At 34.5% G+C, this 144,179-nt stretch overlaps 9 protein-coding genes, 1 non-coding gene and 2 pseudogenes across 13 annotated transcripts; 4 read left to right on the forward strand and 8 right to left on the reverse strand.

Annotated features, from left to right (window-relative positions):
• The first annotated feature begins 3,922 nt into the window (after positions 1 to 3,922).
• On the forward strand, positions 3,923 to 18,357 carry LOC131182903 (probable LRR receptor-like serine/threonine-protein kinase At3g47570; annotated as a pseudogene).
• On the reverse strand, positions 16,065 to 16,172 carry LOC131169792 (small nucleolar RNA R71). The gene has a single exon (XR_009140703.1). It is a non-coding gene; the product is annotated as a small nucleolar RNA R71 (small nucleolar RNA).
• A 3,320-nt stretch (positions 18,358 to 21,677) lies between the features above and the next one.
• On the reverse strand, positions 21,678 to 23,870 carry LOC131182910 (uncharacterized mitochondrial protein AtMg00810-like). The gene is made up of 2 exons (XM_058152346.1): positions 23,330 to 23,870; positions 21,678 to 21,757 (listed from the first exon to the last, which is right to left on the reverse strand). Exons 1-2 carry the CDS (start codon positions 23,868 to 23,870, stop codon positions 21,678 to 21,680), a joined length of 621 nt encoding a protein of 206 aa, XP_058008329.1.
• Positions 23,871 to 29,005: 5,135 nt separating this feature from the next.
• Positions 29,006 to 30,622, reverse strand: LOC131172579 (uncharacterized; annotated as a pseudogene).
• LOC131169043 (receptor-like serine/threonine-protein kinase NCRK) lies at positions 30,608 to 32,470 on the reverse strand. Its single transcript, XM_058152429.1, has 7 exons — positions 32,462 to 32,470; positions 32,214 to 32,378; positions 31,891 to 32,020; positions 31,447 to 31,556; positions 31,197 to 31,308; positions 31,016 to 31,125; positions 30,608 to 30,781 (listed from the first exon to the last, which is right to left on the reverse strand). Exons 1-7 carry the CDS (start codon positions 32,468 to 32,470, stop codon positions 30,608 to 30,610), a joined length of 810 nt encoding a protein of 269 aa, XP_058008412.1.
• Positions 32,471 to 33,008: 538 nt separating this feature from the next.
• LOC110664680 (protein ROS1A) lies at positions 33,009 to 39,653 on the reverse strand. The gene is made up of 18 exons (XM_058152464.1): positions 38,696 to 39,653; positions 37,789 to 38,124; positions 37,586 to 37,676; positions 36,671 to 37,490; positions 36,513 to 36,592; positions 36,358 to 36,442; positions 36,181 to 36,272; positions 35,999 to 36,067; positions 35,846 to 35,882; positions 35,686 to 35,768; positions 34,906 to 35,364; positions 34,625 to 34,661; positions 34,474 to 34,531; positions 34,138 to 34,274; positions 33,968 to 34,033; positions 33,410 to 33,524; positions 33,275 to 33,316; positions 33,009 to 33,193 (listed from the first exon to the last, which is right to left on the reverse strand). Exons 1-18 carry the CDS (start codon positions 39,408 to 39,410, stop codon positions 33,075 to 33,077), a joined length of 3,441 nt encoding a protein of 1,146 aa, XP_058008447.1. The 5' UTR covers positions 39,411 to 39,653; the 3' UTR covers positions 33,009 to 33,074.
• Positions 39,654 to 44,522: 4,869 nt separating this feature from the next.
• Positions 44,523 to 53,592, forward strand: LOC110651753 (protein TIC 100). Of its 2 annotated transcripts, none has more exons than XM_021807152.2 (11): positions 44,523 to 45,354; positions 46,149 to 46,220; positions 46,977 to 47,066; positions 47,181 to 47,354; positions 48,202 to 48,292; positions 49,639 to 49,701; positions 49,789 to 49,855; positions 50,865 to 50,968; positions 51,049 to 51,175; positions 51,847 to 52,583; positions 52,981 to 53,592. In XM_021807152.2, the coding sequence occupies exons 1-11, from the start codon at positions 44,681 to 44,683 to the stop codon at positions 53,398 to 53,400; spliced, it is 2,619 nt and encodes an 872-aa protein (XP_021662844.2). In that variant the 5' UTR covers positions 44,523 to 44,680; the 3' UTR covers positions 53,401 to 53,592. The 2 variants fall into 2 exon arrangements, with proteins under 2 accessions (XP_021662844.2, XP_057989895.1); XM_058133912.1 differs by having other exon boundaries at positions 44,544 to 45,354; positions 51,850 to 52,583.
• A 19,315-nt stretch (positions 53,593 to 72,907) lies between these two features.
• On the forward strand, positions 72,908 to 74,340 carry LOC110645794 (uncharacterized protein At4g22758). The gene is made up of 2 exons (XM_021799043.2): positions 72,908 to 73,807; positions 73,935 to 74,340. The coding sequence occupies exons 1-2, from the start codon at positions 73,414 to 73,416 to the stop codon at positions 74,150 to 74,152; spliced, it is 612 nt and encodes a 203-aa protein (XP_021654735.2). The 5' UTR covers positions 72,908 to 73,413; the 3' UTR covers positions 74,153 to 74,340.
• Positions 74,341 to 78,037: 3,697 nt separating this feature from the next.
• On the forward strand, positions 78,038 to 83,901 carry LOC110645793 (histone deacetylase HDT1). The gene is made up of 10 exons (XM_021799042.2): positions 78,038 to 78,260; positions 80,746 to 80,816; positions 80,914 to 81,134; positions 81,533 to 81,543; positions 81,630 to 81,680; positions 81,768 to 81,967; positions 82,542 to 82,607; positions 82,693 to 82,783; positions 83,366 to 83,498; positions 83,586 to 83,901. Exons 1-10 carry the CDS (start codon positions 78,248 to 78,250, stop codon positions 83,644 to 83,646), a joined length of 918 nt encoding a protein of 305 aa, XP_021654734.2. The 5' UTR covers positions 78,038 to 78,247; the 3' UTR covers positions 83,647 to 83,901.
• A 2,493-nt stretch (positions 83,902 to 86,394) lies between these two features.
• On the reverse strand, positions 86,395 to 90,649 carry LOC110645784 (disease resistance protein RPV1-like). 3 transcript variants are annotated; one of them, XM_058134289.1, is made up of 6 exons: positions 89,959 to 90,649; positions 88,613 to 89,705; positions 88,197 to 88,472; positions 87,173 to 88,081; positions 86,915 to 87,082; positions 86,395 to 86,769 (listed from the first exon to the last, which is right to left on the reverse strand). In XM_058134289.1, exons 1-6 carry the CDS (start codon positions 90,474 to 90,476, stop codon positions 86,710 to 86,712), a joined length of 3,024 nt encoding a protein of 1,007 aa, XP_057990272.1. In that variant the 5' UTR covers positions 90,477 to 90,649; the 3' UTR covers positions 86,395 to 86,709. The 3 variants fall into 3 exon arrangements, with proteins under 3 accessions (XP_057990272.1, XP_057990225.1, XP_057990174.1); XM_058134242.1 differs by having other exon boundaries at positions 86,885 to 87,082; positions 89,959 to 90,648; XM_058134191.1 differs by having other exon boundaries at positions 86,395 to 87,082; positions 89,959 to 90,647.
• A 5,175-nt stretch (positions 90,650 to 95,824) lies between these two features.
• Positions 95,825 to 101,138, reverse strand: LOC110645791 (glucomannan 4-beta-mannosyltransferase 2). The gene is made up of 9 exons (XM_021799040.2): positions 100,344 to 101,138; positions 100,061 to 100,159; positions 99,654 to 99,906; positions 98,575 to 98,685; positions 97,813 to 97,949; positions 97,606 to 97,719; positions 97,328 to 97,527; positions 97,036 to 97,251; positions 95,825 to 96,500 (listed from the first exon to the last, which is right to left on the reverse strand). Exons 1-9 carry the CDS (start codon positions 100,671 to 100,673, stop codon positions 96,338 to 96,340), a joined length of 1,623 nt encoding a protein of 540 aa, XP_021654732.2. The 5' UTR covers positions 100,674 to 101,138; the 3' UTR covers positions 95,825 to 96,337.
• An 8,345-nt stretch (positions 101,139 to 109,483) lies between these two features.
• Positions 109,484 to 112,911, reverse strand: LOC110645792 (uncharacterized). The gene is made up of 2 exons (XM_021799041.2): positions 112,789 to 112,911; positions 109,484 to 111,735 (listed from the first exon to the last, which is right to left on the reverse strand). The coding sequence occupies exon 2, from the start codon at positions 111,716 to 111,718 to the stop codon at positions 109,814 to 109,816; it is 1,905 nt and encodes a 634-aa protein (XP_021654733.2). The 5' UTR covers positions 111,719 to 111,735; positions 112,789 to 112,911; the 3' UTR covers positions 109,484 to 109,813.
• Between the last annotated feature and the right edge of the window lie 31,268 nt (positions 112,912 to 144,179).

Raw genomic sequence — 144,179 nt, forward strand, 5'->3', positions numbered from 1 at the left:
ATAAAATAAATAAAAATTTAATCTTAACAAAAACACCTTTATTATTATAATATAAAAAATGATATAATATGAATAATTCAATGAATATTTACAAGAATACAAATAAGAAACCAGCAATAATAATCAATTTTTAATTAGGTCAATTATGTTAAATTTTTAATTATTTTATTATGTTAGATATTAAATTTACATTAATATTTAAAATTTATAAATTTTTAATAAAAAAAGAAATGAGATAATTATAGAATTGAAGGAATAAAGGTTGCAAGAATGATAAAGGGAAAATCCATAAAAGCGAAGGGCTTGATTGGAAGAGGGGGAGAGAGAAATCCTAAGATGCTATTCAAAGGGTGTGCAAGAAATTGGGTTTGGTAGAATTAAAAAAATGGTAATTTTGAAGGGTGCAATGTAAGTGGACTAAAAAAGGGGGCCAAAAAGATTCACAGTGATATATCACAGGACATGGAAATTTTGAATGGCTTTTAATCTTTAAGCAATAAAGAGAATGTGGAAAGGTCAAATTGACTGCCATAGTGGCTTTAACGTTCTTGACTGAAATTTTGGATATACACTATCACCTCAACACTCAAGCCATTTTCATATTTGTACTAGGCCACACAAAGTGCCAGCAAAAAATACACCTGATGGAGAAATATTAGATAAATTTTAATAATTATCTTTGAATTTATAAGATTATAATATTATAATCGTTTGACTTTAAAATGTAATATAAAAATTTTTTAATTTTTAAATTTTACTCGTTAAAATTTATCCAAGAAATATCTAGCTGTTTTTAATATTATTAAATTAAAATTTTATTTTTTAATTTGTTTTTATGTCACAGAAACTGAAATGTTTTTCAAATTGACTATAGAGCTATGAAAAATAATTCATATGGGAAATATAAATAAAAAAAAAAGAAATTGAAATTATCTTCATATTAATAATGGATGGATCATGGGTATTTACAGGATGTTGATATTTTTTATTGTTGACTCTATTTTTGCTATAACCATACACTCAAATTCTATTTTATTATGGTGTATGAAAATATAAAATAAAATAAAATATTTTCATTTACACAATATTGTTGCATAGTAATATTAAATTAATAGATCATTTTCTTTTTGGCCATTAAGATTTTGAATTTCAAAATTATAAAACAAAATAATGGCTAAAAAGATAATTAACTAAGCAAAAAATATGAGTTTATTGTTATTGTTTTTTTTTAACTGAAAAAAAAAAGCTTTCTAGATGTAACGGTTATTTCCCCCTTAGGCTCAGGGTCTATGGTTAAACGATTTCATTAGTCTTTGATTTAACTCCCCATAGGCGAATTTACCACCAAATTATAGTTGGTATCCAAAGAGTCGCAAGTATGAACTATCTGCAGTCAATTCACCCATCTACTTAAGACGCAAGTGCAAGGAGTCGAATAGGAGTTAGTTACTCCAACTCTTAAGGCTCACCACTAAAACACCACGCTTGCAGCCATAATAATGCATCAATGAAGGAATGAATGATTTGATATGTTATTAAGAGATATTTGACTTAACTTATGAAAATTAGTTTTTGAACACTTTGAGCTAATAAGAATTTAAAATTTTAAGTAGTTACGTGTTTGATAAAAGTATTTATAAATGACTAATAAGCTATTAATATTTTTTGTAAAAATACCTTATAAATATATTTATTATTAAAATAATTAAAAAGATATTACGATAAAATTTTAAAAATTAAATAATGATAATATAATAAAATATTTGGATAAACTCACTTATAAGTATAGGGCTTATAAGAATCAAAATAAAAAGTTGAGTCCTCCAATTTATTTTTTTAGTTTATAAACTTAACTTATAAGCTCAAAAATTATTATAAATAAATAGACTAATTTATATTTAGAGCTACAAACTAGTTTAAACAGCATATAAAGTAAAATAAACATCTTCTAAATAATAATGCTTAGATTGTATATTTAATAATATAAAAAATTTAAATTTTAATAGCTTGATTCCCTTTAAAGACCTATTTGTAGAAAGTGAGTAAAATGTCTATGAAAAAAAATTATTATTTTTTTATAGAAAAAGAAAGTGATTTAAATATTGTTCATTATAACAAAAGTAACGGAAAAAATTATTACAATTTATTATTATTATGTCCATATTAAAGAAATAAAATTATATTAAAAAATGATTATGTTGAATATAATAAATTATTATAATATAATCTTATAGTTAATAATTTTTTTATTCAATAAAATTATAGTAGTTGAATATAATTTATTCTCATATTAAAACTATGTTTTGCTATATATTTGAATAAATATTTTAATTATTTATATTTTAATTTACAATTAAAATTAAAATAAAATATTTTGTAAAATAAAAGTTAAAATAAAATAAAATAATAATTAAATTATAGGAAAAAAAGGCATAAAGGGAAACATAAAAATTAACACTGCTTTCCATTTTTTTTTCATCTAATTTGTATAGAAAATAAAATGACTCAAAATACTTTTTAAATATTTTCTATATAAATTCTCATAAATTTTTCTTTTTTTTTTTCATTTCCTTATTCTAAAATAGGGGAATTAGATTTTTATTTTTTCTTTATTATTTTTTTTAATAAAATATGGGAATTGATTTTTCTTCCTCCGCTAGTCCTAAAATAGATTATAAAAATTTTTTAGGGTATAAAAAATGTAATTTGATTTATAAAATTGATATTATATCAGTCTTATAATTATATAATATAGAAATAAATGCTACCAAATCAGACAAATAGAATATATAAAAACTGCAAAACACCCATTTTATGGGTATTAGCATCAAAGCCTAGTGTACTGGATTTGGGCTCAGTTTCACCTATGCTCCTTTATTTTCTTTCCTTGCTCCATCCAGTCCCAATAGTGATTATTCCCATAGAAGAAGAAATTAAGCCCAAAAATATCTATTTGAGTCATATGTAATATTTATTATTTAATTTTATTTTTATAATATAAATTGCCAGACTTTGCTGTGGTGTAATCCTTTGGATCATTACTCCATAAATTCAAAGATTAAACAAAGGTGTGAGAGATGATTTTTCTTTGCCTTTGCTCTCGAATTCACACACAACCCATAAAATTACAAGCCTCCTATCTCTAGTTTAATGTATTTTTTTCCTCCTTTCTCTGCAAAGAAATGTATATAAACTAAATTACAATGAACTTGGCAGGCTTGCCCTGTCATGAAAGAGACGTTATGCTTATTGTATGTTCTCAGATCGTTTTCTGAGGACTTTGAAATTTCAGAATTCAGTAAATTGGCACCAGCAATTGACCGCAAACGTTTAAAGGATTCCAAAATAATATCAGAAAACAACATTAACAGTAAATAATTTGTTAAACAGTAATGCTTGTGCTGTAGTGATTGCAACTGATTGAATATAAATTTCATCCCAAATAAGAACAAGAACTAGAGAACAAGGAGAAAGAATATAAATTTAGACAATTCACAGTTAATTTGCTTTACTACTTTGAATACTTGTGATTGCAGCAATTAGGCAAATGTGGACTTTCCACAGGTGTTTGGATTAACTTTACGTTCTCCGTCATATGGTGGTTCTAATAATTCAATGGTCAAGTACTGTTCATTGCTACTCTCAGTGTATTGAATCAAACCAATTAGCCATTTTCATGTATGAATGAGTTTAAGTCAACAAGATTACGTGTTAATTATTCATTAAACAATTGTAAAATATTTAGGTATATAAAAATAATATCTTTGCAATGGATCTCATCTGTAAAACATAGCTCACATTAGCTGATTATAAAAATAATAATGCCCCATTAGGTGCATTACTATAAATACCTGTCATCTTTAGTTAAGCCTCATTCACTTGCATGCAATTCAAGATTAGAGAGAGATAGAAAACTACAGACATGAGTTTCTTTTCCTATCTAAGTCATTTGTATCTGCTAGCTTTACTTGTGTTTTTCAAATGCATGTTTCCCTTTGCAGATTCAGCCACTCTTAGCATTGAAACTGATAAGGAGGCTTTGATCTTATTCAAGTCTCAAATAAGCCAACAATCTCTGAACCCATTGTCTTCATGGGATCAGAATAGTTCTCCTTGCAACTGGACAGGAGTTTCCTGCAACAGCCACAGAGTGGTTGGCCTCAATCTTCCCAACTTGGGACTTGATGGGTCAATTAGTCCTCATATTGGTAATCTCTCTTTTCTTCGCTCACTCCAACTTCAAAACAATAAGCTTACTGGAACACTTCCTGATCAAATTTGCAATCTTTTTCGCCTAAGAATTCTGAACATTAGTTCCAACAGCTTGCAAGGTTTGATACCATCAAACATGAGCAGATTGGCTGAGCTCAGGGTACTTGACTTGTCAATGAATAAGATTACAGGAAAAATTCCTGAAGAACTCAGCTTTCTCACCAAGCTCCAAGTTTTGAACTTCGGTCGAAATCTTTTTTCGGGTGGAATTCCATCATCAATAGGAAACATTTCATCCCTTGAGGATTTGATTGTAGGCACCAATACACTTAGTGGCCCAATTCCTAGTGACTTGAGTCGCCTTCAGAACCTGAAGGTTCTTGATCTCACGATAAATAATCTCACAGGTACTGTCCCTTCCACCATTTACAACATGTCTTCCCTAGTGTATTTGGCCTTAGCTTCAAACCAGCTGTGGGGGAAAATTCCTTTTGATGTTGGGGAAAAGCTCCCTAATCTTCTAGGCTTCAATTTTTGCTTTAATAAGTTCACTGGAACTATTCCTGGGTCTTTGCACAATCTCACAAATATTCAAATCATCAGAATGGCATATAACCTTTTAGAAGGGACAGTGCCACCAGGTCTTGGAAATCTTCCATTCCTGGAAATGTACAATATTGGTTTCAACAAGATTGTTAGTTCTGGTGACAATGGTCTTGGATTCATCACTTCTTTAACGAACAGTACCCGCCTTAAATTCCTTGCCTTCGATGGCAACCTTCTGCAGGGTATAATTCCTGAATCTATTGGCAACCTTTCCAAAGTTCTTCAAAAATTGTACATGGGAGGCAACAACTTTTATGGTACCATACCAGCTTCAATCGGTAATCTTAGTAGCTTGACCTTGCTAAATTTAAGCTATAACGCGATTACTGGTGAAATCCCAGTTGAAATTGGCAAATTAGAGAACTTGCAAATGTTGGGCTTGGCGGGAAATAGGATATTTGGTAGGATTCCAGATTCCTTAGGCAATCTTCAAAAGTTGAATAAAATTGATTTATCAGGAAATGAATTGGTAGGTGGAATATCCACTGCTTTTGGGAATTTGCATAGTGTGCTTTCACTAGACTTATCTAACAATAAGCTAAATGGAAGCATACCCAAAGAAGTTCTTAATCTCCCAAGCTTAACCACCATCTTCAATCTCTCCAACAACTTCCTAAGTGGGAATTTGCCCCAGGAAATTGGGTCCCTAGAAAGTATTGTTGCCATTGATCTCTAACAACCGCTTATCTGGCAATATTCCAAACATGATAAAAAACTGCAAGAGCTTGGAGGAATTATACATTGCCAGAAATACATTCTCAGGCCCTATTCCGGGCACTTTGGGAGAAGTAAAGGGCTTGGGAACTTTAGACCTCTCCTATAACAATCTTTCTGGCTTCATTCCTCCTGACCTCCAAAAACTACAGGCTCTTGAATCCCTGAACCTGGCCTTTAATAACCTAGAAGGAATAGTCCCCTGTGGTGGTGTGTTTACAAATCTCTCTAGAGTTCAATTAGAAGGCAACCCAAAGCTTTCCTTGAAAATTGGATGTGGGAATGCTCAAGATCATAGAAGAAAGCCTGTCAAAGTTTACGTATCTGTTGGTGTTGCTGTCATGGCAACATTGGTAGTTTTCTTTTCTATTGGTTCTTTGTTCTATATGAAAAGAAGGAGAAAGATCCCTGACAGTTCCAACTTCATAAAGGAGCAGCATCAAATGGTTTCATACCACAATCTCCGCCAAGCAACTGGGAATTTTAATGAGGAAAATTTGATTGGAAATGGGAGCTTTGGGTCTGTGTACAAAGGGTGTCTTGGAGATGGTTCTGTTGTAGCAATCAAGGTACTTGACATCAAACAGATCGGATTTCAGAAGAGCTTTCTTGCAGAGTGTGAGGCTTTAAGAAATGTGAGGCATCGGAATCTTGTTAAGCTGATTACATCCTGCTCGAGTGTGGACTTGAAAAACAAAGAATTTCTGGCTCTAGTTTACGAGTTCCTTGGTAATGGGAGCCTGGATGACTGGGTTAAGGGCAAGAGAAAGAAAGGAAATGGAGAAGGCTTGAATCTTGTGCAAAGATTAAATGTGGCTATTGATGTAGCCAGTGTAATGGATTACCTGCACCATGACTGTGAAGTTCCTGTGGTGCATTGTGATCTGAAGCCTAGCAACATTCTTCTGGATGAAGACTTGACTGCCAAGGTAGGAGATTTTGGACTGGCTAGGCTGCTGATAGAGAAAGTGGGTGATCAAACTTCAATTAGTTCCACCCATGTCCTGAAAGGTTCCGTAGGCTACATACCTCCAGGTTAGTACCTTGACTAGTTACTCCAAAACATGCAAAAGGTGCAATATTGGTAACTAATTAAATTCTTTTTTCTTTGCTTCTAATACCTACTTTTCGCAACTAATTCATTCCTTATGGATGTTTCTGTGAAATCATTTCAATGTTTTTCAAAGATTCATCAAAAACACCATTGGTTACTTATAATCATATGATGAATGCAGAGTATGGGCTTGGAGTGAAACCATCAACGGCCGGAGATACATACAGCTTTGGAGTGCTATTGCTAGAGCTGTTTACAGGGAAGAGCCCTACAGATGACACTTTGATGGGTGAACAAAATCTAGTTGGATGGGTGCAATCAGCTTTTCCTAGCAGGCTATTGCAAGTTCTGGATCCTGAGTTGCTACTGCTCATGGATAATCTTTTCCATGACGGTCGCAATATAAACCCAGAAGTTCAACAAGAATGTGTGATCACAATTCTAGGGATTGGATTATCTTGCACCATGAACTCTCCTGACAGCCGCATCAGCATAAGAAATGCTCTTCACAAGCTCAAAGCTGCAAGAAACAATCTCCTTAATCATGTTCCTACTCATCAAGCTTCCAAGTATTGAAGTATTTACTAAGATCAATAGGTTTTCCTGTTGTGAATCCTAGCATGCTTATGTCTACTGGGATTGGATAATAATGGTTATACGTTATGGGGAAAGATACTCCTTGTACAATAAGTCTTCTTGCCCTGAGCTTTACTCCGTAAAAAGTTGTATTTGTTGATTGTGATATCAACAACACTACGACATAATATTTGAGCTTTCACATCAAATAAAATTTTCATTAATAAGAATTCAATAAAAACTAAGCACGTGACATCAAACTAAATCACGGTCAAACTTTTCTCAAACACGAATTTTTATTTAGCGAAACCGACACAAAGGTTTTATTATAATCATTGATTATAATGCGACTCACCGCACAATTAATAGTTATAATAAAACCGTTATACATATATGAAAAAATTTTAAAAAAGACAAAAAAAAAATCAGATGGTTTAGAGCGTGAATGGAAATATCTAAAAAAGCCAAAAACCAAACACGTGGTTTTAATAATTCTTGCATCATGAATTGGTTGATTTGTTTTCTTTCTGCAAGTCATAAGCTTTTTCTGCTTCACGACTTGGAATTTAATTTCTTCATTTTGTCTTATCTTCTAAAGTCTAATGCTAGTATGTAAGCAAAGGAACAAAAAGTCGAAATGCAAAGCAACTATTTTGCTTTTTCAAGTCATCTGCCTGTATATACGCCAGGTGCATGGCTTTGAATCAATCAACTATACGAATTTTATAGAGGTGATCTCAATTGTCAAATGGGTCGGATTGAATCGGATGGTTTAGATAATTAAAGTCCATAAAGACAACTAATGATATCAATGTCATTCTAAAATAAAAGTGATTGAAATCAGAATTATGTGATATACAGCGAATGAGAAATCATTTGTAAAACTATAAAGTTTTGAGTTTCAATTATACTAAAAATAAATAAATAAAACTTTGATTTAGTGTTAAAACAAAACAAAATTAAAGCGTTAAGATTAAGAGTCTCAAGTTTAACTGGCATTTTTATTGGGTTTGTTGCATTAATTTTATATATGTAAATTAGTTTGGCTTTGGCTTTATTTAGCTTTGACAAATTTCATTTGTAATTAGTATGATTAACATGTTGTACTTCTATCGTACAATGAAAGGACTAACAGCAAAGTAAATCATGAGGTCCACCACCACGGCTATGCATATGTTAGGTTTAAATTTCAATCATTTGAATGGTTCTTGTTAGGTTTAAATTTCAATCATTTGAATGGTTCTTGTTGAAACCTGTGATTAATGGTTCCTATGAGAACCCAACAAGAAAATCTCCTATGGATGAATTCTTTTCAAGCAATCACTCAATTTAAAAGTTTAAGTTTGCAAGTGATGACTCTAATAATAGATTTATATTTCTCTATTATACCTTCGTACGCAAAAGCCCACTAGACTTGATACGTGAATAAACACAGACTCACTTTATTTTATGTTAAAATATTCAATTAATAAATAGGGTGGTCAGAATTCAAATTCTAATCCTTTTGGTCTAAGAGACTCTGATACCATTTTAAGGAACTACTCAATCTAAAAGTTTAAGCTTATAAATGAAGGCTCCAAGAATAATTCTATGTTTCTCTATTGCACCATCACATGTGAAAATCCACTATACTTGATGCTTGAACGAGCACAGGCCCACTTTGCCTTATGCTAAAATATTCAACTAACAAATGAGGTGGCCAAATTCAAACTCTGAACCTTTTGGTTTAAGAGATTCTAATATCATATCAACGAAATACTCAATTTAGAAGCTTAAACTTGCATATGATAGTTCCAATAATAGTTTTATATCTCTTTATTAGTCTTAAGAAATTAAAGTAGTGGAGTCTTAAATTTAAATTTCAATGGAAATTAATTATAATTTATAAATTTGATATTTCTATTTATTTTTTCTTAATATAAGTTTTAATTAAAATTCAAATATCAATTTTAACATTTTAACAAAAGAATCATAATCAAGTACATAAAAGAATTGTTTAAATTATGAAAATCCACATGAATTTGTCTTTCAAAATTAATGAGAAGAAATCCATGGCCTATGCTGATATCAATCCAATCTTAGTGCAGCCTTGAATTTTGAAAAATCAAATTTGTTCATGAAAAATTAAATGAATTCATTTTTCAAAATGAGGAAGGAGGAAATCAGTGCACCATCAATCCAATCTTGGTGATGCCTTAAATTAATTTAATCAAATTCTTTTGCATGAAAACTCACAAGAATTCAATTTTCCAAATGAGAAGAAATCCGTACACCATCAATCCAATCCCAGTGAAGCCTTAAATCTTGAACTTGAAGAATCAAGCCTGATCTAGGCAAGTCAAATAAGTGGTTTAAAGGCCACCGACATAGAGTTGTAGTATCTTCCAAAAGTCTAGCTCAAAAGTTAGGAGCTTGTTTTAAATTTTTGATAAAGCAAGGAAGCTTTTAATTACTTTTTTCATCAACTCTAAAATAGCCTGTTTGCAATGTAGGTATAATTTCTTATATGCATCTAATATAAGTTCGAACTTATATGAGAATGAGTTTAATTTCTGTTAGATTAAATATTTATATTGAAATATATATATAATTAATTAAAGTATATATATAAAGTGCACGAATCTATATATAAAAATTTAATCTAACGGTAAATACACTCATTCTCATATGAGCTCGAGCTCTTTATAAACACACCCTAATTTCTCATATTGCCAATTGTTATCTTGTTTTGTTTATTTATTGTTAGAAATATTTTCATACAAATAGTAATCTTAATGATATACTCCTTCAACTATAAAAAAATAAAAAGGCATTAGTGACGGATTGATGAATTCATCATTGATCTATGGCTTAAGTTTGTAAGTGATGAGGTTTTCAGTGATGGCTATAATATGCCGTTATATAGTCACTAATTCAAAAAATTAACTTTCAATATCAGATTTTTAATGTTGCTGAAATCCTATCGTTAAGGCATCAGTGATGAAATTTATGATGAAATTTTAGTCCATCGCTAAATATATTTTTATATTTGTGTAAATGGGGACAAAACTTAAGGAGATTGTAACAAAAGAAAAACATCAATAAGATGTTTTTGGATATTTCATTTAATCGAATTTTAATAAAATAAATTTAAATATTATGTAATTAAATTTGAAATGAATTTAAGTTTGAAAAATAATATTTATATTGAATTTAAATTAGATTTAGATTTTATGCATTAGGTATGTGTTATTTTAATTTATTTATATAAATTATTAATTAAATATAAATATATATTTTTTATAATAATATTTATAAGTTTTTAAATATTATATTTAAATAAGTCGAATTTAAATATTATTAAATTTGTAAAATATAAATCAACAATAAATATATATTTTTCTATAAATTATTAATTAAAATATGCAATTAAATTTAAATTTAAATAGACTAATTTTTATGACAACAATAGTCAATTAGGACTAAGTCAAATCTTGACTTGAGATATCAATAGTCACTTGTCAGCAAGAGCTGCTATTGCACCAAAAAAAAAGCCATCACATTAATTCCTTTCGCGTAAAATTATTGTAAGTGCTCGCCATGATTGTTATAAATACATCATCACATTTCCAACAAACTTCATCTATCTACAAACACAAACTCATAGAAATGAATCTCCTCTTCTGCCATTTACTGCAAGTTTCATTCTTCACTCTCCTAATTCTCTCTTTCAGATGCGTATTTCCCTTGTTGGAGTCTGCTGCTCTAAGCATAGAGACTGATAAGCAAGCCTTGATCTCGTTTAAGTCTCAAATAAGCTTGGAATCTTCCATTTCTCTATCTTCATGGGTCCAAAGCTCCTCCCCTTGCAACTGGACGGGAGTTTCATGCAACAGATTTGGCCAAAGAGTTGTTGGCCTCAAACTCTCCAGATTGGGACTTGTTGGCTCCATAAGTCCCTATATTGGAAATCTCTCTTTTCTTCAGTCCCTGGAGCTTCAAAACAATCAACTTACAGGAACACTTCCTGAAGAAATCTGTAATCTTTCTGGTCTTAGAGTCTTGAACATGAGTTCCAACACCTTGCAAGGTTCGATACCATCGAATGTAAGCAAGTTGACAGAGCTCAGAATCCTTGACGTGTCAATGAATCAGATTACAGGAAGAATTCCCGCGGAGCTCACCTTGCTTACCAACATCAAAACTTTGAACTTGGGGAGAAATCTTCTTTGGGGTACAATTCCACTATCTATAGGAAATATTTCGTCACTAGAGAATTTGATCTTAGGCACAAATACTCTTAGTGGCATGATTCCTAGTGATTTAAGCCATCTTAGAAACTTGAAGGTTCTTGATCTCACCATAAACAATCTCACTGGTACCGTTCTCTCCAGCATTTACAACATGTCTTCTCTAGTCGATTTGGCCTTAGCTTCCAACCAGCTGTGGGGTAAAATTCCTAGTGATATTGGAGTGACACTTCCAAATCTTTTGGTTATCAATTTATCCTTCAATAAGTTCACTGGAACAATTCCTTCATCTTTGCACAATCTCACAAATATAAAGGTTATTCGTATGGCACATACTCTTTTAGAAGGAACAGTACCGCCAGGATTAGGAAATCTTCCATTCCTGGAGATGTACAATATTGGTTTCAATAGAATTGTTAACTCTGGAGACAATGGTCTTGGATTCATCACTTCCTTAGCAAACAGCACCCATCTTAAATTCCTTGCCTTTGATGGCAACCTTCTGCAGGGTGTCATCCCGGAATCTGTTGGTAATCTTTCCAAGGATCTCTCGAAATTATACATGGGCGGCAATCATATTTATGGTTCTATACCAGCATCAATTGGTCATCTCAGTAGCTTAACGTTGCTAAATTTGAGCTACAACTCTATCACCGGTGAAATTCCAACTGAAATTGGTCAATTGGAGAATCTGCAAATGTTGGGTCTTGCTAGAAATCAAATCGCTGGAAGGATTCCGGATTCCCTTGGTAATCTTTTGAAGTTAAACCAAGTTGATTTATCAGGAAATAAATTGGTGGGGAGAATACCCACTACTTTTGGGAATTTCCATAGTCTTCGTTCCATGGACTTATCCACCAACAAGCTCAATGGAACCATACCTAAAGAAATTCTCAGTCTCCAAAGCTTGAGTCTGATCTTGAACCTGTCTAACAAATTGAATGGGAATTTGTCAGAAGAAATTGGGCTTCTAGATAGTGTTGCTACCATTGACCTCTCAAACAACCATTTATCAGGTAATATTCCTGATTCACTCAAAAACTGCAAGAGCTTGGAGGAATTATACATTACCAGAAATGCATTCTCAGGCCCTATTCCAAGCTCCCTAGGAGAAATTAAAGGACTGGAAATTCTAGACCTTTCCTATAACAATCTTTCTGGCTCCAAATCATATGTTACCATGGTCTATGAGGTTCATAAAATGATTTAGAGAAATCATTTATGGTAAGAAAGAGTTCTGATGATATTAAGAGTTGATATCATGTCTCATTGCCAATTAGTGATGAGCCTAGTAAGTCACACACATACACAAGTTATCACCTATTTAAATATGATTTAATTAATTAATTAAAGAGTTTAATTGATTAATTAAATAGATTTGGTTTGCAATAAAATTGCAAAGTCCCTAGCATGACTTGAAACCAAATCTAGATTATTGGATGTGTAGTATAAATTAAATTTATATTTAAAGTGTTTAAATATGAATTTAATTGATGAGAAATTAATTAATAGAGATTAATTAATTAATTTATATTTGATATAAATTAATTAGAAGAAGAAAATAATTATTTTGGGTTAAGAACTCAAAATTAAGACACAGGGGCATTTTGGTCATTTTGTAGTGTGACACGTGGCACCATGAGATGGTGACACATGGCATAACACATAAGCTTGCCAAATATTTTTAATCATGTAAGATGATTAAAATCAAGATTAAATATAGGTTTGACACTTGGCACAATGTGATTGGGTCACTTAAACCTAGAGCTAATCAAAAGGTGACATGTGGCTAGGGTTTAATGTGTTAACCTAGCTATTTAAGTGGGGTTATGAAAAGAAAACATAACCAGCAGCCTCTCCTCTCATATGTCACGCCACTTTGAGCCTCTCCAGCTGTTTCTCTTCATCTCTCATCAATTCAAAGAGATTAGCCATCAATCTCTTGAATTAAGAACACTAGAAATTGTTTCTAGTGTCCTGTTTACATCTCTAATCTCTTAAAAGGCAGAACTTGAATTTCTAATTAATAGAAAAGACTTTAGAAGCTGTTCAAGGGCTGCCATAGGTGTTCTTGGTGTGGACAAGCTAGAGGGATATTATTAGTCATTTTTAGCTAATTTTATTAGTTAATTAGTTAGTTTTTCATAATTGTCGATTTTGGATTAATTTGTAATTTTTACTTTGTTTTGTAGGAAAAATGGTGCTTTTGAAGGACTAAAGAGAATTTTGCCATTGAGGAGTGTCTTCTACAGCAAAAAGATGTCAAAAACAAGTTTTCAAGCTGAAATATGCATTGACCAAACTGTGCATAACTTGCCGCATAAGCTATGCAGATCTGCATAAGGAGAAAGATCACTGTTCCAGAACCAGCCGAAATGTGCATAAGGAGACTGCATAGCTTATGCACATTCTCGCCTCCCTTATGCACATTCACGAAATTGTGCATAACCTATGCACCAAGTCATGCAGCTTCGCATAAGTGACCCAGAACCAGTGAATCAGATAAGGGATCGCATAACTTATGCGATCCCATGAAGAGTTCATTAATGAGTCGGGAGATTCCCTCAAATAATTCCTCCTAGAACATACCATTTTAGGGCTCCATGTCAGAAAATGCTATAAATAGTCCCATTTTCTCAATTTAGAAGGGAGGCAAGGAGAAAAGAAGAAGAGGAGATGAGAGGCAGAATTTGAGGAGTCATTTTCACCTTCCACACCATTTTTAACCAAGATTTGCAGATTTCTTCCTTCCTTTACATTTTTCTACATTTCTAGTGTTTAATTTCTTACCTCTTAGCTTAGATTAAAGCTTTATTTCCATTTAAACTCATCATATCTTGTAAGCATTATGGATAGTGAGTAGTTTACTTTTGATTCTGGAGTAAGGGATGTAATATTTTAGTTATTTTTGTGGATTTGAACTGGGTTAGTCCCAATTTAATGAATTTATGAGGTTTAATCCATTTCTTGTGTGCTTATTCACATGCTTAATGAAGGGCCCCATTAAGTTATGTTCTTAATCCTTGGTTGAAGCACCGAAAGGAGAAAACCAAGTGATAGTTAATCAAGAAATTGGACTTAATTAACTTAGATCTAGAAATAGTGAGTAAAGCTTTATTTCCATTTAAACTCATCATATCTTGTAAGCATTATGGATAGTGAGTAGTTTACTTTTGATTCTGGAGTAAGGGATGTAATATTTTAGTTATTTTTGTGGATTTGAACTGGGTTAGTCCCAATTTAATGAATTTATGAGGTTTAATCCATTTCTTGTGTGCTTATTCACATGCTTAATGAAGGGCCCCATTAAGTTATGTTCTTAATCCTTGGTTGAAGCAATCAAAGGAGAAAACCAAGTGATAGTTAATCAAGAAATTGGACTTAATTAACTTAGATCTAGAAATAGACTAAGGGTTAAGAGGGTTTTAATAGATTGATTAAAGAACCTAATGGGTCTTGATTAATTTTAACTCCACGAAAGTAGGATTAAGTTAATTAAGGCACTCTTTGTCTCACTCGAAAGAGTTTTCAAAGGATTTTAGAATTAATCTCCTTTAAACCCATAAATTTCATGGATTGGGCTAGCTAGGGAAAATCCCAAAATAGCTTGAATATGAAATCTCGAACTCCGTAATCGCTTTATTACCATTGTTAATTTCTAATCGAATTTAGTTACTTGCCATTTTGAATATTGCCATATTTGAATTTGCTTTATTTTAATTTGATGCAAATTTAGTTAAATCATTACATAGTTGAATAGATTATTAATTTTGCATATATAGATTTCATACTCCAATACCCATCAATTTATTACTTTAATTTCAAAAATAGTCCAAATTAGTTAGCATTTTTTATATCAAAAATTCAATCATTAACACAACTCCTCGTGGGAACGATATCTTTTCTATATTACTTGTACGACCCGTGCACTTGCGGTAGGGACACATCAAGTTTTGGCGCCGCTGTCGGAGTTGTTTGTTTAAGATTGAATTCTTGATTATTTTAGTTGTTTTTTAGTTTTATCTCTGTTATCTTTTCATTTTGTGTTTGTTTGTTCTTTTTCAGGTACTCTTAATCTTTTATGAGAAGAGCTAGAAGCACAAGTGATACATCCTTATTATTCAACCACAAATTGAGAAATTTTGTAAGGCCAACAAGAAAGAAACCAGAAAAGAAAAGAAGCCTTGATAGAAACTGAATTAGAAGCGGACATGGTGATGAAAGAATTAGAATTGGTGTTGGTAATGCCTGGAAATGGTCAAAATAATGAAAATGCAGCCCATGGTGAAGAGGTAGTAAATGCTAATCTTTAGGGAAGTATGATGGATCATGCTTTTCCTCGCTTTGATGACTTGAGAGAGAGCATAGCAAGACCAAGAATTGATGTAAATAGTTACAAGATGGATTTTGGAGTTCTTAAAATGATTCAGAATTCTCAATTTGGAGGACATCCTTCTGAAAATCCACACACACATCTGAAGAAGTTTGCTATGATTTGTGACATGCAAAAACAACCTGGAGTATCTGATGATGCAGCAAGGCTAAAATTGTTTCCATTCTCTTTGAAAGATAGAGCATTGGATTGGCTTGATTCTTTACCTCACAACTCAATTACAAATTGGGAGCAGCTCACTGATGTATTTCTTGCCCAATACTTTCCACTGAAAAACTCAAGAGTTGAGGAATCAAATGATTGCTTTTAGACCAAGAGAAGATGAGACTCTTTATGAGTCATGGATGAGATGGAAGGAGTTGGAGAGACAATGTCCACATCATGCCATTCCTAAATGGATGATAAACCAGAATTTTTACACAAATGTCACTCCTGCTATCAGAGGAATCATTGATGCTCAAACTGGAGGGGAATTCATCATTAAGCATGAAGATGAAGCTTATGAGTTATTAGAGAAAATAGCAAAGAACAGTCATCTATGGAGTAGTCCAAGAGGGTCAACTCCAACTCAAAAAAGGCAAGTTCTTTGGAATGTATGAGCTTGATCCATTCAACATGATCAATGCCAAATTTGATGCACTCACTAATGTCCTTGCTAAGAAAATGGAGGATTTAAGTATGCTAGTCGGTTCATCATCATGCTCGGAAGTTCTCAACAAGTTACTTATGCGAAGGAACAATGAGTCGTGGAGTAGATTATCCTTCATATGCTTGGAGGAATCATCCCAATTTTTCATGGGAGAATCAGAAAATCAAGCTTTAACTCGTAACTTTCCATTACAACAACAAGAGCATCAATACCAACAACCTAGGCAACCACCACCTAGTTTTCAAAGAAAAGAATGCAAATCGCACCTTTACCAAGACAAAGAAGAACAAAGTTCCACCACAGAGGCTTTATTACAACAAATTCTTGCTAATCAAATTAAGCGTGATGAAGAGTTGAGAGAGATGAAAGCAAGGCTGGAACAAATGCAAACACACAATAGGATCTTTGGAAAATCGATTGCACAACAAGCATGCTCATCAAGTACCAATTCTATGGGGAAACTTCCTAGTCAAACAGAAAATCCAAGGGAGCAATGTCATGCCATCACACTGAGGAGTGGTAAAATAGTGCATAATGAGAAGAGTGAAAAAGTTGAAAATAGAGAAAATGAGGAATATTTTGAGGAGATGAAAAACAAAAGAGTGAAAAGGGAGTGCAAGAAAAGGTAAAGAGGAGGTTGGAGAGAAAGAAGAGAAATATATACCTCCAGAGCCTTACAAGCCATGACTTCCCTTTCCACAGAGATTTCAAAAGCCAAGCTTGATAAGCAATTTGGGAAGTTCTTAGAGGTTTTGAAGAAGCTATATATAAATGTGCCCTTTATCGATGCTCTTTCCCAAATGCCTTCTTATGCTAAGTTTTGAAAGAAATTCTCTCAAACAAAAGAAGACTTGAAGATTATGAGATCAGAGCCTTAATCGAGGAATGCGTGCTATCCTCCAAAGGAAACTTCCTCCAAAGCTCAAGGATCCAGGGAGTTTTTCAATTCCATGCCACATTGGGGAATCATGTTCTGTAAAAGCTTTATGTGATTTAGGGGCTAGTGTTAGCCTTATGCCCCTCTCCATTTATGAGAAGCTCAATATGGGAGATCTTAAGCCAACCCACATTTCTCTTCAGTTAGCTGACAGATCAATTAAGTATCCTGAAGGGATTTTGGAGAATGTGCCTCTGAAGGTTGGGAAATTCTATATACCTGTTGACTTTGTCATCTTGGACATGGAAGAGGATTCTAATATCCCAATCATTTTGGGGAGGCCTTTCCTAGCTACAGCTGGTGCTTTGATTGACGTGAAAGGTGAAAAGCTTACTCTCAGAGTCGGAGAGGATCATTTAGTCTTCAACATTGGCAATGATAAGAAGAAGCAGCATGAAGATGTAGACTCTTGTTTGAGAATTGATATAGTTGATGAGTTAGTAAAAGAGCACTTTAGAAAGAGCTATCCGAAGGCTTCTCTTGAAAGTTGTCTTATCCATGAAGGGAGTATCAATGATGAAAATCCAAAAGAGGCTGCATTTGCACAAGATTTGAATAGTAATCCACCTTGTCCTATGGCACCAATCTTTCAAGTTGAGCAAGTGGAGAAAAGTGAAGTAAAACAACCATCTTTCAAAGAAAAAGATGCACCAAAGGTTGTCAAGAAAGAAATGGTCGGATTTTTAGACAAAGCAACAAGGATCTTCTCATGTGATGGAAAGAAAATGAAGTATAGATTCATTGAAGCACCTATTGGAAACAGAGGCAACAAATTCCAATTTCAGCCACCATGAAACATGAAAAGAGTCTAGCTAAGGACTATAAATTAGCGCTCTTGGGAGGCATCCCAAGTCCTTTTATTTTGCTTTTGTTGATTTACTTTCATTTTCATTAATTTTGTTTTTATCTTAAATTTCCTCAAATTCAATTTTTGACATTATTAAATCTTGTCCCTTGTAGATGTATATCAATGAAGAAATTTGGTGAACTATTGGGAGCCGCAATCAAGTTATTGCAGAGGAAAATGCAATCTGCGAGAAAAGGAAAAGTCTGCAGCAGATAGATTCATCCTTGAGCTGCAACTGGTTTATGCAGAGAGGAAGAAGAAATTGCAGCAAAGAGGGTGTTTGCAGCAGATGGCTTGTGTTTTTGGTGAGGTTGGGTGTGAGACTTTTAAGTATGTGTGATTTTAATCTTAATATGGTGGTAAGTGAGTCATTTTTGCAGTTTTGAGCTTCTTTGGGTTGTAGGATTCAAGGTAAAAATGCTGCATTTTCTTGGCAAAACTTGGAGACTTCATTTCATCATTTGTGGTTAGATGCAACTTCATGCAAATTTTATGGAGTTTTATGTGCTAAATGTTGATTTGCAGAATTTGTCTTAAAATGGCATAGTTCTCAAAGGTCTTTTATGTAGGATCCATTTTTACATGCTTGTGTGATGCCTTTTTGATATACTTTGTATATATTGATGTGTTTTTTGTGAAACTTCTCATGGTTTATGCTTCATGGAATTATATTTCCTCATTCTAGGGTATTTTTCACACTTGCAATCCATGTTCTATTGCATTCTTGATCTTGCTAACTTATGCATAAGCAACTGCATAGCTTATGCAATCCTGCATAACCACAATTCTTGCCATTTTCCACCTTTATTGCAAGTGCATAAGGAGAGTGCATAGCTTATGCACTTCTGCATAACCTCATTTTGTCAAATTTCATATCTGTCAAAACTTGCATAAGGTGAGTGCATGACTTATGCACATTTGCACAACTTCAAATTCTGCATTTTCTCTCTCCGAAATGCGCATAAGCAAAGTGCATAACCTATGCACTACGCATAACCAAAACTCGAATTTCCAGTGCCGAGGGGTGCATAAGCAGAGTGCATAACCTATGCACTTCTGCATGACCAGAAACCCAGAAAAATCAAACTTGCCGAGGGGTGCATAAGGAAGGTGCATAACTTATGCACTTCCGCATGACCAAAAAAAAAAAAAAAAAAAAAAATTTTGCAAATATTTTACATAGCCTATGCAACCCTTATTGCCACTCATGCAGAACCGCATGGCTTATGCACCCTACTTATGCACATGTTCTGGAAAAGTTAAAACCTGCTGAGACTTGCATAAGGAGAGTGCATAACTTATGCACTTTCGCATGACCAAAAAAAAAAAAAAAAAAAATTTGCAAATATTTTACATAGCCTATGCAACCCTTATTGCCACTCATGCAGAACCGCACGGCTTATGCACCCTACTTATGCACATGTTTTGGACAGCACTTTACTCTGCATAACCTGTACAGCCTCTTATGCATCACCATTATTCCTTGAATTCTCATCTGCTCTATACCAGGTAACTCTTTCCTTTTGCTCTTAAATTTCACAATTCCTGGTAATTTCTCTTTACTTTGAATTTTGATAATGCACTACTTGAGACATTGAGGACAATGTCTAATTTTGAGTTTGGGGGTGCACATTCATTTTGATTTTTGCTTCATTTTTTTTACATTTTGAGTATAGGAACATCTCATCCCATTTCATTTACATATATTGTAAATATTTTACATATACATCCATACATACATATACATAACACATTTACACACACATTATACATCACTTAGAAATTATACACTTTGCACACAAATAGACTTCTTCCATTTAGTTAATGCATTGCTCATTTTTAGGAATCATGCATCATGCATTAAAATCTTTTGCCAAATCCCTTGAGTATTGAAAAGTTGCCTATGAGAGTGATTTGACTAACCTTTAGTTGGGTTTGTGGATTGAAAGTTTCCTAAGAGGTGCAAAGTTTTGAAGTGTCTATCCCTTGCCTATATCTTCTTAGCCAAAAAGCCACCCAACTAGTCCTTTAGAGATTGGAGTGTTTAGAGGGAGTTATTGGATATAAGGTAGTCAAATGATGTCTCACCAATCCTAGAACAAATTTTCTAAACCTTTCAAGGCGAAATATCAGCTTATACTTGAAAAGAGAGATGATTAGGCATTCTTTGATTTAAACCTTCTCATTTTAAACCTTTGGCCCTTTTTCCTAATTAAAATTGACCTTTGAAAACCCCTTTGAGCCTTTTTATCCCTAATTTTTCTTGAAATCCTTATTGCTACCTAGCCAATGAACCAAACACTCCAACCCTTTTCATGAGAATAATATTGAATATTAGGTACACTTTCTAAAAAATAAAAATAAAAAAAAAGAAAAAATATACAAAAAAAGGGAGAAGAAGTGCTTGTCATCTTGTAAAAGTGCTAGTATATGTGCTTTTCACTATTGCCATTCAAAATGAAAGAAATCCACCCAAAGTATTAAAAGAAATGAGTTTGGGGGTGGCATTTTTAGGGACAATCATCAAAAGAAAATGCAAAATACAAGTCTAAAGTATCAAAATGTCCCTCCATTTTTATGTGTTTTGTAAACTATGCTAGCACTTGACAATTCTCATTGTGTACTTCTCTCCTCCATATATACAAAAAAAAAAAAAGAAAAAAAGAAGAAAAAGAAAAAAATTATAATAAAATAAGAAGTGTACCTTATGTTTAAAAATTGAAAATATTCTCATGCTTTGAATACTTTTTACCCATCTTTCTTCTTAGCCTCATTTTAAACCCCATGGCCTCATTACATCCCTAAAAAGACCTTTGATCTCTTGATAGTACTTGCTACATTAGTGGAGATAGGAGTAGGGAATTTGCCTATGGGATTGGAAAACTATTCATCTATTCATTCAATTCTATCATTCCATGTTGAGATACTTTGGTTATCAATTGTCCTAGAATTCTTTTTGAGCATGACTATCTCTTTTGATTTGTTGGTTTGGGGATTTTGAATGATAATTGACTTGATGGCTAAGCGGTGAAAGCTTGGATAAGCATTAGATTCTTTGCATTTTGAAGGATGGGTATATGGATTGCTGGTATGGCTGAAGGTGTGTTAAGTTACTTTAATAGGTGATTTTCATAGTTCTTTGGATAAGGCACCCCTAAAAATTTTTTGCATTTCATTTTAAAGTTTGCTTGAGGACAAGCAAAAGCTTGAGTTTGGGGGTATTTGATGCATACATTTTGCATAATCATTTAGGTTTAATTTCATAACCATTTTTATTTGATTATTAGTCATTTTTAGCTAATTTTATTAGTTAATTAGTTAGTTTTTCATAATTGTCGATTTTGGATTAATTTGTAATTTTTACTTTATTTTGTAGGAAAAATGGTGCTTTTGAAGGACTAAAGAGAATTTTGCCATTGAGGAGTGTCTTCTACAGCAAAAAGATGTCAAAAACAAGTTTTCAAGCTGAAATATGCTTTGTCCAAACTGCATAACTTGCGCATAAGCTATGCAGATCTGCATAAGGAGAAAGATCATCGCCTGCAATCCAAATTAAATGTGCATAAGGAGATCGCATAGCTTATGCACATTCTCGCCTCCCTTATGCACATTCACGAAATTGTGCATAACCTATGCACCAAGTCATGCACCGCATAAGTGACCAGAACAGTAAAAGCGCATAAGGGACTGCATAACTTATGCGATCCACTTATGCGATCCCATGAAGAGTTCATTAATGAGTCGGGAGATTCCCTCAAATAATTCCTCCTAGAACATACCATTTTAGGGCTCCATGTCAGAAAAATGCTATAAATAGTCCCATTTTCTCATTTTAGAAGGGAGGCAAGGAGAAAAGAAGAAGAGGAGAAGAGAGGCAGAATTTGAGGAGTCATTTTCACCTTCCACACCATTTTTAACCAAGATTTGCAGATTTCTTCCTTCCTTTACATTTTTCTACATTTCTAGTGTTTAATTTCTTACCTCTTAGCTTAGATTAAAGCTTTATTTCCATTTAAACTCATCATATCTTGTAAGCATTATGGATAGTGAGTAGTTTACTTTTGATTCGGAGTAAGGGATGTTATATTTTAGTTATTTTTGTGGATTTGAACTGTGTTAGTCCCAATTTAATGAATTTATGAGGTTTAATCCATTTCTTGTGTGCTTATTCACATGCTTAATGAAGGGCCCCATTAAGTTATGTTCTTAATCCTTGGTTGAAGCACCGAAAGGAGAAAACCAAGTGATAGTTAATCAAGAAATTGGACTTAATTAACTTAGATCTAGAAATAGTGAGTAAAGCTTTATTTCCATTTAAACTCATCATATCTTGTAAGCATTATGGATAGTGAGTAGTTTACTTTTGATTCTGGAGTAAGGGATGTAATATTTTAGTTATTTTTGTGGATTTGAACTGGGTTAGTCCCAATTTAATGAATTTATGAGGTTTAATCCATTTCTTGTGTGCTTATTCACATGCTTAATGAAGGGCCCCATTAAGTTATGTTCTTAATCCTTGGTTGAAGCACCGAAAGGAGAAAACCAAGTGATAGTTAATCAAGAAATTGGACTTAATTAACTTAGATCTAGAAATAGACTAAGGGTTAAGAGGGTTTTAATAGATTGATTAAAGAACCTAATGGGTCTTGATTAATTTTAACTCCACGAAAGTAGGATTAAGTTAATTAAGGCACTCTTTGTCTCACTCGAAAGAGTTTTCAAAGGATTTTAGAATTAATCTCCTTTAAACCCATAAATTTCATGGATTGGGCTAGCTAGGGAAAATCCCAAAATAGCTTGAATATGAAATCACTAACTCCGGAATCGCATTTATATCATTGTTAATTTCTAATCGAATTTAGTTACTTGCCATTTTGAATATTGCCATATTTGAATTTGCTTTATTTTAATTTGATGCAAATTTAGTTAAATCATTACATAGTTGAATAGATTATTAATTTTGCATATATAGATTTCATACTCCAATACCCATCAATTTATTACTTTAATTTCAAAAATAGTCCAAATTAGTTAGCATTTTTTATATCAAAAATTCAATCATTAACACAACTCCTCGTGGGAACGATATCTTTTCTATATTACTTGTACGACCCGTGCACTTGCGGTAGGGACACATCAAAGTGCTCCTTCTATCTTCCAAGCATCCAGCCCAATCGCTGTCAGTGAACCCACTTAACTTGAAAAATGATACTTTTTCATACCACAGCCCATAATCAATGGTTCCAGCTACATAACGTAGAATTCTTTTTGCTGCTCCAAGATGATGCTTTGAAGGATTATGCATGAACCTGGAAATTACACCAACTGAAAATGCAATGTCTGGCCGTGAGTGTGTTAAGTAAATCAAGCCACCAACCAAGCTTCTAAAGTGACTTGCATTGCCTTGTTCAGTCCCATCATCAACTTGTAACTTATCATTTAAGTTCATAGGAGTGGTTGCAACTTTGCAGTTTAACATGCTGAATCTTTTAAGTAAATCAGTTGCATATTTCCTTTGTGACACAAAAATACCATCTTCAACTTGCTTAACCTCTAACCCAAGAAAATAATGCAACACACCCAAATCTGACATCTCAAACTTCTTTTTCATGCAGACTTTGAATTCATCAATAAGAGAAGGAGAAGAGCCCATATAAATCATATCATCAACATAAAGGCAAATAATTAGAAGATCATTTTTACCTTGCCTTTTTGTATAGAGAGTGGGCTCATTCTTACTTCTCTCAAAGCCATTCTGATGGAAATAAGAGTCGATTTTGCTGTACCATGCCCGTGGAGCCTACTTCAATCCGTAAAGTGCCTTTCGCAGCTTGTAGACTTGGTCTTCTTTTCCACGAACAACAAAACCTTAAGGCTGAGAAACATACACCTCTTCTTCTAACTCCCCATTTAGGAATGCCGATTTAACATCAAATTGGTAGATGGGCCAATTTAATTAAGCAGCCAAGGCTATTACAATTCTCACCGTTTCAAACCGTGCAACCGGAGAGAAGGTGTCGTCATAATCTACACCTTGTTGTTGTGAATAGCCTTTCACTACGAGTCGTGCCTTGTATTTTTGAATGCTGCCATCTACATGAAACTTTGTTCTAAAGACCCATTTAACTCCAATGGCTTTCTTATCTTAAGGAAGATCTACCAATTCCCATGTTTCATTCTTCTGGATTGCTTCAAGCTCATCTAACATTGCATTGCGCCATTCTTCTTTTTCTGCTGCTTCTTCAAATGTTGTTGGATCAGCTACAAACAAGGCTTGTGTGCCTTCATAAATTTCAGCCAATGATCTGAATTTTCTTGGAGGAGTTTCACCTTCAGATGCACTACTGTTGCTGGAACTTGAAGAAGTAGTGCTTGGTGAGGTTGATGAGAATGGACTAGGAGTGTTTGGAGAGGTTGCTTGCTGTCTAATGGTTGGTGATCCTTCATTTTCTGCTGGAATCTTGAACTGAATGTCATCTGATTTCTCCTGCCAACACCAGCTTGCCTCTTCATCAAACACAACATTCCTACTAATAATCACCTTGCCACTCACAGGATTGTAAAGCCTATATGCTTTGGATTGAGTACAATAACCAACAAAAACACATTTCACAGATTTTTCATCAAGTTTGCTGCGATTATGTGAATCTACCAATTAATAGGCAATACAACCAAATATTTTTAAGTGGCTTACCCAAGGCCTTCTTCCACTCCATGCTTCATACGGTGTTTGGTTTTGGACAGCCTTTGTTGGTGACAAATTCAATAAATATACAGCAACTGCAACACCTTCAGCCCAAAAATGATCAGGCATTCCCTTAGCCTTTAACAAACTTCTTGCCATTTCAACAACAGTGCGATTTTTGTGCTCAGCCACTCCATTTTGCTCCGGTGTATATGGTGCTGTTCGTTCTCTGTGCAGGCCTTGTTCATCACAAAATTGATTGAATTCTTGAGACACCAACTCTCCTCCTCTATCGGTGCGAAGGACCTTTATGCTTTTTCCACTTTGCTTCTCAACAAGTGCCTTGAACTTCTTGAAAGTGTCAAAAGTTTCTGATTTGAATTGCAAGAAGTAAACCCAGCTCATGCGACTATAGTCATCTGTGAACAATAGAAAATAACGACTCCCACCCAACGATTGTGTTTTCATGGGGCCGCATAAATCAGCATGTATAAGCTCAAGACATTCAGATGCTCTTCTAGACTTTCCTATAGGAAATGGTTTTTTACATTGTTTCCCATATACACACCCTTCACACAAATCTAATGACTCAATTCTAGGTAACCCAAAAACCATTTCCTTTTGACTCAATAATTTCAGACCCTTTACATTCAAATGCCCATACTGTAAATGCCATAATCTAGACTCTCTATTTTCATTGACAATAAGAGCATGTTTTTCAACACTGGAAATTTCAAGTGGAAAAAGCTTGTTTGGTGCCATGTGAACATCTATAATAATCTGTTCTGATTTTTTTATCTCTAATCACACATGAGCCATCATCAAACATAATTGAATATCCACTAGACACAAGTTGTCCGACACTTAACAAATTTTGTGATAGACAAGGAATAAAATAAACATTGTAAAGGAGCTTCACATTACCGTGGCCTTTGCTTATTGCCACTGTGCCTTTGCCTTCAACTTGCACTTGTTTGTCATCACCAAGTCTCACTTTCAGTTTGTATGACTCGTCCAGCTCCTTAAACAAAGATTTTATTCCAGTCATATGATTGGAACACCCGCTGTCCAGAAACCAGATGTCACTTGAGGCTTTGTTGTCATCTTGAGAGGCCATAAATAGCTTGAGCTCTTCCTCATCTTCTGCAGAATTTGCTTGCTTTTCTTTCCTCCAGCATTCTGCCTTCACATGCCCATACTGCTTGCAATTATAGCACTGGATATTGCTCTTGTAATTTTTCTGCCTCTCTGTTATTGGCCCTTGCTCGTCTTGTCCACCAATTTTGCCTCTACCTCTACCACCTCTGCCACCACCTCTGCTGCGATATCCTCCTCTACCACGTCCTCTGGTTAATGCCTTCCTTAAGTCATCTTGTTGTTTAAATGACTCCCCCATCACTTGAAAAGCCTTTTCATCATTCTTTTCATTTGCCCTGTTCAACCTTGCCTCATGGGATTGTAAAGATCCCATTAGTTCATCAAACGAGTAAGTAGCCAAGTCTTTCGACTCCTCAATAGCTGCCACTACATGATCAAACTTTGGAGTTAAACTGTGCAACACTTTTGCAACAACAGTCACATCAGTAACTACTTCTCCATAAGACCTCATTTGATTAACTATTACAGATACTCTAGACAGAAAATCCTGCACTGATTCTCCGCTTTTCATTTGCAAGGTTTCAAAATCACGGCGAAGTGATTGGAGTTTTACTGTGATTACCTTTGAGGAACCTTGGAACGCCGTCTGCAAGGTCATCCATGCTTCTTTGCCTGTATTTGCTGCCGCTATTTTTGAAAAAATTGACTCATCCACTGCTTGCTGGATGAAGAACAGTGCTTTGGAGTCCCTTTTCTTGTTTTCTTTAAGTCTAGCCTCTTCATCTCGTTCAGGATAACCGTTCTCAACCAAGTCCCACAAATCTTGAGACTTGAACAATGTCTTCATTTTGATGCTCCAGAATTCATAGCATTCACCTTTGAAGATTGGAATTGATGGTTGAGAAATATTCATTGCATTGCCGTTAGATGCCATGAGTCGTATGCCCGGTTACAATCGAACGAGGCTCTGATACCACTTCTGTTGTGAAAGGAACGTAAGATGGCTCACTAGAACTCACAAATGCTGCAAAATAAAGTAATCACAGCAAGCAATAAAGTGAGGACAACAAAGAGATAACTAGTTCTCAAAGAGAAATTTAATCAAACATATGGTGGGCACAAATCTGCAGAAAGCTTTGACATTCAAAGACATTTTATTCATGAACCAAAGTGGCCTTTAAATAGGCTTAACACAATAACTGAAAACAATAAAATAGCAGAATTAATTGGCACTAAATCAAAAATGCTCCCACTATTAACAAACAATCAGAATTTTAGGAAGAAAAACAAAACGTGCCTAAGACAAAGTCAGAAAATAAAACAACTGTCACTTTGAATCAATCTCTAATAAGAGGAAGAAAGAAGATGGGGATGGACTAAATCTCGTAGAGAGATTAAATGTGGCTACTGATTTAGCCATTGCTATGGATTACCTGCACCACGACTGTGAAGTTCCTGTGGTGCACTGTGATTTGAAGCCTAGCAACATTCTTCTGGATGAAGACTTGACTGCCAAGGTAGGGGATTTTGGCCTGGCTAGGCTGCTGATAGAGAAAGTGGGTGATCAAACTTCAATTAGTTCCATCCATGTCCTGAAAGGTTCCATAGGCTACATACCTCCAGGTTAGCACCTTGACTCATATTCATTCTTTATGGAAGTTATGAAATCATTTACTTGTTTTTCAAATATCCATCCAACACTCCATTGGTTACTTAATTACAAACATGATCAATGCAGAGTATGGCCTCGGAGTGAAACCATCAATGGCTGGACATGCAAACAGCTTCGAAGTGCTATTGCTAGAGCTGTTTGCTGAAAAGAGCCCTACAGATGAGAGTTTGATGGGCAAACAAAATCTAGTTGGGTGGGTGCAATCAGCTTTTCCTGGCAGGCTATTACAAGTTCTGGACCCTGAGTTGCTACTATTCATGGATAATCTTTGCCATGATGGTCGCACTGTGAATCCAGAAGTTCAACAAGAATGTGTGATAACAGTCTTTGGGATTGGATTATCTTGTACTACAAGCTCTCCTGACAGCCGAATCAGCATAAGAAATGCTCTTCGCAAGCTCAAAGCTGCAAGAGACAGCTTTCTTGATCATGGTCCTATTCTGAATTCCAAGCATGAAGAGCAATATGTTTTCGTGTGTTGAATCCCAGAATAATCACGAGTATTAAGTATGGATAATGGTTGTACTCAACGATTACAGGCTCTGCATTGCACACTAGGCCTCTACTAGAAGTTTTCAGTATGACTTGTGATTTTACAGTGAGGACAAGGTGGATACTTTCCTTTTTTTCCACCTTTAGGTCCATCATCATCCTTTTTCTCTGTCTTTCTTCTCACTAGGTTGCTTTTTGCTCCCAGAACTGCTACCAACAACCTTGTCTTTTAGTGTTACCCGAAAATTTTACTCAATTATGGTTCAGCTAAAAAGAGAGAAAGCTTCTGACATGGAATTTTCCTCAGAGAAGTGAATTCTACGACAACACATAAACCATAAACCATTGAGCGCATGTGTACAACACCGTATGGCTGCATTGGTTGCATTCAGCTGTGGCCACCATATCATTTTGTAGCACGAAAACAGGGAAGAGGAAATAGAGCAAGTCATTATTTCACTACAATACACTGTCCCATCATCCGGGTTAAAGGTTTCATATATGACATGAATGGTTCCAAAATTTGATCAAAATGGCAATGATGATAAGCTTTTCATTAAACATGTTCATGCTTGCAACTGAAGCAATGGATCAAGCACGTTCTGTGCATGGAATTGAAGCCACCATAAGCAATATTAAAGCCACACAAATGAAAGCACATGTTTGAATAGTGAGAAAGCACTATAGTAACCAAATAAATATCTTGGAAAAAGAGCATTATCACAATCCAACATGGGCATCTGAATACAAATCAACATGAGCATTATACAAAAAAAAAAAAAAAAAAATATATATATATATATATATATATATATATATATATAATGGACAGCCTCAGCCTCAAACACTTGCTTCAGTGTGGCTAGTTTGTCAAGGCGATTCATTTGCCATGCGGAATGATTCAAACCAAGGTTCAGTTAAGTCCACAGCTTCATCATCCTTGGCACACCAACTCCTAGCTTTTCAAGTCAAGAGAATCAATCTTTCCATGTATTCTAATGAAACAGGAACTGATCCCTTGCTGCTGAGCTCAACATCTAATGCCATAGAACAGGAGCATTGACAAGACTGACAACTCGAATGTCTGGTTTTTGAATGTTTAACTGACATGACTCGTTTCAGCTTTGCTCCATTGACAAGACTTTCAACTCAAATGTCTGGTTTTTGAATGTATGACTCGCTTTTCATGCTGTGTAAGGAAGACATCTGCATGACAAACGAAGCACGCAAAATTTATTAAAGGGGCATGTGCACTTCCTGCATTAACATTTGAGGAAATTTGACATTATATTTACAGTACAATCACTGGCTCACATGTATAGGCAGGCCTTGCTTTCTTGGAAGTCAGAATTGATATCTTCAATTTAGCATATATTTACATCACAGGGAAAGGCAAAGTATATATCCAAAACTCAAGCAATTAACAGCAGTTGTTTTTAATCCCATATATTGTTTTCAGAGGCCACTGGATTTGACAATTGCAACATGTGTGAACATTTAAACAGTGATTGTTTTCAGATATTCCCTGTCCAAGGAATATCCAAAACTCAAGCAATTAAGTACAGAACTAATGGGACGGAAACTACATAATACGTATTAAGAGGTTTTATATATTGTCCCTGGTAAACTGTTTATATTGTTTTGAATGGACACGAGGTGTATTTTTACTGTATTGTATATTTCTTACTGTACAATCTTGTAATGTCAGCTTGTATTGCCTATAAATCAGCTTGGAACTCTCTTTATGTTTAGTGAGAAATCATTCATAAACAGGAAAAATATTATCGACTAGAAAGCATGATTATCCGGTGTAATAGTTATATTTACCTTAAAGAGATTTACAGGGATGTTCTCCTTCTAGACTTCTCTGGGGCAACAGTTGAGAGGATTTGCGCAACCTCACCCATGATTGGTCGAGCATCAGGATCCAACAGCAGGCACTCCTTTGCTAGGTAAGCCATTATCTGCATCTCTTCTTCTGGAAAGTTACCTTTCAAACGTGGATGAGGCAAATCTGGTATTAATATCCCACTTTCCTCCATGCGAGGAGTAGCCTGCAGAAACGAGAAGTTTGAATCACTTGTATTATTTCCCTAAACTGTTGCACTTGCGTAATTGTCTTAATAAAAACACGATCATGAGAATTCAGGTCAATTAAGGGGAGAAAATATGGGATTCTTGGACAATTTCCCTGTTCAGGTAATACCAATATATACAACAATACATGTGAATAATAGGAACAATTCATCTGCTAAGGAATTAATGATAATCAGCGAAGGATAAATGCTGTCAAGATGTTTAGACAGCACTAAGAAAAGCCAAACCCTCAACCTAGGGGATTAAATGCATGCAATACAATGGAGATGATCTAATTTAGCCCTAAGACTAGGCTTTCTTCTCCTTTGTTGGTTGATTAATGGTGGGTTGTTGATCAGTAATAAGCTCAAGGAGAACTACCCAAAACTGAAAACGTCTGACATGAGAGACGCCCCGCGCCCCCAACCATTTCATACTCTGGTGTAAAATAGACGACAAAAGTGCCCTGCATTGTTGGAGAACTGGAACTGCTGGGAAAACCATCAGCTTTCAAACGTTTAGCCATACCAAGATCAGTAATCTGCACATTTGTAGCTCACATAGATTGTAAATGTGTATGAATTGAGCAAGTAAATGTGTGATAGCATCTCGTACATCAATCTTACGTTACTTATTTCAAATTGTTACTTCCCCATAATCTCACATATAGTGGGAGGTAGTTTGATAGAACCAAATTCACTGTAAGCATAATTTTCATCATTCTATTTGGAATCAATATTCATAACAGATACCACCAAAACATTAAGATCCTTACTTTTGCTCTCCAGTTTTCATCCAGGAGGATATTTGTGGATTTGACATCTCTGTGCAAAATCCTTGGAGCAGCCGCATCATGAAGATATTCTAAGCCCCTCACAGCTCCTACTGCAATTGTACACAAGTTTCCCATTTCATATTTTCTCCCAAATCTCCATCCAAACAATCCCTCAAGTTACCATTAGGCATGTATTCAAAGACCAGCAACGTCTCAGAATGCTTCCCTTGGAATTCCAAGCAGTGGCCAAGCAAGGGCACAACATACAGTGATAGTCTTGATAACGCTTCAACCTTAGCAACAAAATAATGCGCTAAATTATGAATGGAAAATTGTTGAGTACACAGTTATCTCATTTTGTTTCAAGACACCAATGGACTAAGAATTCATTCCTTAACCAACATATGAAAAGCAATGGAGAGATGGAGTACCTCTTTTGAAACAACAGAGTTGGCATCAAGCCCTCCCTGAGCTTTAAGCAGCTTAATTGCTACAAAAGCATGCAGCAGGCAGGTCTCTTTCATGACAGGGCAAGGCCCCCCTGGCAAGTTCACTCAACTTTAGTTTATCTACATTTCTTTGCAGAAGAAAAAGGAGAAAAATTGTTGGTTATCAAAAGCAAAGAAATGGAGAGATTTTTTGGGGAAGAAAAACCACAATACATTCTTCCATTCGCAAGCTTTTATACATACACAAAATATATTTTTTAACAGTAGTTAACAACCACTCTCCGCTAATACTCTTAAACAGCTCCTGACTTTAAGCTCTATCACTCATTTCTAACTTAAAGCCTTATATATTAATAAACTAAGGAGCATTCTCCTTAATTTCTGCTGCATATTACAAAACATAAGTAACCAAAATATCAAAGCAACAAGCTAGAGTGACAGCAAAAATGTCATATCTCTCAACACTCTTCCTTGGCATTTTTACGGGAAACACTGAGCATTTTCTGAGTGATTCAAAGTTCCCTTTGGACAGAGACTTGATCATAGCATCAGCAACCTGCTCATCAGACTTACAATGTATCAGATCAAATTCTACTTCTTTTACTGCTTCCCTGACAAAATGACATTTAATCTTTATATGCTTAGTTTTCCCATGAAACACTGGATTTTTAGATATAGCTACAACAAATTTATTATCGCAAGAAATCTCAATAGCTTCTTTCTTGGGTCAGCTTCAAATCAACCAGAACCTTTCTGATCCATATCGCTTGATTAATGGCAGTAGCAGCAGCAATACATTCATACTCTGCTGTTGATTGAGCTACTGTATCCTGCTTCTTAAAGTTCCAGCCGAAGAATTTCTGGTTTGGACTTAAAAAATGTAGAATTTCTTGCTCTACTTTATGAGTTGCTTGCTAATGGAAATTTGGAAGATTGAATCAAGGGAAAGAGAAAGAAAGAATATGGAAAAGGTCCAAATCTTTTAGAGATGGATTGCCTGCACCATGATTGTGAAGTTCCTGTGGTGCATTGTGATTTGTAGCCCAACTACATTCTTTTGAATGAAGACATGACTGCCAAGGTGGGAAATTTAAGTCTAGCTAGCTTGCTGACAGAGAAAATGTGTGATTAAATTACTCTAGTTAGCTCAACCCATGTCCTGAAGGGGTTCATAGGATAAATACCTCCAGGTGAGTACCTTGATAACAGTGTCTAGGAATTTTCCCTGCTTCAATTTACTGCAGAGATATATAGCTTCATATCTAGCTCATTCACTCATAATTTCATTTAAACACTTGAAGAACATTATTGACACCAATGGATATGGTATTACTGTATCTGTAGAGTATGATGTAAGGGTGAAACCACCAATAGATGGAGATACATACGCCTTGGAGTGATGTTGCTAGACTTATTCACTGGCAAAAGCCCTATAGATGAAAGTTTCATGAATCTACATGTATGGAAATTCAACCATAGTGCAGTTAACTTGTTCTAAGCTATTTGAAGTTAGATTTGGTATTTGATTGCTTGATCCATTCAAGTAGAGAAAACACATTAAACCATTTAAATTCATTAAATAATACTTTTTTTTACAAAGGAGAATGTGCCTATATAATTTGGGGCCTTTTTCGCGCCTTGTCCATCTTACTAGGTGGACAGTGGAATCTCTTGCAAAGAGGTTTCGGTTGACGTGTTTTGGAATCCCATCCTCTCACACAAATAAAACCTGCAACCAACATAAACTTCAGCAACTGAGTTCTATTCTAAGGCATACATCATTAGTGGTTTTGAATAAGTTGTTTCATACCTCTCCAGAAATTTTCTTGAATTTCTGTTATTGAAGAAATTCCTGTTAAAAAAAAAAAAAAAAAAAAGAAGTCATCTTTGTCATTTATATGTGACTGTTAAATATTGTATTTTATTTTGCAGAATAGTAATTTACCTCTAAATATTGCTGATGGTGATGTCCCAATATATACTGTCCTCCTCTTAAGGTACCATATTGAACTCCTAGGAACAATAATGGGGTTGTAGCTAGTTTCATGATCTGCAAATACCTGCCAAAAAGATTGCAAATATGTTAACTTGATATCCAGATTAGAACCAGAAAAAGAGTAGGGTTGTCTTGGTTAGGAGCCCTAAGAGCTTATGAAGAGACCCAAGATCAATAAGCAAGCAATTTTAATATTTCTAAAGAGAGGGATTCACCTGGAAAAGTTTGTCGTAAATGAATTCAAACACTTGTTCATAAGTTTTTTATCCAATTTAGCATTGACATGCTATCTACAACTAGGCCGATGTCTAACTACATCTTGCTAATTGAAAGACTCTAAAATGGAAAACAACCAACAACAAAGCTAAAGAAAAACACAGGACAATAAGGACATCAAAACTGCATCTAAAAGTAACCACATAAACAAAACAAAATCCAATCTGAAACTAGTAATTTTCATACACAGTTGTGTAAAATGGATATCTTCCCCTGTTTAAATACACTTACCTCATTAACTTGAAAGTATGTGCCATTGAGTGGAAATCTTCCTCTCATTGCTGTTCTGCAAGGTATCTGTTGATGTATTACTTTTATAGTTAGTTTGTTTAGGGATGGTTGCAATGTTAATGACTATGACCACACTTGAAAAGATATGCACAAAGAATAGTTTCACTCACCAGAATTGTTCCTCGAACTATTTCATCTTTATCTTCCAGAATACTTTGACAATAAAAGCATGTCAGATCATTACAAATTTCTGGCCCCTGAGAACTGCATCTTTTCTTAGGTGGTTCACAGGAATCTGGAGTTTCACCTGACACAAAGAATTACTCAAAACAATTTTATCAGTTTAAGGAATCAAGAAAACTAAAAGATGCTATTGAAGCTTAATCTTCTTCTTTTTTCCCCTTTCAAAAAAACAAAAATGTTCTGAATATTTTTCCATAGTCTCTGGTTGGATTGCTTAAATAAATAGAACAATTTGAAATTCAATTTTTTGTTCTATGTTTTACCTGCTCTCCATATAGCAAGAAGGAAAGGCAAGGAATCATCACATTCTCGCTTCTCTAGCTGTCAGTTAAACAGTATAATCAAATATCAGGTTTTTATCACTTGAATATAAACACAAGTCACTGCTAAATTGGATAAGGAGAGATATCTTACCCCTCTCAGAAGTTCATGATTATCTGGAATTTCGTAGCTACATAAGAAAAAAAAAATCAATTAAAATATAATTATCAAGTGTTTCTTGTTATTTCATCAATTGTCATATAGTATTTAGTTACATGGTTAGCTAGTGAAAATCTAATGCCTTTCCTTCACCAAATTCTCTCACTTCTTGTCAACTAAGTTCTTTGGATTTGACATTTTTACCACTTGCATTCCTATTTACAACACAAAAGATTTCATTCATTTATGGAAAGTGAATGTGAATCTCTACTTACACTTGATGTTCCGTCCGCAAGCGGTTAGTCTGCTTCAATTTGCGCATTGGAATTGAATTGACATTCACAGGTATAGGAACTAAAGCTCTTGATAAATTATCAGTTTGGAGATTTGGCCCATACTTGTCCATAAAGTGCTGTACATTTTCCTTGAAAGAATCATTGTTGAGTTTGATAGTAGGGATTTCCTCTTCTTCATCATCAATGATATATTTACTAGTTGCAAGCTCTTCAATGTCCTGCTCAATTTTTGGTGATTCAGGTTCTTCTATGAAGGGTTCACAATTTTGTGTTCTTAATTCAGATTCCAATTTCTTGTCAGACTCTAAAAGGGACTCTGATATTGGATTGACAACCACATCACCGTTTCCAGCTAAAGCAGAGTTTCCAACAGGTATTTTAGGGACAATGGATCTCTCTTCACCTTTCTTTGCTGGGCCTGGCAGGGCAATATTTGCACTGCATTCAAATTCTTGGATTAGATATCATTTAAAAACTGTACACTTGCAGTAAATACAAATTTAGAGGCTTACACGTTGTTGATGTATTCAACATAAAATAAGCTCTAGCGCGTTGAAAAGTCTAGGATGGATGTCAAGAATAGGAAAGATTGATTATACTAACAAATATTAATTATTTAATCTCTATATTTCATTAAAACCTTCAAATCATTTTTCCATGTTCTAGATACCCAAGTTTTGCTATGCCAGATGAGCATATAAAGTTCTTACTCAACAGTCTGAAATTAAGAAAAACTGCAAGGCAAAACCAGGTACAAACCTTGCAACTGCACTAGCATGATGTCTGCACTCAGCTCTCATTGGGCAAGCACCGCAATTTGGATTTTTCTTTGTGCAAAATACCTCCATAAAATGTAAAACGTTTTTCCACCATTCAGCCTTTTCATCAGAATCAGAAAGAAAATAACAAAACTGCATACCTTTCCAAAAGTTATCATATGATAGTGCAATTCATACCTGCATTTAATAATATATGGACTAGTAAATGTTGCATGCTTTTCAACTAAAACTCATAAATAGAACACACAGAAGCTATGGGAGATCATTAGTTAAAGTGGAAAATTGAAGATTACAGTGTTCTATGATCAAGTTCGCTTAGTCGGGGCCAGAGATATTTTTGAATGGAATCCATGATCGGGTACCTGTGCAAATCAAATATTACACTTCTTATTTAACTCTGAAAACATGAATATTGTTACTTGCTAGTAATGTGGTACTTGCTGTGCCTTGGTGGTGTTTTGGTATTGGCACTTACTCTTCTAAAAGATGAAACTGAAGGTCTCCAGGAAGTGGTTCCAAGGGGACCCATCCTAAACGCACTGATATCCGATCAACATTTACATCGACCTATTCAAAGGAGTAAATAAACTGCTAAGTTCAAGGCAAGCATCATTTGCAGGCGAATTATTGTGATATCATTTTTGGAACTTACTGGGAAAGCATTATTTCCAAGTGTCAAAAGCTGTACGCATTCCACACTTTTCAAGCCCAATCCCGGTATCTCCAACAGGTATGCCCTACATATTGAGAAATGTTCCCATGAAACATAAATCATCCATCTTATATATCATACAACATGTCTCTTACTTCACAAGATCAGGTGGTGCATATCGTAACCATTCGAGGTCGACGCTTCCATGATAATCAACTACTCGATTGAGGAAGTCCTGCAAAATTCAAGGATTTCTATTAGCATTTAAAAGATGATAGTGATTTAAGATTTGAGATGGCAAATTTTTTCATGCCTGAATTCGTTTTGCAATAATAGTATGCTGGCCCCTTCCTTTAATGATTTCCGCAATCTCAGTTAAGGGTGCTTGCCTAACTGCCTCCCAGTCCACAGTATCTGTTTGTTCCCTAGTTCTTGGCTTGGAATACATTCTTCTTAAATCATCCCAATCACTCTTTTCTACTTTTTTCTCTTGTACCTTTTCTTTCTTCCCTCCAGTAGTCTTTCTAGTCTTATCAACAGATCTCAAAGCACACCGGATTTTCATTACCAAATTAAGAGTTTTGAATACGGTTTCATTCAGTTCACTTTGGGTGTGTGGATTTCCTTTCATCTCAACTTCTGCTTCTGACATCTTCTCCTTGACTACATTTTCAGCTCGGCAACCTTCCATGAGTTCAGAATTATAGCTTTTATGGCATGCACTAGAAGAAGAACAAGACATTTCGAAGGAATCATCCAAGTCAGATGGAGTAGTTGATGTAGAGGAAGCATTGAGGCAATTTAACCTCTTTGATTTTGATATTGAATTCATATGCTCCATCCCTCTTGATGCATTTTCTGAGTTCTTACATCTCCATACTTTGTTTTTATGTCTATGATATTCTTGTGGCAAAGCAGTGTTTCCAAGGTCTTCAATATCTACCAAACTTGTTTCTTCTACCATATCAGCTGGGGTTTTTGGTTCAGGTTCAATGATAAAATATTGGTTACCATCTGAATCTTGTCTTGCTTTAGTTGACCCTTGGCTATTCTTGTTCTCTAGGTCATCAACAGATGCTTCTTCATTACTTGGCTTAACAGGAAACTTAGCAGCAAGTGACATGTATGCAGAACTGTCAACAAACAGCAGCAAGTTAAAAACTTTATATTCATATCTACTTTTCTTTAATAATAATTTAGAAACAAATAAACTTAGAAACTTTGTTACCTTGAAAGAAAATCTGAAACATTTTGAGTTAAGAAAACTCCGACCACTGAGTCCACTACTGATCCTTTCCAAGGTTTGAACCTTCTATCTCCTGTGAATATTTATTTGATTTTTAGTTAATTTACTGATACCACATCAAAATTTCTCTTTCTTTGACAGTAATAAAAAACTAAATCAGTTGTGAACTTTTAGTAGGAAAGTACCAAGAACTACATGCATTTTGGAAGTAAATGAATCTACTCGTCCATGAAAAATTTTTCTTTCTTCTTCCCACTTTTTCTGTTTTTCTTCATCTACATTTTCTTTACATGCACCATTATCTATTCCCATCAACAGATTCCATCGTCTTGCTGTCTCTGAGTCCAAAATAACCTTTGGTTTTGTCTTTTTGGTAGAATCAGAACTCTGATAGGGAACTATAGCACTTATATCAATGATCTTTAGCTTCTTAAATTTATGAATAAGCTCCTCTATCACATCCCCAGCTTTCTGATTAACACTACCCTTTTTGTTGAAGATTTTCAGTGGACCTGCCAAAACTTTAATAATATGTGCATATAAATGATGTATTACAATGATAATATATTGAGAGATGCATCAAGCTAAACATAAAAGAAGAATTCAATAAAAAGAAAAGTGGCAACATTATAACTAATAGGAAAGATTTGTTGATAAACCTGATTTTATTTGCTAGAAAACTTTAAAATTTAATCAGTAATATAAAAGCAAGAACTCATTGTTTTTATATTGATTTCAATATTTCAGGTTTAGGTTCTTTACCCTAGAATTTTTGAACTAAAATTAGCAATGAGCTTAATAATGACATTATTTTCGTCATTCTGTTATTTTGAATAGACAAGTTCATAGAGAAAGTAAGTCTCAAAACTAGATCTCTAAAACTTGCAAATGAAATGCAATAAGATTTAATAAGCTCTAATTCTTATAACCTTACTAAAAATTCTAGCAAATTTGTATTGATCCCCCAAAATCTTCATAAGAATATGTCTTATAAAGAAAATATATCATAGCCAGAACACAAAAATAGTTACAATGCATAGTAAAAGTGATTAACAATGTCCATGTTAGGCAAAAGGCAATGAATGAAATTACCTTTTGATTTGGCAGCGACTTGAAGCTCCTTATTTTTCAATGAGCTTACATCTTGAAACTTTAAATTGACAGGAGATGGTCTAATTTCAATGCAGTTCTGTGTTAACTTTTTCTCATGATTTTGTGTTAAAATAGGAATCTCATGCTCTTCATTGGTTAAAGCTTGTCTGACAGGAATCTCAATTGAGCTTTCTGGTACATTTCTTTCATGTTTAACTTTTCCTTCTCCCTCACCAATGCCTAATTCTTGAGGAGGATCTGGCAATTTTTTAAATTCACTACAAATTTGATTGAGTGGAATGTTTAGAATTTGATTGTTAATCATCTGAATTAAAGCAAGCCAAGAAAAATTTCCTCTTTCAATAAATCTTTTTGATCTTTTCTTTTTCATCCAACCACACAAGCGGAGAAAACCTAACATGATGGACACAACTGATTTCTTCTGCCTCTTGGTCCTCATCCTTTTGCATCTTTTTGGGAAATTAAGTTGCTGAACCCATGAGGACCCACGATGAAAACCAATTTTGCTCCTCACAGACCTTTTTCCATGACTTCTCCATCTAAATGAGTTTGTGTACAAGTCAAGATCATTCAACAACTTATGTCCTCCAAATGAACCTACATCAGACTGCATACCAACAATTACAGAGGTTTGTTGGGTACTTGGTTTTCGCCTCTTCTTGGACTCAGTTTTTCTAACATATTGTTTTTCCATAGATTGATTCTTACTAACATGCTCTCTATTCTCCTTCTTCTCCTCAGACTGAGTTTTTCTAACATTATTCTCCTTGTTGTTCTCAGCTGAATTCTTGACAAGTCTTTTGGATTTACCTTGACCGGCTATTTTAGGCCTATGTCTATGCTTCTTGATTTTGGATAGTGGCCTTTGGTTCACATCTATGCCTTTTCTTGGTCTTTTGTTGGCATTGTGTTTCAACACTGGAGTTTTTGGTGCTAAGAACACACCAGATTGAAGCTTCTCATTTTCTTGATCACCTACATTCAAATTCATTAAGAAAATTATCATTTGCATTAGCAGTTAAATTGCATGCTAAAATCAGCATGGTAGCTGATAAAATTCTAGAGGGTGGCTTTCTCCGTCAATTCTCAAAAATTGGAGAAGTCAGTCCGAGCCAATTATACCAAAACAAAACAACAACAACAATAATAATAATAATAATAATAATAATAATAATAATAATAATAATAATAATATGTGTTTCATCTAGTGATTGCAGTTGCCATCAATTTCAGACTAATTACAAATATATCTAATATTATTTTATTAGAAAATAACTGAATCAAGAAACAAACAGCTGTGACATTCATAAATAAAGTTATAATCTAAGAGAATCAATTTCATACTAATTACTAATATATCTAATATTTTTTTTAATTAGAAGATAAGTGAATCTAAGGAACAAACACCTGTAACATTCATAAATAAAGTTATAATCTGAAAGACAATACTGGCATCACTTACACTGAGTTACATGAGATTCTGGGTTGCTTGTACCTTTCTCGAGATCTAAGCTGAGCAAGGGATTACGTTGTTCAGGCAAAAGGTTCTCTATTACATCTTTTATTGGAGGAATTGGGGATTCCTGAGAGGCTTCTGCCTGGGTTGTTGCAATTTCAAATTCTTGAAAGGCTGGAGGAGCCATGGAAGAACAACAATTCAAGGACCCTGTAGAAGGAGCACTATCCAACGGTGCATTCCATTCATCAAGGCACTCCCCTGAGGCCCGGAAATCTAAACTTCTTACCACATTATTAGTACAAGCCATTGTATCACCCGTAATGTTAGTGGTCTCCTGCCATCTGAAGTCTCCTTCTCGTTCTCCTGAATATCCCAAACTGTTGACAACAAAATATGCAGGTTCTCCTCTTTGAACTCTTGTTTCTTTTTCGGCAGCCAAAGCTGCTTCAGGAACACTATTTCTTGAATCTCCATGGTCCTTATAACCACAAGCATCAATTCCAATATCTTCCCAATCACAAATACTCTTGTTTAAATCTATCAGTCTATCAGAACCCGAATTTAAAGAGCCATCATTCTGAGATTTCTGGTCTTTTACCTGTTCATAAACTTCTTGGGGTCTGGCAGGTCTATTCTTTGCAGGAGTTTCTGGAATCCAATACTCTTGCATCTTCATGTTCTTCAATTTTCTCTTGTAAAACTTGATAGTTGACATGATTTTTTTTTTTCAGAAAAACTAAGATCAAACAAGAACTAACGAAGATAAGCAACACCAATACCCATGCAGAATGTAACCCCAGTAGAATTTAAGCTGGTTTGGCGTTAATAAACCACTTACTCCGTGACAAGAAGCACGCAAGGAAGGTAACAGTCCCCAAGAGGAGACTACGAACCAGTGGAAAACTATTCAGTTATCTTTTTTTTTTTAAACTAATTTTATTTTTCTAATTTTAATCATTTAATAATAATTAAGTAATTTAGGTAATTATTATTTCCTGTTTTAAATTTTGGTCAATTCTTTAACGTAAATAAAATTAACGTTTACTTAATTATTACATTTTCAAATTTTTTCAATCTTTTAATATAATTATCTATAATCTATATATATAATTATATTACATTATTTTATAATTATAATTATAATAAAAATATCAATGAGAAGAAGTTGTGAATTGTTAAGAAAAAATTACATGATTAAAATTATATAATTTAAAAAAAAACTTATTTTCTTACGATTACTTTTTTTTAATTTTAAATTTAAATTTATAAATTTTAATTAAAATTTCTTTTTGAATGAATCCCAACACATCTCGATCTCTATCTTTATAATTATTTAAAATAAATTGAATCATAATACAACTATAATTTTTTATCTTGAATTTATTTATTTATAATAAGGAAAAAAAATTATTTCCTTCAATAATTTTCTATTAATTTCTTTTTGCAATGGACCACCATAATCAAGTTTTCATGTTTACTCAACATTGATTTTATAAATTCTTTTTATATTTTAACTTTTAATTTAATTAATTTTATTTTAATTTCAGTTAAAATATTATTCTAATTATATTTTAATTTAAGAAGTGCCTATCTCCACAATTAAATATAACAAAAGTCAACCAAAATAAGGAATGTATTAAAACACCATTAAATATTAATATATATAAATAAAGTAAAAAAATTATGGCAATCTCATTTAAATTTGTTACCATTTTAAAATAGTATATTTTCCCTCACATTTATTAATCAATTTTAAAAGAAAGTAATGTTTTAAAAATAATTAATTAAATTAAAAAAAAAACTGTCTAGTCTATAAAAGAAATTTACATTAAATTAATAATTTTGCCAACAAAAAAAATATGAATTTGAATTTCAATGAATCAAAGATAAATATAAAAACTATAAAAGGTAAGAATTTAAACTAACAATATTAATCATGCTATTTGAAATTTCAATTCAATCTAATAAAATTTTTTTATTAAATATTTATCTCTATTTTTAATTTAAAAATTAAAATTCTTTTTATTAATAAAAAGATATTCAAATTTTATAAATTTAAAATTTGAATTTTAATATTTCAAATTTCAATTTTCAAATTTAAATTCATTAATCCAACACAACATGTATTTATTTTGGTTAGATATAACAGTATTTAATCTACTATTTGAATATTGATCTTTTAGATTTTGCATGCACACCATTAGAACATACAAAACTTTAAAATATTATAAAAAATATAATTATTAAAATTAAAAAAAATATATGAAATATTTAACAAATGAAAATTTATTATTTAGTCACTATATTTTAATAAAAATAATTATTTAATTTATGTATTTTAAAAATTATATTATTTAGTTTTTATATTTTATATTTTTTTATTAAATTATTTAGTCTCTTTGTTAAATTTTTTATTAATTAGTGCCTATCAAATTATTATTTAATCATTTTATTTTAACAAAACTAATTAATTAATTTATATATTTTAAAAAATATAATTATTTAATTTTTTATTTTAGCGTAACTAATTAGTTAATCCATATATTGTGAAAATAAATTATAATAAAAAATATGTGAAAATAAAAATTTTTATTATGTGAAGACTAAATATAAATTTATATTTTTAAAAATTATTCAAATATTTTCATTTAATATCGTAAGAATATTTTTGTGTTTACTCTATTAAAAAATATTCTTAATTATTGTATTGATTAGTTTGAGATTTAAAGAAATTTATAAATTTTTTTTTACCAATTGCTATGAAAAAGATAAAAACGAAGAAAATGAGGAGAGAAGAGTATAGATGCAAAGAAAAATACTTAGGAAGAGAAATATGAGAAGACAGAAATAAGGGCAGGGAAGACAAGAATCAATATATTAAAACTAAAGTATAAAACGGCCTCATAAAATTAATTTATTTAACTTATTAATATACTTTAAAATTTATTATGTATCATATTTTATAATATACGTAACTTAATAATTTATCAATTAATATACACTTGTTGATTACTTTAAAATTCAATTATCCTCTTTAATTTTAAAGTTTAAATCTTCATTTTTCTTTTTATCCATTTTACTTATTTCAAGATTGTAACATTTTTATTTTATTTTTACTTTTTTTATCTTTTGATTGGCATACATGAACTAATTTAAAATATAGTACAAATCATCTATCAAAATTTAAAATTTAAAATTAAATGATATTTATATTAGTTAATGTTAAATAATTTATTTATTAATATTATAAAATAAATTTATTTCTCATTTTGTCTTGAATATTGATTATACGACTTATTAAAATCTCACACCTTTTTACTTGCTTATATTGATAATTTTATTGTTTTATATTTTTCAAAATTGTATAATTATTTTTTAAATTTTTTTATTGTGTGCATAATTATAGACTATACTTCAAAAAACAAACATTCATATAAAGATGTAAAGTTTGAAAATCAAATGATTAGAATAAAGAGACATATCATCAACCACATAACTTTTCAATGATTTATATTCAAAAAATTAAATGTTATTTTAAAAAAATATAAAATATTATATAAAAAAATAAAAAATAATATTTGCAATTGTTGAGAAATTAAAAAAAAAATCAATTTTGGAAGAATAAACTTAAGATCTAAAAAAGTAGAGAGGAGAATAAAATACAAATCATAAATTAAGGAATTATTATTATTATTATTATTATTATTATTATTAAAAATAAATATTACCATAATATTTAAGATTTTATTTTTGAGCATATTTATTATTATAATTATTATAGACAACTACTTCTAATAATATATGGCATTTTTAAACACCACTATATTATAAAAAATTGTATTGTTATATTTTTTATGAAGAAATATTTTTAAAAAATAATCCATAATATTTTAGAAATAAAAATTAAATTTAATTTAATAGGAATATAATTATTTAAAATTTTAATAAAATATTTAATTATATTTTATATAATTAACTAAAAACTTTATCATTAACAAAAATTTATAATATAATTTTAAAATATAAAATTTTATAAAAATAAATATTAAATTATATATTAAATAAAAAATAATAAATCACATAATACACAAACAAAACGACAAAATAAGAGGAGATAGTAAAAATAGATTAAATATAAAAAATAATAAAAGGATTAAATACTTAACATAATTAAATTATATAAAATAATTAATATATTTTTAAAAATAAAAGCTAATTAATAAATTGTATTAAAATAAAAAATTAAATAATAATAATTTAATTAAAATTAAAATTTATATTTTATAAAATATATAAATTAAATAGTTAATTTCATTAAATTTCAGACCAAATAATAATTTTTCTAAAGAAATATTGGTGAAACAGCTTTAAAAGTGCTAGCAAACAAAAACCCCCAAAACCCTTCAGTTGCTCAAGCTTCAACTCTGCTTCGCTTGCTCTATCCTCGTTTCCTTTGGAACCTCCACCTTCGCACCTTATCCTCTCTTTATCGCCTCTCTTCAACAATGGCTACTAATGACTCGCCTACCCAACTCACTGATTCACAAGAAGATCTCATTCCTGAGCCAGAACTAGAACCAGAACAAGAGCAAGAGAAAGAGCAAGAAGACCCAGATGCAGAAAAGCGCTCTTCATCATCCTCAGATTCCGACTCTGATTCTGATTCAGACTACGACTTTGACTATGACTATGCACCTGGCCAAGACGCCACAGTCCCCTACACCCGCCCTGGTGACGAGCCGCCGCCGTCGGATAACACACCGGAAATCAATATTGCTCGGTTTTCCCAAGTGCTGGACAGCAAGCAAATGAAAAAGATGGAAGAGGAAGAGGAACGAAATTATACTTATTACGAGGACCTGTTTAATTTTCCTGAGGACGAGGAGAACTGGAGAGAGGAGGATTTGAAAGAGCTGTGGGCGGATGCTCCACTGGAAATGACGAAACCCGGGTGGGATCCAGTGTGGGCGGACGAGGAGGACTGGGAGATTATGAGGAATGAGATGAAGAAAGGGAGAGACCCACCCATTGCTCCGTTTTATCTTCCTTACAGGCCTCCATATCCAGTTATCCCTGATAACCATTACGATATCTCAAATCCCAAGGCTGTTATTGAGGAGTTGGATAGAATTGAGGAGTTCCTTACTTGGGTTAGCTACATTTTCCCTGATGGGAGCTCGTATGTCGCTTATTCTTTGTCATGGATTTTGGTCTTTTGCTTTGTTCGTAAATTATTGTTATTATTATTTTGATACTTCATTGCATGTTATGAGTTTTGTGACTTCTTGAAACACACCCACAGGCACATGTATATATATATATATATATATATATATATATATATATATATATATATATATATATATATATATAGGATTCGGGACTATCCTAGTAGGTTAATGTTTATATGATTCTGTAACTTTGTTTGTGTGGCTAATATTTGAGCATCTCTGTTGTGGAGGAATTGAGGTTTATTGACTTGTTTGCCACTTGTTATGGATCATGTATAACGTTCTTTGTTAGTTTTTGAGCTATTGGAGTCAATATCTGATTGTTCAGTTGATTTGAATGGAGACAAATCTTTTTTATTTTTTTTTTCTTTCTGCATCTATCATTGTTTACCCAGTAATTCAGGTGTTAGTGGTAAACTCAAAGTCTGATTTATGAGGCCTGTACGACATGGTTGAAAGTTGAAACAAACACATTGATTGTCTAGATATATTTTTCCCCCTTTTCTGTTGTTTCTTAGTCCTAGCTAGTTTATCAAATGTGAACTCATTTATATTTATCTACTGAATCACCTAGGTGATTATTGTTATTATTATTATTATTTTTTTATTATTGTTCTGTTTTGAGGAAGGAGATGTGTCCATTTTTCTAAGGCATCCTGTCCCTTCCCCTTCCTTAGTCGCGCAAACACCAAGGTAGAAAATAATTCCTTTTCTCATTTCCTTGTATTTTGGTTTCGTCAAGGTATGAAGGCACTGTTTGGGATGACCTGGCTCATGGCAAGGGTGTGTACATCGCAGAACAGGGACTAGTCAGGTTTGTGGGTTTCTCTCTTAACAGTCATGCCTGTAATCTTATTTATCCATATAATACAACTCTATAGTGTGTCATCATTGCTAAAAGCATTAATAAATACTCAAATTTTGGAAGGAAAAAGCACGAGGAAATTTGTAAATAATGGGAAGAATAGCAGTGAAGCACTGCATGCACATTATGTCGCTAGAAACCACAAAACCTTTTGTATTGGCTTTTTGTATCATCATATGGATGGCATGTTTTTGTCCGCAATCCATTATAATCCAAATTTGCGTAGTGGCTCAATGCAGTCTGAAAGTCTTGTCCATGAGTAATGGCATTTTGTTTAGAAAAACAAGAAATTTGAAATTTGGAATGAAATCATGTAACTCTTGGCAGATAACAAATTTTAGTTTTGCTTTTGGTTTTGGACTTGCATTGTTCCATACTAGTTTTCCCTTCATCGCCAGACTTAGCAATGCGTAATGGGATCCTTTGATCTTGTCTTAAGAAGTTTCTTGATATCTTTTGAATCCCCGAAAAGTCAAACTCATGGGATTCTGCACTCAGAATAGTGGGGAATGAATCATAGTAACTATATTGTGTTTTGAAAATGCTATAGTAATGAAAATACATGTTATGTCCAAGGTTCATCCACCCTCCCCACCCACCCTTTTTTTCTCTGTTCTGTCTCTCAAGTAAATGCATAAAGCCATTGGACTTCCCCAATGGTCATTGTATCTTCTACTTGGAATTTATGCTATTTACTTAATGAAGGTATGAAGGTGAATGGCTTCGGAATAACATGGAAGGCCATGGAGTTGTTGAAGTGGATATACCTGATATTGAACCTGTGCCAGGTTCCAAGTATGTTTATGATCTCTCTCTTTATATCCTTAATAGTATTCAGCACTCTATATTTCAAGTAATCATTGTGTCCGCAAGATGATGAATTAAGTTGCTTGTCATCCTTATTCAAAGGCTTGAAGCGAAGATGCGTGCTGAAGGGCATATAATATCAAGAGATTTTATGTCCCCAGAAGACAGAAAATGGCTGGAGATGGATATTGAAGATAGCATTCTTCTATCTGGGGGGCAGTATGAAATTCCTTTTTATGAGAATGATGAATGGATCAGACAATTTGGGAGAAAACCGTAAGTTTCATTTTGTCTCAAGCTGTCTATGTTATTTATTTTTCAATTACAGTGTTGTAACTCCCCTTTGTTATAGAACTATATACTTTTATATAATTCTTCTTGATTTGTTATTGTTGCTGTGATTACAATGCATTTATTTGAACTTGCATTACCGTCTCTGCCAAAGATTTTATGCAGTTAGATTCAATTTCTAATGAGAATGAGAAATGTGCTATGTAGGTTTGTTTCTTTATCATTGTTTTTCTGCTTCTATTTTTTCTTCTGTCATTGGCAAGGTAACTGAATGAAGTAGATTTCATAACCTCTAAACTTGACCAAAAAATGTTTGATGAAACCCAAAAAGAGAGGAAAAGAAATCGAAGTATTAAGGTAATCCAAAAACTCTCCTTGGACATGACGAGAGTTTTTCTCTCCCTCAAAAGGATCAAACAATTTACCTTTCGAGACTGAAGGAAATTTTCTCCAAGTAGTGTTGGCATCTTCACCCTTACCCTTGTCCAAATACAAAGAAAATTTTAACGATTCTGTATAGACTGTGCACCAAGTTATGTGCTAACAAGACACCTGTAAACCAAATATTCTTCTGTGAAAAAATCTCTTAATTGACTTCAAATTACCAGTATAGAACAATTAATTTTAGGATTATAAAACACACGGGCAAAAGTAATATTATCATAATGTAGGTGTCAATTTAAATGATCTTTAAATCCTAAACTTATATTGCTACGAAGGGCATGAGTAGTACAAAACATTTTTGCTTTAATTTTGTGAAAAAACATGAATACTTTAATGTGATGAAGGCTTATTTATGGGACTACTGATGAATGATAATAGTGTATGCCAGGGAAAAAGGTCGGTACCGATATGCTGGTGAGTGGAAGCATGGCAGAATGCATGGATGCGGCGTCTATGTTGTGAATGAGCGTACATTATATGTAGGTGACTGAACTATGAGCAATATTTTTAGGACTTTTATAGTTTAATGCACTTTGATTGTTAAAAGATTTGGATGCTTAACATCAATCTGTTAAAGATTCAAGACAATTGCATGATGCAAATTTATTTCTCTTCCAGTCTTCTACAGTCTATGAGATTTTGTTTCTCTCATAACTAGTGCTCCTTAATGTAAAATGATTCAAGACTCCCCAGATTACAGTAAACCTATGTTACTTGGACTCGGGTATGGGTGTCGGAAATAGATACATATCCATGTGTCCGACAAGTAAACTTCCTAAATAGAAAATGCAGGGATATGGATCCAAATTTAGACATGGCGCTCGGATACGTTACGCGAATAAAATAAAATAAAAGATATAAAATTATATAATATTAGATTAATATGTAAAAATTAATTAATATGATAATTTTTTAATGTAATATACATACTATTTAAGATTTAATAAAATAATATAATTTTAAATAATTAAAACTAATGATATTTATATTTTGTAATAGTTCTCATCTTTTTATGAATAAGTTAATTTTTTATTACATATTTTGCAAAATAAAGATTAGCAGCCACTTACACATTAAAACTTAAAAAAAAAAAAATCAAAGTACCTTGACCCATTAAAAGAGAAAGAATAAGCCGAGTTTTGTGCACACGTGAACTCTAATGCATGCTTGCCACCTAACCCCTATGAAATAGAGAAAAGAAAAAAGCAGTCAAATTTCCCAAGCCATCATTTAAGCTTGCATCCTTTCTTCTTCTTCTTCTTCTTCTTCTTCTTCTTCTTCTTTTTCTTTCTTTATTACTCTTTCTGCGTAGCTGTTACCTTCTTCTTCTTCTTCTTCTAGGCGTGTCCGACTGCATGGATGTGTGTCGGAAACATATTTCGTATCCTATCCAATGTCATGTCGTGTCATGTCAACATGGGTGTGGCAAGGGAGAATGGCAAGTCCGAGTATCAAAGGATTAAACTATTTATTTTTAGACATGCATACTGTGGTAGAATGGTAGTAATAAATTTGAAATGTGTTAAAGGATAGCTAGTGCTTAAATTATGTAGATGCTCTTGGTTGTTGTGTGCTCTACTTCTCTTGATCTGTAATAGGATCTCTAAGGTTTAGGGGCCGAGTTAAGGGGCAATTGCTTAATGAATGGTAAATGTCTTGGTGCAACTGCAAGATTGTAGGTTTGAATAAGAATATCCGTTTTGTGCATAAATGTTGATGGTTAGGAGGATTACCTCCAAATTTTCTCATAAGCCCCACTTTTATGGGACACTGCTATGTAATAGTATTTCTTTTGAGTGACTAATTATATTTGGTATGCATACAGGGTAGATTCTACTTTGGAGAGTTTGTTGATGAGGCTACAGACTGTGATGAGAACATTTCAGCGGTATGTTATGATTTGTATTTCTTTTAAAGGTGAAAAGAAATGTATATCAGTTAAGAAAGATTTTTTATCTGACTCGTTTTCTTTCAGTTGCATGCAGGAATAGCAGAAGTAGCTGCTGCTAAGGCTCGGATGTTTGTTAACAAACCAGATGGAAGTATGTCTTTTTGATGCCATTGAAATTACTTCTTGTTGGAATCCTACATCGAAAGAATATGAAGTAAAATGACAATATATAAGTGATTAGGTTGCAACATTGACTTGACTAGTCATTTTGATGTATAAAGCAATCTAATCACTTATATAAGCCCAAATTAAAATGAATTAAATTATAATTTGACCGACACTCTCTTTGAATTTAACTTGGTATCAAAGCCCGGACTGGGTTGTGGGTTTCAGCCGCCCATAAGGGTGTAAAATTGGGCTCGTATTGGGTTAAAAATAAAAAATACAAATTAATTGTCAAGTGACAACTATGTGGTTGCACTTGAGGGGGGAGTGTTGGAATCCTACATCGAAAGAATATGAAGTAAAATGACAATATATAAGTGATTAGGTTGCAACATTGACTTGACTAGTCATTTTGATGTATAAAGCAATCTAATCACTTATATAAGCCCAAATTAAAATGAATTAAATTATAATTTGACCGACACTCTCTTTGAATTTAACACTTCTCAAAGACAATAGAACTATAGAGTTACAAAGTACAGTGTCATGTGCATATTGGAATGCAATTCCTTGCCTAGCTAAATCTTCGATTGATTGTTGACGTAACTGAGGAACATTATATCCAATTTGAAATTATAATGGAAATGAGCTATTATCTGCTCATTGATTGAAACAATGTCATGGTAATTGGTTTAAAAGTGTCTAATTGAACAAGTTATATCTTGAGGTAGATAGCGAGTTTTGTCATTTGCTGATATTGGTTAATGTCCATAGAAGAAACGAATGAACATTCAATCACAGGATCTGAGTCTAATATTGGGAGTCGGATTTAACCTTTCTGCGTTCATTTGTAGAAAATATGGCTGTCACATTATGGTGACTTGATTTACGTTATTGATCTAACTATAGCATGGACACATTGTTATTTTTCTTGCTGCACTTATCCTTGGTATGACCTATAATTTTTTAATGACTTCTTGCATTTTTGCCCACAGTGGTCAGGGAAGAGAGGGGTCCATATAGTGATCCTCAACATCCCTATTTCTATGAGGAAGAAGATGTGTGGATGGCACCAGGCTTCGTCAATCAGTTCTATGAAGTAAGTGAAGATTTTCTTTTCTTCTTTTGCTTGTTTCTAGGCCATGCATTGTATAAGGAACAAATATGCTCGACTGGCAGGTCCCTGATTACTGGAAAAGATATGTGCAAGATGTGGATCAGGAAAGAGAAATGTGGTTAAATTCCTTCTATAAAGCTCCGTTGAGATTACCTATGCCTGCTGAGCTTGAGTACTGGTGGTCAAATGGTTCTCTCTCTCTCTCTCTCTCTCTCTCTCTCTCTCTCTCTCTCTCTCTCTCGTGTTCTTGTGTTTGAGTTTGTGAACTGAACCTTGAAAGAATCACTTTTGCTTTTGCTATATGCAACTTCATAAGGCTATTGCACTTTATCAAAACTTTAAATTGTTTCCTTTTTCCCCTTTTGTAGTCCATCCCCCATCTTTACTCCCTCCCCCTCCCTCCTTTTCCTTTCCACCAAAGGAAAAAATGGTGAAAGATTGTTTGTTCCCAACTTTATTCTACTGTTCCTTGACCAATTTCAGCCTACTTAAGGCATTCTGCTTATTTTTATGGAGCCAAAACCACTTGATAGTTTTTATGGAAGATGTTGGGTATGTTTTTATTTACTTACTGACTGGTTTTGTAGTGTTGCTCTTGAAGAGACCTTACCTAGTACACGCACCACTAAGGCATCATGGTAACACTCCATGCATGTCTGTTATGCTTAGGCATCAGATGTAATAATCTTTTTCTTCGCTGCATTACTGGGCAGTTAAGGCAGCCCAAGTAGTCCTGCTTCAAGGCACTTGTTATAGGCTACTTAATCTTCTTTTTCTTTATTTTTCTTTTGTCCGATTCACTAATATGCAACCTGTCTTTATGCCTGATTGTTAATGTTTTTTGACATTTGTTTGGGCAGAAGATGAGGATCCTGAATTTGTTATTCTTAACAAGGAACCAGAACCTGATCCTGAAGACCCATCAAAGCTTATATATACTGAAGATCCTGTAATCCTACACACAAAAACTGGACGAATAATCAATTACATCGAGGATGAAGAACATGGGGTTCGTTTGTTTTGGCAACCTCCTCTAAAAGATGGAGAAGATATGGATCCTGAAAAGGTTCAGTTCCTACCTCTAGGTTTTGATGAGTTTTACGGAAAAGAGACAGTGGTGAAGAAAGAAAATATCTGGCAGCGTCTTCTAACAGCAGTGGAAAATGCATTCAAGCCAATGCTTGAAAGACTAGAGAAATGGACTGAAGAGAAGAAGAAAACTAGTGAGATGAAAATTAAGCTGCTTGAAGAAGAACTTGCACTGGCAGAGGCCGAATTGTCTCTGGAAGAGGCCATTGAAGACATGGATGAGGAGTTGAAGATGCAAGAGAAAGAGGAGGAGAGGGCAGAAATAGGTTTGCAGGAGGAAGGGGATAGTTCCGTATCACCTGATCAAGATCAGAGATCTGTAGTTCAAGAGGAAGAAGAAGCTGAGGATGAGGAAGATGATGAGGATGATGATATTACGCCATCAAGTTTTGGGTCTGTAAGCCAAGATGAGGGCCCAACAAAGAACGACCAGAAGGGAAAAAGACCTGGGGAAACTCCTTTCTCCTCATGTTCATTGTCATTTGCCTCTTCTAGCCTTCTTTCAGCTGTAAGTTGTATAGCAAAGAAATTTTTGATAGATTATTTTCTATATGAATGATATTCATTGTGGATGTTGAAGATTTAATCCAGAAGAAAATAATTAATTTGTGAAAATGACTCTTAACTGGAGGCTTACTGAGGTCTCTCATAATCTGAGAAAAAATGAAAATGGTAATTCTTTTATTCATTTCTATGTAAATAGCTACCAAATGGAAGTTAATTTTTAAGTTTTTCCTCCTAAAAACTTCTTGGATATTTGATTAGCTGGGTTTCTAAGGAGATGACTGATATATTAATTGGACTTTGTACAGTTAGCAATGATTTTATTCATTTGGTTTTTCTCCCCCTTCATTTATTTATTTATTTTGTTGGACACTTTACACTGTCATTCTGCTGGTTTGCAGGTTCCATCTGGGTTACAAAAATCCTTTTTGGCTTGGAAGAACAGATTGCCACAAAAGTCAACTTCTTCCTTGCCTGCAGAGGGCCCTAATGTCCTTCCAGGAGAGGTTAATTCAGTCAGTTTTCCCGCAATCATTGGCCAAAAAGGAAGCTTGAAAGCTAAAAGCAATGTGAATCAAATGTTTCGATCAAGAAATCGTTCCATCGGAAAGATGTCGTTACATTCTTTATCCCGAATTCTGTTGTGTCCTCCAGCTTCACGAGAACCTGAAAAGAGACTAAAGATTTCAAGAAAACAGAGCCATGCTTGGCTGCATGCAGCACCAGAGAGAGATTCAGACATCATATTGTCATTGCACACCCAAGTATATTGTTTAGAATCACAAGCTGAAACAACTACGTGTGAGCCTCTTTCCCTATAAAATTGAGCAATTTTATGCTTTTGAAAAAAGACCAATTTTGTAGACGCCATGATCATTGTTTTAACAATTTTCACGTTTACTTAGCTTTAACCAGTTTAAGGTGATGAAAGAGCGTCTGAGCAGATAAAATTGCTGCAACTGTATTTTGTGTATTTTCACTCAATAATATTGGAATCATCTTTGGGATCGTAATTTTATGAGTTTAAACTCCGATTGGAGCTCAATTGCTGAATGACAGAATTATGGTCCTTTAACTTCTTGTCTTTCCCTTCTTGGCTTGCTGGAGGAGTGGACAAACATTGTGATGTTTGCTAAAACCTTAGTTAAAAGTCAATATGTTGATTTTGTATTATTTTATTCATATTAATTTGCTTAAATTTTAATTTAAAAAATGAATAAAAGTTTTGCAATAATATTTTAATTAAAACATTTGAAAATTATTTTTATAATGATTCAATTGATAATTCAAATTAATTAAAAATTAAAATGATTTGATTCAAAAGTTCTTAAAATGTGAAAATTCAACATGACTTACAATTCAAATCTAAATAATCCAAACCCAAAGAGGTGGGATGATGTCCCATTTGATTGGAGCTTTCAAAATTTCTTAAAAACCCAATTAATTTCTCAACAACTTGGGAGTTGGGATAATGTCCCATTTGATTGGAGGATGAACCTCCATTCAAATTAATATATGTACAATTGATAAATCTTAATTATTGATTATGACAGAATTTGTCATAATTAATAATTATATATATAATAATTATATTTAAAAAAATTTTAATTTTAAATAAATAAATAAGATAATTTTTTTATTAAATAATTTATTAATGATTATTTAGTATATTAAAATTAGTAATGAAATACTAATATCACAGTACCTCGCATGGAGAATTGAGATATTATTACTATTTCAGAAAGTGATTTTTCTTTTCTTTTTAGAAAAAAATCTGCTTGTGAATTGAGAGCAAAGTGATAAAATGCAGAGAATCTTAATAATTTGAAAGACGAGAGAAGACATTATAAAACATAGGCATGTGAAGCGATTGATAGAGACACAAATTTTGCTCTCTTTTTAAACATTTTGAAGCTGTCTTCTTCTTCCTTATGACCTTTTACTTTGTCAGAAATCAAAAGCTGCCACCTTTTATCAATCGAAAATTCTTATCTATATATTTGACTGGATTGCTGACTGCTCCACTGACCGCACTCAAAAGCTTTTACTTTTTACGAGGTAAAATTCTTATTTACGTTTGACTGCTATTACAGCATTACGTTAAAAATAATAATAATAATAATAATAATAATAATAATAATAATAATAATAATTATCAAAAAAATTCATAATTTTTATAATTAAATTTTAAAATTGATATAATTATTAATTAAATTTTTATATTTAATTAATATTTTAAATTAATTTAACTGTTAAAAAATTATTAATATATTTAACAAGAGTTCGATATTAACTATCATATCATTTATGATTAATTAAAAAAAATTTTAATTAAAATTTATCAATTTTTATAACTTAAACCATTAGTATACTTCTAATAAAAAGAAATTATAAGCAAATTATATTTTACATAAATAATTACTCTTTCACATTTTAATTACCTACACATTCAAGTTAACATTAATAAAAATATGTTTACTATTATTATACATGTGCATAACAACATAATGTAACTCTATAAATAGAGTAAAATTAAATAAAATCAAATTCTTTCTTTTTTGCTAAGTCAATTTTTTTTAAATATGTTATTTCATCCTTTTTTTTTCGTTAATACTTCAACTCTGATGTAATAACTTCTCTAATGATGATATGGCAGTTGATGTAGAATTTCCATTAAGTATATTAACGGCTTATTAACAATCAAGATAATTATACAAATTTCAATATTTAATTGTAAAAATTGGTAAATTTCAAGGCTTTTTTTTTTACAATTAACCCCTAAAAAAATTAAGCAAATCCCTCACACTAATAATTATTTTAATTTAAAAAATCTAATTACGTTAACAAAGCATTTAAATTGATCATTAAACGAGAAGCATATTATATGTGGTGACAATAAATCATTATTAGATTCTCAATTCTTTCTATATGCACAATCTGATAATCATCAAATGTCACGATCTGATTCCACGGGGCGGACCGGCACTAGAACTTTGGACAGTATAAGGCCCCCAAAGCTTGTAATATGCCTCATTGTTAAAGACCAAACTATAAACCCAATTTCAAAATCCAAATCAAGAAAATAACCGGACATAGTCCGGCCATATCCAGGACCATCCAACGGGAAGTTTTTGACTCACTCGACCTGTAATCACAATATATAACTATTTGGGAAGCTCAGCTCACCCACAACATTCTCAATCAACACAATGTGATCACTGGGAGCCCAGCTTCCACATCCACATAAACAAATAAATCCATAAGTCCACACATACATAATCAATAAGTTAATAATTTTAAATAGTTAATCTTGTATAGATCCAGCTAAATAAAATGTCACTAGCACATGCGAAGTTCTAGATTTCAATCAACAATAATAAGTATAAACAAGGCACCAATGGACCTGCGAAGGAGGAGACAAGTCAATCACAAGAAAAACTCTCCTGTAAACTGGAAAAATGAGATAAACAAGAGTGAGCATTCGACTCAGAGAGTAAGATATTGATTTTAAAAACAATTTCTATAACTAACTAATTCTAACGCATCCCTAAAGATGAAATGCAATACCGATCAATAATTTTCATCAAACTCAAATAATATTTGCTAAAAAATAATTTGAAGCACTCACACACACATATACCATATCAAATAAAATACATATGGGAACTGATCCCCTATACAGCTCTCTTAGTCCAAAACCTGCCAACGAGATCAACTCGAACCAAACTTTCACTTAATAATCCAATTGAGGGAGTCAGCGAGATCAACTCCAAGCCGTACTCACTCTGACTTTCTCAAAAAGGACCGAGCCCCAAGCGAGACAAGCTTAAGCCGATTTCCCCGTCCTACCCATATCCATCACACCACACGCACGCTGACACACGTACACAGCTCCAAATCACCCTAAGGCGACGTCCACATCTATTTTTGTAATTAAGAAAATGCAACATAAAACATTCCTAGCATTTAGTTACATACATATATTTATATATGATGCATAAGCATGCCTTCAAATATATAATAATATTAAAATTATTATTAAAATCAATATCTAACTCACAATACTTCACAAGTCACTGTGGCTGCTGAGCGGAGGAGGGAGGCTGGCCGGCTCACCTAAACAATTACATTACAAATTAATCAATATTTACTTAAAATAAAACTTTAAAAGAGTCAAAGACAGCCTAAGTTTTATAAAAAATTTGACAGAATTTCCCCTATACCTAGGACCTATCCAACCTGCAAAGTAGCTCAAATCACACTTCTAAAATTACAAGTCTCAAATTCATATCTCAACAACATTTGGCCTCTCCTAAGCCCTCCAACTAGTTAAAACTTACATACTACACATAAAATAAGTATTTAAAAATTTGGGGTGTTACATTCTTCCCCCCCTTACAAAAAAATTCGTCCTCGAATTTTACACAAAGCAGAACAATGACATAGAGTCACATATCAAATAAATATGGGTACTTGCTGTGCATATCCCACTCTGACTCCTAAGTGCATTCCTCTATAGATTGACTCCTCCATAAGACTTTAACCATAAGGATCTGCCTTAACTGAAGTTGTCTCATCTGCTAGTATACTATGACTACTGGTTGCTCCTCAAAGGTCAAATTCTCATTTAACTCTACTGTGTCTGGTTGCAGTACATGAGAAGGATCGGAACATACTTCCTAAGTATAAAAATGTGGAATACTAGATAAACATGAGAAAGGTTTGGCGGTAACTCTAGTAGATAGGCAATCACTCTGACTCTGTCTATAACCTCAAAAGGTCTTATCTATCGAGGTGCTAGTTTGCCTTTCTTCCTGAATCTCACAACTCCCTTCATAGGGAAGACCTTCAAAAATACATAGTCACTCACTGCAAACTCTACATCCTTTTGCCTAGGGTCTACATAACTCTTCTGCCTGCTAAAAGCTGTTTTCAGACCTTCTCTTATCAAAGGAATCATTTTTAAGGTATACTGTACCAAATCTGCATCATGTGCCTTTGCTTCTCTAACTTCTATCCAACACAGAGGAGACCTACACTTTCTGCCATATAGCGCCTTATAAGGTGCCATCCCAATGCTGGAGTGACAGCTATTATTATAAGTAAACTCTATTGAGAGCAGCTGATCATCCCATTGTCCCCCAAAGTCTAACTGTTATATGAAGCATATCTTCAAGTGTCTGAATTGTCCTCTCCAATTGTCCAGCTGTCTGAGAGTGAAAGGCTATACTGAAGTTTGACTGTGTGCCAAGCGCCTCCTGCAGCTTGCTCCAAAACCAAGAGGTAAACTGGGGCCTCCTGTCATATATTATGGAAGTAGGAATTCTATATAATCTGACTATTTCACGAATATAGAGCCTGGCATATTGAGCAGCAGAGTAGGTGGTCCGTACAGGTAAGAAATGAATCGACTTGATCAAACGATCCACTATCACCCATATTGAGTGATATCCATGTATGGTACAAGGCAATCCAATCATGAAATCTATAGTAATCATTTCCCACTTCCACTCTAGAATATGGATCTCTTGCAACTTCCCTAATGGTCTTTGATGTTTAAACTTTACTTTCTAACAAGTCAAGCACTTGGATATAAAATCTGCTTTGTCTCTCTTCATGTCATTCTACCAATACCTATCTTTCACATCATGGTACATCTTGCTGGAGCTCAGGTGGACATTATGGGGTGTGTAGTGTGCTTCCTGCATGATCTCAACTCTAAGGTTATCCATATTATGCTTGGATACTTTGATTCTGTCCGGCAGGTCTGGCCTCACCCTAAAGTGGGCTAGCAATGCACCCTCATCTAAAATATCCAGAATCAGACCTTGGTCCGTCAACTCCTATATCTCTCGAATCAACGATCTCTTTTCCACTAATATATGGGCTAAACTATCAGAAGATTTTTGGCTCAAGGCATCTGCCACTACATTTGCCTTTCCAAGATGGTACTGAATGGTACAGTCATAATCCTTCAGAAGTTTCATCCATCTCCTCTGTCTCAGGTTTAAGTCCCTCTGTTAGAAAATATACTTTAAACTTTTTATGATCGGTGTATATCTCACATAACTCACCATACAGATGGTGCCTCCAGATCTTTAATGCAAAGACCATAGTGCTTCTAGATCTTTAATGCAAAGACCACAGTCGCCATTTCCAAATCATGGATGGGGTAGCTCTGCTCAAGCCTCTTTAGCTGCCTTGAAGCATAGGCCACTACTTTTCTGTACTGCATTAAGACATACCCCAACTCAACCCTAGAAGCATCAGAGTACACCGTATATCCTTCAACACTTATCAAAAATATCAACACAGGGGCCGTAGTTAGATATCCCTTAAGTTTGTGGAAGCTTTCCTTACACTCATCTAATCAAAAGAATGGGACATTCTTTTGAGTTAACTTTGTTAGGGGAGTTACTATCCTTGAGAAATTATGCATGAAGCACCGATAATAGTCTGTCAGGCTTAGAAAACTCCACACTTTAGTGACTGTTGTAGGCCTAAGCTAGTTAGTTACTGCCTTAATCTTCTTGGGATCTACTTGAATACCTTCACTTGAAACTACATATCCCAAGAATGAGTTGCTCTCCAGCCAAAATTCACATTTTGAAAATTTGGCATACAACCGGTGCTCCCTTAATGTCTGCAACACTATCTCATATGCCAAACATGTTTTTCTTCGGTGCAAGAATATACTAAAATGTCATCTATAAATACAATGACAAAGCGATCCAGGAACGGTCTAACACCCTGTTTATTAAGTCCATGAAGGCCGCTGGTGCATTAATGAGTCCAAAAGTCATCACCAGGAACTCATAATGACTTATGTTGTCCTCAATGTTGTCTTTGATACATCCTCGCTCCGAATTCTCAGCTGGTGATAACTTGATAGCAAGTCTATTTTTGAAAAGTACCTTGCTCTTTATAGTTGGTCAAACAAGTCATCAATTTGAGGAAGTGGATACTTGTTATTAATTGTCATCTTGTTTAACTGCCTATAATCTATACACAATTTCAAGGATCCATCATTCTTCCTTACAAATAGAACAGGTGCACCTCAGGGTGAAGTACTTGGACAGATGAAACCCTTGTCCAAAAGCTCTTGTAATTGCTTCTCCAGTTCCTTCAACTCTGCTGGTGCCATCCTGTAAGGTGGCATAGAGATGGGGTTGGTACCTGGCACAATGTCTATACAGAACTCAATTTCCCTCTTTAGTGGTAACCCTGGAAGCTCCTCGGAAAATACATCCATGAATTCTCTAACAACAGGAACATTTTCCATATTTATACCTTTAGCAGAAGTGTCCCTTACTAATGCCAAATATCTCTGACATCCACGCCTCAACATCTTCCTAGCATTGATAGTTGACACTTGGTTGTACGGTGCCACGCTTCTATCACCATCGAAGCTGAACTCTTCTATTCCAGGTATATGGAAATACACTTTTTATTTTTGCAATCTAGAGTGGCATAATGAGTTAGCAGTCAATCCATTCCCAAGATTACATTAAAGTTCATCACTAGCAAAGGAACCAAGTCTATCGGAAGGATCTTTCCATCTACTACCACTGGACTATCCAAAAAAACCATATCTACATCTATGTTATTGCTAAAAGGGGTAGCTACAGACAAGGGACTAGGGATGGCAATGGCTCTGGTTTTTGTGGGTATCCGATCCTACTGAACCCTAATAGGACGGGTTTGAGTATTATATAATTGGGTTCAGGATGGGTTTGGGTTTGAAAAATAATACTCGTAGTGGATTCGAGTTTTATATGTTGGATATCCGTTATTTGAACCCGTTTACATAAATACTTAATTAAATATAAAATATATTTTTGTAATAATATTTATAAATTTTTATATATTTTATTTTATATAAAATAGAATTTAAATATTTTATGAAATTATTAAAATTTTAAAATATAAAATATTAATTAAAGTAATTTTTTATACAAAATATAAATTAAAAAATATAAAATTAAACGGGTTTGGGTTTTTTTCTGGTAATAATAATCGGGTTTGAAATGGGTTCGAGTAGTTGAGAATAAATTTTAAACGGGTTTGGGATGGGTTCGGGTTTTGATAATATTAATAGGGTTCGGGTTCAGGTTCAGGTTCAGGTAGGATGATTTTCACAGGTACCCTACCTATTGCCATCCCTACAAGGGACATTCTAGAGCTATTGGATTCCTACTCAACCTTAGGCAAAAGCAGGGGAAACACATAAGTGCATAACACCCGGGTATATTAAAACACGTGCCTCATAGGAACATACTAGAAGAATACCTGCTACCACTGCATTTGAAGCTTGGACATCCTAATGAGTCAAAGTGAAAACTTGAGCTTGACCTCTGCCTTAAGCTGTAAGGCCTTGAAGTTGACTCCTACCCCCTGATCTACCTCTAAATTCACATCCTCTAAGTCCACGGACCTGCTAGCCACTGTACTGGTTACCTGCCATACTAGAAGTGCCCGGATGCATCTGACGAGGCATATTACCCACAGAACCTTGTGAACCCATCATCTGTTCGCTAAACATGAGACATTCCCTAGCAAAGTGACTGTGTTGGCCACATCTGAAGTATCCACCAGAGCTCACCAAACAAAGCCCTGAATGAATTCTGCCATATTGTGTGCATGGCACCAAGGAGGACTCCTAACTAGAAGCCGAACTGCTGTAGCCTGAACTTGAACCACTGCTAGAACCATACCCTGGCATGAATCCTTTAGCTTTATGTCTAAGGCCTGCTTTTTTATTGCCTTTGACCTTCCCACTATGGTGGCTTTGGCTGCTACCCTTGGTGCTCATCTATGGCATACTAGATGATCCTTCTGCTCGATTTTTGTTTACTCCGTTTCCCTCATCTCCAATGTAGCTAATTTCAATTTGTCTGGCTCTATCCACCACTACATCAAAAGGTTGATCTGACAACATAGCTAGGTTTGTATACTTCCTGTCTAACTCCTTTAGAAATCTCTTTACTTCATGCTTTCTGTAGTCATTGCTGTAGGGGCATACCTACTCAACTCCAAGAATTCTGAAGCGTACTCATCTACAGATCTGTCATTCTGTCTTAAGGCCTCAAAGGCCCACTGCTTTTGGTCTCTAAAACTTTTTCGCACAAATCTATTGATAAACAGTTTCACAAACTACGTCCATGACAACCCTTCAGTGCGAGGTAGTACGTAGTCTATCATCCACTGCCTTAGCACGGGCCCCAATACATGCTATACACACTCTATTAATCTCCTGTCATTTAATTGCAGCACCATCTCTGCCTGTCTGTAGGAGTCCAAAAGCCGATAAGCATCATCTGAAGTGTTATAAATGCCTGGCATCAACTTCTTAAAATTGATTATCTGTTTATAGGGTTATACTCTCTATGTTATGGGCTGCTGGTGTTGTGGAGGGCAAACCATATACTGTGCCATCATGTCAATGGTCCTCTGTAGACTAGCTAGGGTAGCTGCCATTGGATCCATAGGACCCAAAGCAATGAAAGACTGCTCCTGCACTAGTGGTTGCTGCTCTTTCTCTTGAGTAGCTCTAGGTCTCCTGCCCCACCTTCTCAGGGTAGGTGCCTCATCCTGTGCCGACACCTCGTCTAGCACTTCCCGTTCTAGCACTATGGTAGCTCTTTTACTTCTATGCATTTTTCTGAAATTCAGCAGTATTAGCCTATAAAAATTTGAAATAGCGTGCTATATAGCTCTACAAACTCATAATCACACATAGGTATATAAGGCAGAAACTAGATGCAAGGATGATAGTGCAAAGACAAACATGGACCCTATACTCCACATGTGAACTACCAACAAGACTTTCCCTAAAGCTGTAGACACATAATACCCAAGAATCTAAAGCCTAAGCTCTGATACCATTATTGTCACGACCCGATCCCATGAGCCGAATTAGCACTAGAACTTTGGTCAGCATATGTAACGCCCTCACTGTAGGTAGTCCGTACGCTCTACTGTTTCAATGACTAATGTCTGTTCGAATAGCTAGGATGTCTGGAACTACACTTAAATGATAGTGAGGAGGTATAAAATGATGGAATATATGGTAAGAAAAATTAAGAGAAAATAAAAGAGATAAAGTGCAATTAGGTTAAACGAGCTGGAATCGTAGCGATGGGTGACCGCACCGGGAAGTTACGGCGAAGGTAATTGCCGACCCCAGGACCGCGGAAAACCCCGAAAAATAATTTTCGAGACCTAATTAAAGGTCTACAGAGGTATAAATAATATTAGAAATGTCAAAGAAAATTTAGTGAATCGGTACAGATAAAAACGAAAAATAAAGGAATTGACAAATTTAGAATTTAATCGGTATTACCGAAAAATTTGAAATACAATCCGAAGAGGGGCATTTTGGTCATTTGACACCTAGAGTTAGCTTTTGACATAAATGTCCATTAAAAATAAGTGATAAAAAATTTTGAAAACCCCATGCAAAATAAAATTTCATTGTGTAGTGTAAATAAAGAAAATATGGGGGGTGTAATTAGAAATACTAAAGTTTAATTATTATAATGAATATTTAAATGGTTAGTGGGGGTATTTAAACACACAAAGTGCCAAATCCCACCACTTCACTCATCTTCTTCCTTTTACTTCTTCAATGGCTGAATTCCTTATTCTCCAAACTCCTCCATGGGCGTCCCACATGCAAGCTCCCAATTCACCACTTCCATGCCATATTTCTTACAACTTTCTTCATGAAAAGTGATCCTCACACCTTGGGCAAATCATAGGCATCAAAAGGGAGAAGAAATTCCAAGGTTTTAACAACCTCAAAAAAAGGTTAGTGCTAGTTTTCTCTTCCTTTCTTAGTTAAACTTTGAAGTGAGGTTGCAATGAGTTAAAATGAAGTGAACTTTGAAGGAAATTGATGAGTAAGTGTAAGTCTTTAATTCGGTAGCCAAGAAATTCATGAGATTTTGATGTTTTTAAATGATGTAAATGAGTTTAAAGATGATGTTTGGTATGGGTATATGTATAGAAAGTGATAGGAATTGAATTAATTGAGATTGAGAAATTTGAATTAGGGTTTTGATTTTAATTTGGAGACTTTGTGTGTAATTGCTTGAATTTGGCAAGGCTGGTGTAATTGTTGAATTTTGGGCAGCCTTGATAAGCATGGATATTGATTAAATTGTACATGAAAAAGGGTGATTAGTGATGGTATTTTGACCAAAATCCAGAAATTAAGGGAACTAGGTCAATTAACTTGATTAAGTTGGCATACAAATTCTGGAAATGGTATAAATGACCATTAACTCCAGAATAGTGTCTTAAGCATATCTACCACTAGAAATCTTCAATTGAAATGAGTCATACCATTCTGGAAAGCTAAGAAACAGACCTTCAACTTTGTTTTAGACATTTTCCTCAACTTATGAATGTAAGAAGCTTAAATATTGGGTTAAAGCTACTAACCTAATTGAGATCCTGTTACTACAAGACACTTGAGTCCAAGTCAATAATTTGACTATAAATAATTCCACAAGACTTGAAAAAATCACAATAAAAAATTTTGAGTGACCATAAGACATAGGACAACATATCCTATGAGAATAGTAGACCTAAATATGGCAGCAACCTACTCAAATAAAATTGGCAAAGTATAATATCAAAACTACCTAGTAAGGGAACTAAAATCTAGATTTGACCTAGGTATGGTTATTTGATCATAACTTGAGTTATACAAATCTAAATGACAGTATTCAAAAAGGAAAATAAATACAAGACATAGAGGAACAACTTCCATTAAGGAAGTATGGCCAAATAGTAGCCACAAGTTACTCAATTTGATATATATAAGATAAGACAGTAAAGCTGAACCTAAAGAAAGGTTCTTGAAATAACTTATTGACTTATCCCTAATAAGTCACTACATGCTAGATTACATGAAATGGGTATGTGGGATTTACTTTCCCACTATACATTGACATGAAAATTTTATTATCAATATACACTAAATTACATGAAACAGAAATGTGTGACCCACTTTCCCACAATACATGAACATGAAAATTTAGATAAATAATTATTAATGCTTAATTGCCCACAGTAAACCTAGGCATATATATATATATATATATATATATATATAGTTAGATCGATTGGTATACCAATTAGGAAATACAGATAGTAGTACTACCTACATGAATACGCCTACACAGATAGGCCTACATGAATAAGCCCACATGAATAAGCCTACATGGATAGGTCTATATGAATAAGCCTACATGGACATGGATAAGCATACATGGATATGCCTACATGGATAATCATTGATCAATAAAATATGTCTGACATGACAGTTATATACATGATACTATATGCCTGCCCACTGGCCTTGTGCCTAACATGACAGATATATACAGGGTAGACGTATGGCTGTCTAACCTGTATATTCCCGCGTATCTAGCCTTATAGTCTGTTATAGGTTACTAGGGCATAAATATGAGTAATGAGTCTTAAATTTAATTAAATACCAAAAAGATCACAGCTACGAGTAATAGGCTGTAAAAATCAATTGATTATATGAAGAGATCCCAGTAAATTAATATGCTCCTATGGAGCAGCTAAAGTTATGAAATGACTCATAAGTAATAAGCTTTAAAAAAATTAAATAATTATATGAAGAGACCACTGATATGATTTTAAAAGACAGAGAAATGAAATATATGCACAGATAAGATCCTGATAAGCAATTTATTCCCAAAGTGCAATAAAATATATAATTGACCTAGAAGTGCAAAATTATACATAGAGCTATTACTTTTGATTATTCAGTTATTATTTTAAAATTATGCACCACTAAGTAATTTGCTTAGCGCGTTGATTTTTCCATCGCATAGGCCTTTGGAGACCGGACAATTTTGCCTCCAAAGCGTGACCACCTCGGTAGTACTACGATTCAGCTTGTCTAGATGCGCATACGATCCAGTTTACGTCATTAGTCTTTTGTATTTTGGTAGGGCCCATGTATAGACTAGTATTTTAGTTCATTGTGTATAAACATGATATAATTAATAGTTTGTGATGTAAATAAAAATTATAATTATATATTTTGGATTGTAAATAAAGTTATATGAATTTCTATATGAGTGAATGAATGAACTTAAAATTGTATGAGCAGAAATGACATGATATGACATGTAGAGATATGAAATTGTTTTTAACAGGTAATTAGTGGAACCCGCCAGATGTTAATTAAACAAAAGAGGTTCTACTTGGGTATCCACAGAAATAAGTTGTGACTTTAAATCAAGTATATATATATATATATATAAATTCACCGCATGTTTTCTATAAGTTTAAAATTAACAATGAACAAGACAGTATAAGATAGGGTGCTTCGGCACCTAATGTGGCACTCTTTACTCGACTACACTGTAGACGGGTGAAGGGCATCACAACATAAGGCCCCCAAAGCTGGTAGTAAGTCTCATTGTTTAAGCCCAAACTATAAACCCAATTTCATAACCCAAATTCAGAAAATAACCGGACAAAGTCCAGCCATATCCAGGACCATCCAACAGGGAGTTTTTGACTCACCTGACCTGTAATCACAATACATAACCATTTTGAGAGCTCAGCTCACTCACAACATTCTCAATCAACACAATGTGATCACTGGGAGCCTAGCTCCCTCATCCACATAAACAAATAAATCCATAAGTCCACACATACATAATCAATAAGTTAACAATTTTAAATAGTTAATCTTTTACAGACCCAGCTAAATAAAATGTCACTAGCACATATGAAGTTCTAGATTTTAATCGACAACAATAAGTATAAACAAGGCACCAATGGACCTGCGAAGGAGAAGACAAGTCAATCACAAGAAGAACTCTCTTGTAACTTGGAAAAATGGAGTGAACAGTAGTGAGCGTTTAACTCATAGAGTAAGATATTGATTTTAAAAATAATTTCTATAACTAACTAATTCTAATGCATCCCTAAGGATAAAACACAACACCGATCAATAATTTCCACCAAATTCAAATAATATTCACCAAAGAATAATTTGAAGCACTCACACACACATATATCATATCAAATAAAATACATATGGGAGCTGATTCCCTATACAGCTCTCTTAGTCTAAAACCTGCTAGCAAGATCAACTCGAGCCGGACTTTCGCTTAATAATCTAATTGTGGGGGCTAGCAAGATTAACTCAAAGTCGTACTCACCCTGACTTCCTCAAAAAAGACCGAGTCCCAAGCGAGACAAGCTCAAACCGATTTGCCCATCCTACCCATACCCTTAACATCACACCACACGCACGCCGACACACGCACATAGCTCCAAATTATCCTTATGCGACATCCACATCAATTTTTGCAATTAAGAAAATGCAACATAAAACGTGCCTAGCATTTTTCTACATGAATATATTTATATGTGATGTATGAGCATGCCTTCAAATATATAATAATATTAAAATTATAATTAAAATCACTATCTACTTACAGTACTTCACAAGTCACTGCGGTCGCTGGGTAGAGGAGAGAGACTAGCTCGGCTCACCTAAATAATTACATTACAAACTGATCAATATTTACTTAAAATAAAACTTTAAAAAAGTCAAAGACAGCTTAGGTTTTACCGAAAATTCGGTAAAATTTTCCCTTTACTTATGACCTACCCAACTTGCAAAGTAGCTCGAATCACACTTCTAAAATTATAAGTCTTAAATTCACATCTCAATAATATTTGGCCTCTTCTGGAACCTCCAACTAGTTAAAACTCATATATTACACATAAAATAAGTATTTAAAAATTCAGAGTATCACATCAGATTTTAATCTCCTACTAAAAAAAAAATCTATATCTTATTTTATTACATTCATATCTAAATAAAGAAACACCACACTCAATAACTTTATTTTTATTATAAAAATAATAAATATTAAATTAATTTTATTTTATACAGTGATTAAAGATATATTATTTCACTTGCCAATACAACCATAATGGAGTTTTATACTCCTTTGAAATGAAGTGTCATGTTTCAATGTACATAAAAGACGGAAGGAATCCAAAAGAAAATTCCCAAAAGCATTAAAAGGCAAGAGGAAAAGACAAGGTGGAAACACTTGGCCATCCTTGGAATATAGCTGGGCTCATTATGATTCATCAATCATATGTAGATAAAAAGAGAAACAAACAAGAAAATTAAGAAAATTTTATTCTTTTTCAGTTAAAATTGAATTTTTATTTTTAAAAAATTAAGAAAATAAAATTTTTAATTATTAATTTAATTAAAATTAAATCAAATTAAAATTAAATTTAATCTTAATTTTTACAACGATAATATTATTTTCCCATAATAATAAAAAAAGGATAATGATTTAGAATCCCTTCTAATCAAATATTTTAATTATACTATGAGTTTATGGTTACAGAGAAATAGATATTTTTATTAATCAACTTTAATTTAGTATGAGCGGAGTCTTCTCAATAACTGTGAGATATCGAATTTAAATTTTAGTCAGAGTCAATTATATAAAAAAATTATTTTTTATATAATTTTTACTATGAGATAATTAATTAAATGTTTAAATTTATAATTATTTAATTTATTTAAATTAAAATCGAAATGAAATTGGTATTAATGGCGATTTTGAATTTCCAACCGCTAAGTTACACCGCCACTAAATTAAGACTGCTAACCAAGCAAAATACTGCTAAAAGAGAATAACAGAGTGATAACGCTCATTAATCAAGTACATTTACTCAGCCAAAATCAAAACAAAATACTTTATTGTTATTTTCTCACTCTCAATCAATAAATTCTAACTTGATCGTTGGAGTAGCTGACTAGAAGACTACCGACCTTACTATTTTTACATTTTATAGGCTTTCTTGGAGTTTACTTAGACTCATTGTCTAATTTTCAGAAGTTCACAGCAACATCAATTATGAAAAGGATTTGTCCTTGCTAAACACTGCAACCACATAATTAATGAACAACAAATCCAACAAGTTAATTAATATATAGAAAGATGATTTAGAAGTGCTTAATTATACTTGGCAATTGATAGTTAAAGCCCCAAACAACACACAATTCTTATCTGCCATAGCAAACAACAATATTGGCTAAAAGAAATGTCAAACTCTTGAATATTCCAACAGTATACACTAGCAATAGTGCCTGGGAGGTTACATTTTATAAGGCAAGGGAAAGAGAGGGAGAGATTAATTTGGATAGAACTACTTCTAGCAGCCATACAATAATAGAGATGGTAGAAAGTGATGTGAGTGAGAGTATTCCAATACACTATTCTGATCCACTTTTATTGGTGCCCAAAAGCCCATATGGGTAGAGCTAGACTGGGCCATCAACCCGATTTTGGTTCGAATCAGTTTGAAACTGTGAATCACTCCCTAGTTTCACCGTTTCGATTCTAGTTTCAATTGGATATAAGTCCAAATCGAATGATCCAGATTTTTTATTTTTTAAAATTTTTTAATAATAAAAAAAAGTTGTTCGGTCTGAAACTATCTGACTCAGTTTCAATTCAATTTCGGTTTGGTTCATTTAAGGTTTGAGTAAAAGATGGGTTTGACTAGGTAGAGCAGGTTACTGTCCAATTCAAAAATTAGGAGGATTATAACTGAACATGATAGTATCACGATTGCAAATCTAGTTTCAATTTAATTCAATTTGATTAAATTTAACAATAAGACCAAAATTAAATTAATTAAGTTTGATTAGATTCAAATCTAATTTAATTAATCAAAATTTAACTAATTTTTATTGTAAATTAAACTAATCTGATTTAAATTTCAAACCAAACCATAACTACCTCTAATCATAACCACAAGAAAATCAGTAAATAGTCCAAAATGGACTCAACTAGGCAGAGAGGCTATGGCATGCCCCTTTCCTTTCAAGTTGTGACCACTGGGAACAGTAAGTAGTACAAAAAGGACTCAACTAGGCAGAAAAGAAGACTATGACCTGCCCCTTTCCTTTTAAATTTTTATTTTTTTATATAGTTATAATTAGATATATTTTTTAATTAATTTCTATATAGTTAAATTATTTTTTTCTTATATATTTTTTATAATGAGTCAATGCATTTAAATTAACATTTTTTAATAATTTAAAATATCTTTAAACAAAATCCAACTTTAATTGATAAAATATAAATTAAATTATTCATAATATTATTTAATTATCAATTAATGAAAACATATACTCATTTAATAAATTCAGATTTAAATTTCCCCATCCTATACCCACTTGCTTCAGTTAGGTCATATATTAATAATACGTTTCTTGTCTCCTGTTAGATAACTATAAATTGTGGGTAGCCAACCTAAGTGGGGATATTGCCTCCACTAGGTGGGTATACCCTACATAGAGGATCCCATATATGATTGTGAAGAACAAGTTGACAACAATAATTTGAGTGGAAGAAATATATTTTTTTAATTTTATTTCATGATATTTTATTAATTCTAAGCCTAACCTCAGCCGTGGGGTTAGGTTCATGATATTTTATTTAATTTGTTACTTTTTTTAATTTGACAACAATATAGCCTCATATATTAATTATTTAATTTGTTACTTCTTTTAATGGAAATTTTTAAAGATGACAATATTAATTAAATAATGAATTAAAACTTTATTTATTTTATAAAAAATAATTGATTTATGAAAAATATTTTTTTATAAAAATTATTTAATTATAATATTAAATTAATAATATATATTTATATCATGTATGTATAAGTATTAACACATTTTAATAAAATTATAAAAATTTAAAAAATAAAAAATAATTTTTTTAAATATAATTTTTTTTAAAAATAATTTAATTTTAAAAAAAAATTTTTTTTTATTTTTTTTTTTTAAAAAAAAAAAAAAAAAAAATATTTTTCATAAGATAAGCGCTCTCTTAAATGCTATTTGAGAACATGTATTTAATTACAAAACTATTCCTTAAATAGTGATAAGAAGAAAAAGGGGGAAAATACATCAAATCTTATTTCACATTTAATAATATTTTTTTATGATTATCTTATGCCATCCTTTTTGTTATTTAGTGGATTATTTTTTCAAAGTATTGAGTGGAAGCTTAGGTGTTTGAGATAATGACTCTAAAAAAAATACAAATTATTAATTAGCTATAAAAATTAATTTCCTATGTAATTTTTTTAAAGATTTTTTTTTTTTTTTTAATGTTAAGCGTTCATTTGAGTCACTTTTTAAACTCTAGGCTTTTAACAATGATAATTTAAGGTGTTTAATAAATATAATGTTTAAATTAAATTAGAAGTGAATAATTTAAAATTATAATTATATTATTAAAAATTATAAATTATAAATATTAATTTTTAATTTTTAATTATTAGCAGCTAATCATTAGTAATTAATAATTGACCATAATCATTAAATCAATTAAGTCTTAAAGATGATTATCTCTAATTAGATGAAAAAAATTAATTTCTTACAAAAAATTAATCCATCTAAGCATAAAAGTATATATAAAAAAAATTTATAAAATTTATTTATAAAATATAAACTCCAAACAAATCACTAATCCTGTTTAAAATTTATAATTTTATAAAAATTTAATTTTTTATTAATTTTTATATTCAAAATGAACATTTTTAATTTTTTTAATTTAAAAAAATTTATTTTAAAGGAAAATAGAAAATATTTATTATTATTATTATTATCTTTTTACTTTTTAGCTATTATAATAAAAAAAAATAACATTATTAATTCATATAATGACAAAATGTATAATTGCTACTTCGCAAGCCTGACGTACGCAGAGAAAAAGGTATATCCCCTATTGGTTCGCGGTAGCCGTGGGGCCAATTAGTTGGTTACACGTCACCATATCGCAAGAGATTTTCTTGGTCTCGAGGACTATTCGCGGGCCTGATTGCTGGACCTCCTTGAAAACCACTCATTCCGTGACACGTTTTAGAAAATAATATTTTAATTATATTTAAAATATTAACATTATCTTCAAAAGTGATTGCCCATCAGAACCTACAGAATTTTAATATTATAATTAGTGGTTCATTCTAAAAAAAGTGTTTTATTTATTTTTTTAATATTGAACTAGTGATTTAGTTATATCAGATATTAAAAAATTTTAAAATTATCAATAATAATATGTTTTAATAGTTGAGTGTCTATTTTACCATACAATTGATTATAAAAATTGAGTTTTAATAATTTTTAGAAAGTCTTTAAAATTAATTATTATTTCATTTATGTGTTCTCTCATGATTAATAGTTAAAGTTCTAATATTTTAGAAAACAAAAGAAACATCCATAAATTTTGATTTATCATTCGTTTTTAATTTTTTTTATCTATTATTTTTTTAATTTTTTACCGCTAATAAAAAATTGAAAGATACTCTTCATAATAAATTATTATTTTATTCATAAATTTTATGATTATAAATAATTTAATCTTTAAATTTTAATTTTAATATTTTAAATAATAGTTAAATTAATAAAAATGAATAGATGTATGAACATTTATGTATGAACTTAAAATTATTAATATTTTTAGTTATTTTTTAAAATGTAAAAAATTTAAATATTAATTATAACATAATATAAAAATAAATAATTTATTAATTTTTATGTCAAAATAAAAAATAAAATTTTTATTTTCATTAAAATTATGCAATCTTCAATATTTTAATTTAATGTTAATTTAGATAATTAATTGATGGAATCTTATTATTGCGTAAAGGAGAAAAAATCTTTTAAAATAGTGTTTAATATTTTAATTTTAATTAAAATATTATATTTTTTTATTTATATTATTTAAAATAATATTTAGATATTATTAAATAATAATTTTTAAAATAGTTTGATATTTTAATTTTAATTAAAATATTATATTTTTTATTTATATTATTTATAAATATAATATTTATATTAATATTTAAAAATTAATAAAATATTTTATAAAAAAAATTATCTGTTATAACTTTTAACAATTAAATGAATATTTTAATTAAATAAGATAATATCATCATTTATAATTTTAATAATTAATAAATTAATAAAATAATTAATAATTATTGAAACAGTTAATAACATCTAACAATGTCATGTCTTAGTGCAAAAGGGGAGCGGATTTTTGTCGGATGCCGAACGGTGTACACATGCGAAACACATGATCATAAGTTTCGGATCCGCCGCCTTTTTTTTGTTTTTCTAGGGCAATCGTTTATACCCGAAGTCTCAACGTTTGGCGCACCACGCCATAGCCATCTACCACATGGCCCCCTCAGACGGCCCCAACCTACACCTTCGGACCACCTCTTCTTACTACTCCCGCGTACATTAGCAAATAACCGTTAAACTGAAACACCAGACCCGAGTTGGCCACCGCCAATACCCGGTCATTTATAGTCCAAGATGACTGCTGACCTACAAATGTTCAACCCCAAATTAACTTTTACAACTGGCGGTAGCCGGTATTGCCAGTTTCTTATCCTGCGCTCTCCATTCCTTGTCCATATAAACACCCCTTCGCTGGCTCAGCTGCGTTCATAACTTCCGTTTCCGCCTCTGCTTCTTTTTTACTTGCTTTGCTTTGGGTTTTCCTTTTGTTTACACTCGTACCATTCAGGTTATGGTCCTTGCTGCTCACCGGAAACCTGAGAGCCGCCGCTCCTTCACAGCTCTCGGTTTCCCTCGCCTCCGATTCTTCCGCTACCGCCGTTTGAGGTAATCGGTGATCGCTCAAACGCCACACGAAGAAGCACAGGGGAATTTTATTTTTCAGAAATATTTTTGCGATATACTTTATTGATGTACTATGCCGACGACAACGAAGACTAACCGGAAAGGACAGGACTCGGAGAAGAAGCGGAGGAACAGGCTAACAGGGAAGGCGTCATCTTTCCACGGGAGGGTACCGTTGGATGTGCCGGAGGCGAGGATTCGGCGTCCAAATACGCTACCTGACTTGCTCGGAGGCAGGAGGATGGCTGAAGTGAGCATGGAGGCGAAGACGAAGTTGACGAAGCTGCTATTAAACGTGACGATTCAAGGAAGTGTTGGTGCCGTACAAGTTCTGATGTCGCCGGAATCCACCATCGGCGATCTGGTCGCTGCTGCTATCCGGCAATACTCGAAGGAAGGCCGCCGCCCAATTTTTTCATCCGATCCTTCCAAATTCGACCTCCATTACTCGCAATTCAGCTTAGAAAGTAAGATCATGCATCATCTTCTCTCCGCATGATATTTTTCTGATCATCAATATTTTTCCTCAATGAGAAAATGACACGTGAACTGTGGAGATTCATGGAGATTGAGATTTTTTTTTTACTCCTTCAGGTTTGGACAGGGAAGAGAAGCTAATGGAGTCGGGATCTAGGAACTTCTTCCTCTGCTCAAAAAAGTCGGTGGTAGACAGTGGAAATGAAAGCGGAAGTTCTTCCAGTGGCGGCGGTGTAACGAAAACGGCGTCGTCGTCGTCATCTTGCTCAAAAGAAGCAGAAGAAGCTGCTAAAAGTGGTTTTCCTTGGTTGAAATTCAAGGATTTTTCGCTGTAATAGCAGCAAGGTGGTTATTATTATTATTATTTACTTTCATTTTTCCCACTTTATTTTTTGCAAATTACCGATGTAAAAAGTAGTTTTGGATTAGGTAAATCCCGCATAAGAATTAGAATGCAATTAAAACTATATTGCATTTTAGGTCATTTAAATTCAGTGGAGCAGACTGCTTGCTTGTTTGTGTCTGTCCTCGTTTTTTATTTTTGTTAATTTCTTGAATTAAAATATAAGTTGCCGGAATTTGTACAGCTTACAAATTGTTTTTGTTTCTGTTTTTAAGGTCGCTAACCCATAAAAAAGTCTAACATGATATTTTAAGAGTTAAGATTTTTTTACAACAACTATAATTTGTTGAGTTTTCTAATGACAATAGAATATATATGGTTGACTATTCATGTAAGGAATAGAAGATCATTGGATCCAGTTTCGATTCATAGTTAGAAGAGGGATAGATATTAGGGCTGAGCACAATACGGTTCAAACCGAAAAATCGAATCGAATCGATTCAATTTGGTTCAATCGGTTCGGTTTTAAAAGTTAATCAGTTAGGTTCAGTTTTAATTTATAAAAATTTCGGTTATTTCGGTTCGGTTCGATTTTGAAGAGAAAAAACCGAACCGAACCGAATAGTGATTTATATAGTCAAATCGAACTAAATCGAACCGAATTGATTTTTGAATTAATTTATTTTTATGGAAAATTTATGAATTATATTTAATTTTATATATATTAATTATTTAATTTCATTGATTAATGGTTATTAGGTTCAAACCAAAGTTAAAATTAGACCAAATAACTTGAAAATCAAGTCTAAATTAAAAAATCAATCAAAAATCAAACTGATCGGTTTAAACCGAACCGAACCGAATTAAAGCGGTTCGGTTTGATTCGGTTTTTTACTAATTTTGGTTCGGTTCGATTTCTAAAATTGGCGGTTCGGTTTTGATAATTTAATTCGGTTCGATTCGGTTCGGTTCGGTTTGAACCGATTGCTCACCCCTAATAGATATTAACCTTCTATATAAGATTTTGACTTGGTATATACTTAAAGATTATTGATCAAAATCAACTTGAGTATAATTCAATTCAATCTAAATTTAATTTAGGATTTAATTAATCTTTTATCAGTACTAATTCAATCTCTTTATTTTTTAATATGAGAAGAAAACTTTATAATCTTTAAGAAAAGTAATTAAAAAAGCTTTAATCTTACTTAAAAATTCAAATATTTTCGACTTCTTATATATTAATTTAATGATTTTAATTTCGATCAAATTAATTAAACCCATTAAAAAATTGTATACAAATTTCAAATTACACTCGGAAGAAATGTGTCTCATCCCATGTAGCAAGCCAACTATCTTTTTTTTTTTTTAATTATTTATATATGGGCCTCACATCACTTAAAATTAAAAAAAAAAAAAAATCTTTAATTTAGTCATAAAGTAATATGAAGCACATACGTATATAATTGAAAAAAAAGCTAGCTTGCTTGCCATATGAGATGGGACACATTCCCCCAATCTAATTTGAGATATATACAAGTTCTTTATTTTTAAAAATTTATTCAGTTAAATTAAAATATAAAAAGTCGAAAAAGTTTGACAATTAGGCCCATTGAAGGAAATATTTGAATATTCAAGGTTTACTTCTATCTCACTCATAGTGAACATACTTCAAATATTTAATATTATTAAATTAGTTTACCCATATTAAAAATAAATTATGCTTTTCTAATATAAAATTTCAACCTATTCTAAAACGACAATCAATATCAAACAAAATAAATGCATCAGGTTCCCAACTTCTCATTAATTAAATGAAAACATTAAAATTTTAATTAAATTTAATATTAATGATCTCAGAAATCATGAAGTCATATAATTAATAATAAGGGTTGATCATGTCGAGGGATATTTTAGAGTTGGTTTTTCCTCTGTCGTTTCGGTTTTGCTGCAAGTTATGGAATCAAGCATTAGCGTATCTCTCATGGTTTAAATGGCGAGAGGAAGTCTTTGGAGAGGATGGTATCTCACTGGGTCAGATGTTGCCTCGTAAGGTGCGAATGGGTCACCGATAAACTTTGTCACCCCTTTCTCCACTGGATCTGTGATGCTCTAAATGTTCTTGCATTTCCTTTGGCCTAAGGTTAGATCGACTTACTGTGTCCATGAAGACCTGGAAGATAACAGTGGGTTGAGGTTTCCTTTGCTCTTCGGTTAGTCTCTAAGTCATGTATGGTGAAAAAAGTAGGGATTCTCTGTGTTTTCAACCTTGCTTGACCCTGTATATTATCTCTCGCATCGATTGGTTAGTTGTAGATAGTAGGGGTGGGCATTCGGTTCAAATAAAATCAAATCGAATCGAATGGCATCGAATTAAATTACAAAAAGTGAATTATATATTTTAAAAATTAAATCGAATTGAAATGGATGAAAAATCGAATCGAACCGAATTACTATATTTCATTTTGGTTTGATTCAAACCGATCGGTTTTGATTTTTGATTGATTCTTTAATTTAGACTTGATTTTCAAGTTATTTTGTCTAATTTTAACTTTGGTTTGAACCTAATAACAATTAATCAATGAAATTAAACAATTTATATATATATAATTAAATATAATTCATAAATTTCTTATAAAAATAAATTAATTTAAAAATAGATTTGATTCAATTTGAATTTATAAAATTACTATTTAGTTCAATTCGATTTAACCAATTTTTTCTCTTAAAAACCGAACTGAAATAACTGAAATTTTTATAATATAAAATCAAACCAAATCGATTGAACCAAATTGACTCGGTTCGATTTAATTTTTCAATTTAAACTGAAATCTGCTACCCCTAGTAAATAGCGGTCAGATTAAGAGCTTATTTGACATTGCTGTTAAAACTGCCTTAAAAAATAATTTAATCATAAAACCCTAATTTGGAATTTAAAAAAAAATCCTAACAAAAAAGTAAATAATTTAATCCTAACATTCTAATTTAAAATAAAAAAAAATCCTAATATCCTAATCAAAAAGTAAATAATTTAATCTAACATCCTAATTTGGATTAAAAAAAAAAAAAATTCTATCATCCTAATAAAAAAAGTAGGCTAGAGCAACTTTTTGGATAAGGTCTTTTACCAACTTGGTAAAATTTGGGATAGTGTCCTAAACTTTAGGCCTCCCACCCCTTATATTGATGAAGAGTTATAACGTAATAGCCTAACAGGTATATCTCTTCTTCTATATCTATAGAGAAGGAAAATACAAGTGTTACTCAATGCTCATAGATTTAAATAGTTGATTATTTGATTTTTATATTTATTAAATAATAAAATTTAAAATTGGCCATCGATTTGGGTACGTCAATTTCAATATTTAAAATATGGAATCCAAAATTAGATGATAAAATATCTCAATTATGATTTCTATTTAGTCTTATTTTAATTAAATTATATATATATATATATATATATATATATATATATTAATTTAAAAAAATCAATTCAGACTCAAAAATTTATTAATTGATTTTAATTTGATTTAAAAGAAAATAGTAAAAATAATATAGTTTTAACTATCTTTAATATAAAATTAAATCAAATTAATTTTGATATAAATTTAAATTTAAGTTAAAAATTTGACCGAACCAAATGAAATTCACATAAATTAATAATTTAAATTAATCAAATACGTTAGAACAATTCTTTTATAAGAAATTAATTCACAATATTCATTTACAAATTTAATAGAAAAAAATAATTCATATTTAAATCTCTCAACAAATTATTATTATTATTATTATTATTATTATTATTATTATTATTATTATTATTATTATTATTATCATTTAAAAAAGAAAAGGCAGCTGAATACTAGCCCGAAATAAGATTCCGCTTAACAGTTCACACTTCACTGGCTGCGGCTCACGCGTAGTGTTCACTCAAAAACCCTAGCTGCCTAGCTCCGCCCACAAAAACCCTTATAAATCAATGCCCTTCAAAAACCTCTCTTATTCCGCCTCATTTACTCTCAAATTTCTCTATCCACTGCATTCTTAGAATCCCTAGCTTTCTATCTCTTACGTTCTGTCATCCTCCATGGAATTCTGGGGTATGCCCCTCTTTTTTCATTTCTTGTCATTTCTTTACTTTTTCTTTTTATCTTCAGTTTTAGGGGATTTTCTTTGATCATTTCGTGCTATGTTATTTTACACTTGTCAATATATATGTGTCACTGATTAGCTATGCTTTGCCTTTTATTTTTACTCATGATATGGTGCTTATTTATGCTTTTATTTGTGTTATTCCCATGTTGTATTGAGCTGCTTGGATTGCGAATAGTGGGAAGTAGGAATTCATGAATGGGTATCTGTGATTTTTTAGTAGTTCCATGTATAGTAACAGGAAGATTAGGCTGTGTTTTTGCTTGCATGTTTCATTTTCAGCCCTAAATATTACTTTTTGCTCTAGGAACATGTTGTGTCGTGTGTGTGTGTGTGTGTGTGTGTGTGTGTGTGTGTGACGTAGCGTGGAGCTTAAAATAACACCTCACACAGTGAAAATTGAGAGAAAATACTCTGCTGGAAATTTTATTCATGAAAAGCTAACTCAAATACATATATAGTAATTTAATTTGTATTTTAAATATACTTTCTAGGAAGTTTAGATAAACCTAAATACTTTACTAAGTCTAGATAAAATAGGAAGGCAAATCCTAACTAGACAGCTTGCCGTTTAAAATTGTAACCGTAAAGGCCGTTATGGCCGTTATATAAAGGTAGTTGTTACTTTTCCAACTAAGAATCTTGGGGCGTTTTTTTTTTTAATGCGTGAAATGCAACAGAGTGAACCTTTTTTTTTTTTTTTGTGCTAGAAAACTATCTTGGCTCATTCATTTTAGCACCTTGTCATTTTCTCTCTTGGCAGCTAAGCCATTTTTCTCAAATTTCTCTCAATTTTCTTCCAACTAGATATTATTTTTATGGTAATAAGGTTAATTTTTACAATCTAGTGTTGTCAAAAGCGCTAGGCAGGCGTTTGCCTGAGCAAAGTGAGGCACTAATTTATTATAAAATAATAAATAATTAAATATACAATGTAAAATAGTCTAACATATTACACAATCAATAAATTGTCAAATTTCGTATTCATATTTCATAATATATTATATGTTTTAATCTTTAATATCAAAAGCATTCCTCTAATAATACAAAATATTAAAGTAAAAAAACAATGAAGTATATAGTATAATTTAAAATTCTAGATACATTGTTTAATTTCATTCATTATGTCATGAAAAACGCAAAATCCTAATTCTCTAGTATCATATGGATACTAAAAGGTGAAAACAAATCAGGTTAATTTTTCTCTTTCTCAACTTGTATTTTTTTTTTATTTTTTTTATTTTCTTGCCTTGGGGTGCCTGGTCACATCTCGCTTGGGAGCCTAGTTCAAGGCGCCTCGCCCAGAGGCTTCCTAGGTGAGGCTAGATTTCGCTTCGCAACACTTGTATTATCTACTTAGTTATTTTGGTTTTAAATTGATTAGTACTAATGATATATAAGAATGATGGATTTAATGTTTTTATTTGATATATTTGTGCTTATTATTTAGTTATATATTTTAATTTTAATTTTATCTTTAAATATTTATACATTTTGTGAAATTTGCAATTGAAAAATTTGTATAGTGATAGGCTGTTACCATTATGCTGTGGCTGTTACAGCCTGTTTCCGTTACCTACGAACGCATTTTAAAACTATGATAGGAAAATACTTAAAATCCTTAATAGAATAGGAAACTAAAATGGAATAGGAAAACGTTAAAATAAAATCCTAATTAGAATTGGCAACATTAAAACTGAAAAATCCAGCTCTGCATTATTGTTCATATGTACTAGTTCTATAGCTAAGGCATTGACGCTGGAGTTTACAAGAGTTACGGGAAAGGAAGGTAATGATTAATGAAGCTAAAAGAAGTTGTTTAACCTTATTTAGTTTCAGAGTTTTAGAAAATATTAGCAGCATAATGTTCGTGAGCATTTAAGTAATGGGTAAAGATAAATTAGTGGCTAAGGTTGGCGTCTGTAAATTTCCAACTACCATCAATTTTCCCTTCTACCCGAAAGACACTTTGAAGGTTAAACTCCATGTACATTCCATCTTTTTACTAACTCTAGCCCACTTCCATGTATAGAGTGCACTGTGTAAGATAAACTGGGCATATATGTTATTGTATTGGAGATGAAAATTTTATGGTTATATATGACAATATTTCTTCTGTGGACTTTCTATCATACACCAGATTGTCATGTTTGTGTCTGGGGTAGCAATTTTTATGTTGCACTGGGAAGACCTGCACAGTGGAGATAACTTGTGTTTGCTCCGTGGTCTTTGTTCATGGTTTGTTTTTCTGGTTTAAGGTCCTTGTTTTCATGCCTTACAAACTCCAATTGCCTTTTTCTGCACCTGATGTTTATTTGATTGATCTAAATTCACTCATTTGGTGAATTTCTGTTTCATTTTCCTAATATTTTTAATATGGGTTGATTTTAGTATTGATATGCTAATATCCTATATTCTCTTCATTATAACTAGGTGTTGAAGTCAAGGCTGGGGAGCCTGTCAAGGTAACACCTGATGCTGAAAGTATCATACATCTCTCTCAGGTTTGCTATCCAACTTCATTCAATTTTTTTTTTTAAATACTTGGTGTGTCTTTTGTTCTGAAGTTGCTAAATTCTTGGAGTCTCTTTTGTTATTCAGGCAGCTCTAGGGGAGTCAAAGAAAGAAAAAGGAAATGAACCAGTGCCCCTTTTTTTAAAGATTGATGACAGCAAGATTGTATTGGGAACACTTTCTCCTCAATTAATCCCTCAGTTGTCTTTTGATTTGGTTTTTGAAAGAGAGGTTGAGATATCTCACAACTGGAAAAATGGGAGTGTTTACTTATGTGGTTATAAAAGTCGTTTGCCGGAAGAAGAAGAATATCCTTCACTAATTGCGAAGTTTCTCTTTTTCCTGTGGTACTGCTTGTGATATGTCTTCTGTTGGTCTTTCCTTCAAGCAATTATGTGTGATAGAAATTCGATCTGCCCATAGTGGTTTTACGCCCTGGATTTTCTCTTAAGCACCCTGACCTTTAAAAGATGTTGCATCTAGGTTTATTTTGCTCATAATCTTGAAGTTTGAAACCCTGATGATGCTAAACATAGGTTGTTGCACCTAAACACTAATGTCAATAATGCATTTTATTATAAATAAGTTAAAAGGATTCTTATTGTCTGTCTAGAATTCATTGTTTCTTTTACGTTGTGTATTTGTGTAATGGATGAGTATCATTTGTTTTTTCCTTGACTTTCTGCTGTCTTCTTCTTGTGGGCACGGATTTTTCTGGTGAGTCCAATGACAAATGCTTCTTGTATAATAATCATTTTTTAACTTTATCTTGTAAATTTTGCTGAGCTATTTGATTTTTGCAGATGAGGATTCAGAAGATGAAGAACTATTTCCATTGATGAATGCAGACAATGGTATTCCCTCTATTCACACTGGGATTCAGATGAGTGCGCTGATTGCTTGTTAAATGAATAGTCTTCTTGATTCTTAATTTTTTTCAGGAAATGTTCAGCCGATGGTTGAGGACACAAAGCCTGCCAAAGGAAAGTCTATTGTTGCAAAGACTGATTCTTCTGCGAAACAAAAGGCTAAGCCTGTAGAGCCAAAAAAAGAAATCAAAGCTGAGGATGAATCTGATGATGATGAATCTGATGAGGATGATGAGGAAGATTCTTCTGATGAGGAGGGTGACTCTGATGAGGTATCTCCATTTTATGACATGATTAATTGAGTTGTAATGGAATTTCTAATCAATATATGTAGTGAAAGTTTTTATTTTTATTATTTTTTAATTTTTAATCTAACTTAAAATCGGTAGGGTGATGGTGGATGCCCTTTCTTTATTTTTTTTAATTGATTGAAGTTAATTTGGACAGGGTTGTTGAAGAAGATAAAATTATAGATTTGTACAATTAAGTTAAAAAACTAAAAGTGTTCATGGAACTGAAAGTTGAATTAGGTTTCTTGTAAATACTATATATAATTTTTTAAACTAAATATGTTTTGGCTGTGAGGTAAGATAACAATTATGGTTGCATAATAAATAAACATGAAGATTTTACAACTGATTATTAATAAACTAGTTCATTTCATCTTGCAACTGTGCATTTCTCAAATTTAAAACTTTGTCTTTGTAGAACTATCTTTTAATAATGGTCTTTTTTATCACTTTGCTTTGTTTTAATTTTTCTCTTCATCCACCCCCAAGCAACACCACAAAAAGAAAGCATTTTCCTTCTTTGGGCTTTAGAATAAGTTTATGATTCTTTATGCAGGAAATGTCTGAAGATTCAGAGGAAGAAGATGATTCTGAGAGCGAAGATGAGGAGACTCCAAAGAAGGTATTGGTTTATTAGTGTGGTTGATTTGATATGTTTTTCTAATGTGACTTTTTTTTGAAGTATTTCTTTTTATTTTATTTAAAAGGCTGAGAAAGGCAAGAAGAGGCCCAATGAATCTGCAACAAAGACTCCTGTGCCCTCAAAGAAGATAAAATCAGCTACCCCTCAGAAGACAGGTATATTTTCTTATTCCATCCTTTGCTTCATGTCATCTTTTCCAAAGACATCTTGTTGTGTATCTTGTCATTTATTACTGTTGGCACTATGTACGTAAACCATGTAGAGAGAAGTTGGTGTATGAGTTAAAACTGTCATCCATGTCATTCATCAAGAAATAAATGCAATTCTCTGTGCATCATTTTGGTGTGATAAAAATTTAACATTCTTCAGTTGTGCTTGAGTTGCCATTGAATTTCTTGGATCCTAATCCTATTTTTCATGTTTGATTTTGGAGAAATGCATCTGAATTTATTGGTTTTTGCTATATAGATGTTCCATGATTAATTTATTGGGATTTTAAATTGAATGTGTAGATGCCATGCCACAATGTTTCCGTGGTTTTCAAAATAATCTTTTTCTTACTGTTGATTGTCCTTGGATTTTTGTAGTGTTGATCAAATAATGATTTTTTTTTTTTTTTTCTATATTGTACAGGCCTGATATTTTTGTTTAGGTTTTCTCTGAACTTTATGCAGTTATGTATTGCTAGAATATTGTTCATTCTTTGATGTTGCTAATGTATTTCTTTGTGGACCCAGATGGTAAGAAGGGTGGGCATACTGCAACTCCCCATCCAGCCAAGGGTGCTGGAAAAGCTGCTGCAAATGGCAGCAGTGCTAAGGCACAGACCTCAAAATCCGGTGGCCAGTTTGCTTGCAAATCCTGTGAAAGGTGCGTTTAGTACAACATTAGAAGTTACTACATCAACCTGCAAAAAAAGGTTTTTAGTGTCGCTAATTGGTTGTTGCCCATTGACAGGTCATTCGGCTCAGATGCTGCTCTGCAGTCTCACTCAAAGGCCAAGCATGGTGGCAAGTAAATAGAGTTAAATTTTTTATGCGTGGTCTCGTGAGAGAACCAAGCTAAAAGATTTTTTAGGCATGACACAGGAAGTGAGGGTTTTATGATGGTAGAGACTTGCTTTGCAAGTACTGTTAATGGTTTACAATTGGGTTGATATATGCCCATTTTTTAAGTCCAGTTTTCATTTATTGTTTCATATGATCATTGATTTGCTGTGATGTTACATGTTTACCTCTAATATGCAAGTCAATATGTGTTCTTATTGATTAAATTGCATTTAAGCTTTGCCGTTATGCATTGCTTTGATTTCACAAATACAACGAAGCCTTAATTTCAAATTATTTGATTTCCCATAAAGTCATAAACCAATCGAGAATATGAATAAAGATTGGAGCTTTGACAGTTGAATAAAAGGAAAGAGACAGGACAAGTTGCAGAACACAAACTGTTAAATTGAACATGCTTCACATCAATCAGATGAAAGTATTTCCTTTTATTCACGGTGAACAACCAAAAGTACCGATGAACTATAGTTCAGTGGTACTAGGTCATGGGATTGTGGTGGCAGGAGTGGAAAAAAAAAAATGGTGTAATTATAAAAATAAGTGAAGTTTGGAATTTTTTTTCACCATCTTTTAGTTTCAGGGTCTTAACCTTGTAGCTAGTAGGTCTAGCACTAACCCCCTAGTAGGTCTAGCACTAACCCCTGAGACAAGCTCATTCATCAAAGCAAATTGCATCATACTATAGTTACAAACTTCTTGGGTTACTCTTTAATAGGGGCATATATGGGTTGGTTGGAGTAAGTTGAATGTATTTTATCAAATCAAATTGAAAAAGTCGATCTTGATAATATTTAAATCGAAATTAACAAATTAAATTGCAAAATCACTTATGTTCAGTTTTTATAATAAGTGAATTGGATTTAGTTTGGGTTGTTTTTATTTTTTAATTTTTTTTTTATTTTTATAATTCAACTCTTGTTAAACCTTTTTCATATACATATTATCATGCATTAATTGAAAAATAAAATATTAATTTAAGATGTATTATTCAGTAAAAATAAATAAGAATAAAAAATGAAATAAAGTTATTTATGTATTTCTCTTATATATATATATATATATATATATATATATATATATATATATATATATATATATTTGGTTTGGGTTTGGTTTTTATTATGTCAATTTGAAACTCAAACTAAAAATTCGGTTTATAATTATTTTCAACCATAATCAATATTTAAATATATAAAACTGCTAATTTCAGTTTGAATTTATTTGGGTTAGGCGGCTTGATCGGTTTATAAGTTTCTTTGTACACTTCTACTCCTTCGTAATAACACACATAGTGGGATTTTTGCACACCATACCAAAGGTGTTCTAAATTGTGAAGAATTTGCTTTTTTGTTCTTTTTAATATTGAATTCGAAGTTATAATCGTCCCAGAAATTAGGAAGATACCATGTCACCAAATCTCCCATTGTGTTGTGTATATAGGAGAAGCATCCACCTCGAATTAGGTAAAGAGGTCCAATTGAAAGAGAGAAATTTTTAATAAAAATCACCTTATCTTGCATGAATTCTCCCAAGAAAGGGGAATTCTTCTTTAAGTCGATGTTTTTCCAGAAAAAACTTTCAAGTTCTAGACAAACTTGCCAGAAACTTGCTTCAATGGTCATCCTGAAAACATGACAATACATGGACTGAACTAAAGAATAAGCCTTAGCAACACTGCAAGAAAAGATGAATATCTCCCTCACAATACCTAAACATATGCTCAGCAGATATAACTAAATACCTCCCTTTCACAAAATCTATTTTGTTTTTATAGAGGAAGTTCGGAGTCTCAGAGAATGAAATCTTGCAGTCATCAAGGATTTCTTCCGGCAGGTCCCACAACTTTTGAAGAACAGGACCAATAGAGAAGTTTTCTTTAATAGTTTCGATCTCCTTGACAAGTTTCCATGATTTTTCTTCAAGGTCTTGACTCTTTTTCATCAAGGCATCTAAAGGATCAAACTTTCTATCCAAACCATTAAAATACTAGTTCAAGTAATCATTATACCATATTATCCAATACCTAGGGTGCCCAATATAAGCAGAGGAACATGGACATTGCTAAAGGAGTTGAAGGAATTCATCACTCTCTTCATTGCTCAGTTCATGAGATGGGTAGCCATGTAAAGAGTTGCAGGTGGGGCAATGCAGGCCATTAGTACAAGTACAAATTTTCCTGGAAAATTTGGAGACATGTCATTAGAGGGAGATGTTTCGAGGAGAGTAGAGGTGGGAACTTGAAGGTCTTCTCTTTCCATCGAGCTATGCAGCAATATCATCTCTATGTTCAAATACCTGAATGATTTGCTAAGTAAGTTCTATTGACGAGCACCTTCTTCTTAAAGGAAGGAGAGAAATGAAGCTTTTTAGTTTACTTATCCTAGTTGATAATGAACTTGATTGTCAGGCAATTCAGCCTAAACTTGGAATCTAAGCTGAAGTCAGTCTCCAACTTTTTTAAAATTCTAGGAATTTTTTAGAAAACAAAATAATAATGATAAATGCATTTAATAAATAATGAATTTTATTCTAAAAAAAACCAATTATAATAAGAGGTTAATTATAATTTACCTAATTTGTTTTTATTACCAGTAACAAATGAATGAGAGGCGAACTTTGAATTGATTAAAATACTTTAAAATTATTATTATAAAATTACAGCTTATTAATAATAATAATAATAAAAATGAAGTAGAATATATGAAATTTAAAGGATTTAATTAACTAAATATTAATTTAATAGAATACACTTGGAGCAGTGTTCCTTCACTTTTCATAATTTATGAAAGAGCCCATATTTATGTGAGCACAGAGAACACTAAAATTTAGTGCTCCAAGTTCATCAAATAATTTCCCCAAATAGGATTACAAACCAAAACAGACATGAATATATGAAACAAGAAAATATATGAACTCCCTCTCTCATCAAACAGTTGCTCCGATAAATGTTTTGACCCTGCTGGGCATTGTTGTGTCTGCAGAATCTGCACTGGTAACATGTACAGCACACTTCTTTACCACAGCGCCTGCAGGGACTGAGTGAACACACAATTGCAATTCTTCTCCACCTTCTTCTGCACATGGAAGCATAAGAAATGGTATAAATTTAGAAAAAGATTGATCCTCACCTGTGCCAAAAACAAATGGCATCTCGAATGAATAAGATTCATTGCTCTTTCTTCTGATTACCACTTTGGCAAATTTATACAAATCCCTTACATCAGTTATTGCATAAACAATCCAAACCATCACCCCTACAATACTGTTGCCTGGTGAAACCTCAGGCACATAAAATGATAGCAGAGATCCATCTCCTTGATGGTTGCACCAATCTGGTATCTCACAGCTGGAGAAACAAATGCCTAAAACCTCACACTTGGACATTGCCTGTTTCAATGAAAACTTGTTTAAGTAGAATCTAACAGCTGAAAGAAACACACACACACAGAGAAAGAGAGAGAGAGAGAGAGAGAGAACCTGCCAAAGAGCTTGATTAGGGTTGTATTTGAAATCATTACACCCTTGCATTTGAATGATTGGTGCAGTTTCTACACTCTCCAGTCCTTGAATCTCAACTAGTTTTGGGCAATTAATTAGTGACAATCCCAGCAATTCTTTTGATTGAAGGGATAGTCTTTCCATTGATGTACAATTAGATGCAAGCAACTGCTTTAAACTTGATGGAAGATCTGAGATTGATTTGAGATTTCTGCAGTCATTTAGCCACAATGTCTTAAGCTTAGGAAGGCGGCTAATACCAAAAGGCAAATTAGAAAAATTGTTCCCTCTTAAATCCAAGTCTACAAGTGAGTATAATCTCCCAAGATCAATGGAAACTGCATCTTCAGATAAACCAAAATCAGCAAGAACTAGTCTTGTCAATGAACTTAAGCCAGCAAAGGAAGGTGGCAGAAAAGCTATGGATTTTGAACTCTTAGACAGAAGCCGTGATGAAAATTGTGGAAACCAAGAGATAGATCGTATGCCATCTTTCAATCCACCCATTGATAATTCTGTAAGGTTCTTCAAATGCCCAATAGAAGAGGGAAGCTGCTTAATGGCAGTTCTCTCTGCGAGAAGTTCAGTTAAGGCTTCCATGTTCCCCAAGTGCTCTGGCAATCTACCAAGTCTTGAGCAGCCTGCAATGTTCAGAGTTTCAAGAGATTTCATGTAACAAATGCTTTCAGGAAGATTATTTAGGTTCTTGCAGCCCTCCAAATTCAAGGAAACAAGTCTCTTCAAGTGTCCAATAGATTGGTGGACCTCAACTAATCTTCTGCAGCCTTCAAGTATTAATCTCTCCAAATTAGTGATTCCTGAGAAGTTTGGTGTCTTAGCAAGGTGCACAGAATGGCTGAGATCAAGTATCTGCAGCTTCCCGAGAACCTAATAAGCAGGGATAAACAAAAGAAACTGGTGATGTAAATCTGCAAAACCGAATTCATTTAACTTTCACAATTTCAACTTAATTAGAAAAATTGAGGGCTCAATATATTGATACCTTAATCTCCTTGGAGAATTCTCTGATGTTGCTGCCCTGCATTTCAAGAACAACAAGGTTTCCTAGTTGTAAACTAGTTGGTATACATTTCAAAGGGCACTCATGCCATCGAAGCCATCTCAACTCATAAAAAATATTCTCATATGGTCCAGTAAGATGTACCGCATTGATTTGCAGCAATCTCAAACTTCTCATCTTTGAAAATGACTCTGTGCTCACAAATACATCTTTCAATTCTCGTGCATCCAGCATGAGACCCTCAACAGCTTCCGTTCCCTGAAAGCAGCGAAATTGCATGGTTAACATTCCAGTTTCTGCTGTGCTTTTGGCAGGGACAGAATTAAAAGCTCTCCAATCAAAAGGATAATAATTTTAGAAACTAAAAGAACAAATATATGGAAACATATAGCTTTTACCTTATGCTGTTTGAGTACATCCAGAACATCCTGATGAAACCAAAGCCTGCTGCGTTTTCCAGGATGATTAGGTGATATTTCTCGGATGATCTCCCTTCCCATATCTTGTAAGAGCTGATGCATCACTAACTTATTTCGGGAATCAATTGTCAATAGAGACCTACCGATGAGAATACTGATACCAATTTCTGGATAGAAGCCGCAGCCCTCTAGTATTTTTACTACATAATCTTTATCCATACTGGTAAAGAAGCACGCAATATCAAGAAATATATCCTTTATTTTATCATCGTCCAATGTATCAAAACTTATTCTAAGCTTTTTCTGAATATGATGGTGAGGAATGTTTCTCAATTTCTCCGCAGCACTTTTCCATTCAGGTATGCTTCTTTTGCACAAATAAGAACCTAAAACTTCAAGGGCTAGTGGGAGACCTCCAACATAATCCACTACATCATTTGAAAGCTCCATATATTCATCCACTGGAAATGTTTGCATGAAGGCTTGCCAACTGAAAAGCTGAAGGGACTCATCACGATTCAGTTCTCTGACCTCATATTGCAACCCCACATGGAGTTGATCTAGCAAATGTGCATCTCTTGTTGTAATGATGATTCTACTTCCTGGACCAAACCAATTTCTATCTCCCACCAATGCATCCACTTGTTTCAATTGATCCAAATCATCAAGAACAATAAGAACTCTTTTGTAACGAAGCCTTTCTTTAATCAAATTGATTCCACAGTCAATATTAGGAACCTTGAAATTTTTTAATTTCAAGATATCATGAATTAGTTGCTTTTGTAATTGAACTAAACCATTAGGCTGCTCTGAGACTTCTCTAACATCAGAAAGAAAACTGCAGCTACCTTCAAATCCATGACAAAGTTGGTTAAATACAGCTTTGGCTATAGTCGTTTTTCCGATTCCCCCCATCCCACGGATTCCCACATTTGCATCAAGACTTAGCAAGAAAATCACATCTTTTACCCTGGATTCAATTCCTACTGGGTATTTGGCAACATTCAGGTAAATGTAATTCAATTTGCTGAGAACATCTTCTACAACCTTCTGTATAAAGATTGATTCATACCTGTTCACTCATAGTCATACAGAATGAATTTGTTTACATTACTTGAGCGATTAACAGTTCAAAAATGATAACCATAACTTTGAATTTTATAAGTTAGTCATTTAAAATTTGTCTTCATTCTATTCCTTATGACCATAATAATACTGTTATTAAGATTCACTCCAGAAAAAATAATATTGTGGGCAAGTTTTCGCCTACTATATTAAGACTTTGTTTGTAATTGTTGAAAAGCCAAAAAGTTAGAGAGAAATACCCATCTGCGATGTTCTGGAGGTTCCAACCACTTAGCTCTGCTGCCTCTGTAAGGGCTTCTCTCCACTTCTTCACTTCCTCCATTTCTTTCTTGAATTCCTCGTCTGTATCAAAAGCTTCCCCAAAACCACCAGTCTGTTTCCGAACATCTGAGGGATCAACATTGTAGAATATGGGAATTACGATCTGGCCAATGGTATTCTTGCACTTAATGATCTCTGCAAGTTCAGCAAGGCACCATAGAGAGGAAGCATAGCCTTTAGAGAAGACTGGTATAGCAATTCTTGATTCATGAATTGCTTTAATGAGCGCCATGGAGATATCTTCTCCTCTTGAAAGTTCATCACTGTCTCGAAACGTAGAGATTCCTGCCTGGGTTAAAGCAGCGTAGAGATGATCGGTGAAGTTCTTGCGGGTTTCTTCTCCTCTAAAACTCAAAAACACGTCACGATTCCATTGAGATTTAGAGGAGGAAGATGCAGAGGAAGAGGATTCTGAGAAGGTTTTGGAAGTAGCCATTGAAAGAGTAATTAAGCAGGAAGGAAGGAGTTTACTGAATAAGAAGTTGCTTAACGAGTAATCACTACTCTCCTCATCACCCTATAAATACAAGGAGAAAATATAGTGTTGCCCATTGCAACATTTCTCTGAACTGAATGTACTCGAATTCAGATTTCATAATTCTGAAAACGACTTGAGTTTTACTGAACAAAAACTTATCGTGCAATCAATAATTTTGACCAGTTGTTGAAGTGTAATTTGGCCAAATCAATTGGTTGCGGTCCGTTTGTCCTAATCCTATCTTAAGACTTTGAAAAGTTGACGAGAACTTGAAGGTGATATATGATATTTCAATGAAGAACAATGTCATTGCATGGCTAGAAAATAGAGAAAGAGGTGTTGGAGTGATTTTCAAAATTATTGAGTTCTTGATTTCAAATTTCAGTCACAAACATAAGATAGTGTATGCGTTCGCAGGCTGTCACCTGCTTTACATGAGGAAATTCTAAGTCCCAACATATTTTTCAAGAGAAAGATAACAACTCACCAAATTGATGATCACCTTTTCAACAACAAAAGAAAAGAAAATATAATAGAAATTAAACCACCATGAACATAATGCACATATAATCAAGATAAACCAAGTCACCAAAACCTTTTTGGACTAGAATCACGTATTTTAAAGTCTTGGAGAAGATAATTAAAAATAAATGGAATACGCTTTGATTTTATTTTTTGGTAATTAATATACATTCTTCATTTGAAAAATAATTTTTGGGTTTTTACAATTTTTCAATTTCAAAATAGTATTAATAAAAATTACATTTGATTTTTCAATTTTAAATATTTTCAAATAAAAGTAATATTCAATTTTCAGTTTTGATATATTTTATACGTTTTTAATGTTGTATGTGAAAACCCATAAAGCATATATAAATGAAAATTTTTTTTTTAAATTCTATTTACCATAAATTCATGGTATAAATATATGAGATTTCATACATTTAATAGGTGAGTTTCACTCCTGAATCTATAATGGATTAGATTTATACACAAATATATGATACTCATAAATGAGTTTTACTCTTGAATTTACCGTGGATAAAATCTAGGCAAAAAAAAAAATTATATAAAGAACTATTTCATTTAAAAATTTATGACGAAAGAAGAGAAGTTATTGGGCTATTAATATTATTTAAATCATGAAAGGTAGAGCCCAAAGTCCAAAGCTTTGTTCAAACATGGAAGGGCCTTAAAGGGCTAGTCTTTGGGCCTGTAGCCTCGCGGCAATTGGCGTACACACAACACACTACCAACAACGAAGGTTTGAGCCCTCCTCCAGTTGAGCTTCAATCAATAAGATCAATGAAAAAATGGGTCAATCATATATAGCACAATTGGTCCAACTTTTATTTTTAAAGTAAAAAATGTGAGAGGTCTCCAATTTTAGTCTTTTCATTTATTTATTTTAATATTATTATTTTTTATTATATAATTCATTAATTATCATATAATTTATTGCGCTAAATAAATAAAATGAAAAAAAAACCAGCTTTAAAATTGGAATAGGTGTGACATTTTCTCAATAAAAAGAGAATTTTTCTTGCATCTTAATGGTTAGGGTTTCATTCTGATATCAAATTAAAAGAGGTAATTTATTTTGTTTTATTTATATAATTTTTTACCATATCAAAAGATTGATTTAGTAGAGTACAAAAAAACTAACCAATCACATGGATCCAAAAAAGTAAGTTGGGAGGTAAGCAAGAGGTGACCCCATGTGACAGAAATGGGGCCTAAGCCTTCCCAAACTGAGGGCAACATTGAGAAAGAGAACCCAATGAATCAACAAGTCACATTATTGTTATTATTGAAGTAATGGGTTGGAAGAAGACAATGCCAAGGGCCAAAACCTCAAAAAACATAGAGATATCAAGAAGAGAAAGACACCTCAACTAACACACACATAATCCCTCAAAATAGACAACTTAATGAGAATTGTTTAATTAATTAGTAATCTCAGTGTATTTAATAATTTTTCTATTTTACTACAGCTATTAAATCAAATAGATTATTATTATTAGACATATATATAGAGAATTTGATAAAATATCATACACTTGAACATTAATTGATGGAATTAAGTCAAAACCCTGTTGTAATTTTCTTGCAAAACAATCAAGATTTTTCTTTACATGAATAGTTGTACTTGTTACACTGGGGAAAGATCCATATGAAAATGCTTATTGCATGTGCATTGGCAGAATTTTCGCTGTCGGCTATGATATTGGTGGACCAAGCCATGGAAAAATCCAATTTCAATTTATTATTTTTTTTACCATGTGTTCTTGCAATTCCAAGAAACCCCACATCACATGAGGATACTGAGCATTGCCGGTGCCTTCCATACTTTATTTTTTTCTTTGATGGAGACTATAATGCAAAAATTTTTCACTAAATCCATAGTTTAATAGTTGAATATTTGCTTAACCTGACCTGGTTTAATGATTAAAGGCGTATCACTCACTTTGTTAATGTTAAGTTTGAGTTTCTACACTTTTAATTCTTTATAAAAAAAAATCACATATTTATAATTTTATTGTGAAAAATTAAAATTTAGATTTGATTGTTCTCCTTCTTTCTCATGATCTTGGTCCATACATAGAACTTAAGCATTAATGAGCAACATTGGCAAGGTAAAATTTATTGGAGGAGGATATCATAGGCAGATGTATTGGAGTTGTTTTCGGAATTGTGAAATCTCGTATTTAAGTTCTAATTAGAACTAATTGTAATAAAAAAAAAATCACAAGCTGTATGTACCTCTTTGTGGGTATGCTTTTCAAGCCCATACGGAAAATCAAATCCCAAATGACACTGCCAAAAGACTCAGTTCAATTGTCAATGAAAAATTCTCGTCATGCATATAACTTCACCTCTATTGGCTGAAGATGGGTTCTATCTTTGCCTTTTATTAAAGTCATTGAGCAATCAGTAGTTACTTTAAGGCTTTCTTTTCTCTAAGTGGGTATATGCCATTCAAAGATTTAAGCAATTGTCTCTTAGACCTTTTCTTTCTAACCATACAAATTGAAAATGGCATTTCATTGGCAATTGGGGTCCTTACAAAGGCTGTTTTTTTGTTTGAAGAGTGCCAACAGAAGTGCAGTCTCTGTTTGTCTCAATCAATTAGGTGTTTGTTTGGAGTTGTATTTCAAATCTTTTTTTTTTAATTATTTTAAATGTTATTAAAAAAAATAATTTAATTATTTTTAAAGTCTTTAATTAAATATTTTTTTTACAGTACCTTCGATAATAATGTCAAATAAACTCTCTTTCCTCACATGTATAGTCTAACTTAATACAACGGCTGAAGTTATATTACTCACTTAACAGGTGTTAGATTTGAGTCTTCGCTCTCCAATCTCTCTGTTACAAAAAAAAAAAAAATCTTTACCCACAATAATTGAAAGTTATACTAGTGCAACCCAATAAAGTTGGGTTACTATTTATGACAACATAGGCAAAAAGAAGAAGAAGTTGGTTGCCACATTTATATTGTACCCTCCTCTTCCTCACTTTTTTTTTTCCAATTTATTTTGGTAGATAAAATCTTTTGCAAAGTTGTAAATTTGTAAAAATAAAAGAAAATGGTTGGAAATATATACATGTCTTATTCATATCAAGATCTTAAAGGCACAAGATTTTGAGAATGTGATATTACATAGCCAGCCGGAGAATGGATGAGTTAGAAGATAACATGTTGGTGATGCATGGAGAGTACTTCTAAGTTCTAATTAATGCTGGACAAACAAGGAATTTGTATCCATTTCAAGCCACAGAAGCCCTTCATATTATAAGTATTCTCAAGCATGTATATATCAGTAATTCTTTAAAAAAAAAAAAAATCATCTTATATGTTCTAATTCTTCTTTATTTTTTCAAGTTTCTGCTGTGGAAAATATATGCCTTAAAGGGATTTCATTTCAGATCCAACAGCCACAGAAATGTTGAGATGATGAATGAGCATGCAGCCTAACTCATTGTATTTTCTAAATTTTTCACAATACTGTTCAATAGTCAATTAAGGCAATTAAGGCCTGGAACTTACCTCTGATCTCACATAATATTTTATTCAGATCACAATGTGAAACTTTTTAAGTCGAGTCAAAAATTGAGTTTATGAAAACATTTCCAAAATTTAAGCCACATAAAATAACATTTCTGCTGTGGAAGACATATGCCTTAAAGGGATTTCATTTCAGATTCAGCAGGCACAGAAAGGTTGAGATGATGAATGAGCAAGTAGCCCATTGTTTCTACTCATATTTTCTTATTCTAAACCTATCAGAGCAAGTTGCTTTAGAAGTTTCCATCATCTATGACTTGAAATCAATAACTATATATTTTTTAAAATAGATTAATTATTGTTTTGAGTCCCCAGAAAATTAATAAAAAAAAAAAGAAACAAAGAAAGAAAGATTCTTCCTTTTTTTTTTTCTTTTTTTTTTGCCTTCCCAAAGCTCTCAAGCAAACCTTAGTTTATTTGCATACATTGACTGCAGTTACATATTATGATTGTAGATAATTATGACTGTGCCTTCCTTTCTTTCTCTTTGATTAAAGTGTAAAAAGGGTTAGAATAGATAATTAACCCTTCTTCTTGAAGAAACCAACATTGATTGAGCATCTTTTAAGTCTAATTTTAAAAGTTGATTCCTCAAAATAAAAGATTACCCTTGTGCAGCCAAAAGGGTAACACAAATCCCATAAAATAAAAAGCACTGAATTATATACAAGTCTAGATTGGTTATAATTCATGTCACAGGCTGCAAATGATTGGGAACAAGGCATGGAAAGTGACCATAAGGATGTTTTCCAATGTCTTAACTTGTAAAGCATTTGTAAAAACAAAATCAAGAGTAGAAATGATTAAGGGTATTTATATCCATTTTCCAGACACTTGGCTTCCAAGGCTTGTTAGCTTTAATTCTCTTGATATAAACCTGCCAATGAAAGCTTATGTACCTGATCCACTTATTGCAAGAATAAAACGTAATGCAAGGATACTTGAGCATTTAATGGTATGTTTAGTTACAACATGGGATTGGAAGTGGCATTCCTAGTAGATTCTTGGCAAGCATTTACATAACTATCTTAGACACCACTGAAAAAAAGTAATTTTAAAAAAAATTATTTTGTTATTTTAAATTTTCTTATATTAAATTTATTTCTCCGTTGCAGTCTTGCAATGGCAAACTAATCTTGGATTTAGTGAGAACTTGAGATCTTATTGCACTGAAGACGACTCTAGTACTTAAGAAATCCCTTTGTAATACAATCCAAAAGAAAAAGAAGCACACATATGAAAAGTAAAAACAATAATTAAATGAACTTTGATTACAAAAACACCCTTTCATTTCATCAGATTGTTCTGCTGAAACTAAGGAGAAACTAACAATTGGAAAACAGGGAAAAGGGGAACAGAATCTCACAATTACAAGCAATCTATCCAAATGAAATTTCATTATTTTTTGCCTAAAGAATATGCTGTTTCTGCTGGCATCTTTTGTCTTTGATTCTGTATGATGTGTTTGCAAAATAACAGCATTTTCTCTTCTACTATTTTCTTTTTCCCTCTACTTGCACTTGAGTGATTCAGAATTAATTCTTTTGAGAATGGCATCTGTTGCCAAGCATATTGAATGACCTATTTTTCTTAAATGATCTTAAATAGTAGGAATTGCAATCTATATTTGCAGATATATCCCCACTTATATATTGTGTTGCAGAGCAGAAACAAACATAAACACAACATGAAAAACACGAAAAGGGCTGCGCCAATTTTTCCTTGTCACTAGTAGCTTCTGCTGTTGCAGCTAAGAGCTGGGGATAATGGTGCCGACGTAGCCGATTCCGGTGATAAAGAAGGTAATAGTTTGGAGGAAAAGGTATACAAAGTAGTTGTTCTTGCCATGAACAAAATCATAACATCCACACAAGAATAGGAATGCTGCAAATCCCAGCTCCAATGTGTTGAGCCTGTTGAAAACAGCAAGAAAAACAAAATGCATGTTTGAGGAATCTAACCATATAATTAATCTAAGATAGCTGGAAGAAGCATCTTAATTTATCCAAATAATTTAGCATTCATTATTCAAATAGAGATGCTGGTACAATATCTCTACATGAATAGAATCTTCAACATATCTATTGTCTTATATATGAATTATTAAATAGTCTGAGAGATTAGATAGAGCAGGACCATTGTCTGCTTGCAACTGAAACTATAAAAGACTTATCTTTTATCTCTTTTATATATGAAAAAAAAAGATTCTCGACTACTAATATAAAGAACACAAAACCTAATAGGATAGTGGGATTTGGTTATATTTGACAAATATTATTTCTATATGATATGTGGATTTGGTAGTTTTGGTCATTTGCTCCACCATTCAGAAACTGAATGTCAACAAATGAGACAATCACCTAACATGATTTGGAAAAAAACTTATATAATTAAATATCATAATCATAAAATGTGTGACAGGATCAGAAGAGTTCAAGAATGTTTTACCTGTCAATGAATTTCAACCGAGGTCTTTTAAACATTTTGACATTGGTTTTGTTCTTGGAAGCATCTGCATTTTTCTGAAGTTTATTTCCCAGTTTTTCAGTGACAACCCATTCATTAGCTCTTCCTGCTTCTAGCAGACCGATAAATGTCGCCTTTGTTCGGTGCAAGGACATCACATTTTCAAACAGAATCCAATAGAACAGTAAGTGAATTGACCTGCAAGTTGAAGAACATGTTAACAGTGGAGGTTTTTTCTAAAACACAGTAAGTAAATAAATAAAAATGACCATACCTTGGAGTTCCTACTGAATTTAGAATAGTGATAATGGAAGGGATATAAACAGCTCCCCAGATTGGAACTTCAACCTCAGGAACCAAAATAGTTAATGGAAGAACAACACAGTAGAACCAGAAGGTGACCATATGAGCAATGATCTTACGAACGAAGAAGAAGCTGTAGATCACATAAACCTTCTTCCAGAATTTCACTTTCTGAGATGTTAAAGTGAGCTTAAATTAGAAAAATGGTAACTGCAAATTTACTATAAAATAATCCTCTTATGAACTAACCTTATTTTTAACTATTTCCATCAACATTTTCCTGAACAGATTAGCAGGACCACAGGACCACCTGTGCTGCTGGAACCTGAAGGCTTTGAAAGTGCTAGGAAGTTCACTTTTCACCTACCAAAAGAAAGGAAAAAAAAAAATAGTGATAAATTAAGAAACTCCATAATCATTGCAATTAGCCATATTAATTAATCAATAATTATGCACCTGCAGGTCACCAAGGTAAAGAAATTTCCATCCCTTGAGACTACATCGGACGGCAAGATCCATATCTTCCACAGTGGTTCGGTCCTTCCACCCACCAGCCCCATTAATTGCAGCAATTCTCCATACCCCAGCAGTCCCTGTACAGCATTTCATTTTCATAATTTAAGTCTTTTTATTACTACATACCAGTACAAAGACAACTCATGCAACATGTTGGTTGCTAAGGCACATAATGGAAATCCCAATTCAAACTTAATTATTTCTCATTCAATGCAAGAAACATCACATGTCAATCCAAAACCGTGAAATTTCAAATTCAAGTCTCAATCATGCTAAATTTACCAAAAACCAAAATAAGCAAGTGATCACTTTCACAGCAATAAATGGGTTGCTAGGGTTAAAACTTTTTATTAAAGTTTTATAGAAGAAAAGAGTTGGTTTAAACAGAGGAAGAGAGATTTCGGTCTGGTTCAAACTTATGAATCATTGTCCGTTCTGGTCTTCAATTTGACCGAACTGGTTCTGATCCGATTTCAAACTCAAATCAGACCTTGGCCGGATCTAGATAGGGTAGTCTCACTTGGGAGAGGCAGAATTTGAACCGGTTCTAGCACATGTCATCCTAAGCTAATAGGGGTTATGGGTAGCCATTAAAATAAGCATGAACACTTTAGTTAAGCAATGCACATTACACACGAGACTCACTTGATAATTAAAAGAAAATTAAAAACAAGAAAATGGTTTTTTTTTAAATAATTTTACCATTGAAGCCAAAGAATGCATGAGTTGATGACCCAACTTCTTGCTCCACAGTGAAATGGTAATCCAATGACATCTCTTGCATTCTTGTCAATAAGCACTCATCTGCATTCACTGCACAAATTCACCGAAATTCAAGATATAAATAATTGACGAATTTTACTATATATTTTATATTTTTTTAATAATAAAATTAAAAAAAAAACTTTTTTCAATAATTAAATATTATCAAAATTAATGATGGTAATTAATTACTAATTACTATACTTTTTGTCCTCACGTGACTGGCATCAGATTTTGCCACGTCAAAGAGAGAGCATGCGGGAGTCCCGTTATCCGTTATACAATGTAACGGAATTTAATTTAATTTAATTTAATTTAATTTTTTTAATGTACTATAAAAAGTACAATTTTGAAGTGTCGGCAATTAGGGTAGGCGGTCCCACCTATGGGCTTAACTACAAAAGCAGCACGTGCCTGAGAAGTGGCGGTGCTGCTGCTGCTGATGCTAGTAGCAACTCCGAATGACAAATTTACCCCTTGATACTTTTTTTTCCCCAGTTAATCCTGAGAGAAAGGCTTGTCTCCTTTCACCCAAATGACAAAAATACCCTCCAATGCTAATGAATAGCAAATAATGAAAATAATTAAAATTTAAACCATAATTCTTCCCAACTAATTCCCGTTCATGGAAGTTGCTATAGTTGGTGGTATAATTTATATACATTTACTATATTGCCATGGGAGAGAGGTTCCCACGACCTCATGATGAACGGTCAGTAGATCACCAAATGGCACGATCAAGATGGCCAAAGAGTAGAGGCAAAAGTGACCACCATCCCGTGATTGGTGGGTTTCTAATGGACCCCACGTAAACCCTCCCCATGCAAGTGCCAAGTAGCAGAAGAACTATTCTGCTGTCATCAAGAAAACCAAAAAAATCTAAACAAAGACCAAGTATGCAGAATGCACACACCACCGACACATGCTAATCAGATATTAATTTTCCCGCATTAAAATTAAGTGTTTTTAAAATAATTTTAAAGATTTATTAATTATATAAGTTGGAATGTGAGCTTTACCAAACCTCCAGCGAGCTTGAACAAGGGCAATGTCAGAATTGTGTACCAAGAAAGGAATGGCACGTCTGAGATAATCAGGCTCAGGCTGGAAATCAGCATCAAAGATAGCTACGTACTCGCAATGTTTAACATAGCTTCTCTTAAGCCCTTCTTTTAAAGCTCCAGCTTTATAACCTCCTCTGTTTTCTCTGATTTGGTACGTTATGTCTACTCCTTTGCTTGCCCATCTCTGGCACTCTAGCTCCACCATTTGCTGCAAAACCAAAAGGGTTTCATACTTCTCAGGGAAAAACCAGATCAGAAATGGCAAAAAGAAAAGTTGGTACATAATTAGCTCATTGCTGAGCGTGCTTAAAGAAGCAAACAAGCGGTTAAAGTGATTGTTTTTTTTGTTAATTATTGAGCACCTTGATTTCTGGGTCAGTTGAATCATCGAGGACTTGGATCACCAGACGATCCGCTGGCCAAGAAAGATTAGATGCTGCCCCAATTGAGAGCTTGTAAACCTGTCACAAAACCCACAAATCTGTAATAAATACAAGAAGAAACAAAAAGCATCAAACTTTTTAAGACTTTCATCTAAAATCTATCTAGAGGTAAAATCCCCAGAAAAGAACAAACTGGCTAAAAACAGAACAAGAAACACAGACAGAAAGAGAGAGAGAGAGAGAGAGAGAGAGAGGAAGAGACCTCTCTTTCATTGAACATTGGGATTTGAACAAGAACAACAGGGAAGTTCGAATTGCCTGATTCCAAATCATCTTGCAAGGGTTCCCACTTGTAACGTTTTTCTGGTTTCTTCCAGAAAAGCTTAACAAGGATTATAACAATACCCATGTAAAGCCTCTCCATGAAGAGCATGAGAGACATGGTTAAGCAAATATAAACCCCGAGCTTCAACAGAGGAACTATCAATGGAGCTTTGATTAGCTCCCAAATGAGTCCAATTTGGGCTCCAATGTCATCGCTAGACACCTGGAATGATTCTGGTATTATGAATTTTGGTGAATCTTCAGCCATCTCTGTGTTTCTCTATCTCAACAGAGCAGAAGAAAACAGAGGAAATAGGAGATAAGGTGATGATAGGTGACCTAAATTCACTATCAAACAACCAGGTGAGTACAAAAACTACAGCAGCCGATCTGTTTCTGATATGGGTATTGAATTGCTAACAATGTGGATGAAATTGAGGTACAAATCCTAGACAAGAATAGTAAAGCCCAATTCAGGTCTCTTCATTTCTTCTCTTTTTTCTCTGTTTTACCCAGAAAAAGGAAAGACCAGAAAAAGAAATCTACTTTCCAACTCTTTCAGAGCCTCCTCTCCCACAATCTGTTCCGTTTCTTTGTAGCAAAAAGAATGCAGAGACAGAACAGTATTGAGGCAGATGGAGAGGGAGAGGGAGAGGCAGATGAGAGAGACAGAGAGAGAGGGAGAAATGGGTATAACGTAATGTGAATGTGAAAGAGAAGGGCAATAGAAAGATAGAGAATTATGGTGTTTTATAGCCAATTTTGATGCTATTTAGAATTTAATTACTCTCTATTTAGCAGTAATTTATTTTGGCCTTTTTTTGCCATTGCCAAAATAAAAAAGAACGAATTTAAAAGCTTTACTGTTCCAATTACAAGTGCATGTTTGTGGATTCTTGATGGCTACACATCATATGCCAGTTTGTAAGGGTAAAATTGTCATTTGATATAAAATTACTAAATTAGGAATGATAATGGGAGATCGATAATTTTAAGGTGTGTTTGTTTTAATCGTAGATTTTATGTGTTCTGTTTTCAAATCTATTTTTTGTTTATGCTTTTAGTGTTTTCCTATAAACGATTTTTATTTTTTAGTGATATATATAGATTTGTTAAAAATATAAATAAATAAAAAGAAAAGGAATAAACATAAATAGTATATAGTTTTTGTGAAAGAAAAAAAAAATCTTACTTTTTTAATTAAAGTTATTAAAAAATTTTAAAATTAAATTTGATATGTTATAATTATTTTAAAAAAAAATATTTAAAATGATATTTTAATTAAAAAAAAATATTTATTTGGTTCAAAAGCTCAATGCTAAACATAACCTTAATGAAAATAAAATTTTTATTTAGTTGAAAGTGAGATGGGTTTTAGTTTAGGCAATTTAATAATTTTAATATATTTGTTTCATCAGTGAAATGCATATTTTCACTTCAGAATAAAATTTATATAAAAAAAAAATAATTGCTTTAGTTTGTAACTTGTTTTGGGATTAAAACCCTAATTTAGCAAAATGATAGGTTCACCTTTTTACATTAAAAAAATTAAAGAAATGATTTGTTGTTATCGTTTGTAAATAAGTTGCTCCCTTATTTGATAGAAAATTGTGCTGTCCAGTGATATTTTCATAGTTTAGTTTGACTAAATTATATTAAATATAAAAAATAAAATAATTGTATTAATATAAAAATATTAGATTTATGATTTAAAATTTTAATTAATTTTGAAGAAATATATTTGTTATATAAAGTAAAATTTTTATTTTAGTATTATTATTAAATTAAATGAGATTATTAATTAAATTAGAATTAGAATGACTAACACTATAAATAAAAGTAAAAAAAAAATCCACATATTCATATATGGTACTATTGTTATAATTTAAATATTTTCTTGATTGTATATTTGTAAAAAAAATAAATTAGGTCTAATTTTATTTTAAAAATTAACTTAAATGAGAAAGTTTACTTAAGTTTTATATTCATAATTAGATATATAAATATTAATAAATAATTCAATAATAATATATATATTTTTTTTTATAATTCTGGTGAAAACTTTTTATTTATTTTTTTAAAATGCGAGAAAATAAGTATGGTGTGGATATTGTTAGCCTAACTTTATCTGAGAATCAACGGAGCATTAAAAGGAAATATTAAAATTTTTGTTGGTATTTAGTGTTTTGTTTACATTAATCACTCCGCACATGATGCCACTCCTCCTGCTCTTCCAGACTTCTGCACTTTGACTGTAGAGAGCTCAGTGTGAAAGGGAGAGTATTGAACTAGACTGCCAGTGTTGATTTTAATTTCGGTTCAATAACGATTTGGTTTGATTTGAGTTGATTTAATTTAATAATTATTTTAAAAAATAAATATATTTAATATAAGTTTAAGTTTATATAATTAATTACTCGAGATATATATAAAATTAATTAAAAAATATATATAGAGTGTACATATTTATATATAAAAATTTATTCTAATAATAAATAAACACATTATATAAGTTAAAACTCTCTGTGAATACATATAAAAAAAAATAGTAAAATTGATAATCATATAATTTAAGAGGAGAAATTAAAATTAATTAAAAAATATATAAATTTAAATATAAATATTTAATTTAATGATTATTAAACTTATTTAATTTATCTTCAATTGAAATAGTTTTACTTATTAACGGTATTTTTTGGGATTGAAGAAGGAAGAGGATTAATATTAGAATCAATCTATTTTAATATTTAGGGCCAAGGAGATATTAATTTAATGATAAATTTAATTAAAATTCAAACTTTAAAATTAAGAGATTTTGGATTTAATTCTCATTTATATTTTTTTAATTATTTATATTTACTTCATATTATAAAAATGTTTTAATTTATATTTTTTATAAAAATAAAAAATATTTTATTATTATTTAATATAAAAATAAATTTTATAGGCATTAAATTAAATATTTATATTAAGATTTAAATATAATTAATTAAAGTGTGTATAATCAGCACACAAATTTAAATATAAATATTTAATATAACGATTATTAAACTTATTTTCATATGAGCTCGAGTTTTCTATAGTCGTATTTAAATATAAATTAATATATAATATTTTTATATAAATAAAAATAATAACTTATATAAAAGATAATATAAAAAATTTAATACTATAAATAAAATATGTAAATTGATCAATATACAAGTTACGAGCTCGGGTCTTCGATTTCATCATCTTTTACAAATCTCATCAAATAATATCTAAATTTATATATTTTTTAAAATTTTAATTAATTTAATTATAATATTTCCTTTAAAAAAATATATAATATAACATTTTGAGAGTCAGCATGCTATTGCAAAGTTGTGAAGTCAACTAATGGCTGTGGGGTTAGGGGGCTTTATTCTCTATTTCTTTTTTAAAATTGTCAAAAAGTGTTCACAAAAGTAATATCAAGATTATATTCTTTGCTTGTAATTAACTTTATGAGAAATGCTAATTGTGCATTTTTATTTATATTTAAAAAATTTATAATATGTGTATTTAAATATTTCTTATTTTATTACAATATAATTAGATATTGTATTTATTATAATGAGTAATTAAACATTTTGGTCATGTCCTCATCTTAAATTAAATTATAGAGAAAAAATGTATATATTTTTTAATTTAAATATATATATGATATTATTTTATATGAAAATTAAAAAATTATTTAAAAATTTGTAATTAAGGAATAATTAAGGATCATGGGGCAGTGTTGCAAGCCTTGAGCCGTGTGTCTCTTTTCATTTATTAGCAACCTTTGACCAAAGGTTCTAAAGATATTATTTTAAATATATTCTAATAATTAATATATTTAAAATTTTATTTTTCTCAATAATAAATTTAATAATAATGATAAAAAGATCCTATATTTCTTTCTCAGAATTTCCGTTATTTTCTATTTTAATTTCTCTATCTTCTTAAAAATAAAAATATATTTAGAGAAAAAAAGAAAAAAGGGTTCAAAGTTGAGGACTTTGCAAAGACAATGGACTATGGAGCATGTTATTGCAGAGATTTTTTAGCCCTGCAAAAAGTATATATTTAATTTTAATGAGTTAATAAAAAAGTCCTTTTACTTACAAATTTTTTTCAAGTAATTATCGCACATAATTATGAGTATTTTTATTAAAATTATTAAATTTTAATTTTTTTTATAAAATTAGTTAAATTTTATATTTTTTTTATAAAATTTATTAAATTTTAATTTAATTTTATAAAAATTATTATAATAAAAAAAATTAAAAATTTTCTGGTTAATCTATTAACTTGACCTATTAATTATTTTATAAATAAAATTACATAATTAGTGACTGTTAGTAAAGAAAAAAAAAATAAAAAAAAAAGGAGAATTGTTTGAAGATGAAAGATAATGAATGTGTTTTACACTTTTTTTTTTTAAGAAATTAATAAATAAATTAATTTTATTTATAAAATAATTGACATGCTGGTAAATTAATTTGAAAGTTATAATTTTTAATTAAAATAATTTTTATAAAATTAAATTAAAATTTAGTAAATTTTATGAAATAAATTAAAATTTAATAATTTTTTTTAATAAATCTCTTAATTATATTTTAGCTAAATCTATTTCAATTGGAATTTAAAAGATAAATATTACTACTATGCTTTTAATTATAGAATTAGCAATACCAATGACCCATTCAAAGCAGTAATCAGAAGCACGAGGATCATTAATTAATGACATGAAATTTAATTAGGGTTTTAGCTTTAATTAATCAAGGACCTACATCTCTGAGGGTCACGTCTGTCATTTTCTCAAATTAATTTCGTGATAATTAATTAATGACATGAAATTTAATTAGGACTTTAGCTTTAATTAATCAAGGACCAAGTTCTCTCAGGGTCATGTCTGTCATTCTGTCAAATTAATTTTGTGATAATTAATTAATGACATGAAATTTAATCAGGATTTTAGCTTTAATTAATTAACAAAATTGAGAATTTAATGCTTGCACAAAATCATGATGTCAAAGTCAAAACCTTTGTGAATGCAGCAAAATGTGTAAGCAAATCATCTCCCCCCTTTGCCCTGCCATTCCCTGTTTTATAATCTCTTATGAAAATTTTGCACTACTTTAATTAATTGTATCATTGCTTAATCAACCTTAGAAAAATATAACAATATATATATATATATATATATATATGTAGTATTAAAGGGTATTTTGTATTGGGGTTTTGGATTATTACTGGACTCAAAATGATACGTTTAGGGGCAACCAACTAAGCCTTATATTTGAGGAAGCTGGTACAGATTTATATTTATATTTTGCCTTCTCTTACTTTAGAAAGGTGAGACCGTAATCACAAATATCACAATAATAATGTGCAAAAAGGTAGTAATACTGACCTACCACATTCAGTATGCATGGCTTGTGGAGCCTCTTGCCCTTTATCTCATGCCCTACCTTTGTCTTTACTCTTCTTTCTATTCCTTTTATTATTATTTTATTTTTATATAATTTTCTCTCCTTTTTCATCTTTACAACTTCTTTATCTGACCATTTGATACTCTAGTTTCTTGTTGTGCATCATATACTTTTTATGAAAAAGAAAGGGATTGTTAAATATTAAACCTAATTTTTTTTTAATTTTATATATCTAAATTTTTAAATTAAATATTTTTTTTATACTCTCACTCATAAATATTCTCAAATCAGCTTTCACACAGCAACATTAAGAGGGTGTTTAAATTAGCTACTTACTTTTAACTTTTGACTTAAAATATATATTTTTAACTTATAAATTAATTTAAAAATAAATAATTAATTATTTAATAAAACTATTTAAAATTACCTTTTAAATAATTTAAGTGTTCAGTTATAAGGCACGTAAAAATAACTTAATTTGTTAAAATAATAAAAAATAATATATAATTGAGTATTGTGATTATTAAAATGAGAATATCATAGATATTTTAAAAAATTATTAAAATATTTACTTTAAAATATAATTTTAAAATAAATAACTAAGTCGTAAGTAAGAAGTACACTAATTATAATTTTTAACTTATTTTAAGTAGTTATTTAATTTACAAACCAAATTAAATATTAATCTACTTATAAATTTATACTTATAAGTAATTTTGACTGACTTATAAATCAAATCAAACACCTTGTAAATCTTTTTTTTTTTAGGTAATTTCAAGGGCACATTCTCTCATATCGACTTAATACATTCAGGATAAATAATCAAAGAGTACTATTTAGTAGAATCGAACCTTGATTGATAAAGAAGGGAGTTTACATTCTTAATTACCAATAAAATTAGTCCTGATTTATTTATATTAAATTTTTTTTAGATGATGAAAATATATAAATAATTTTTTTATTCAATTAATTTTAATTATTTTTTAATTTAAAATTTATTGATATATAAAATGATCAATTAAAGAAAAGAAAAAAAATCTTCTCTAGCATCAACTGATGGTTTACAAATATATTGTCGGTCGGTTGATTATTCACCCTTTGGATTCCATTTTTTTTTCTTTATATATAGTTGTTTTTTATGATCTATTTTTTAATTAAAATAAAACTTGGTGCTTGAAAGAAGTTCGAATAAAACAAAAATAAAAAGGAAAAAAAAGTTTTGTTGGTCAAATTTAACAATCCTATTAATTAATTTAATTTTCTAAAAAAGACAATAATTAGAGACTTTTTAAGATTTCTCCATACAAGAATAAGCATGCCCTTGTTAAATTATTAACATATTTTATATATTATTCTATAAATTATATACTTGTATTTAAAATTTATGAATAAATAGAAATTATAGTAATTAAAATAAATTAATATATCGATAAAAATATTAAAACATATTATTAATAATTTTTAATTCAATAATATTAAAATTGTTTTTATAAATGACTCTATTTTTTTAATTTTAAAATTTAAAACAAATGATTTAGCTTCATTTATTTTGTGAAAAATATTTTCTTATAAATATTTTTCTCAATTTTAAGTGTTTGGGAAACTAAAAGATAGTCAAGAAAAATATTTTCCTAATTAAATACAAAGTCATTTTTAGACTTTCATAATTTTATTAAAATTATAAAAATATTTATATATGTATGATATAAATACTTATCATTAATTTAATATTACAAAGAAACAATAAAAAATATTTTTGTAAAAAATATCTTTTTAAAAAATAATTTTTATAAATATACAAATTATTTTTCACAAAATCTTAGACATGCAACTAGTTATAAAGTGGCAACTTCAAAAATTCATGTTATTAATTGAGCATTGATATGGATGACAAATAGTTTCAAGTATAAAGTTCCAAGTTCTTAAATTCACACCAATTCCTGTAATTTAATTAGCAAATAAAATCCTCCCCAAATCCGAATTCCCAAAACAGTTTGAAAGTTAATAAATTAACAATTTAAAAAAAAAATGCCAGCCACCATGAGAATTACAGGAGAACTTCTTCTTACTTTTTTTTAATAATCAATTCTACTGGACTAATAAAAAAAAGTAAAAAACAAATGTTCATTATGTTCCATTTATGGCTAGAGCTGCAAGTAGTTGATCTCACAAATAAATTTCATGTCAGTGTTAAAAGTCTATGGCTTGCTCTGAAAACCAACTTCTGTTAGTGACGCTTAATTTTTTTTTAATTAATTGGGTTTGAATTTAATTTTTGAGGTGATTTTAATATTATTAAATTAAAATTCTTTAGGTAGTTTGATGATGTAAAAGCTATCATTGTATAAATGAAGAAGAGGAAGAAGAAGAAGAGTATAAGGGTAATTAAATTCAATAAAGAAGTGCAATTTGGTAATTAAATTAATTATTTCTTTAATTTATTTTTTAAATAATGGATTTGGAGAATATTGAAAGAATTAGAGATTCCCCCCTCTTTAAGTTCCCAAAGCAAGAAAAAATGGAGCATAGCTTTGTTCAAGTCAAAGTTTCCCAACCACAACTAGGCACATGAAAATGTAATAAAGAAGATAAAGGCTAAGTACCCATGAAAAATAAGATACTCAAAATACTTTCTAATCAAAGATATATATGTATTTGATATCTAAAAATTGTTGAAATAAAAACAATAATGTAAATTTTAATCTTTTTTATACTATAAGTTAGTTATTAGATTGGTCTGCCTAAATTGACTTGATTCAATAGATAAAGGTATATCATTCATCCGGTATATTCAGGTTTAAGTTTCCACTTTTTCAATACCATATTAAAAGAAAAAATTAATAGATTCATTGACTCAATGATTTTAAGAGATAATGTAAGTCTTCATGCCAAAGTAAAATGTCCTCCAATCCTTTATGTTGATGATCTTTTCTTGGAAAATTAAAAATTTATTTTCTTTCCCTGCTTTTCGGCCCATTTCTTGCCTTGTAGTTGTATACTTCATGAATGTTTTCACTTCACTTTACTCGCATCAATTAAGTTAATGCAAAGTTAGGTATTTGGAAAACCTTTATCCATACCTCATTTTTTTTTCTCTGGAGACACAACGACTTAATCTTTGGATTTAGGTTTCCTAAATTTAAATGCGTTCCTTAAAATCCTGTTGTTTATGCATCCAAATCTACCCAACTTTTGTTTCTTTTCATAGACAGTCTGCCACTGATACTGCTTTAAGATTTTGTGTCGTCTAGTGCTTCTCTAAATAATAAATATGTATTATAATTTCTTTCCACTTTCAAATAAAGAACTAAAATTATATTATGGGTACCGTGATTTATGCTTAATTGCATGATTAGGGTCAACAGTCAAAGATTTTCCACATGTTTCTCAAGTCCAACCTATTAACACATGCTCATGGAATTGATGCGTAAGTGCAGCTTAATCATCTAGACTTTGTTTTGTAGTTTCATCTTTGGGATTGTGACCTTCTATGTGGTTTGATTGAAACATCATCAACTTCTCAGTTTCAGAATAAAAGTTAAAACAAAGAGATAAAAAGAAACTTGGGATGTGAACGCTTGTCAGTTTTCGAGCAATAAAAGAATGTACATTGATTGCAATCATAAATTCTTGCAGGAAGCATTTGTAATGTTGAGGTCACTAACATTGACATTGATGACAATTTACAAATATTATTTAAACTGAAATTTATTTACAAAGTACCAATGATTTAAACTACAAATGGAGAATGCTTTCTGCATGACACATGTACATAGTAAGCTACTAACGTCAAAGCATCCAGAAATAATCGTCCTGATTAGCAAATGGCAAAGGCTAATGCAATAGCTCACTTGGAGCCCACCGCATGATATCAGGCCTCAAGTAGGAATTCTTTTGAGCTTGATTGCACACAAAAGTGATGAACAAGTTTCTGACCTGAAAACATCCAGCAATAAGCAGCGAGGCTATATCACAAGTTGTCATGGATACTTGAAATTGCCTTTGTTTGATCAAGATTGGAACCATCCCACGTCTTAACTCCAGAAGAACTTGACATAGCGTTTCTCTGACCAGGAGAGGAGCTTAAACTACCATTTCTTTGACAATGAAGTCTAAGATTGTTTCGAACAAAAAGAAGATCTTCCGCTCTTTGCACTCCCAACCTGTTTGCTGTTTCTTGACATAAAACGTCATTAGTTTGCCATATCTCTTGGCACATTGCAACGCTTGAAACCTGACTCAGAACCTTTATGGCTAGTGTCTGTAGGCTGGGCGTTTCAAAACCAAAGTTCTCCCACCATGCAATTGGGTCCATTTTATCCCGGCAATCCACAGCATCTTCTTCTCCTAAGGATCCCTCTAGATGCCAGTATGAGCTGAGCTGCTCTCTAAGAACACGTCTGGCTGCACTTTCAACTTCATATCTTTCTAGAGTAGCTTTCCAGCCCCGCATTACAGATTTCTCTTTGGTTTGAAATTTTCCAATATATCTCGGATTCAGTATATAGCCTGCAGCATGAAGAGGGGAAAATAGTACATCCCATTTGTTCTCAATCATTCCTTCCAATTGATTCAATATGTCAACATCAATTGCCATGTTCCTCAATGTTTCAAGTGCCTGAACCCGCCAATCATAAACATCACCAATAACAGATTTATCAATATCAAGTGTAGCTAGTAATCTTACAAATGGCTCGTATAACTGCAACAACAGATGCGCCTTGCTCCAGAAATCACCTCCTAAAATGGCAGATTCAACACTTTCAACATCCTCTGCAACATTGTTCTTCCACTGCTTCCACTCTTCACTAACAACCACCTCTTGAAGAGCTTGCCTTAGTTCAAAAATCCTCTGGATGAAGCAATAGGAAGGTGCAAACTTGGCAGATATTGGATCAGAGCTTTGCTTCAGATTTTGAATGAAAAGACATGTAGAAGAATGCTGATATGTCATCATGCAGTGTTCAATTGCCTTAGCACATAAGACAATAGGTTTTACCCATTCCAATTCAGCTATTTCTTCCATCAACATGTGGATAGAATGTGAAGTGCAAGGAGACCAAAATATACTAGGGAACTTTGACAATATATATGATTCAGATGATTTACAGGCATCACCAAGATGTGAGATAATCTGAAGAACATTTGATGGACCAACTTCCATAATTGAATCACTTAGGGCACCAGTAAATACGTGATCTCCTTCACCATTATCATCTACATCCACTGCTTTCAAAAATATAAGCCCGCGTGGACTTGAGACAAATATATTAATGTGGAAGCTACCTAATGCACCATCTAATCGACCAACACAAAATATTGTGCACCCGGTATGTGGCCAAGACTCTCTCACTAGAGCCATCGACTTTTCAATCCTTCCTTTCTCTTTACTTAAGGAATCAGATAGCTTATCTATTGATGGTGGTTCATATCCAGACCCAAAAGCACCAATTGCTTTCACCATTCCATGGAAGTAAGTTGAGTTAACAACATCAATACTTAATCCATCTGCATAAAAAAATCTAGCGACTATGTCATCTACATCTTCTTTGGTGATGGCCTTCCAGGTAAGACTTGGCTGCAAAGCTCTAATGCGCTTAACAGGCTTCCCATTTGCAGAATTCTTCTTCTTTTTTCTTGAAAGGCGCTCCTCCTCTAGAATATGAAATGCTTCTCTCAGAGACCTGTCTATTGCTGGGCAGCTTTTTACCCCAACACCTGAGAACCCAAGAAGATGGGCCCTAACACGTGAATAAGATCCGTTATATCTTAGATTGCAGTGATTACATTTCCACCTTTTTGTACCACTTCCCCGGTCAAATCCACCAAAGACACTTACATGTTCCCATCCCCACTTATCCGATTCTGATGGCATACTTTCAAGCTCAAGAGCTGAACAGTACAAAATGTAAGAAGTGGAACAATAATATGTTAGTACAAGAGCCATTACATGTGATGCACTTAGCACATTTGAAATCTGAATCTCTGCTAACATTGCCAGTCCTCCAACTATTGTAATGCAAAACAGAGTTCCAGTGACAAATTTAAAGCCTAATTGCAAATTGCTGCAAGATAAAATCTAACCATCCATGCATGCATCTTAAATTTCCATGTGCCTCTCTCTTCAAACAGTGTTTATAAATTTCATTAAATTAGAAGCAGGAAACGCATCTAAATCACAATGGTTGATTTTGGTTTGGTAGCATCAAATTGGCTTGAAAATTTTGAGTTACATGGAAATTGGGGGCCAGCCACTTAATATTTCACCAGATTAGGCATTCAATTCTGTCCTACTAATGTTCAAAAGCGCCAGCCCCATGCTTCCAGAATCCAGACATATGGTTGAACATTCAGTTTTTAATGCTTATCAAAAGTTGTAGTATAAGAACATAATATTCAAACAAAAATATGCAAATTTTGATAGCAGTAAAGCAGCTGCCATAAACTAGAAAAAGGGTAAAAGAATCAGAAATTGAAGCGAAATAAAAGTCAATCATCAAAACATTATAGTGTAAGTCCATCATCACTAGGGTTTTATCAACTATCCCTCAAATACTGATTATGGGTGGCATAAATAACAAATAATACCAACTATCTCCTAATTATGAAAGAAATTGGTTTATCAAATAACTGCATTATTCCATTCCCCCACTGAAATAAACCCAATTGCACAAACCAAGCAAGGATAAAAAATTTCCCATCAATACATTGGGATTAACAAGTTTGCTACTTTTCTTTCCCAACCCCTACAAAAATTCTTGTTAATACTTGAGAATCAGAACAGAGCATTCTCTGTTTCAAAGTGGATGACAAGATAAAGCAAGAACTGAAATTGATCCAGAAAATAACAAAAAAAAAACCCAATAAACAGAAATTAAGAAATTACACAGATTAAAAATAAAAAAATAAGGAATTAAAACAGAGAGGAGAGGAGCGCATGTTTACCGAGCGGTAAACTTTGCAGAGACGATTCTTGTTTGAGCAATCGAAACCTGCGTTTCTTTTTCAAAAGGTTTCTGAGAAATGTTTGAAACTTCGAAGCAAAGAGGCATTTTCCCCTTTTTTTTTTTAATTTATTTTTAGTTTTTTTTTTTTTGGCTTTGGCAAATGTTTGGTTGCGGGTTTATGCAATACAGAATAGAGTTAAGGTTATCCAAAGGTGGGCTTATTGCGAGCTAATTTTCAATGCATATTTAATTATATGATGTAATTCGATATAATAAAATGAAATTATTACATATTTTTCTTTTTTTTTTTAACTAAATGAGAATATGTTTAGTTCTATTAGGTTAATTGGTGACATAAAAATAGAACAAAAATTAAATTAAAGGAGAACATGCTTTCAATTTAATCAATGTGTTATCTATGATTCATTTATTATTTGTGATTCATTATTTTAATTTTGAAAAAAAAAAAAATTTGATATAGAATTCCTTGGGTGCTTGTCAAAAGGATGAAATTCCAATAGGGTTAGTTAAATTTTTATTTTTTTTTATTCTTTTAGTTTGGAATTTAATTTTGATAATTTAATATTATTAAATTAAATTTTATTATTATTATTTTTTTATAAATTCACTTATCTTAGCATGAATTGTAATATTTTAATTAAATATAATATTTGAGCAAAACTCCTCTTAAACTAACTTTTGGGTGAAGTTAGACCTGATCTATTTTCTATTTATAATATTATAGTTTATCCCATTTTAATATTAGACCACTTACAGATATATTTGCTTACAAATTTTATATGTGTGTTGTCCTTTGGTTTAGAATAAGATATTTGACCTTAATACAAGAATTAGACAAATTTTCTCTCTTTTAGATAGCTTTTAGAGAATAATTAAATTCAATAATGCATCAGAATGAATATATAATTTTTTTTAAGACTTATAACTAAAAGTATTTTTAACTCAGTTAACTTCATAAAAAAATTACATTTTTTTTTATTTCGATGATTTTAATAGGGCACTCTTTAATATTGGCTTAACAAATTTATGATTCTTAACTAATTTTATAACTCGCCTGTAACCCCCCTAATTTTTAAATTTATTATTCTGTGGATATAGAAATGTGTTTTAAGTCCTTTTGCAGGTTGGGTAGGTCCTAAGTATAGGGGAGACTCTGTCGGATTTTCAGCACGACTTAACATATCTTTAGTCTTTTTATTAATCTATATTGAGTCAAATGTATTAAATAATTGTAATAAAATTTTCAGGTGAGCCGGGACAGCCTTCCTCCTTCACCCAGTCGTCATAGTGACTTCGGTTAAGTCTGTGAGTAAAATATTAATTTTAATTATAATTTCGATATTAGTATATGTTCAAGCATGCCCATGCATCACTTATAAATATGTATCTATATAGTTAAACTTTAGGCATGTTTTATGTTGCATTTACAACTGTTAAAGTGCCATAGATATTGTTTGTGGTAATTTGGAGCAGTGTGCGTGTGTGTGGTATGGTGTTAGATATGGACAGGACGGGTAGACACGGCTTGAGATCTTCGCTGGGACTTGGTCCTTCGGGGTAGACACGGCTTGAGTTCTTCGCTGGGACCCCATATTTGATTTATTAAGCGAAAGTCCGGCTTGAGATCTTCGCTGGCAGAGGTTGGATTAAGAAGGCTGTATAGGGGATCAGCTCTCGTATATGTATTGTTTGACATTATCGGGTGTGTGAGTGCTCCAAATTGCCTTTTTGATGTGATTTGTATGAAATTTATGATGATGTTGTATTTCACTCTACAGGGTGCATTAGCTTTAGATAGCTATAGAGATTATGGTTAAAATTAATATTTTACTCTCTGAGGCGAACGCTCACTCCTGTTCATTATTTTTCCAGGCTACAGGAGGATTATTGTTGTGGTTAACCTACTTTTCTTCTTCGCAGGTCTATTGATAGTTTTTAATGTGTTTTTTCTATTGGGTTAAAATTCTTAGACTCCGCATGTGTTAGAAATATTTATTTGATTTGGGTCTGTAATATAATTGCCATGTTAGACCTGTAAACTTATTATATGCATGTATGTTAGACTGGGTGAGGGAGCTGAGCTCCCATTGGACTTTATGTTATTATGAGTATGTGGAGGGTGAGTTGAGCTCCTCAATTGATTATATATTGTGTTTACAGGTCGGGCGAGTAAAAAACTCCCCGTTAAATGGTCCATTTTATGGCCGGACTCTGTCTGGTTGAATTCTTGAAATTGGGCCCAAATGGGCCTTAGAGTTGGGTTGAGGAATAGTTAGACTTACTACCGGCCTCGGGGGCTTTAGGCTGGCCCAGGTCTTAGTACCGGTCCGGCCCATAGGTTGGGTCGTGACAATTGTGGTATCAGAGCTTAGGCTCCAGATTCATAGGGAAAAATTGTCTAAAGTGTTGGGAAGAGTCTAATAGGAGTCACATGCGAAAAACAGGATCCACATTTGTCTTGCATTGTCATCTTTGCTTATAGTTTCTGCTTTATATAATTGTGTGTAAATATGAGTCTATAGAGTTGTGTAACATGCCGTTTTAAATTTTGTGGGCAAATGCTGTTAAATTTCAGGAAAATGCGTAGAAGCAGGAGAGCTGCCACTGCACCAAAACTATATGTGCTTGACGAGGTGTTGGCACAGGATGAGGCGCCTGCCCCGAGGAGACAGGGTAGGAGGCCTAGAGCTGCTCGAGTAGGAGAGCAGCTGCCACTAGTTCAGGATCAGTCTTTTGTGGCCTCGGGTCCCATGGACCCAATGACAGCTACTCTAGCTGGTTTGTAGAGAACCATCTATATGATGGCACAGTATATGATCCACTCTCCTCAACAGCAGCAGTCTATCGCACCAAGAGGGGAACCTTACAAATAAATAATTAATTTCAAGAAATTGGTGCCTGGTACTTATAATGTGTCAGATGATGCTTATCGGTTTTTGGATTCCTGTAAACAGGCAGGAATGGAGTTGCAGTTGACTAATAGGAGACTTATAGAGTGTGTGCAGTATGTCATGAGGCCTATGCCTAGACAATAGATGAATGACTACATATTACCTCGGATAGAAGGTTTGTCATGGACCCAGTTTGCAGAACTGTTTATCAACAGGTTTGTGCCAGAAAGTTTTAGATATCAAAAGCAGTGGGCCTTTGAAGTCTTAAGGCAGAATGGCAGATCTGTAGATGAATATGCTATAGAATTTCTGGAACTGAGCAGGTATACCCCTACAGCAGTGGCTACGGAAAGTATGAAGGTAAAAAGGTTCCTAAAGGGGCTGGACAGGAGGTATGCAAACCTGACCATGATGTCGGATCAGTCTTTTTATATAGCAGTCGATCGAGCCCGACAGATTGAGATTAGCTATACAAAGATGACAGTGGAAGGGCAAAGAAAAATAGAGCAGAGGGTTCTTTAGGTGTTCCCCACACGGGTACTACGAATAGTGGAGGCCAAAGTCATTACAGAGGAAGAAGTAGGAACAAGAAGAGTGGTTTTAGACACAAATCTTGAGGATTCAGACCAGGGTACAGATCCAACAGTGATCACAGTTCGGGATATAGCAGTTCTGGGTCTGGTTCAGGATCCTCCTTTGCACCTTGCTCACAGTATGGAAGAGGACATTCAGGACCTTGTATGATGGGTTCAGGAGTATGTTTCCGGTGTGGCCAGTAGGGTCACTTTGCTAGAGAATGTCCAGTGTTTAGCGAGCCACAGATGGGGTCACAGGGTTCTGTTGCAAATATTCCTCGACAGTTGTATCCTGGTGCTTCAAAGATGGCATGGCGGCGATCAGATTCGAGGACAAGGAGGACGTGGATTTAGAGGTAGATCAGGAGGTAAAAGTCAGTATCAGGATTCTGCAATGCAGGGTAGGGGTCAAGCTCGAGTTTTCACCTTGACCCACCAGGATGCTCAGGCTTCCAATGCAGTTGTAGCAGGTATTCTTCTAGTCTGTTCCTATGAGGCTCGTGTTTTGATAGACCCAAGTGCTACGCACTCATTTGTCTCCCCAGTGTTTGCCATGAGATTGTGTAGGAACCTTACAACTTTAGAATGCCCTTTGTCTGTAGCTACCCCGCTTAGTGACAACATAGATATAGATATGGTTTTTTTTGGTAGCCCAATAGTAGTGGATGGAAGAATCCTCCCAGCAGACTTAGTTCCTCTACTAGTAATGAATTTCGATGTAATTTTGGGAATGGATTGGTTGGCAACTTATTATGCCACTTTAGACTGTAGGAACAAAAAGGTGTATCTCCACATACATGGTGTGGAAGAATTTAGCTTTAATAGTGATAGGAGCGTGGCTCCATATAATTTGGTGTCAGCAATTAGTGCTAGAAAAATGTTGAGGCGTGGATGCCAAGGGTATTTGGCATTGGTGAGAGATACATCTGTAGAAGGTGTTAACATGGAAAATATTCCTGTTGTCAGAGAATTCATGGATGTCTTCCCTGAGGAGCTTCCAGGGTTGCCACCAGGAAGGGAAATAGAGTTCTACATTGATGTTGTGCCGAGTACAAACCCCATATCAATACCGTCTTACAGGATGGCACCAACAGAATTGAAATAGCTAAAGGAGCAACTACAGGAGCTTTTGGACAAGGGTTTCATACGTCCGAGCACTTCACCCTGGGGTGCTCTTATTCTATTTGTGAGAAAGAAGGATGGGTCCTTGAGGTTGTGTATTGATTATAGACAGCTAAACAAGGTGACTGTGAAGAACAAATATCCACTTCCTCGGATCACTGATTTGTTTGATCAGCTCCAAGGGGCTAGATTCTTTTCCAAAATAGACCTACGATCAGGCTACCATCAGTTGAGAATCAGGAATGAGGATGTGTCCAAGACAGCACTCAGGACAGCATTCAGGATAAGATATGGTCATTATGAGTTCTTGGTGATATCTTTTGGACTCACTAATGGACCAGCAGCCTTCATGGACTTGATGAACAGGGTGTTCAGGCCATTCCTAGACCGTTTTGTCATCGTATTCATAGATGATATTTTGGTATACTCTCAGACCGAGGAAGAACAAGTGTGGCATTTGAGGATGGTGTTGCAGACTTTGAGGGAGCACCAGCTAAATGCCAAATTTTCAAAATGTGAATTTTGGCTAGAAAATATCTCATTCTTAGGACACGTGGTTTCTAGTGAAGGCATTCAAGTGGATCTCAAGAAAATTGAGGCTGTAACTGATTGGCTTAGGCCTACAACAGTCACTGAGGTGCGAAGTTTTCTGGGTCTAGTTGGCTACTATAGGCGTTTTGTGCAGGATTTTTCCAGGATAGTAGCTCCCCTAACTAAGTTGACTCGGAAGAATGTTGTATTCATTTGGACAGATGATTGTGAGGAGAGTTTCCAGAAGCTTAAGGAGTGTCTAACCACCGCTCCTGTGTTGACACTACCGATGAGTGGTGAAGGATATGCCGTGTACTGTGATGCCTCCAGGGTTAGCGTAGGGTGTGTTCTGATGTAGAATGAAAAAGTAGTGGCTTATGCTTCAAGACAGCTAAAGAGGCATGAGCATAACTACCCCACCCATGATTTGGAAATGGCGGCTGTAGTCTATGCACTAAAGATTTGGAGACATTACTTGTATGGTGAAGTGTGTGAGATATACACCGACCACAAGAGTTTGAAGTACATCTTCTAACAGAGGGATTTAAATTGAGACAGAGGAGATGGATGGAGCTTCTGAAGGACTATGATTGTAACATCCAATACCATCCTGGGAAGGCCAATGTAGTAGCAGATGCTTTGAGCAGAAAATCTTCTGGCAGCTTGGCGCACATATCAGCGGAGAAGAGACTGTTGATTCTGGAAGTACATGAGATGATGGATCAAGGTCTGACTTAGATCTTTCAGATGAGGGGGTATTGTTGGCCCATTTTTCAGTGAGGCCAGACTTGTGAGATAGAGTCAGAGTTTCCCAACAGGAGACCAACAATTGATGAAGATCATAGAAAGAGTACATCAGGGTGAAGGTGGTGAGTTTGGATTCACCAATGATGGCACCCTTATGCAAGGTTCCAGGATATGTGTGCCTGACTTGGATAATCTCTGTCGCAAGGGATTTTGCGGTCGCCTGGACGATCACTCACCGAAGTGGGAAAGAGTGAGGAGTCGCCACCTTAGTTTTGAGGGTAACTAAAGAAAACCATTTGTGAAGATAAATTGAAATAAAACCACTTCAAAACAGAGATTCTAGGTTCGGGGTCCGTAAACGGGTGGGGAAGGTGTTAGGCACCCCACCTCGTCCCTTAATAAGGGTAAGTAGATTTAACTTTGCATTAGTTAGAAAGGTTTGAATAGACATGTTGATCCTTTTGACTAAAGGAACACTTGATTTTTCACTAAATTTGGATCACCCAGATACATAAGTAAATGAGACAACCTTAGTGACTTGACGTCGTGAATCATTTTTGGTTTTGGGATTATCTCGCGTACAGGTTAAGATTTGGTGTGAGAATCGGATAAGAACTCTCCTCCGATCTCTCTTGGGGTATTTAAAATTTAGGATTGAGAATCGGATAAGAACTCTCCTCCGATCTCTTTTAAGTATTCATAAAAATTTTAGCTTAGGGATCGGATAAGATTTTTCCTTCGATCTCTATTTAATGTTTTATTAAAATTGTGATTTGAGACCGGATAAGAACTCTCCTCCGATCTCTATTTAATGTTTTATTAAAATTTTGAGTTGAGACCGGATAAGAACTCTCCTCCGATCTTTATTTAATGTTTATTAAAATTTTGATTTGAGACCGGGTAAGAACTCTCCTCCGATCTCTATTTAATATTTATTAAAATTTTGAGTTGAGACCGGATAAGAACTCTCTTCCGATCTCTATTAAGTATTTATTTAAATTTTGATTTGAGACCGGATAAGAACTCTCCTCCGATCCCTATTTAATTAAAGTTTTGAGTTGAGAATCGGATAAGAACCCTCTTCCGATCTCCTTTTAAATTAACAGGAACCTTAATGGGATCTTTCCGATCTCCCAAATTTTAATTCCAGCTACATGTCATAAGGTCCTAAAGCTAAGGATTCCGGCGTTCTAAGGTGCTGGGGATAAGGCTTCTTTTAACTAATTGATATTTTGTGACTAAATAAGAAAAGCTGGAATAAATTTTGCTGACCTCCCCTAAGGTCACTTTACCAGTACCTATGAATGTCCGATCTATTCTGTTTCGTTTACTTTGATTTTATCCCACTTTATGGCATCTTGCCGAATTGCCGTTTACGCCACCTAATATTGTGGCTATTTTCCGACGTATTATTCGTGCTCTCTTAAAAGAGACCCGTAAGTTGCAGTTATCTATATTTTACCCAACCACTTACACGCTACTAGGAACTAGAAAATTTGCATTCAGAAATGAAGAATGTTAATAAAACGATAGACTGATCACTAAAGAAATAAACTCGAGAGTAACATTTTTTTAAGGTTCTTTGGCACTAAATGAACTTGGAGAAAATCACATGCATAAAAAGGACAAAGAGAATGCGGAAGTAAACGTAAACACTTAACAAAGCGGCAATATGAGCTCTTACCGTAAGGAGCCAAATCTATTGAAATGACTACGGGTGACAAATAGTAATAAGACAATGATCGATTAGCTTGAGGTGATGTTCTTTGTGAATCAAGGGTGCTTAGCTAAAATGCAACAAGATTAAGATAAAAACCGAGTGAAATGAAATTGAGCTTGAATAATGGGAATGAAGACAGAGATGATAAAAGGCTGAAAGTGAGAGTGTGACCGGATAATGAACAAACTGAAAATGTAGAGTTCCAGTATTCAGAATCATTTTCAAGAAAACACTTCAGAAAACTAGTTTCAAAAGTCTTTCTAATCAAAGCTTCAAAGTAGCAGAGTAACAAACTGAATCAAGTTTGAGTTCTTCGCTATAATAACTACCTCTCTTTTTGCCCGTCCCTTGAGCTTTTTCATGCGGTATTTATAGGAATCGGTGCTCCCCATGAAGGGTCGATTTATTTTGAGGGAGATGGAGGGTCAAGATTTCGAAGGACATGATCGGATGTTCAGGAATTAAAGAGAATCAAAATGAATGGCTGAGATCACTCTTCAGAATTTTTGTCCTTTTCTTCTTTCAATCTGACGGTCCCAAATCTTCTCGTCCGGAACGATCTGAGGGCTAAGAGCGAAAGACGCTGGTATTGTCGTCTTCTCTCTTGATCCAAGGGTTCCGGGTTTGTCCTTACCAGTGAGATCAACGGTGGGGATTGGGATGTACAGGACTGTCATGACATACCCTGGCACCTGTCAGCATTGCGGGCGATTCTTAGGCGTGCGGTGGAGATCTCGTCTGCAACGCTTTAACTACCTCGGCTCTAATTCTGACGATTTGTCTTATTCTTTTTGCCTTCCGATCTTCCCTCTTTCTGATCTCTTTTACATGCTCTTTGCCGATCTTTCATGCTGGTCTCCCATCTTCCGATCTATTATTTCGATCTTTCCCTTTCTCTGGTCCGGTCTGGTCAAAGCATTAATTTCCCCTCGATTCCCGAGGCGTTCGCTTACGCTTTCACAATAAATGCCCGCTTTCCCTATATATACACCTCGGCAGCGAGACATTTCCTTCATCGATTTTTCTTTCTTCCTTCTTTCTCTTCCGCCAATGCTCGTGATCGTTCGCCATGATTGTGGTTTTTGATCCCTCTCCGATGGACTTCCTTATTCCTCGACTGAAAATTTACGACCCCGGTGATCGCATAACCTTGTCTGATGCTCACGACTTGGCGGTTGCTTCCTCAAGTTCATTCGGCTTCTCTCCACATTGAGTGTTCCGACAGCGGTTTCCTCCCACATTGGGTGTTCCGACAGCGGATTAAGCTCCGATCGGCGACACCCTTGGGATCAGTTATAAACCTGGGACTCTTTAGATAGGATGTCCCACCGGTCTCTAGAGATCGCCCAAATGATGTAATCCGATCTTTTGGAAATAAAAATCTTGTTTCTCCAATTATTATCATATTGATTATTTTCCGATCTCTGATATATTTGTCCGATCTGGTTCCTAACAAAACGACTCTTAACTAATCCTTCATTCAAGATATTCAACTTATTATGCCGATCTCCATTTAACCGATCTCCTTGGAATGTTCGAATATTTGAGAGAAGTGTCAGAACAGCTGGCGAGTCCCACCAATCGATGCGTTGCCTAGAGCCTCGTGAGCATTAAATGCTCGGACTAGTATAAATAGGGGTGGGGGGGGTTAGCCAGTTGTTCTCTCATTCCATTTTCAGTCCCCTGCTCACAACTTCGAAGTTCTCTCGTTTTCTCAAGTTCTTCCGACGCCGATCAGACTCCGGTAAGGGCTTTGATCTTCTTTTTAGTTTAAGTTCTTTATTTCTTTTGAAAATGAGCGGTGCCGAAGGTCAAAGAGCGGCGAGTCCTCCTTCCATTCAGTTCTCGTGGTCGTCTGACGAAGAAGAAGTGGTCGGGCCAAGTGCGCAAACGGAACCTCCTAGGGCCTCTGTTCCAGCTCGGGGGCGGATCGGACCATCAAGGCACGTACCTTCTTCAGGGAGGGAGAATCTCCCTATGGACGAGCTGCCATCGATCTTACAAGAGTCCGATCTACAATCGTTTAGCCAGGAGTACAATATTCGCCCTGATTCGTACGAACTTATTCGGTGCCACGGCGATCACCAAGCCGATCACTTCTTTGAAGAGAATGACCTGGTTATGGTATACGAGGAACAGTTAAAGGCCGGTCTTCGGTTCCCTCTGGACGACTTCTTCAAGGAGGTCCTAAAACTTCACCGGGTGTGCATTGCTCAAATTCACCCTAACTCGTGGCGGATCTTAGTAGCTTTCTGAGGTCTATGCCGATCTAAGGGAATCAGACCTACGGCTAAGGTGTTCGCCGAGTCGCAAGAGCTAACTCGCCGAAAGGACGACGAGCACTGGTTCTTTCAGGCGAAGCCTCATTGCGGGCTCTTCACTGATCTGCCCTCCTCCCTTAAAAATTGGAAGAACTGCTTCTTCATCCTGAGGAGCAAAAATCCGACCTGCTTTGAGGACTTCCCCCGTAGCTGGTGGCACCAGGGGCCCCTGCTTCCGAAGCGCATTAACTTGAACCAGGAGGAAAGCTTAATAGTGATGGATCTGAAGAATCAGGCTGCCACTCAAAAGTATTCCTGTTTAGATGCGGTGACTGCCGAGCTGCACCATTGGACCATACACCGCCACCGGCCAAGATCGCGAACTTCCGCTCTCGACCTAAGATCGGTATTTTCTACATCTCAGATCTCAGGACCTTAGCGATCTCACTGACCTCTTCTTTGTGCAGGTATGGCAGGTGATGAGGGTTCTAGGAAGCGAAAGAAAGAAAAAGAGATCTCCCGGAAAGTAAAGGAGATGAAGCGTTCGGAAAAGCTTCGAACTCCCAGCCGTGAACCAGGGGAGACGCAAGGAGGCCCGTCCCGACCTTCGGGTCCATCGATCATTGAAGCTGTCTGATCTCCTCCTCAACAGGAAGAGTCGGCTCCACCCCCTCCAGTTGCTCCAAGCATAGAAAGGGGTCCTTCTCAATCTTCTGTGAAATCCTCTTCTCGTGGCGCTCAAACGTTGATGGAGTCCCTGAAGAATAACCGGACTGTTCGAGAGAACCCCGATTTTGCCAAAGTCTTGGGGTCTTCCATCTGCCTTCGGGAGGATCGGGAAAGGCTATCCCCGGACAGCCTTGACGATATCTTGACTCGCTCCATGAGCCTGAACGTGGAGTGCCTGGTGAACCAGACCATAGTTCGGGAAAAGGCTCATCGCCTGGGCAAGGAGATCGAGAAGAAGAATCAGGAAATGGCTTCCCTCCGATCCCAACTCGCATCCGCTCAGGATTACATATCTCAAGTTGAGGGGCGGGCGAAGTTCTATGAAGACAGAGTGGCCGAACAGAATCATGTCCTGGCTGAAAGGGATCGTGCTCTCAGGGAAGTCGAGGCGCTCCGGGCCAACGAAGCTTCTCAGGTCGCCCAACTTATCGAGGAGCTTAAGGCGAAATGCTCACAAGGACCTCTTGGCCGAACTCCAGTAGCGTTACCCAGAAGAGGACTTCTCTTGGATGGCCGACCTGGCTCCCGGGGGCGAGGGTGAGGATAGTGAAGAGGAAGGAGAGGATGAGCAAATTGTAGATCAGGCTGGGGGTGATCCCCCAGCCGAATAACTTGTACTAATTTTGCAATGAAATGAAAAATGCCTTTTTGTTTGATGAATGGTTGTGATCGAAAAATTTCTAAACACTTGATTGTCTGAAAACTATTATTATCCTAAGTGTGAGAGATCGGAAAATTCAACATGCATGAGATTGTCAAACGGAACTTAATTGAAAGTTTTGGCTTGAACATCTAAGATCGGGATCTTCATTAAACCGGATTAGAACCTTGGCTTGGCTATTTCTAAACTTTTAAAAGGGAGGTCGACCATGAATACTGGCAGCAAGGCTCTAGTGTTAGTTCAATTTCGTCTGACAAGAGAAATCGGGAATATAGTTAACTGGTCAGGATATTTGACAACTGGCTTGAGAGATCGGTGAATGATTTGAGAGACCGGTAAGGCTTTAACGGACACGAGAGCTTAACATTGACTCAACTCTCTGTGAAGAGAGATCGGAACTGTGATTAGCGCCAAGGAGAGACTTAGTGCTAGGGATCGGTTTCGAAGTTTATTAATTATGGGGATCGGCCAAAATATGGTGTCGACAGTTGCCCCTCTTTACATAATTTTTATCAAAGGAAAAAGAATTTCCCGTGTAAGAATTATGTAAAGATTCAGACTCATATTTTGGACGATTAAGTGCTCGAAGTTAGGGAACTAAAGCATACCTAAACCAGTGACCTAGAGATAGGCAACAGAAGTTAAAAAGATTTAGAAAATTAAAATCAACTTGGATCAAGGAACCAGAAGTTAATAACAGGAAATTTAAATGCAGGAAATTAAAATCAACTTAGATCAAGGAACCAGAGGTTGATAACAGAAAATTTAAATTGCAAGAAATTAAAATCAACTTAGATCAAGGAACCAGAGGTTGATAACGGAAAATTTAAATTGCAGGAAATTAAAATCAACTTAGATCAAGGAACCAGAGGTTGATGACAGGAAATGTAAATTGTAGGAAATTAAAATCAACTTAGATCAAGGAACCAGAGGTTGATGACAGGAAATATAAATTGCAGGAAATTAAAATCAACTTAGATCAAGGAACCAGAGGTTGATGACAGGAAATGTAAATTGCAGGAAATTAAAATCAACTTAGATCAAGGAACCAGAGGTTGATGACAGGAAATGTAAATTGCAGGAAATTAAAATCAACTTAGATCAAGGAACCAGAGGTTGATGACAGGAAATGTAAATTGCAGGAAATTAAAATCAACTTAGATCAAGGAACCAGAGGTTGATGACAGGAAATGTAAATTACAGGAAATTAAAATCAACTTAGATCAAGGAACCAGAGGTTGATGACAGGAAATGTAAATTGCAGGAAATTAAAATCAACTTAGATCAAGGAACCAGAGGTTGATAACAGGAAATGTAAATGCAGGAAACTAAAATCAACTTAGATCAAGGAACCAGAGGTTGATGACAGGAAATGTAAATTGCAGGAAATTAAAATCAACTTAGATCAAGGAACCAGAGGTTGATGACAGGAAATGTAAATTGCAGGAAATTAAAATCAACTTAGATCAAGGAACCAGAGGTTGATGACAGGAAATGTAAATTGCACTCACAAAGCAAGCCTGATCCGGACACAAGAAGTTCTTCCCCAATGAAGTGTACTTAACAGAATCCCGAAGACCAATGACGAATGGAGGACGAGTTGCAAGACTTGACCTATGGCCTTGTTTCTTGAGATGCCCCATTTTGTTTTTCAGATTTTCCCTCGAAAAGCACCCTCGCGGGTCTTTACTTCCCCTTCGTCTATATGACTAGAAGTGCCCTTCCAGGTTTTCACCTCTAGTTTTTTTTTTTTTTTTTTTTTTTTAGGTCATCCCCTGCAAATCTCATAGTAAAGTACGTGAGGTTATCAATCGTCAAATCTTAATCTTATGGCAAAAATTTTAACTGATTTAAATAGTGTATTAAATAACGAGATTGCAGAAAGATAAATATAAGGGAAAGATAGAAACATGGGGAATGAAGTGTGATTTTATTACGGTTTAATATAAACAAAGAAGAAGTTTCAAAGAAGAAGGGTACAAGAATAGATCTCACATATTCCCTGTGGTTGATTTTGAAATCCCTTAACTGCCATTATTTCAAGTTCTTTGAAGTCTCATGCCGTGACAGATTCCTCTTCATCCTGGTTTCATGCCCCCCCATTCCTTATTTCTCTCTTTTTGTTCTCGGGATGCCCTTTCAGGTTTTCACCCCTTTTTTTTTTTTTTTTTTTTTAACTCACTTTTTCAGGATGCCCCTTCGGGTTTTCATCCTTCACTCGTTTTACAGAAAGCGCCCCTTCGGGGTTTTCGCCTTCTTTTACACATTTTGCTAGGAGCGCCCTTTCGGGTTTTCACCCCTACCCTTTTTTTTTTTTTTTTTTTTAGGCATAGTATTTCTTGACGGTGTCAGCATTCACAGGTCTCGGACACTCTTCACCGTCCATGTGGGTCAAGATCAAGGCTCCTCCAGAAAATGCCTTCTTAACTACGTAGGGCCCCTCGTAGGTTGGTGACCATTTGCCCCGGGGATCATATTGATTCGGTAGTACTTTCTTCAGAACTAAGTCCCCGGGTTGGAATTCGCGCGGGCGAACATTTTTGTCAAATGCTCTAGCCATTCTCATCCGTATAATCGCCCATGACATGTCGCGCTAACCTTTTCTCATCAAGCAAGTTTAACTGATCCAACCTTGACTGGATCCATTCTGACTCATCAATTCCTGACTCCTTCAGAATCCTTAGGGAAGGAATTTCAACTTCAATAGGCAATACTGCTTCCATGCCGTAAACCAAATGAGTATGGAGTTGCCCCGGTTGAGGTTCTCACAGAAGTCCGGTATGCGTGGAGAGCGTAAGGAAGCATATCATGCCAATCCCTATACGTGACTGTCATTTTCCGGATTATCCTCTTGAGGTTTTTGTTTGCAGCTTCCACCGCTCCATTCATCTGGGGACGGTATGGGGAGGAATTGAGGTGCCAGATTTTGTATTGATCACACAATTTCTGGATCTTTGGACCATTCATATTCTTAGCGTTATCAGTGATGATTTCATTAGGGAGGCCATGCCGGCAGATGATGTTGCTTCTGAGGAATTTGAGAAACGTATTCTGTGTGATGTGCACATAGGATGTTGCTTCGACCCACTTGGAGAAATAGTCGATGGCCACAAAGATGAATCTGTGCCCATTGGATGCCTTGGGATTGTTGGGACCAATCACATCGATGCCCCACATTGCGAAAGGCCATGGTGAGACGAGGTTGAACAACTTGTGAGGTGGCACATTGATCGGATCGGCATAGATTTGACACTTATGGAATTTTCGGAAATACTCAACGCAATCCTTTTCCATTGTGGTCCAAAAATACCCACGTCGCATGATTTGCTTAGCCATTATGTGCCCATTGGCATGGGTTGCACAATTTCCCTCATGAGTCTCAAAAAGGATTTTCTTCGCCTCCTTTGCATCCACACATCTCAGTAATTCACCATTGGAGCTCCTCTTGTATAGGGTTTCTCCACTGGGGAAATATCCCAATGCTAATCTTCGAATCATCTTCTTTTCATTCTTGCTTGCCCCCAAAGGGAATTCTCTGGTTCTACAGTAGACCAGGATGTCATGATACCAAGGCTTTCTATCGGGCTCTTCTTCAATCATGAAGCAATATGCTGGCTCACTTCTTGCTTTAATCTTCAATGTCTGAGCCATCTGACCCTCTTCGATTTGAGCCATAACAGCTAGAGTAGCTAAGGCATCAGCAAATTGATTCTTGTCCCTACTAAGGTGAGTGAAAGAGATTTCTTCGAATTTCTTGATCAGCTCCAATAGGTACTTCTGATACGGGATTAGCTTGGGATCCTTGGTTTGCCATTCTCCCTTGACTTGATAAATAATCAGGGCTGAGTCTCCGTATACCTCCAGCTTCCTGATTTTCATTTCGATGGCGGCCTGTAGACCCATCACACAAGCTTCGTATTCCGCGACGTTGTTGGTGCAGTCAAATCTCAACTTAACGGCTATCGGGAAGTGCTTTCCATCTGGGGATATCAATACAGCTCCAATTCCATTCCCGGACAAATTGACAGCTCCGTCGAAATACATTTCCCATACATCGGCTGGCCCCTCTTCTTCGCAATCCACTTCATTAATATGCTCATCAGGGAACTCAAAATCCAGAGCTTCATAATCCTGGATAGGATTTTCTGCTAGGAGGTCAGCAATCACGCTACCTTTCACCGCTTTCCGGGTCATATAGACTATGTCATATTGGTAGAGTATAACCTGCCACTTGGCTATCCTACCTGGCACGAATGGACTTTCGAATACATATTTGATAGGATCCATCCTGGAGATGAGCCATGTCTTGTGATTCAACATGTAGTGCTTGAGGCGATTTGCTGTCCAGGCTAACGCACAGCAAGTCTTTTCTAAGAAAGAGTACCTTGACTCACAATCATTGAACTTCTTACTCAGGTAATAAATAGCCCTCTCCTTTCGCCCGGTATCATCATGTTGTCCCAAAACACATCCCATCGAGTTCTGCTGGACTGTCATATACAGGATAAGAGGCCTTCCTGCCACGGGTGGGACCAATACTGGTGGTCTTGACAAGTATTGCTTGATTTTCTCAAAAGCCTCTTGGCAAACTGAATCCCATTGGGTGGAGTTGTTCTTCCGAAGTAGCCTGAAAATTGGCTCAGCTTTGGCAATGAGATTGGAAATAAATCTCGAAATGTAGTTCAACTTTCCCAGAAAACTGCGCACCTCCCTTTCTGTTTTTGGGGATGGCATTTCTTGATTAGCTCGAACCTTGTCTGGATCAACCTCTATTCCCCTCTCGCTTACTATGAATCCCAACAACTTTCCCGATCTAGCTCCGAATATGCATTTGGCAGGTTGATTTCAATCGGTATTTCCTGAGTCTCTCGAATACTTTCCTCAGTACCTGCACATGACTTTCTTCTCCCCGGGATTTGATGATCATATCATCCACATATACTTTCACCTCTTTATGCATCATATCGTGGAATAATGTGACCATTGCGCGCTGATAGGTAGCACCAGCATTCTTCAACTCGAAAGGCATGACCCGATAGCAAAACACTCCCCATTGAGTGATGAAAGCAGTCTTATCCTTGTCTTCCTCATCCATCGGGATCTGATTGTACCCTGATGCCCCATCAATACACGAACACCTGCCCAATCCCGCAGCATTGTCAACTAACACATCAATGTGAGGGAGAGGGAAATCGTCTTTCAAGCTTGCTTTATTAAGATCTCTGTAGTCAACGCACACTCTGACTCTCCCGTCCTTCTTCATTACCGGGATGACGTTAGCCACCCATTGGGGATATTTGACCACTTCCAGGAACCCAGCGTCATACTGTTTCTTGACTACATCCCGAACTTTAAGCAGTGTATCGGGATTCATTCTTCTTAACTTTTGCTTTACCGGGACTGTCCCTGGAATTAGGGGAATTTTGTGCGTCACTATCTGGGGGTCCAAACCTACCATATCATCATAGCTTCAGGAAAATACGTCGAGGAATTCTTTAAGCAGATTGATCATATCTCCCAATTCTTCACTCTCCACTACCTTGAGTTCCCTTTTTACTTCTTCTGTGCCTAAATTTATGGTGCGCGTTTCGTCTCCACAAGGCACGAGGGAGGGCTCATCCTTTTCACTGTCTTCTTGTGTAGGGTCTTCCTCAGAATCATTTGAAGTAATGGCAGTTATGGGGATTTCAAAATTAACCAGAGGAATCTCTGAATCTATTGGATTATTAGGTGTTAATTGATGAATGGTCCTGAATGAATAAAAATGGAACATATTATAAGGATGAAATTCAAAAGGAAAGAATTGGATTTAAAATACGCTATTAATTCATTAATATTTATGCCATAAGAAAAAGGTCCATTTACAGTATTATACTTGTCACCATGGACAAAATGATCAAGTGTAGATAACCAAAAGGTACTTTACTCGAAATTGAGTACAGGGATGCCCTCTGCCGTCCAGTTGTCCAGTTCTTGCCCCTCAGCTATTGGAGAGACCAGAGCCTCATACAGGGAATCCATGGATGGTTCTTCAGGGGACTCTTTCCTCTCATCCCCAAATTCTATCATGTTCACACCATTGCCTGCATTATGGTTGGGCAATGGGTTTGAGGTAACATTGGGGAGGGAACCATTTCCCTCAATTTTCAACCACCCGTTTCTGATTAAAGCGTGCGCTCTCCCTCTGAGTGCCCCGCAGTTATCGGTTGAGTGCCCTTGTGCCCCTCCATGATACTCACAACGGGCAGTGGTATCATACCACCTGGGGTATGGAGGCTGAATTGGATCTAGGGGAACTGGTACGATTTGGTTTATACCGACAAGGTATCGGTATATTTCACTGAGTGGGAGGGGAAGAGATGGATCAGGGTTTCTTGGGGGTCTTGGGTTGTTTTGTGGTGGTCTTGGTTGAGCAGGAGGAGGAGGCGGTCTCGGTTGGTAATTTGTAGGTGGGGGATATTGTGGGCGCGGGTGTGGATAATTAGGGAAAGGAGGTGGAATATTGGCGACTGTTTGGCCATGAGGGGGAGGATATGGCCGATAATTGTTTTGAGGAAGTGGGGAGTAATTATTCTGCCGGATGATGGAATGCACATCACCCTCCTTTTTCTTGCCAAAATTGGCAGTCTTCTTTGCAGGGTTCTCAGCCAACTTCTGCAGTCGTCCCATTCTTAAATTGGCCTCTATTCTTTCACCGGCCTGGATGATGTCGGAGAAGCTATTGGAAGTGTTCCCAATCATCAAGTTGAAGTAAGGGGCCTTCAAAGTTTCGATGAACAGAGAGCATAGCTCATTATCGGTCACCGGGGGATGCACTTCTGCCGCCTTTTCCCTCCATCTCTGGGCATATTCCTTAAAGCTTTCTCTGTCTTTCTGTACTGCAGTTCGAGGTCCTTCTCGTGGGGGCCACATCACAATTAAATTTGTACTGCTTTAAGAAGGCATCAGCTAAATCTTTCCAGGAGCGCAGTTTGCTCCTGTCCAACTGAATACACCACCTCAAAGCTGCCCCTGAGAGGCTCTCATGAAAGAAGTGGACCAGCAATCTGTCATCATCTGTCATAGAGGACATCTTGGCAATATAGGTGGCCAAATGAATTCGAGGGTCCGAATTCCCAGTATACTTGTCAAAATCGGGGACCTTGAATTTGGGCGGCACCACCACATCCGGTACTAATCTTAGTGATGCCACGTCAACTGAGCCATACATATTCGGGCCCTCTATAGCTCTCAATCTCTCTTCCAGAGCGGACAGCTTCTCATTTTCTCTCATCTTACTTTCTCCTCCTGTTGTGTGAGGTACTCCCCCGACTGGGAAATGAGGGGCAGAATAAATTGGAGAGTTCGGGACCGAAAGGGATGGTTCGGCATTCGGGATGGCTGGATAATAAGAGAAAGGAGGTTCATTATTTAGTGGAACCGGATTGACAGTGACCGTCGGATCCTGGATTGGTGGCTGGAAAGTGAAAGAGGTTGAAGCGTAGTGAGAATCAACCGTTGTAGGAGGTGGGGGAGGTAATGGTAGGTTAAGGTCTGAAGCTGGCTTATTTTGGGACATCTCCCTCATTAGTCTCATAAGTTCTGAGACCTGATCTTTCAATTCGGAGACTTGCCCCTGTAGGTTCTGTACTTGTTCCTGATCTTCCATTATCTTCTTTGTCCGAGATCTTGTTAAGTACACTCGCTTGGGCTGAACCGTGTGCTTGGTCAGACTTGCCTTGTTTGAAGCAATATTGATTTCCTGTAAGGAGTAAAAAAAAAAAAAAATGAAAATTTTAAATGAACTTTGAATTTTGCAAAGGAATTAAAAGTCCTGGTCTGGACGAAGGATACAGTGGCATTTGAAAGCCAGGTTGAAATCTGTAAAAGGATAATCGCATCAATTTTGTCATGGCATCGTTCGATAGTCTGACTGTGAATGACTGGATTGAATGCGCATTTATGATACCTGTCCATATAGCGCATTCAATTTTTCACATAACCCTAGCGAGGGAATTCCTACGGGAGTCATATTATTCATTCATAAATTTACTAAACAATGGTCCAGAAATCATTTCATTAACTGAATAATTTGTACATCGTATCCTCTACATTGGCCTAGGCTCTGGAAGGTTCTTTATAATGAGATAACATTTTCTGAGATACTCATATAACCTTTCTTCTTGTTTGGCAGGGTCGAATGCTTTCAGAGCGTACTCGGATTCAGGTAATAATTCTTGTTTTCCCCGTGCTATCGTTCTTTCCAGCTGGTCAACATTCTCTTTCAGTCCTTGATAGAGAGCAGCTTGTTTTTCTTTCTCTTTCCTTTCCTTAGCACACTCTTTCAAGATATCGTTGATGAGTAGTGCCTGTTCTTTTAATTCGAGCTTCTTCTTTTTGTTTTCCTGTTTATACTCTTCAACGAGCATCTCTTGGTATTTCATCTTTTCCTGAAGCTTACTATTCTATACTTTCACTTCTTTTACCTCAGCTTGGAGAGAGTCTTTTTCCTTTTCCCACTGTTCCTCTTGCTCTTCGAACCCCATCCTTTCGGCCCTTGCCTCTTCCTTGCGCCTTCTCACTTTTCTTTTAAGTTTCTGCTGTTGGTCCTCCAACTGTTTTATTTGTTCTTGCAGTTGTGAGTTTTCGGTGTTTGCTTTTTGTAGTGAGTCAAGCAGACGATTATCAGCTTCTTCTAATAGGATGTTTTGGCGAGGGTTGTTGTCCTCGAATTCTGTAGTTGAGTGTTCTCGGTCCCTGTCAGCTCTCCATTTAAGATAATCGCCCGAGGCACTTGGGCCTTTAGGCGATTTCTCCATCAGAGTAATGTTTTCCTAAGACTTGCGAGCCAGTTTCAATCCTCCCTCTTCCTTGAGCTCATGGTAGAAGTGACCTTGGTGGTATTCTTCAATGTTGATCATGGACTGCGTTGAGCCAAACTGCCTTGTTACCAAGGCTGGAGTGTAACTTGTATATCCGGTTACTCCGATTAGGGATACCGACTGATTACCTCCCGTACCGATCAAAACTGGTTGGCCTGACGTCCATAGCTTCCTCCAACAGTAATCATGGCTATTGAAATTCAAAATCCGTTCCCACCACTGCTGTTCATTCTTCGGACTGATTACTAACCGGATCATCTTCTCGATGGGAGGCTGGTCAAGGTACCAAGTTAATCCCTTTGTCTCCGCAGGACACATGTGACTGATAATCCAGAGGTATAGCAACTGAGAACAACACTTAATGGACCCTTTCCCCTGTTGTCTCTGATGAGGTTAGGGTTAACAAGGTTTCCGCAAGAATAGCCGGTATCGGATTGATCTCCTGCCTTTCTACCGTCCAGAATGCTTCCACCGCGCTGCAAGTTACGATTCCTAATGGTCCCGGGAACAAAATCAGACCATAGATCCCCAAGGCGAGTGCCACTGAAGCTTGATTCCATTTTTTCTCTTGGAGGTACTGATCTAACCACTTCTGGAGATATGTCCAATACCAACCATGTGTGTTTCCTTTGACTGTTTCTTTTGACTTTGCCTCCTCCGAAGGAATACCCAACAAATGTGTTAATCGTTTCCAGGTCTGCCTATGCTCAAGGTGTAGGTAGATCCGATTCTGTGTTGAATAAGGGATCCCTAGTAATGCCTGATATTCTTCCATAGTGGGAACTGTATCAATATCATTGAAAGAGAATACCCCGTACTTGGGGTTCCAAACCGACAACATGGCTTTTAATGCCGGGATTTGGACCTTGACTCGCATTAAGGTTGCAATCCTCCCGTACTTCTCTTCAAATCGTGCCTTGACCTGATCGGGAAGCGACCTCCATCCATTAGACAGACTCTCGAGGCCGTTCATTCTGACTTCAATTCCATTCAGATCTAATGAAGGTAGTAAGCTAGCATGTGCCTTGGAAACATCATTTTGTGGGGGTACTGGAGTATGAATCGATTTGGACCAAAGTTTAGCATTCTGAACTTCTTCTGCCGACTGACTCGAGGATGCCATGATAAATATGATGCCTATCCTTTTACAGACTCTTGGTTTGGTAATGCCTGCGGGAAAACTCGTTAGAAAGATAAATTAGGGTAATTTTGAATCATACTGTACACATTTATCAAAGTAGGAAAATGCGTAGGTGTTTCAGTAAAATTCAAAATTACCCTCACAAAAATGAACAAAAGGAAATTAAAGCAGAAAAGGATGAGAGTAAGTATGCCCCTTTTGTCCTATAATAGGGAGACTCCTGATATCGGACGAGCGCTACCTATTTGGGTAGTTCTATCTTACAAGGTAGCTTACTACGGCTTTCAGCTATCGTGATAGTTTAGCTCAGGGTCTAATTTTCTAAAAGCCACAGGTTCCCAAATTGCCCCTACTGTAAACAGTAGAGCCCCATTCTACCCCCATGATATTATCGGGAAAATTCCACGGGTATCACAGTGAATAGAACGAGTTTCAATCTGAGCAGAAGCCTTCACGGATACTAACGGGGTAAAACCCACGGGTACCGCTACATGACCCCCTCCTATTTTCCTAAAAGGGTGAGAAAGCCCGGGTATAGGGCCAAAGTGTGTGAGGACATCGTGTGAGTGTTCAGTGTGTGAAGGGACACCTTTACCTCTTCCCAATTCAGGGGGATTTTATTTTTCCATTTTCTTTTTTCTTTTTTTTTGAAACGAAGAGCACTGTAGGAAACAAAACTGTAAAACAAGCAAAATAGTTAGTCGCAATAACAATAATTAACGTATAAAACATCGCCGAATGAGCCCATCTAACTATAATTTGATTGGACAAAATTAAATCTACTTTTGGACCACTAGACCGGGGTTAAGTCAGTCTTTGAATACTCCCCAGCGGAGTCGCCAAGCTGTCGCAAGGGATTTTGCGGTCGCCTGGACGATCACTCACCGAAGTGGGAAAGAGTGAGGAGTCGCCACCTTAGTTTTGAGGGTAACTTAAGAAAACCATTTGTGAAGATAAATTGAAATAAAATCACTTCAAAACAAAGATTCTAGGTTCGGGGTCCGTAAACGGGTGGGGAAGGTGTTAGGCACCCCACCTCGTCCCTTAATAAGGGTAAGTAGATTTAACTTTGCATTAGTTAGAAAGGCTTGAATAGACATGTTGATCCTTTTGACTAAAGGAACACTTGATTTTTCACTAAATTTGGATCACCCAGATACATAAGTAAATGAGACAACCTTAGTGACTTGACGTCGTGAATCATTTTTGGTTTTGGGATTATCTCGCGTACAGGTTAAGATTTGGTGTGAGAATCGGATAAGAACTCTCCTCCGATCTCTCTTGGGGTATTTAAAATTTAGGATTGAGAATCGGATAAGAACTCTCCTCCGATCTCTTTTAAGTATTCATAAAAATTTTAGCTTAGGGATCGGATAAGAATTTTCCTTCGATCTCTATTTAATGTTTTATTAAAATTTTGAGTTGAGACCGGATAAGAACTCTCCTCCGATCTCTATTTAATGTTTTATTAAAATTTTGAGTTGAGACCGGATAAGAACTCTCCTCCGATCTTTATTTAATGTTTATTAAAATTTTGATTTGAGACCGGGTAAGAACTCTCCTCCGATCTCTATTTAATATTTATTAAAATTTTGAGTTGAGACCGGATAAGAACTCTCTTCCGATCTCTATTAAGTATTTATTTAAATTTTGATTTGAGACCGGATAAGAACTCTCCTCCAATCCCTATTTAATTAAAGTTTTGAGTTGAGAATCGGATAAGAACCCTCTTCCGATCTCCTTTTAAATTAACAGGAACCTTAATGGGATCTTTCCGATCTCCCAAATTTTAATTCCAGCTACATGTCATAAGGTCCTAAAGCTAAGGATTCCGGCGTTCTAAGGTGCTGGGGATAAGGCTTCTTTTAACTAATTGATATTTTGTGACTAAATAAGAAAAGCTGGAATAAATTTTGCTGACCTCCCCTAAGGTCACTTTACCAGTACCTATGAATGTCCGATCTATTCTGTTTCGTTTACTTTGATTTTATCCCACTTTATGGCATCTTGCCGAATTGCCGTTTACGTCAGCCTAATATTGTGGCTATTTTCCTGACGTATTATTCAGGCTCTCTCTCTTAAAAGAGACCCGTAAGTTGCAGTTATCTATATTTTACCCAACCACTTACACGCTACTAGGAACTAGAAAATTTGCATTCAGAAATGACGAAGGTTAATAAAACGATAGACTGATCACTAAAGAAATAAACTCGAGAGTAACATTTTTTAAGGTTCTTTGGCACTAAATGAACTTGGAGAAAATCACATGCATAAAAAGGACAAAGAGAATGCGGAAAGTAAACGTAAACACTTAACAAAACGGCAATATGAGCTCTTACCTGTAAGGAGCCAAATCTATTGAAATGACTACGGGGTGACAAAAAGTAATAAGACAACAGACTGATTAGCTTGAGGGCTGATGTTCTTTGTGAACTGAAGGGTGCTTAGCTAAAATGTGATAAGATTAAGATAAAAACTGAGCGAAATGAAATTGAGCTTGAATAATGGGAATGAAGACAGAGATGATAAAAGGCTGAAAGTGAGAGTGTGACCGGATAATGAACAAACTGAAAATGTAGAGTTCCAGTATTCAGAATCCTTTTCAAGAAAACACTTCAGAAAACTAGTTTCAAAAGTCTTTCTAATCAAAACTTCAAAGTAGCAGAGTAACAAACTAAATCAAGTTTCAGAGTTCTTCCGCTATAATAACTACCTCTCTTTTTTTGCCCGTCCCTTGAACAGTTTTTCATACAGGTATTTATAGGAATCGGGTGCTCCCCATGAAGGGTCAGGATTTATTTTGAGGGAGATGGAGGGTCAAGATTTCGAAGGACATGATCGGATGTTCAGGAATTAAAGAGAATCAAAATGAATGGCTGAGATCACTCTTCAGAATTTTTGTCCTTTTCTTCTTTCAATCTGACGGTCCCAAATCTTCTCGTCCGGAACGATCTGAGGGCTAAGAGCGAAAGACGCTGGTATTGTCGTCTTCTCTCTTGATCCAAAGGTTCCGGGTTTGTCCTTACCATTGAGATCAACGGTGGGGATTGGGATGTACAGGACTGTCATGACATACCCTGGCACCTGTCAGCATTGCGGGCGATTCTTAGGCGTGCGGTGGAGATCTCGTCTGCAACGCTTTAACTACCTCGGCTCTGATTCTGACGATTTGTCTTATTCTTTTTGCCTTCCGATCTTCCCTCTTTCTGATCTCTTTTACATGCTCTTTTCCGATCTTTCATGCTGGTCTCCCATCTTCCGATCTATTATTCCGATCTTTCCCTTTCTCTGGTCCGGTCTGGTCAAAGCATTAATTTCCCCTCGATTCCCGAGGCATTCGCTTCGTTTTCTGCTCAGCAATAAATGCCCGTTTTCCCCTATATATACCCCTGACGACAGAGACATTTCCTTCATCTGATTTTTTCTTTCTTCCTTCTTTCTCTTCTAGTTCCAGCTGCTCCGGCGGTCGTTCTGGCCATGATTGTGGTTTTTGATCCCTCTCCGATGGACTTCCTTATTCCTCGACTGAAAATTTACGACCCCGGTGATCGCATAACCTTGTCTGATGCTCCGCTGACCCTTGGCGGTTGCTTCCTCAAGTTCATTCGGCTTCTCTCCACATTGAGAGTTCCGACAGCGGTTTCCTCCCACATTGGGTGTTCCGACAGCGGATTAAGCTCCGATCGGCGACACCCTTGGGATCAGTTATAAACCTGGGAATCTTTAGATAGGATGTCCCACCGGTCTCTAGAGATCGCCCAAATGATGTAATCCGATCTTTTGGAAATAAAAATCTTGTTTCTCCAATTATTATCTTATTGATTATTTTCCGATCTCTGATATATTTGTCCGATCTGGTTCCTAACAAAACGACTCTTAACTAATCCTTCATTCAAGATATTCAACTTATTATGCCGATCTCCATTTAACCGATCTCCTTGGAATGTTCGAATATTTGAGAGAAGTGTCAGAACAGCTGGCGAGTCCCACCAATCGATGCGTTGCCTAGAGCCTCGTGAGCATTAAATGCTCGGACTAGTATAAATAGGAGTGGGGGGGGGGGTTAGCCAGTTGTTCTCTCATTCCATTTTCAGTCCCCTTCTCACAACTTCGAAGTTCTCTCATTTTCTCAAGTTCTTCCGACGCCGATCTGACTCCGGTAAGGGCTTTGATCTTCTTTTTAGTTTAAGTTCTTTATTTCTTTTGAAAATGAGCGGTGCCGAAGGTCAAAGAGCGGCGAGTCCTCCTTCCATTCAGTTCTCGTGGTCGTCTGACGAAGAAGAAGTGGTCGGGCCAAGCGCGCAAACAGAACCTCCTAGGGCCTCTGTTCCAGCTCGGGGGCGGATCGGACCATCAAGGCACGTACCTTCTTCAGGGAGGGAGAATCTCCCTATGGACGAGCTGCCATCGATCTTACAAGAGTCCGATCTACAATCGTTTAGCCAGAGTACAATATTCGCCTGATTAAATGCGAACTTATCCGGTGCCACGGCGATCACCGAGCCGATCACTTCTTTGAAGAGAATGACACGGTTATGGTATACGAGGAACGATTAAAGGCCGGTCTTGGTTCTTCCTTACGGGCGACTTCTTCAAGGAGGTCCTAAAACTTCACCGGGTGTGCATTGCTCAAATTCACCCTAACTCGTGGCGGATCTTAGTAGCTTTCCAAGGTCTATGCCGATCTAAGGGAATCAGACCTACGGCTAAGGTGTTCGCCGAGCTGCCTGCTAACTCACGAAAGGGACGAGCATTTGGTTCTTTCAGGCGAAGCCTCATTGCGGGCTCTTCACCGATCTGCCCTCCTCCCTTAAAAATTGGAATAACCGCTTCTTCATCCTGAGGAGCAAAAATCCGACCTGCTTTGAGGACTTCCCCCATAGCTGGTGGCACCAGGGGCCCCTGCTTCTGAAGCGCATTAACCTGAACCAGGAGGAAAGCTTAATAGTGATGGATCTGAAGAATCAGGCTGCCACTCAAAAGTATTCCTGTTTAGATGCGGTGACTACCGAGCTGCACCATTGGACCATACAGCTGCTCACCGGCCAAGATCGCGAACTTCCGCTCTCTGACCTCGGCACTGGTATTTTCTACATCTCAGATCTCAGGACCTTAGCGATCTCACTGACCTCTTCTTTGTGCAGGTATGGCGGGTGATGAGGGTTCTAGGAAGCGGAAGAAAGAAAAGGAGATCTCCCGGAAAGTAAAGGAGATGAAGCGTTCGGAAAAGCTTCGAACTCCTGGCCGTGAACCAGGGGAGACGCAAGGAGGCCCGTCCCGACCTTCGGGTCCGCCGATCACTGAAGCTGTCCGATCTCCTCCTCAACAGGAAGAGCCGGCTCCACCCCCTCCAGTTGCTCCAAGCACAGAAAGGGGTCCTTCTCAATCTTCTGTGAGATCCTCTTCTCGTGGCGCTCAAACGTTGATGGAGTCCCTGAAGAATAACCGGACTGTTCGGGAGAACCCCGGTTTTGCCAAAGTCTTGGGGTCTTCCATCTGCCTTCGGGAGGATCGGGACAGGCTATCCCCGGACAGCCTTGACGATATCTTGACTCGCTCCATGAGCCTGAACGTGGAGTGCCTGGTGAACCAGACCATAGTTCGGGAAAAGGCTCATCGCCTGGGCAAGGAGATCGAGAAGAAGAATCAGGAAATGGCTTCCCTCCGATCCCAACTCACATCTGCTCAGGATTACATATCTCAAGTTGAGGGGCGGGTGAGGTTCTATAAAGACAGAGTGGCCGAACAGAATCATGTCCTGTCTGAAAGGGATCGTGCTCTCAGGGAAGTCGAGGCGCTCCGGGCCAACGAAGCTTCTCAGGTCGCCCAACTTATCGAGGAGCTTAAGGCGAAAGACGAAGAAATGGTGACAGGGATAGCTGGTGCCTATGTGAATGCTCACAAGGACCTCTTGGCCGAACTCCAGAAGCGTTACCCAGAAGAGGACTTCTCTTGGATGGCCGACCTGGCTCCCGGGGGCGAGGGTGAGGATAGTGAAGAGGAAGGAGAGGATGAGCAAAATGTAGATCAGGCTGGGGGTGATCCCCCAGCCGAATAACTTGTACTAATTTTGCAATGAAATGAAAAATGCCTTTTTGTTTGATGAATGGTTGTGATCGGAAAATTTCTAAACACTTGATTGTCTGAGTATATTGAAACAACTGAAAACTATTATTATCCTAAGTGTGAGAGATCGAAAAATTCAACATGCATGAGATTGTCAAACGGAACTTAATTGAAAGTTTTGGCTTGAACATCTAAGATCGGGATCTTCATTAAACCGGATTAGAACCTTGGCTTGGCTATTTCTAAACTTTTAAAAGGGAGGTCGACCATGAATACTGGCAGCAAGGCTCTAGTGTTAGTTCAATTTCGTCTGACAAGAGAAATCGAGAATATAGTTAACTGGTCAGGATATTTGACAATTGGCTTGAGAGATCGGTGAATGATTTGAGAGACCGGTAAGGCTTTAACGGACACGAGAGCTTAACATTGACTCAACTCTCTGTGAAGAGAGATCGGAACTGTGATTAGCGCCAAGGAGAGACTTAGTGCTAGGGATCGGTTTCGAAGTTTATTGATTCTGGGGATCGGCCAAAATATGGTGTCGACAATCTCAGAAATGAAATCATGCGAGAAGCACACTATACATTATATAAGGTCCACCCAGGCTCCACTAAGATGTACCATGATGTGAAAGATAGCTATTAGTGGAATGGCATGAAGAGAGGCATAACAGACTTTGTGTCCAAGTGCTTGACTTGTCAGAAGATGAAGTTTGAACACCAGAGGCCGTCAGAGAAGCTGCAAGAGCTCCCTATCCCAGAATGAAAGTGGGAAATGATTACTATAGATTTAGTGACGGGGTTGCCTCGTATCACGCGGGAATATGATTCGATATGGGTAATTGTAGACCGTCTGACTAAATTAGCTCATTTCTTACCTGTGAAGACCACATATTCTGTTGCACAGTATGTCCGACTCTATATTCAAGAAATAGTTAGATTACATGGAGTTCCTACTTCTATAATATCTGACAGAGGGCCCCAGTTCACTTCTTGATTTTGGAGGAAGTTGCAGGAGGCACTTGGCACACAGTTGAACTTTAGTACTGCTTTCCACTCTCAGATGGATGGGCAGTCCGAAAGGACAATCCAAACATTGGAAGACATGCTTCGCATGTGTGTTTTGAATTTTGGAGGTCAATTCGATGATCAGCTACCCTTGGTGGAGTTTGCTTACAATAATAGTTATCATTCTAGCATAGGGATGGCACCCTATGAGGCACTATATGGCAGAAAGTGTAGGTCTCCTCTGTGTTGGACGAAAATGGGGGAATCGAAGGTGCATAATGTAGACCTAGTGTAGTACACTTCAGATATAGTTCCTTTAATCAGGGAACGATTGAAAACAAGTTTCAGTAGGCAGAAGAGTTATGCATATCCTAGATAGAGAGATGTAAAGTTTGCAGTAGGCGATTACGTATTCCTGAAGGTTTCTCCAATGAAAGGAGTCATGAGATTTGGGAAGAAGGGCAAGTTGGCACCTCGGTATATTGGACCTTTTGAGGTTACTGATAAAGTTAGAGCAGTTGCCTACCGGTTGGAGTTACCACCCAACCTTTCTCATGTTCATCCTGTATTCCACATCTCTATGCTCAGGAAATACATACCTGATCCTTCTCATGTGCTACAGCCGGATGTAGTAGAGTTGAAAGAAAACCTGACGTTTGAGGAGCAACCTGTAGCTATAGTGGACTACCAAGTGAGGCAGCTAAGATCAAAACAGATCCCTATGGTTAAGGTTTTGTGGAGGAGCCAGTCGGTGGAAGAGTGCACCTAGGAGTCAGAGCGGGACATGCGTAGCAAGTATCCTTATCTATTCAATGTGTAATTCTGTACTTTATTATGCCTTGTGTAAAATTCGAGAACAAATTTTTTATAAGGGGGGAAGAATGTAACACTCCTAATTTTTAAATTTATTATTTTATGTATATAGACGTGTGTTTTAAGCCCTTTTGCAGGTTGGGTAGGTCCTAGGCATAGGGGAGACTCTGCCAGATTTTCGGTATGACTTAGGACATCTTTGGTCTTTTTCTTAATTTGTATTGAGTCAAATGTATTAAATAATTATAATAAAATTGTCAGGTGAGCCGGGACAGCCTTTCTCCTTCGCCCAGCCGCCACAGTGACTTCGATTGAGTCTGTGAGTAAAATATTAATTTTAATTGTAATTTCGATATTATTATATGTTCAAGCATGCCCATGCATCACTTATAAATATGTATCTATGTAGTTAAACTCTAGGCACATTTTATATTGCATTCACAACTGTTAAAGTGCCATGGATGTTGTTTGTGGTAATTTGAAGCAGTGTGCGTGCGTTGGTATGCGTGTGGTATGGTGTTGGATATGGATAGGACAGGTAGACACAGCTTGAGATCTTCACTAGGACCCAGTCCTTCAGGGTGGACACGGCTTGAGTTCTTCGCTAGGACCCCGTATTTGGTTTATTAAGCGAAAGTCTGGCTTGAGATCTTCGTTGGCAGAGGTTGGATTAAGAGGGCTGTATAGGGGATTAAGAGGGCTGTCGCAAGGTAATTTGCGGTCTCCTGGACGAGACTCTTTACTGAAGTGGGAAAAGTGAGGATTCACCACTTTAATTTTGAGGGAAATTAAAGAAAACCATTTGTGAAGGTAAATTAAAAAGCAACCACTTCGAAAATAGAGATTCTAGGTTCGGGGTCCGTATACGGGTGGGGAAGGTGTTAGGCACCCCACCTCATCCCTCAACGAGGGTAAGTAGATTTAACATTATGCCCTTTTTTGAATTAAAAAAGATAATTAGAGGGTTGGGATAGTGATGATGTTAATCCTTCGTGCAAAATGAAGGAATACTTGATATTTCACTTATTTTAGGTTGCCCCAAGAACACAAGTTCATGAGATAACCCTTTAGTGAATAGGTGCTGTGTAGAGTTATCTTGTGTATTGTGTTATTTTAATTTGGGTTTTTGTTAAGAGAGCTCAGGTGAGAAGCTTCTCTCGATCTCTAGATATGTTTTATTAAAAGTTTTAAGTAGGAGATTTCGATAAGAACTCTCCTCCGATTTCCACATATTTTATTAAGGTTTTAGCTGAGAATCGGGTAAGAACTCTTGTAACAACCCCAAAAATTTTTAAATTTTAAATAAATAAAAAGGAAATATTATGTTATTAATATCATAGGATTTATTTGAATTGATTTTAAAATAAAGGAAGATAATAATAATAAATAAAGTAATAATAATTAAATTAATTAAAGTTAATTTAGTAAACGAGAATAAAATAATTAAATTTTACTAGACTATATTTATTTTTATTATTACTAGAATTTTATCAAATTTTAACTTAATAAAATTTATTTTGGACCTAATTATAAACCCCTAAAAAGTTGAGGGACTAATAATGTAATTAAAAGATAAAAAAAGTAAAAAAAAAACCCAAGAATTGAAAAACGCAGCAAGCCCCTCCCTCCCGTCTCTCTCCCTCTCCCTCTCCGTTCACTGCGTCTCCGGCCGACCCAGTGGCGGGCGACGGTCGGCAGAGGTTCGGCAAGCTCCCAGCGGTCCCCAGCGGCACCGGCAACCCTCTGGACAGCGAACGGCGGCGAGAGGAGGCCCCCAACGCCCGCGGCAGCCGCGTCCTTCCAGGCGTGATTTTGGCGGTTCCTGGTGGCGTTCTGGCCAAGTGAGGGTGGTGCTCGACACCTGGGACCATGGGCTTCCTATCCCTATTGGCGGTGCTCCATTCCTTGGAGGTTTTCGGCTAGTCTCGAAGAGAGAGAAAGAGGAGAGAGAAAGTGACAGCAGTAGCTTTCTGACCACTTTTCCGGTGATCCGACCGTCGGATCGAATATCCGAGGCCACCAATGGACTTCGGACGATGAGATCTTCGAGATAGGATTGGTCCCGCTCCTATCGGACACCATTTGAAAAAGGTAATAATCGGACGGTCCAGATCGTTTGATGAGATTTTCAAACTTTTTCGATTTTCAAAATTTAAAAATAATTTTATAATAATTATTAACATAATTTGGACTAATTTAGGTGCAATCGGATCGAGAATAGCCCACCGGCGTCGGGACTGTAT

The sequence above is a fragment of the Hevea brasiliensis genome, chromosome 1, assembly GCF_030052815.1.
Source record: "Hevea brasiliensis isolate MT/VB/25A 57/8 chromosome 1, ASM3005281v1, whole genome shotgun sequence".
Lineage (NCBI taxonomy): Eukaryota > Viridiplantae > Streptophyta > Magnoliopsida > Malpighiales > Euphorbiaceae > Hevea > Hevea brasiliensis.

Bases quoted from the DNA above. Each gene is read 5' to 3' on its own strand.
- LOC131182910 (XM_058152346.1), bottom strand. From the start codon at position 23,870: ATGGGCTCTTCTCCTTCTCTTATTGATGAATTCAAAGTCTGCATGAAA. The intron at 21,758-23,329 runs GTCGTACAAGTA...TTTGGATTGCAG, and splicing joins TCCCTACCGCAAGTGCACGG to GCGATGATCTTTCTCCTTAT.
- LOC131169043 (XM_058152429.1), bottom strand. The intron at 31,557-31,890 runs GTTGCTTTGATA...TGAACTTGCCAG, and splicing joins TTTTGCTGTCACTCTAGCTT to GGGGGCCTTGCCCTGTCATG. The intron at 31,309-31,446 runs GTACTCCATCTC...TTTGTTGCTAAG, and splicing joins ACTCTGTTGTTTCAAAAGAG to GTTGAAGCGTTATCAAGACT.
- LOC110664680 (XM_058152464.1), bottom strand. From the start codon at position 39,410: ATGGAAAAACAATATGTTAGAAAAACTGAGTCCAAGAAGAGGCGAAAA. The intron at 36,273-36,357 runs GTAAGTTCCAAA...TCCTTTGAATAG, and splicing joins TTGGAAATAATGCTTTCCCA to GTCGATGTAAATGTTGATCG. The intron at 35,365-35,685 runs GTTTGTACCTGG...ATTTGAATGCAG, and splicing joins CATGCTAGTGCAGTTGCAAG to TGCAAATATTGCCCTGCCAG.
- LOC110651753 (XM_021807152.2), top strand. From the start codon at position 44,681: ATGGCTACTAATGACTCGCCTACCCAACTCACTGATTCACAAGAAGAT. The intron at 47,355-48,201 runs GTAAGTTTCATT...AGTGTATGCCAG, and splicing joins AGACAATTTGGGAGAAAACC to GGAAAAAGGTCGGTACCGAT. The intron at 51,176-51,846 runs GTTCTCTCTCTC...TTGTTTGGGCAG, and splicing joins TGAGTACTGGTGGTCAAATG to AAGATGAGGATCCTGAATTT.
- LOC110645794 (XM_021799043.2), top strand. From the start codon at position 73,414: ATGCCGACGACAACGAAGACTAACCGGAAAGGACAGGACTCGGAGAAG. The intron at 73,808-73,934 runs GTAAGATCATGC...TTACTCCTTCAG, and splicing joins CTCGCAATTCAGCTTAGAAA to GTTTGGACAGGGAAGAGAAG.
- LOC110645793 (XM_021799042.2), top strand. The intron at 81,681-81,767 runs GTATTCCCTCTA...AATTTTTTTCAG, and splicing joins ATTGATGAATGCAGACAATG to GAAATGTTCAGCCGATGGTT. The intron at 82,608-82,692 runs GTATTGGTTTAT...TTTATTTAAAAG, and splicing joins ATGAGGAGACTCCAAAGAAG to GCTGAGAAAGGCAAGAAGAG.
- LOC110645784 (XM_058134191.1), bottom strand. From the start codon at position 90,476: ATGGCTACTTCCAAAACCTTCTCAGAATCCTCTTCCTCTGCATCTTCC. The intron at 89,706-89,958 runs GTATTTCTCTCT...ATGAGTGAACAG, and splicing joins CTCCAGAACATCGCAGATGG to GTATGAATCAATCTTTATAC. The intron at 88,473-88,612 runs GTAAAAGCTATA...CGCTGCTTTCAG, and splicing joins ATGTACTCAAACAGCATAAG to GGAACGGAAGCTGTTGAGGG.
- LOC110645791 (XM_021799040.2), bottom strand. From the start codon at position 100,673: ATGGCTGAAGATTCACCAAAATTCATAATACCAGAATCATTCCAGGTG. The intron at 100,160-100,343 runs GTCTCTTCCTCT...GTTTTGTGACAG, and splicing joins CAATGTTCAATGAAAGAGAG to GTTTACAAGCTCTCAATTGG. The intron at 97,720-97,812 runs GTGCATAATTAT...TTCTTTTGGTAG, and splicing joins TTTACCTTGGTGACCTGCAG to GTGAAAAGTGAACTTCCTAG.
- LOC110645792 (XM_021799041.2), bottom strand. From the start codon at position 111,718: ATGCCATCAGAATCGGATAAGTGGGGATGGGAACATGTAAGTGTCTTT.